The sequence below is a fragment of the Chelon labrosus genome (genome assembly GCF_963514085.1).
Source record: "Chelon labrosus genome assembly, chromosome: 8".
Lineage (NCBI taxonomy): Eukaryota > Metazoa > Chordata > Actinopteri > Mugiliformes > Mugilidae > Chelon > Chelon labrosus.
In genome coordinates this window covers 3,538,602-3,682,780 of record NC_140358.1, presented here as the reverse complement: position 1 = coordinate 3,682,780, position 144,179 = coordinate 3,538,602, and the positions used below count along the sequence as shown (strand labels likewise).

The following is a 144,179-nucleotide window of genomic DNA, read 5'->3' as shown; positions in this document are numbered from 1 at the left end:
AGGAAACTGAATAAGGCACAGATTCCTAACTTGGATGTGTGCACACCCTCATTCAAGTTCGCCAAAAAGTAGTAAGAGCAATACCGGACAGAATAAGATTAAAGTAATGTAGTTAAATGCTAAGCTTACATGTCGCTCTTGACACAGCCTTTATCTCTAATGGACATCTTTGCCAAGCATCCTGCGGGACTCCTGCAGAAGTACTTGACCAAATACAAGTGGGTTGTCTTCAGGACCAACTCTGCAAATCTGGGACTTGGAAGTAATGCAAACACAAAACACAAAAAGGAACTGTACGGCTGATAAGAATCCAGTTTACGTTAAGTGCCCTCCATGGACATTTTGAAACTTCTGGTTTCTGATTCTTGACTTTGATTGTTCAGAATACTGCCTTGAAGGAAAAAACACTCCAGTTCACTATATTTCAGTTACAAATTAGCTGAAATAATTAATTAGCTTCATAGTTTGGTCAAATCAGACAAGGAAACAAATATAAAGCTATCAAAGTCATATTGTCTACTATAAAGTACATTCTATTAACACCTTAAATAAAATGTTTTTGTGTGTGTGTGTGTGTTTTGTGATATTATTTACATCCAACAGTCTTATTACTAAAATCACACATTTATATTAAAATGTGGTGGGTCCCAGGAGGCTATCATGGAAAAGCAGATGAAAAGATGTCAGTGCCTGTTTGTCAGCTTCATTTGGCATATCAGGTTTAGTTCAAGCCTCACACAAGGGTCAATAGAGACAGACATAGACTATAGTTACATGTGTGAACAAGGGTGTGCTCTTTGCAGTATCAGAGCTATGTATTCATTCTGTGTTTACTTTAAAGAAAACCCTGTTATCCTAAGAAATGTAGTAGAACAGTAGGAGAAATTGGTGGGTACAACAGACATGAAGATATATAGACATGAAGATATTTGACAAAACTGCCAAGTAATTTCCTGGTATATTATAAAACTGACAATTGTCCTTGCCTTTGTACAGCATTCAGTAATACACAGGATAAGATGTTATAATCCCTTGTGCCAAAATCCCAGGCAAAACACATTTAGAGGCCCTGTTCAGCTAAGAGACCCTACCAAACCTATGGTCATATAGTATGACAATTAACCTATAATCTACATAAACTAAGTAAAAGCTGCTGGCTTGTAAGCCCATTGAGCAGCATAGTTCAGACATTGTAAAACATACACTAACTAAACGCTGCTGGCTTGTATGGCCCGCTCAGCAGCTAACCATAGCTACCACGTAACATGAAGACAACAGCAGTATGCAGCATATCATTGGGGTTTTCAAGTGGGCACCTCCCTTCACCGATGTTTCGTTAAGTTAGGCCCACGACACCTCGAGAAGGCTTAACAGTGACTTCCAGCGTCCTGGAGTCACCCCCCTCCACACCGCCACTGCACAACCCTGTTTTCCTCACCATTCGATGTCTATCAACAACTAGGCTAATATAGTAACTAATAACCACGAGCCAAACAAATGTACCATGATTCGCCCCGTTGATGCAGGCCGAACCACGTAACAAACAAACAACTCTACCGTGATTCGCCCCGTTGCTGCAGGCCAAACCACGTAACAAACAAATCTACCATGATTCGCCCCGTTGATGCAGGCCAAAACACGTAACAAACAAACAAATCACGTAACAAACAAATCGATCGTGGCCTACATGCGGCCATCCTTACCTTAGCTAGTTCCCCAGCTAGCATTCTTCCTGCGTACCCATAACCAATCGCTGGCTCTCTCTGCTGCCCGGGACATATTGCTAACCGCAGTCCTCTGGCTTCTTCCTCGTATGCCCAGCTCACTCAGAAGAGCAATCACCGACTTTGCCACAAATCCACGGCAGCCCACTTCTACCGGACGGACATAAGCCTTCCATCCATTCTGCTCTGCATCTGCTGCTAACTCTGCATACTTAGCTCTTTTTCGCTCATTAGCCTCCTCAACTCTATCTTCCCACGGGACAGTCAGCTCTATAAAATAGACTACTTTCTCTGGCTCAGACCACAACAGCAGATCTGGCTGTAGTCGAGTGCTAACTATCTCAGCTGGAATAACCAGTTGTCCATTTAAATCCGCTCTCATCTGCCAGGCTCCTCCTACTCTTAGCTGTCCCGCATTATGCCTGATGCCTGCTGGTCTAGCCTTTTCTCCCTCCCGTACAAATTTAATACATCTATTCTCTCTGTTAACGGCCATGGAATTTACATTCACCCGTTTTTCCTCAATTGCAGCTGCTAAACATTTCAGTACCTGATTGTGACACCAGGTATAACGTCCTTGGGAAAGACTAACCTTACAACCTGTCAGAATATGGCTAAGCGTGCACACACAAGTGCACAGTGGACAGGCAGCATCCTCACCTACCCACTGGTTTAGGTTCTGGGGAGTTGGCAGCACATCATAAGTAGCCTCTAACATAAATCTAATCCTGCTAGCCTCCATGCTCCAAAGCTCTCTCCACTTCAACTTCCTTTTCTCCACACTCTCCCAGTTCACCCACTGACCCTGCTTAGCCTGCGACACTGCCTTCGAGCATCTAACTGCTTCCTCTTGCTTCTGTACTTCTTCCACTACCATCTTTCTCCTTTATACTGCTGATGCCTTGCTCCACAGAGATTTCCCTGCACACAGCCCTAGGCCTCCACGCCCTTGCTGTACATTGCCTATGATATCCCTATGTTTAAGAGCTGCCTGTGCTTGCTGCACTGCCTCTTTTGCCTTCCACTTCCTCCCTGTCTTAATAGTAGGCGCTACACTCCTAACCACTGGATCCTTCGACTGAGTAAGAGTCATTTCCAGTCTAACTTTAGTGCACTTAAACTCCTCTGTTAAGCTGGGCCCGTATTCCTAAAGATTCTAAGAATCCTCTAAGAGAGCTCCTATCTTAGCCTAAAAATTCCTAGCTAGGAGTCTTAGCTTAGGAGTGATTCCAGAAAATTCTTAGAGAACTCTGAGCAAGGAATGGACAGAAACTCTTATCTTAGTGAGGAGGTGTGGTTGACCCCGTTGCTAGGTATGAGTCATCATTTCAAGAGGTGTGATTGGTTGATCCTAAAAGCTAGATAAAAATACACTTTTGGTGATAATTGGCCTAGAATGGACGTCAAATTAATAGACTTAATAACAGAATCTAATCTCTATGAAGACTGTATAATTATAAATAATACTTCACATAAAATAAATAAATAGTAAGCTATACTTTAAAAATGATCCTATAAAATGTGTGATTAAACTCAGGCCCACTTGCACAGTATCCACATGCTGATAGTTCTATTTATTTGCTTTCATTCATTTACCACACTGGTAACATTTTTCACTTCACCTATTTGGTATTAACAAGAGTGAAATGGCTCAGCTTTCATCAATTTCTGTGATTGCTAACCGGCCTAGAAGAAGCAGTGTTGGTTGGCATTCAAATCTTCCACAAAATGAAGAAATGAAGTAGGAAACCCAACTGGACAGAGGAACAGTGTTTGCTTCTGGATCAACTGGTCAATGAGAGTAAAAGTGTTTAAGACGTAGATTTGGCCCCAAGTCATCCTGTCATCCTGTGTCATCCTGCTGGGGATGGCTGCTGCCATCAAGGAGTGTCATTGCTGTGGGGTGGAGGTGCCTGGTCTGGTCTAGGTGGGTGCTACATGTCTAAGTAGCATCCACATGAATGCTAGGTCCAAACGTTTCCTAGGAGAACATAGGATTGTCACAAGATGGTCGATGTTATTGAGGAGGAAGTCAGTTATTAACACTTGTCAAGGATAAAGGGAAATTCATCCCTTGTATAGTGGTATAGTGCTCAATTCGGAGTGCGAAAGGAGTACACCTCATTGGAACTGTTTTTTGCAGATATGCTTTTGTGTGCTTGATCAAATACCATTGGTTCTGTGTGGATGTAACCTTTTTTGCTGTAGCCTATTAAATCTAGGAGTATTTCTATTGTTAAAGGAAAGGTAGTAGATAAGAAGCTTGTTATAAATGATGAGGTAGTTCCCACAGTGCTGGAGAAGCCAGTGAAGTACTTGGGAAGATGGTATGATGCAAGTCTTAGTGATAAGGCGCAGTTTGAAGGGTTGAAGCAGGAAATGATTCAAGGCATTTCAAGCATAGACCGGTCAGGGCTACCAGGGAAGTTAAAATTGTGGTGCTGGCAATTTGGTTTACTGCCTCGGCTAATGTGGCCGCTGACGGTGTATGAGGTTGCCCTTTCAAAGGTAGAAAAGTTGGAAAGAATGATTAATTCATTTATCAGAAAGTGGCTTGGTGTCCCACGCTGCTTAAATGACACAGCCTTGTATGGGAAAGGCATTCTGGAGCTCCCAGACACAGGCACACACACAAAAACGCTTTCGGAACAACTCAAAAAACATGAAGAACAGCACAAGGTGTTGACCTGGCCTCCAAATTAACTAGATCCCAAACTGATTCAGCATCTGTGGGATGATCCACAGAGGCCCCTCCCCTCAACGCATAGGTCCTAAAGACCCCCACTAACAACATTCTGTTGCCAGACACCACAGGACACCCTCAGAAGGCCCATGTCCATTCTGTGATGAGTCACAACTCTTTTGGAGGCACAAGGGAGACCTACACAATTTTAGGAAGGTGGTCATAATGTTATGCCTGATTTGTGTAACTTTGGCACTCATCTCGACAAGCTGTCTGCCTTGAAACAACGCATAGCCTGAGGGAAAGACAAACAGCATCTGAACAGCCACCACAGGAGCTGAAGACACTCATGCGGAGTGCAGGAGATCTGCTATGAAAGAAAAATGCATTTCTCTTATAACAAATGTTATCATAGAGTTGTGTCCTCTCTGTGTTCTGTTGTTGTACCTCTCTTTCATTTGGAACAATCCTTCTCAGTTTAGCTTTAAAGCTTCTCTGATTTATGTCACACATGGATGGCTGCAAAAGTCAGTGAGTATGAAATGACTTGATGACTTTCTGGACTGCACGACAAATCTCCATCAGTGTGCATTCACTGGGTCCATAATTGTAGGAAGGGAGCTGGCAAAGAAGCAGTTTTTCTGAGGGAAGCGGTCATATGCAGCTTTGACTTTTCTATTTCACACTCAGGTTTCAGTTCATTACCTCTGGCGCAACAAGTGGTTTATCATCAACCACTGCATCCATTACCCAAGTAACACTCACACACAGACAGGGAAAAAAAAAAATGTATAGTTCAATGTGCATGGAACATAAAGCAGTTTAACCTCTCTAGAGATGGGAAGTGGTTCTGATCTGACATGTGCAAACATATACAGCATGTAAATGTAAACACATGCGCCTTCTTGGAAAAACAGAGAAAAATATTTATATCAGAAAAAGATTTTTTCTGCCCCCATTTGGGAATTGGCAGCCCAATAAATAGCATGGGGTGGCCGCATATTACTCTCTGGCGGTTTAACACCAAAACCCAATCCTCAACACTGACTGATGTGACATCAAAGTGGCTCATTGCCATTCTCAGTTATGCTTAAAGCTGAATATTTTTCAGTCATCTATTCTAATGGAAATGTCCAGCTACTTGGTCAGCATATATATGACTTAGACTGTACATTTGGATGTGATTTGAGGGAGCTTTTCCTCTTGCTCTGAAAATGGTCATTTTTACCTTTTTCACGTCTCTGCAAGTCATAATTTTGAAAAGCTGTTCAATCTCTTTTTAATGAGCATGATTTGACTTCTCTGGTGAGTGTTTTTATGCTCATGCATTATGTGCTGTTTCTGAAGGCTTGCTTTCTACGCCAACATTGAGCCTCCTTGACAGCTTTTATTATAGCCTCAGTGAAAAGCTTTGCAGGTAAATAAGCTTTTGACGGCCATATGCTGTTTTCTATCAGTACTCTGCTACGATGATACAGACAGCTTTTCATTTTGATACTGGACAAGCTGACACATGATTGATGACATGACAAAAGCAATGAGACAGAAAACATTGTTGGTCCTTGGACACATTTAATGAAGATCTGGGCCCGTATTCCTAAAGATTCTGAGAATCCTCTCAGAGAGCTCCTAACTTAGCCTAAAAATTCCTAGCTAGGAGTCTTAGCTTAGGAGTGATTGCAGAAATTTCTCAGAGAACTCTGAGGAAGGAATGAACAGAAACGCTTATCTTAGTGAGGAGGTGTGGTTGATCCCTTTGCTAGGTATGAGTCATCATTTCAGAAGGTGTGATTGGTTGATCCTAAAAGCTAGATAAAAATACACTTTTGGTGATAATGGGCCTAGAATGGACCGTCAAAGCAATAGACTTCATCATAGAATTTAATCTCTATGAAGACTGTGTAATTATAAATAATATTTTACATAAAAAGAAAATCTCTCAAATAAATCGTAAGCTATACTTCCAAATTATCCTACAAAATGTGTGAAAACTCAGGCCCACTTGCACAGTATTCACATGCTGATAGTTCTGTTTATTTGCTTCCATTCATTTACCCCGCTGGTCATTTTTTTCACTTCATCCATTTGGTAGTAACAAGGATAAAATGGCTCAGCTTTCATCAGTTTCTGTGATTGCAACTGGCCGATAAGAAGCAGTGTTGGTTGGCATTCAAATCTTCCACAAACCGAACAGCAATAGAGAAGAAAAGAAGTAGGAAACCCAAGTGGACAGAGGAACAGTGTTTGCTTCTGGCTCAATTGGTCACTGAGTATAAAGGTGTTTTGAGACGTAGATTTAGCTCCAGTGTCACACTACAAGCCAAGAGGCAGGCATGGGAGCCATGAGGCATAGCACAACAGATAAATGCCTCCTTTCCCCCATTTTCTCCTCTGCTTAAGAAACTCCTAAGTCTCTTAAAAGTCCTCCTACCTGCTCTTAACAGGTCTCACCTTAGGAGCTCTCCACAGAGCTAAGATTCTTTCGGAACACCTTTTATCTTTACGATGATCTACTCTTAACTTTGAGGGGAAATTCTTAGGCCTCGTCCACACGTACGAAAACAATCTTTTCCCTCTCCGTTTTCGATCATCGTTTCAAGAAATATCCGCGTCCACACGGATCCGTTTCAGCACGACCGAAAACGCTACTTCATATTCCAGGCCTATAGGTGGCGCTGTTTCAGTTTCAGAAATTCACCAAAAACGATGGCCAAAACGATGAAAAACTTCTGCGTTTCGGCGTTTTTGCGTTTCCGTGTGGATGGGCCCAGAAAACAGATTCTAAGAAATTCTAAGAATATATGTTTTAAAGACATATACATCTGTTTTTATTTCTTGCAGCTCCTGTGAAGGATAGGACTTATAATGGGATCAGCTGTATTTGCTTTAAATTACAGGAAGTAATTTCCTCGGAAGAACAGCTACGACTCCTGGAAGAGGTGCATGGGGAGCACAGAATGTTGTCGAAGTCGAAGTGTCGAAGGATTTATGACCACTAGACTCAAGATAACCACTACAACCTGACTCACAGAAAGGATAAAGAGGATTGGGTCACACATGACTATTACATCTTTATTCATTTTAAGACAAGATATGTGATTTTGTTACTGAGAAACACCAAAATACTTTGAGATTAATTTTATGCTGTTGCCATTACTTATAACAAACTTCCATTAAAAAAGGAAAAGCAGTTTATCAACAATATATATATATATGTTTGACTCAGAGCCAGGAAAGTACAAATACAAGTAAATAAAAAGTATCACATCAATAATAATCATCATATTAACACATTAGTCATGTTATCCTTGAGGGCTCATATTTAATTTAGAATTCTGGAAAACAATTGGCATTTCATCATTTATACACATACCCAGAGTTCATAAATAGTTGAAATAATATTTAAATACCTCTGTATACTCATGTCTTGTGTAAAATTTGGTAGTTGCAAGTCTGTAAGAAAGTGCTGGAACTGCATGCATATTTTTACATCTGATGAAATGTAAAAGTGTTAAAGTATGTCTTCAATGTAAGCTTTTTCTTTATTTGAAGACTGAGTCAGAGTTCGTGTGAGCAAAAAGAAAAATGTTTTATTGACCAGCAAAAAACACAGGAACACAATCATGGAGGAGTGTGGGACGAGATGGTTGTGCCAAATAAACTGAAAAACGTACAATAAAACTGGACGTAATCGATGCTGGACTCAAAACAAAACGCAAACAAAAACCTGACTCTCTCATCTACAAAAACGGATCTTAACCAAAAACAAATACAAAGGTGGTACCAACCCTTTGTGCTTTTAGACAGAGACATGCGATGTGAACGAAAAAATATGTTCAGGGTTCCCCAGGGTTCCCCAACCTTACCTATCCTCACAACCTCACTCCTCAAACCAGCAGCTCAGGCAGGCAGAGAACAGGGCACAGCAGGATCACTGCAGGCACGGCCCTTTTATACGGGAGCCCTGTATGATTGACCAGCTGTGCTCCACAGGTGCAGGTCAATTAGGCTGATGGTACCTGAGAGCAGAGAGAGAAGGGGGAGGGGGAGAAAAGACCAAGAGGGAAACACACATACACAAACAGTTCTGTCCTCTGACCCTGCCTGTCACGTAACAGATGTAAACAGGATAAAACTCAGCTGGATATGACTGGATATGTAAAATATAAATCAAATCTATCCATCTGGGTCCTCCAGAGAAGATCCATCAAAGGTTCCATAACCACATTTAAGGGAATATCCATGATGTTGATGCATAATATCAACACGAGTGAGACCTCGGCTGCATGTTAGACACATGTCTCTCTCTGTGGGACATCTATCCATCATGTTGTCAGACACAAACAACCTGAGGCTGTCAGGCATTTTTTGTGGACGGCAGACAAATGAAGGACTTGGTTGCACTGCAGCCGCTTCGTGGTGCCAATTACCGTGTTACTGTCAATACAGGATCTGTTTTGAGCATTTTCGGAACGCGATGTGTTAAGATTTATGCAATGCAAATGTTTATAATGAATGTACAACAAGCTCATTATGCACATCCATGTGATTATTGTAATTATACACGTTCGATGTCTTCAGGCCTCAGTCTGAGGCAGTACTGTATGATAACTTACTATCATAAATATAGACATCACATAATGACAGTATTTTCTTCCATAATATCTAACCCTACTTTCACACGAGCCACTTGCCCTCCTTCCTGCAATCTCGCCATCACTATAACTTCCCAAACTGCTGTTTATTTCACACATTTCTCTATGCTATTTGACTCCTTGAACTTGATCCTCAACAAAGAGACAGCAAGTTCCGCTTTAGTCCAAAGGCAGCTCATCTCCCAGGAGGGAAACACTCCGAAAGGTTTCCTCATCTTGAGCGGACACGGACGGAAGGGAGTCGATAACGAGGACCAGGAGAAAAAGATGGGCGGCCTGTCCAATATAACTAATCACAGAGACAGATGGAAAATCTTGAAAGGATGGGCTTTGATACAAGCTGGAGAGAGATCTGTCCTCTTCAGTTTTAATATATGTAACCCCCTCTGAACATAAAATAATCAACGGCTGTCAGCCCCTTGACGGCTCAAAAGAGTTTGCATAATCAGTTTCAGGGGAAGACACAAAATATACAGTATAAGCAATCAGGAAAAAAGCATATTACAACAGATTAAAATGGATGTTATTTACCCTGCAGCTAGGCTAGTGGTTATATGCTGAAGTTTAGCTGTATCAATATTTAGATTAGAAAACAAGAGTTATCCATTTTACTGTGCTGTTCCATACGTGAAGAATACAGAAGAAGACATTTTATTATCATTTATAATATATATATTTATATATCACAGGAACTGAGCTGTGTGAAGCCTTTGAGTCCAACTGAAACTACCACAACTGTCTCCCCATTTTTCTCCCTTTTGACAGAGACAAAGTTCAACTTGTTTCATCTTTTGCTGGATAATGGATCTGACTCCTGGTGGAAGGAGCAGTGCCTGCTTTATGTATTCCAAAGCTGCAAAGTAACAAAAATACAGCGTGCATGGGTATCACAGGAGCAAGAGCTGCTCCAATTGTAAAAGAAATTGATTTTGAATGACTTTGTAAGAGAAAGTGAAGGAAATGCATCAAAGCAGCTTACTTGCCGATTCAGATTTTAGCATTTTACAATGACTTCATACTAAACTCTGACTGACTCTAAACTCCAAACTGAACTCATAATTTCTCTATATTGATTTCATAGTTGTGTATGTATACACACAGAATATTATATTTTTATATTTTTGAAACATTTGAAAATGCATCCAGAATACCTGTAGAGAAAAGAAAAAGAATAACAAGACCTAAGAGCCTATTTTTATGTGGGAAGCCGCGAATCATTAAAAGTGGGAAAAGTCTATTCAAAGTGCTAAACACCGGAGCTTCTAAGCTTAAGAAAGGGACTATTTAATTATTATGAAATACATTCCTAACTTTCAAAGAGAAGAAAGCAGCAGTATGGTCTATAGATCAGCAGGTGTTTCTAGTCTGGAGCTGCATGTTCCTGATCTACAGAGCTCGATACTACTCATCTGTGGTCCTGGCTTCTTCAGCCTGCCCAGTGTTCACGGCTTACACTTATTCATTCTTACCTGAATGCATATTTCTCCAACTTGCTTGCCTGTTATATTAACCCTTGCATGGTTTTCATTTCGTATTGAAAGAAAAATGATATGATTCATTATGTTTTTAAACTCTTTCAAACCTTGGCTCATTTTCTGTGGAGAACAGATATCAGAAAACACTTTCAATGACCACACACTGCACACGCTTTCTACACATTTATATTCCTCACAGGATGTTTGGGTCACTGGACCTGGGGCTAATAAAAGTGTGGAAATTGTAAGTCCTTTGTAACTTTAACTTCTGTCTCCTGCCTAGGCCTGTTGTTCGGAAGGGGGCTGCTCTCACAGTCACACACATTGTACCATCTATCTTTATTTGCTCATACTATTGGAGGCGGGACACAATAAATATATTGTAGCTTTGCCAGTTTGGTTTCTTGTTTCTTTTCACTACTGAAGAAATATGGATGTCAGAAAATGGTGAAATTGAATGGTCTTCTTGCCCAAGAAATGAGCCACTCCGCATGGCTGTCAATGTGATAAGGATGCAACCAGGGCCAACACGGATGGCAGTGACTCATGTGCAGGACATCAAGTCTTCTTTTGCGCTTTTCCTCCCAGGTTCCTTCCAGAAAATGATTCTAGATTCCACTAATTTTGAAGGAAGGCATGTTTTTGTAAAAAGGTGGAAGGAGATAGACCAGACCCATGTAAATGCCTACTTTGGGGGTTTTATCCTTGCTGGAGTTTTTAGGTTCAAAGGAGAATCTACAGAATCCTTGTAGGATGCAAAAACTGGCGGAGAACCTTTCCGTGCAACAATGTCTCTGAAAAACTTCAATATAATTTCAAGGTGCCCCATCCACCAGACCTACAGAACCACCATCTGCAGAGCCTGAAATAAGTTTGTAATGCTGTTGCAGTATATGTCTGACACTCGTGCCTTGTGAGAGAGAGAGACGTGTTAAGTAAAGTTCCTGATCTTTTCATTCTAGAAGAACACAATATAATAATAATAATAATGCATTTTATTTAAAGGCGCCTTTCTTGGCACTCAAGGACACCGTACATACATTAATATATACATGCATCAAGTGCAAGAAGTACATTTGCAACAAACGCACAGTTAAACTATGTCCCTCCATGTTGTATAGGCTAATATGGAAATCCATTGTGTTCTATGTGGCTGATGTGATGTGTCGACTGACATGGTTACTGTATGTGTTGTTTGTGTGTTGTGTAAACTGACCTAAATGGATTCAATTTCTAATGAAGTTCAAATAAATAAAAACCTTGCTTCAGTTGCAATTGTTGACTTTACCCAACCATGTCTTCATTATAACTGATTTTCTTTTTTTATTACATTGTATTAAACACATTTTAATTCGTAAATGCGATCTAACAAAGGTAAATAGCAAATATTTACTATATAATATGTTTATATTGCTTGCAATTAGGATGCAGTAAACCTCTGTTGAGCATTTTAACATAAAATTGTTTCATTGTGGTGAATTAAAAGCCCCAAAATATAGCAGGTCCATCAGACCCATGAACAGTGGCTGATTAACAAAAATATGAACACCACACAAGCAAACTCACCTGTAATGGAAGTATTGTTACTGACAGTTTGACGCTCCTGTGCAATTGTTTATCCCTCTAACAGTAACTTCATGAGCACTCTGTGTACACACTAAACATTTCTACATGAGTAGCTGGAATGCTAGCTCTATCCATTCTTTTTTATTTATCATCAGTCTCTCTTTTAACACACATCAGCTTTATCTTTTACTCCTGTTTGGATGGTTTCTACCACGTTGATGCTACATCAGATGAATTTCCGTCTTGTTCTTCCTGCTGCTGCTTTCTTCCCCACCTCTCCTCTCTGTTCTCTCTTTTTCTGTCTCTACCAGCCTCAAGCAGATGTGTCTCCGCATATGAGCTGGGCTCAAGGCTTCTTCCTCTTCAAAGGGAGAAAAAAGTTTTTTCCTGCCACCGCTGCACTTTGTGCCTGCTTTGTAAAGCATCTGGAGACAATTTGTAATGTTACTGTCACTATATGAATAAAGTTGAACCGAAAAATGTAATGGTTTGTTTTTTTTGTTTGTTTTTTTTTAGTACCATGTAACATATAAATGGGTATCAGTATCAGATTGGACATAAAAGATCTCTGAAATATCCATTCACTGTGCCTCTCACTCTCCATCTACTGCATCTGCCACTTTGCCCACTCTGTCCCCATCCCAATCCCCCCCCCGTCAACACTCGACTGAAACATTCTAGAACGGTGAGTATAACTTCACTTTGACTATAAAATCACTTCTGTGAACTTTACGTGGGATATAATAAGAAACCGGCCCCATTTCCATTTAGACACTGATGTGGTTACATGTAGCTTCTCTCTGCCTTGATATCAAACGTTATGGCACAGGCCCTCTGAGGCCTAATTTGGCAAACTGCAGAGTAAGAATTTTTTTTTTTCCTCCACACAGTTAAAAAGAAACGTGAAAATTTGAATATTAAACTGTGCATTTCCTGGTTTGGTAAATCACAAAGATGGAGTCAAATAATCTAATTAGAATAAAGCCCCACGTTATTCTGACTGAAATATAAAAGCTCAAGAAAGTAGAAAGTTTTTAGCTCAGATTCTTTTGTAGTTCTCACTTGCTTGATTATTAGCTTGTTTCATAAGTCAGACCTGTCTGTGTTTATGTGAGCGACTGCATTTGCACCAATGCATCCTTGTTTTCGTACTGCAGGGAAGAGTGCTGCTTGTGCATGTATAAGATGTGTCTGACCTACTTAGCATGTACGACAAAGTGGAGAGACCGATCCAGCACCATTATGAGAGCCGTCACATAGAAATGCCTTTTGAATGATATCATTACAAATGCATTGCTTAGTTGTTTGTCAGCAGAAAAAAAAAACAAAAAAAAACAAGGAGGTGAAACACAATTCCCTCTAATGTATGCAAAAAGTTTGGACAAAGAACACAGCTCCCTTTAGGCATTTTGTACATGTTACAGCTTCCAACTAGGTGACAAGCTCATTCAAGATTAATTTAAAAAAACATTTGAGCACATCTTTTAATAGGGTAATGAAAAAAAAAAAAAACATTTTAAAAAACATAATATTTTTTAAGCATGTTTTTATGAATGAGGTGTACAAATTTAAATTTTCCTCTCTGCTGCAAAAAGGGCACGTACACTGAAGGCGCAGGGAAGCAACCCTTTCGTCCACCCGAGACAACCCCAACATTCAGGCAGAGAGTCTAGGGGCAAGCAAGAAGCCCACCCTGGGCCTCCACCTCTCACCCGGAGCAACTCCAAGGACTTGGGTTCCAGAGCTGATGCTATGCATCGAGGTGAGGCTGACTCTATCTAGTCGATAGCGCTCAACCTCTTCTACAAGCTCCGGCTCCGTCCCCGACAGGGAGGTGACATTCCATGTCCCAAGAGCCAGCTTCCATCAGCGAGGATCAGACCGCCAATGCCGCCTTGGTCTGCTGTCCAGTCCACACTGCACCGGAGCCTTCATGCTCCTCCTGCGGTTGGTAGGCCCACAGGGAGGCGTGCTTTCCCAGCCACCAGGCGCATGTCCACGGGCCCCAGCCCCAGGCCTGGCTCCAGGGTGAGACCCTGTAACCCTCTGGGCCAGGTACACAGACTCCTGTTGTTGGTCTGCATTCTTTGTCTGGCCCTTCACCTAGGACCAATCTGCCTTGGGAGACCCTACCAGGGGCAAAAAGCCCCAGACAGCATAGCCCCTTGGATCCTTAGGACACTCAAACTCCTCCACCGCGGTAAGGTGACGGTTCAAAGAGGAGGGTTTCAGGAAGTCATTTAATGTTATTTTGACCTTCTTTTTTTTTATTTTCCTACTTTACTCAATGCATTTTTCGCAAAAGCTTTTCATTTCATTTTACGTTCATCACTAATAGAACATTTTAGGTCCAACGAAAAATTTCACAGGGCATTTTCTATTTTGAGGGCAAAAATGCCCAAGTGACTCTCAAAGCCAAGTATTTTACATAATACAGAAATATAATTTTCACAAATCATCAGCCCTCCCTTTCTCCTGTGTGCCTGGTTTGCCTATTCTCCTGACAGCAGCTGCATTGATTCACAAAATAACAGTCTCCACACTAACCGCTGAGTTCCACTAATGCAAGGTTGTACCATCAGCAATCTTTTTGGATTTTTTTTTGTCATCTCAAGAGAAAGGATGAGAAGATTATCTCTGTCAAATTGCATTTTGAGATTTTTTTTCTCCTTTTTAATTCTTGTTCCTGTTTAAGCCTGACAGCTGTCAGATGCACTTTTTCAGATTAATTCAGCTGTCCTCTGTGTTTGCCGACAGTCCCTGCAGCCAACACAGGAACTATAAAACCTTGCTCGGGAATCTACACATCAAAATGAGTGCACGTGTTATAAGAAAGAGAACCCTTTTGGTTTCATGTTTGCTCAGACAGTGGAAAAAAAACAACAACTCAATATTAACTATTTTTGGAAGTGAAGTTTTCAGAGACAAAAAGAAAACAACAGAAAGACAAAATTCAATCAGCCGACAGTATTTTTAAACATTTAACATTTTTTTTATTATGCCACTGTAATAGTTGTGTTGTGCGTGTATGTGTATCTGTAATTGCATACATGCTGAGGATTTGTAGTTTTTTTCTTTATTTCATTATGGGGGGAAAAAAGAGAGCAGAGAACAGCAGATACATACATCTGACTAAAGCGTACATGTAGAATCTGATGATGATACAAATACAACATATACTTGATGATGTTACATGACAGTTTGAGAATATAAGAGGACTCATAGGCAGGTTGGAGAATTGTGCATTCAGGTAGGAGTGGATAACTGCAGGAGGCCATGAAGACTGGGGACGCTGATGAGACCATGACAACAGATGTAGTATGGAGCTCAACAGCAAACACACAACTCCAGGCTGGAGACACTCACAAGAAGATGGAGGAGAAGGGGAGAGAGGGACACACAGCAGTTAACATGCTATACAGTAATAGCACAGTGTTGCATGAGTAGTAGTAGATAGGAAGTTAGAGGAAAAGAGCTCGGTGAAAGAGAAAGGAAAGTGGAGGATGCGAGAGTGACGAGAGAAGAGGACGTGTGCTCAGTGCATCGTTCCCCAGCAGCATAGGCCTATAGCAGCATAACTAAGGGATGGTTCAGTCCAGCCCTAATCATAAGCTTGATCAAAAAGGAAAGTCTTCAGCCTGACCTTAAAAGTAGAGAGGGTGTCTGCCTCCCGAACCCAAACTGGGAGCTGGTTCCACAGGAGAGGAGCCTGATAGCTGAAAGCTCTACCTCCCATTCTATTTTTTGAAATTTTAGGAACCACAAGTAGGCCTGCACTTTGAGATCGAAGTGATCTGTTGGGATAATATGGTACAATGAGGTCTTTAAGATACGATGGAGCTAGGCCTTTAAGGGCCTTGTATGTAAGGAGGAGGATTTTAAATTCTATTCTAGACTTTAAAGGGAGCCAGTGAAGAGAAGCTAAAACTGGAGTAATATGATCTCTCTTGCTAATTCCTGTCAATGCTCTTGCTGTGGCATTTTGAATCAATTGATGGCCTATGGGTCCTATAGGTTGAGGGGAGGGGCCTCTGTGGATCATCCCACGGATACTTGATCAGATTGGGATCTAAGGAATTCGGAGGGCAGGTCAACATGTTGTGCTGTTTTTTCAGTTGTTCCTGAATGTTTTTTGTGTGTGTGCAATATTATGCAAGATTACACCGGTTATATGTATATATAACCGGTGTAATCTTGCTTTTTGAGAAGGAGGGAAGAGAAGGATCGCTGCTCTTTCAAGCATCTTTATTTTCTGATGACAAAGATGAAACAAAAACAATGAACAGTCTGCTTAACCTCCCTCAAGCGAGCCCAAGAATGTGGACATAACACGGATAGATATATTTGTATCAACCCATGAAATGAGGCCTAGTAAAACACAAAAGCGAATGGAAAGATGAAGACTGCGCACCTCTCCCACAGAGCACAAAGACAAGAGGGAGAGTTTTGGATGGACAAGGGCCTTTGTAGAAACATGGGGTTCCCCGAAAAAGGAACACAGGGAACACAGGCTAATTGAAGTTCCTGAGGAGAAGTAGCTCACAATCGCCAGGTATGTAAACAAAAAAAAATACATTTTGTTGTAATTATTTTAAAATATGCATAAAGGGCACTGTTCACTGCACATTTGAGAGGTGGTTCTGTTTATGAAGGGTGAAGCAGCAGTGAATTGGCGGACAGTCAGTGCACCCAGCTGCTAATGTACTTGACCTGTTTTACTTCTGGAGAAAGCTGTAAGTGTGACTGACGGGTGACAGTGAGTTGTTCTGAGAGCAATACCATTTCTCAGTTTTAAAAATGAGCATATTTGAATATAGGGTGAAGCTTCATATGCACTAGCAACAAAGCAAAGTTGTTCTGCTATGAACATGGGCTGTCTAGGCCTGTATGATTCTCACTAAACTGTTATTCTCATTTATGTTCTTAATATTTGCCTGCATGTGGAGCTTTTGCACTGAAAATGTACATATGCTACTTAGACAGACACATAAAAACCTTATGCCTGAGGCTAAAGTTTTTTTTGTTTTGTTTTCCAGATAATAATTTCTGCATTGCTCTAGGGATGAAAAAAGTCTCCAGATTGTATTCAGAAAATATAATCCTAGTCTACACTGCCAGACTTCGCACTGCTGTTTTTATGAACTACATGGGTTTCAGCACGCACAAACATGTGTCTGTGGTGTCAAACATCTGAGCTTTGTTCCCTATTGAATATCATTTTGTTGATAAATGAGCCTTTCTTGACTTCGGCCATTTATTCATTGTGTCTCATTTGAGAAACTAATTTTCTATGCTTACCATTTTGTAACTATTATGTGGAAATGCAACAACACAAGGTATTCATTTCCCTCTGTTGCATAATGGACGCCCTATTTCATGTTGCTTAGCTGCTTGGACAGAAGGATACACTACTGTTAGTCGATTGGAAATATAATAAAATAATAATACATAATGTTATAATAGGGCGGCACAGTGTCGAGGTGGTAAGCACTGATGCCTCACAGCGAGAAGGTCCCGGGTTCGAATCTATGGGCCGACTGGGCCTCCGGGTAGGTTAGGTTCATTGGTGATTCCAAATTGGCCGTAGGTGTGTGTGTGAGTGTGAATGGTTGTCTGTGTTAGCCCTGCGATAGACTGGCGACCTGTCCAGGGTGTACCTCTCCTCTCGCCCGATGACAGCTGGGATAGGCTCCAGCAGACCCCCGCGACCCTTAACAGGAATAAGCAGGTACAGAAGATGAATGAATGAATGTAATAATAATGTACAATAAAAATACATCAAGAATTAAATAATTTTGTCCACACTGTGTGTCTGAAGTGCCCTCAGGTTTCTTCAAGCTGATTTGAACCATGACAGCAGATGAAAGGAGACGTCTCCACAATTCATCATAATTATCTGCCTTCTTACACCTGTGAACGTGTCAAGTCAATGGTGAGGACGCATCGCATAGCTGGAACTGTTTTCTATCTATCATTCCCTTTGAGTCACCTTTAGTCTTAGAACACTCTTGTATACGTCCTGTACATTGACTTCAAGAACCACAAAGTATACATAGTAAGATGTGTGGGTTACATTGCAGTCAGTCAGTGTTCTATAGCAAGATGCCCTTTGATCGATTGTGAAAAGTGAACAGTTGGTATGTTAGCCCAGTCCAGCATACACATATTAAAAGAAACCCTTGCAGATGCTATGGACTGGAGAGATGCTGTGAAGTTGTACAATTAATTTTGAAAGGCCAAACTCCACAGAATCCAGTCCCTGGTTGTGCTGGGAGCTGCAGATGCCCTGCCTGTCACAGCTGAAGCTGAAGCTGGATGCTTTTATGGGGCTGCTGTTGTGGTTCAGTTCATGGACGTGTGGCTAGGGCCAGCTGCCCCTATTTGAACTTCTTCTATAACTTTCTTCTGTGACAGATGTGTTGCCAGCCCACCGCAGGTGTTCAGGAATACAACAACGCTCAGCCAGCACAATAATGACTGAGGGTGCATGATACCTCACAACCCTAGGCAAAGGAAAATAGGTCTTGCATGTTAATACAACATTTGTACATCAAAACAACATTTATTGGGAGGCAATGTAATATATAGAGAGAGGTAATGCAAATGTAGTTACGACAAATATTTTTTTATGGCATTTCTTTCCGTGAAGAACTGACCCCTCCCTTTATGCGCTCTACTTGACAGGGACCAGTGTAACAAGATAATGCTATTCACATCTCCTCCTGTCAGCAGTTTCACTGTTGTGGCTTATCGGTTTACAGGTTCACTTCAACAGCAGAAGATGTAATGATGTATTTACTTGAAAGGTGTCTCATCAAGATGCTGCATAGAGTAACTCACTGGTTCTTTTTGTTCCATTCTCTTCAAATTGTGAATGTTTCCCTTAAAACTCTTGATGGATTTTTATGTGCAGCCATGACTTTTGGATTAAATCTCACCATGCATGAACTTTCATTATCAGAGAGCTTCATTATGTCAGTGTGGTGTGTCAGTCAACCTTGTCATAATGCTACAGATCACTGCGTAAAGATAGAGGTACAACTGAAAAGGTTGAGGTTGTTACACTGACTCTGACTCAGGTGCCTCCCTGCCCACCGCCTAACCCACCGAAACTTCTCTCTGGGCACCTTGGTACACTGCTCCAGATGAGCTCCCTACTTTCTGTGTGAACAAATGGATGGTTTAATGTTGAGAGCAAATTCAGTGTATGTGTAAACAATAATTTTTTATATTTTCTCTATCTGTGCAGGCTTTGTAGAAATAATGGTTATATATGCATCCTCTACCTGAGCCTATCCTCCAGAGTGAGAGCTGACAATAGTCACACATTAAGGTGAAAATAATCTGTGCAATGAAACAGATGTGAAGAATTACCATCGATATAACATGTGGGCTGACTGCTTGCGCTGTTACCTTCGGGAATATGATTTCTTTTTAACTGGCCTTCATAGGCCTGCCATTTTTTAGTTAAGTAAATTACAGGAGACCTGCTTTCAGAAGAGCCTTGCTTTTTTTGTAGGGTTTGAAGACAAGAAAGGAGGCGAAAGCTGGGATAGGCTCCAGCCCCCACACGACCCTTCACAGGACAAGCGGTTACAGAAGATGAATGAATGAATGAATGAAGAAAGGAGGCTCTGACTTCAGCACCTTTATGTGATATTTAAGATAATTAAGTAACAGTGCTAAAAAAAAAAAGACCAAAGGGTCATAAATAAGAGAGAAACTAACTAAAACAAACTTGTTATATGATATTATACAGTACTGGAATTTTCATTACTGAGTAGCTTATTTAAGGTGAAACAAAATGTCACTCTAGGGTTTTTATAATATTTGTATAAGTGGTTTCAGCACCACAGTCCTAGAAAGAGACATGTTTTCTAACCTGATGTTCCTTTGTCACAAAAATAGTTTGTAGTTTTCCAGGACTCTTAGAAATTGTGCAGGGGTCTGTTTGAGGCTTAAAGATCATGGGTAAAATGGCCGTTTTTTTTTGTTGTTTTTTTTTTTTTTGAATAGCTCATTATATGAGGATGAGCATTCTCATGAATGTTCCTCTGCTTGACACACACTGACTGACTAGTATAGTGTTGCTATACATGAATACTTGTGTTACTTGCATTACTGTCTGTGTGGGCCAGATGAATGTATTAAATATCTGAGAATGGAATGACCTGTTATATCTGCAATGTTTTTTCCTAAACAATCCACAGATGTAAGAAATAAATTAATAAATAAATAGTTGAAAAAAACTCTATTAAGAAACAATACAAAAGTTAAAAGTGTTCACAGCTCTGTTAAGACTGATTGATTCATTTACAGTCAATACACGGATTCCCAGTACAGTGGTAGAAGACTGCGTGTTAGTAATACCTGTGTGACTTCTCATTAGGTTTTTCTGAGACGCATTAATGGAATTAGATTTCTCTCGGTGTTAACTGATTTCCAGGTCACTGTCCAGTGTGTATAGAATCGAGACTGCATCATTAGCTGAATGCAAGAAACAGTCTCTGAAATGGAAAACTGAATCTGATGTGGGAGGAAGACGGAGGCAGGTGTAGATCCTTTGCAGAGGTAAAAAAAGTAATGCCATGTTATCAATGTCATGTGGCCTGTGATGCATTCACAGGCACCACAGGAAACTGTCAGTTCAACTTGCATGGCTCACAGCAGAAAGGAGAGTCATTTCATCACACAAATTTTAAATCAGTGGTGCAGATTTAAAACACATATTACCTGGTCATTGCCCCTACTAAACGTGTCTGCCTGTGCATATTTGATCTCTAAACAATGTCAAAAGCGTCACAGAGGCAAGTTTCCTAAACATTATGTTTGCTTTCTAAGTTTTTCGTCTGCATGCTGCAGCCAAGGAGCCGACTGATGTCTGTCATTATTTAAGTTATAAAAGTTTCCTATTGGGATTCAGCTGGGCTTCATGGTTTGTTTGGAGTACATTTATGGACAGTGAACTGAAAAACTGAAACACATATTAGACATGTCTTTGATTTTGCAGATGTCTATATCAAAGAAAACAAAAACATCCAGATTTGGGTGAAAGAAATTTAGACTTAGACTTAGATCAACTTTATTGAATCCGCAAGGAAAATTGCTTGGTCAGAGTAGCTTAGTTACACATACAAAAAACACTCTTAAGAACCACAAGTAAAAGAAAGATTAAATTAAAAAAAATATATAAGTAGGGCGGCACAGTGGCGTGCTGGACTGAGAATGGTATGAAAGAAGTCCTGTAGCGTTCACTGTGGGAGCAGAGCTGGATCAGTCTGTTGGAGAATGAGCTCCGCTGCCCCTCTGTCTGGTGTAGTTAATGAGATGGATTGTCCATGATGGAGAGCAGTTTGTCCAGTGTCCCCCTGTCCCTCACTGAGACAATCGTCTCCAACTCACTGCCAATTAAAAGAGGTGAGCTTCCTCAGGAAGTAGAGTCTACTCAGGCCCTTCTTGTGCACAGCATCACTGATGTCCCTCCAGTCCAGTGTGTGGACATGTGGACTCCCAGCTACTTTTAATGGTCCACTACTTCCACATCCAGCTGTACTGGAAATCAGAGGTGTAAAGAGTGAAGAGTAATGGAATCAGGACAGTCCCGTGTCATTGTACATTATATACTGACAACAGTATAGGACAAGGAGCCCCCCAACCACACAAACTGGGACCTGTCAGACAAGTAATCAGTAATTCAGGAGACAGTGGAGGAGCTGACACCCATCCTGAGCAGCTTCTCACTCATCAGAAAGGACTGAATGGTGTTAAAAGCACTGGAAAAATCAAAGAACATGATCCTCACAGAGCCCTTCCCACCATCCACATTAGAGTGAGCACGGTGCAGCAGGTAGATGACAGCATCATCCACACCAACATGAGGCTGATACGCAAATTGAAGAGGGTCCAAGACAGGGGCCTCAGCTGAGCCAGGACGAGTCTCTCCAGGACCTTCATGACATGTGACGTCAGTGCAACCAGTCTGAAATCATTGAGGCTGGGTGGGATGGGCTTCTTGGGCACTGGCACCACGCAAGATGTTTTCCATAGAACCGGTGTAGTGACCAAGTCCCAATTTTCCGTCGCTACTGGTTGCTAATTTGTAGATTGTTCTGATGTGTAACCCGGAGAAACTGATGCTGAAACTTACTTGAAATCAAAAATGCATTTATTTGCTGACTATCCACACTCCTTTCCATACATACTAAACTAAAACGTTCCATACAGGTCCTTCGAGCACAGTCAAAAACTGTTTGCTTCGCCCTGATTAGCAACACCTGTGATTCATAACGTGAACATAACGTGTCTTCTGGCCAGCCTCAGCCATGACCATTACACCCCTTAGTGTGCAGGAGGAGTAAACCAAGTTAATACAAATGAATATATGGCTCCTACAACCGGTATCCAGTGCAGGATGCAAAATGACATGTCCAGCAGCAACCCAACATTCAATTAGAATATTGTTATAAACTTATATGGATCAATCAAAGAATTGTGTTGTTGTAGTTACGTTATGAATGACATAAATGATTTATTACTTACTAGCATACAACATATTTGTATGTGACTGTCAGCAAAGAGGGACTGTGGAACATGAAACTGGACAGAGGACAGAGAGATTCTACAAGAGCAGGGAGAACCAGATGAGCAAATGGGCAGAGAGAATGATATTAAGTTTAAAAACAATAATTGATTAGCAAATATAAATTAATAAATAATTCACAACCTAGTTTTACATGCATTTCATGGATCCTGTAAGTACTTTCCAGAAGCACAGTACTAAAGAGGGCATATTAAAACACTTTTCCTCAAAAATGGGAAAGTGGCAAAACACTTTCCCATATAGGCTATTTGTTTAAATTCACTGTACAAAGAGGAAGAGAACAGGTAGCTGCCGGGAAGTAAGAGATGGAGAGAGCAGACCAGTGACCAGAGAGAGACAGCATGCAGACCACCAAGCTCAAGCAGAAGGGTCAAGGCTCAAGATGTTTGATGTGATTTTGGGGACAAGGAGACTGGTCCTAAACTATTAAAGCTGTTTCAGTACCCACAAGATCTGTTTACAAGATACTGGATGTATGAATATCTGACTGGGGGCTGACCCCCCTTCGAAGTCTGATCCTAGAATCATTCCTGGAGGAAGATGATACAGATGCCAACGAGAGTCTTTGACTTTGCTCTCATATTAGATCTTGAGGCTGTTTATGTTGCGTACAGCCCCAAAACATAAATCAACACATCTCTGAAAAAGAAACATTAAAAGCTTAACACATGCAGTGGATGTGGCAGGGATGTTTGGTTGCTCTTTATTACATCAGACAGGTGGCTCTCTTTTTTTCTGCTCAAAACACCCAACTAGTGCACCAAGGACCACTGCAATTACATCAAAAACTCCACCTTGCAGAAATAAATGGCTCTAATTCAGATCAAACATTTGGTTTGTCTGCAACCCTTTTTTTCTCCCAATATCATAAAAGTGGTTGTGCTCTTTTATGGAGTGGTAAACTAAAAACATGTGCATTTCAAAATTGTAATAAATAAGTCAAAGAGGACAAAATCTCTGAGAAAGGCTCCATATCAGAACATGTAAGCTTATTTTTCTGATGTGTCCCACAATAAACAGTGAACTGTGAGTATGCATTATTTGGGCATTTGAGATGAACATTTTGCTTTTTTGAGATATCCTTTTCCCATCTTGGAGAACAAATGATGAAAAAGATAATAAACACAGAAAACTCACAAAAAGTTATAAGTTAAGATTTTCTTTATTGTCATCTTTGGGTAAACCATGTTCATCATTTTTACATGATGTTCGTACATTTAATGGGGCACCAGGCACCCCCACCCCATAGCAATGACACTCCTAGCAGGATGCAGCCTGACACAGACACACACACACAAATGGTTTAGGAACAACTAAAAAAACATGAAGAACAGCACAAGGTGTTGACCTGGCCTCCAAATTCACTAGATCCCAAACTGATCAAGTATCTGTGGGATGTTCCACAGAGGCCCCTCCCCTCAACCCATAGTCCCTGGTGTCCCATAGTGCCATAGGTTGATAGGAGGGGCCTCCCATAGGTTAGTGAGGGCCACTATAATAACCTATTGTATACAATAACCTATACAATATTAGGCAGGTGGTCATATATTATACCTGACTGGTGTATATATATGTTTGCAATGTAGCGTCAAGGTATGAGCATCAGGAAAGGAAGAGTGGAACCTAAGGCTAAAGGTGATGAAATTTTACAAAGGAAACACAAGCGTCTGCACTGCATGTGTAATCAATAGATGGATGCCTGGACCATACCACCAGGAGAATCAATCTGGTGCATCTAGTTATGTAACTGAGAGAAGAATAGCAACATGCATGACCTTTTCTTTTCTCATTTTGACCGTGTCCATCTCAGGTTAGGCAATAAATTTCATCAGCAAGTACTTCGCACATTAGCAGTGTCTGAACATATTTATACTTTCTGTACGTACAGTATACTCGCATTGTCGTAACTCCCCCATGTTCCAAGACAAAAACTGTAAGATGAGGACTCTTTGGTGCCACCTTCTGACATCAAGAGAGCAGTGACACAAACGCAGATTGTGAGGATTGCCTTCACTTTACAGTCTTCTTTTGGGACTCTCCAACAAGAATTAGTGTTAAACCCTGCTGTTCAATCACTTTGTTCTTTAGACAGTAATCCTTCCTTTGACCATAAGAATATTTTCTTGGACACTTCCTACAATAAACTGGCTAGATATGCTAGTCTGTCTCCATCACTGAGATTTCTCTTCTCTTCAGCTCTTGTAAATCAGTCATTGGTGGTTAACATAAAACACGTTGCTGCCAGTGCACCAGTGCAGGAATGTTGTCACTGACACTAGATTTAAAACTCTGGTACATTATGGCACATTCAGAGAGATTTAGTTCCCATTGATAGGTTTAATAAACGTTGCTTGAACTTGTTTGCTAAAGGCTTGGATGTACAATAATGCAAAAGTCCCATATTTTATCTTTAAAGTTAGGTTCAGATCAGGTTATAGTTATGGTAAATCTCCTATATTAATTCAGGTCAATGCAACTTTCCCTGAAGTGATGGAAACATGTCTTTTAACAGTTAACAAGCTGCTTGATTGGCATAATTTATGTACCAGTCATGAAATGGTTGATTTGGCATACATTTCTACAAATGTGGCACTGTACTTAACCCTTGTTTACACGGTTCTCCTGACCTTGAAGCGTTCATGCCGTATTTTCAACAACAGACAAAAGAGTGTGTTTTGTGTATTTAGGTCAGCTGGACAAAAGTCATGTCAAATACAATAGTATTTTGAGGATGATGGATGATGTTCCATTGCCCCCATCTGCCACGGAAGGCTGACTGGATTTACCTCACAAATAGAGATTTCTAATTTCCCTAAAGCACAAAAGGAAAATGCATTTGTGGCCTAAAAATAAGGAATCAGAATATCCGTATCTCATAATACCACGAACAGTCTGATACCTATTACTTAATCTTAAAGAGCACACAGCTTTTTCCAGTCCTATATAAAATGAAGTACATAAAATGTACAAATCCATTTTTGTGTTAACGCTTTCAGTTTTCATTGGACATTAAATACTCATATAGAAAATCCTTGCATAGAAAACTGTTTGGACAAATCTGGCCAGCCAGTCCACCTCCATTGAACAGCGGTGGACAGAAGGCAAGGCAAGGCAAGGCAAGTTTATTTATATAGCCCATTTCGTACACAGAAGGTAACCCAATGTGCTTAACAAATCATATAAAATCAACAAATATTAAAATATCAAATTAACTAAAACAATTAAAACAATCATGGCAATAATAAAAAGATAAAAAAAAAGAATAATTTAAAAAGAATAAAAACAAACAAGAAAGAAGCATAGAGGTGAAGATTCTGGAGCACGGGTGCAAAATAGGTTAGTGAAAGGCATCAGCGAATAGTTTGGTTTTTAATCTAGATTTAAAAATGGAGATGGTGGGAGAGGTCTTAATGTCTAGTGGAAGGCGGTTCCATAGACGGACCGCATAGCAGCTGAAAGCAGCTTCCCCATGCTTTGTGCGAGCAGTGGGTTGAACAAGTTGGTGCTGTTCAGCCGATCTAAGAGCTCTAGCGGGGCTGTGCCTTTTGAACATGTTAGCTAAATAGAGAGGTCCTTGACCATTTAGTGATTTAAAAACCAGTAAAAGAGCTTTGAAATCAATTCTGTGGGTCGCAGGAAGCCAGTGTAGTGATTTTAAAACTGGGGTAATATGATCTCTTTTCTTGGTTCTAGTCAACAACCTTGCAGCTGCATTTTGAATAATTTGAAGAGTTTTAACTGTTTTTTTAGGGAGACCCGTAAATAGACCATTACAATAGTCTACTCTGCTAGAAATGAATGCGTGAATGAGTTTTTCTTGGTCTCCTGGTGAAATAAAATTTTTGAGCTTTGCAATATTCTTTAAATGATAAAATGCAGATTTTGTAATTGACTTCATATGGCTATTAAAAGTTAGATCACTGTCAAAGATGACCCCAAGATTTTTCACTGTGTCTACTGCCTTAAAACCTTTTGTGTCCAATAGGGCAGCAATCTTTAGTCTTTGCTCCTTTTTTCCAAAAACTATTACTTCAGTCTTGTCTGTGTTTAATTTGAGGAGGTTCTGTGACATCCAGTTTGTAACATGACTAAGACATTGAGAGAGATTCTAGGGGGGCAACGTCATTTGGAGACAGAGCTAAGTATATCTGCGTGTCGTCAGCATAGTTATGATAGCAGATAGAGTGGTTCTTTATGATTTGGCCAAGGGGGACCATATACAGATTGAATAGGAGTGGTCCAAGGATTGATCCTTGGGGGACACCGCAGGTTAGTGACATTGGTGTTGAGTTAAAATGGCCAATTGACACATAAAAGCTTCTATGCTCCAAGTAGGACCTCAGCCAGTCGATGACAGTGCCAGAGAGACCCACCCAGTGTTCAAGTCTATGTAGTAATATGCTATGGTCGACAGTGTCAAAGGCTGCGCTGAGATCCAAAAGCATCAGGACTGTAGTTTTTCCAGAGTCAGTGTTTAGCCGAATATCATTTACTACCTTTATAAGAGCTGTTTCGGTGCTATGATATTCTCTAAAACCTGATTGATAGAAGTAAAGGCAGCAAGTTGAGGTTAAAAAAGCAGAAATTTGATTAAAAACAATTCTTTCAATAATTTTTCCAATAAAAGGTAAATTAGAAATGGGCCTGTAGTTGTTGAGGACCGATGCATCCAAGTTGTTCTTTTTGAGTAAGGGCTTTACAACAGCCACTTTTAGGGACTTGGGAAATATGCCGGTCTGCAGTGAGGTATTGATTATCTTAAGCACATCAGTTGTTAAAAGGTGGAAGACAGATTTGAAAAAGTTGGTGGGCAGAATGTCTAGTTCAGACGTAGAAGAGCTGAGGTGTCGTACAGTTTTTACAAGAGTTTCAGAGTTGATGGAACCGAATTTGGACATAGTGCGGAACTCATTGCTCCCAGTAATTGGTGGTTCAATGTGTATAGTCTGATGTGTTATTGAGGATATTTGTTGTCTAATATTCTCTACTTTGTTTATATAGAAAGATGCAAATTCATTGCATTTACTAACTGAGTGTGGCTCAGGTACCAGTTGAGGGGGGGGATTTGTTAGTTTCTCAATGGTGGAGAATAACACACGAGTATTGTTTGCTTTTCTATTGATGATATTGGAGAAATAAGATTGTCTTGCTTCACAGATTACTGAGTTATATTTGTGAAGTGTCTCTTTATGGATTAGATGGTCTGCGTTGAGTTTTGATTTGCGCCATTTTCTTTCTGTTCTTCTGCATTCTCTTTTATGCAATTTAACCAATGGGTTGTAAGTCCATGGTGCTTTCTGTTTGCCAGAGAATGTTTTTAGTTTTGATGGAGCAATATTGTCCATGATGTTTAGCATTCTTGAATTGAAGTTGTCTAGTAGGTCATCTGCAGTTTTTGGCAGGGGGCTTGTCGACTGTAAGAGTGCTTGCTCAAAAAGAACACAGGTGTTGTCATTAATAGCTCTCTTTCTAATAGACGTAGAGGTATTCTGGTTGGGGGGGGGGGGGGACATAGAGATATCAAAGAAAATACAACAGTGGTCAGATAAAGCTATGTCTACAATAGATGTAGAGGCAGTTACACCTTTTGTGATGACCAGATCTAGTGTGTGGCCCTGAGAGTGAGTGGGGCCCTGTACATGTTGTGTCAGATTGAAACTTTCTATTAGTGCAAGGAAATCTCTTGCATGTGTGTTATCAGTGTTGTCAACATGAAGGTTGAAATCACCTGATATGATAATACTGTCAAAATGAACACAAATTACTGACAGTAGCTCACAGAAATCATCAAGGAAAACTGCAGCTGGCAGGTTAGGGGGTCTATAGATGGTTAAAAGCAGGATCTTGGGATAACTGTTGATGACTGCACATAGATATTCAAAAGATACATAGTCGCCATAAAATGACTGTTGACATTGAAAAGAAGCTCTAAAAATTTGAGCTATTCCTCCTCCTCGTCTATTTTCACGGGTGACACTCATGAAGTTATAGTCAGGGGGAGAAGATTCAATAAGGGTGATGTTGTGGTTAGCTGAGTCAAGCCAGGTTTCAGTTAAGAGAAGGAAGTCAAGTTTATATGTACAGATGAGACCATTAATTAAAAATGACTTTTTTATGAGTGACCTGACGTTTAGCAGAGCTAGCCTTACTGTAAGTGTTTTTTACCACTGGGAGATGAGGTTGCCTTGGGACAGATAATAAATTAGAAAGATTAGACCCATGGGCCTGGGAGCATGTAGTTTTCCTCTTTGCCATTGCAGGTGAAATATGTACAGTGATAGGAAGCTGTAAAGACATAATTGGTGCAGTAGGAAAGAAGGAGGCCTGCTGAGACACAGGTGGCAAGTTTATGACATTTGCAAGAAAGTTGTTTGCAGAGTTAAAACTGGAGCTTGCAGTAGAGCTGGAGCAACCACTAGGACTAGCACTAGCACCAGCAGGTCCCGCATGGTGCAGGGTGGAGCAAAACAAGGCTGGGCTAGAGATCTGGGTGGGGACCTGCTGGTAAGAATGTCAATTAGAGCAGAAGGCAACAAAGTCAATATAATTTTTGATCAGCCTCCTTGAACCCTTCTTGTTAGGGTGCAGCCCATCAGGTTTAAAGAGATCATGTCTGGACCAAAAGGAGTCGAAATGGCTGATAAACCCAAGGCCAGTTGCAGAGGAGAAATTCTGCATCCACAGGTGCAGGTTGAAGAGACGGCTAAAACGTTCCGTGCTGCCATGCAGGGTGGGAGTGGGCCCAGATAGGACACACCGCCTTCCCAGGCTCTCAATTGTGAGGGACAGGGATTCCAGCTGAGCGTGTAGTTTTGATGATTGCCTAGACATGACATCATTTTTGCCTGTGTGAGTTATAACAGTATTGATAGAAGGATGGAGGTCGAGAAGTGCGGGAATAAGCTCAATAAAATCATCTGTCTTTCCACCTGAAAGACAGTAGGTGATAGCACCTGGGAGTTGGACAAATCTAATGATTGAGTCGCCAATTATTAAAAGTTCTGGTTTTTCAGTTCCCAGGTTGTCCTTGTAGACAGCTAGTTTCGGGTTGAGAAGCTTGGGAGACCTTGATGAGACAGGAGAGCACAGGGGGGCGTGGCAGGTGACAACCTTAACCACGGTTTGTGTGGGGGGAGGTGTCGGGACAACAGGTGATCTGGATGAGGTAGTGGGATGCTCGACCGCGGTTAGCGGTGGAGAGGAGGACGCTTCTGCAGGCACCGCAGGAGGACACCGTGTGGGCCGCGGCTGCAGGGGCGAAAGACGGGGACGTTTGAAGCACGGAGATGCCAGTGGAGGGGATGCTGAGACACTGACGGGCGAGGAGCGCTTTCGGATTCGGGTCGCACTGCGTGCTCGAGGTGGCGAGACTGGCTCAGAGGGTAGTTTCGCCAGCGGGGAGAAAAAGTTTGCCAGAGTAACATCATTGACGCTGGCGCCAAAAGGGTCATAGAGAGGCAGAGAGAGCTTTTTTTGGCCTTTAACGACACAGGCCCAGGATGGAGTGGAGGTTGAGCCGGGAACGTCGTCAGGAGCCGGAGCCGCCGCCGCCAGGTTCGAGGACCGCAGGGTATCCGGGGACTCGAGCGTTGCCAGCTGGGAACACACCATGAACCGCAGCATGGACTGGCGCTGGAGGAGCTCATCAATGAGGCGTTCTATGGACTGGAGTTCAGCCTTTAGATCCGTGAACTCTGCAGTAGGAGCCATCAGTGGAGCTGAGAAAAAAGAGGAAAACAGAGACAGAGAGCCAGCGACGAGTGGGGAAGAGTCCAGCGGCAGCACTGGAGTGGTAGTCTGGGTATGAGGAGCAGCGAGGATCGGAGAGTGCAGGTTTCCAGAACAGAGCAGAGGATATGCAGTAAACTTACCGCTGAGGGCCCGAGACGGGCCCGACGAGGATGAGATCACTCTGGTACCCACTGCGCAAAGACACGTTCAAATAACGTCTTTTCAACGTCGTTTTTGCACGTCGAAGTTTGGTCCTCTGAAGGTGCAGACTGTTACAACAGACGACGTATTTTCCCGACGTCGAATGAACGTCCGTTACTGACGTCCACAGGACCTCTTTATAGGAGCCAGTTGTAGTCCGAATGTGGTCTTCTAGACGTCGTTTCTACGTTAAACTTAAACTCATTTTAGACTACAGTCTGGTCTACAATAAATCACAATCCAATCCCGACAGTTGTTTTCCCCAATCTTTATTGCAAACGTCAGTCTTAGGCAGCATAAAATGCAGTACAATTTGTGAAAAAGTGGTAAAATACAATAAATAAAATTACCTTCGGTCTGTGAATAAAAATGTAACAATAGCCTACAAATATAATAAAAATAGAACAATATATATAATAATAAAAAAAAGTTAAAAAAAAAAGTGCCCTTATGAAGTCCTCAGTTGCCCGATTATCAAACAGGATGACTCCATCTGCACAAGTAGAAAAAGACAAATGATTAGCGATCGAAACGCCAGTTAACACCGCCAGCTTTTTTAAAATGCGTCTGTATTGCCGGAAAAAAACAACAACAAGAACAGTTATCCCAACAATGGCGGCCAGCCAAAGTCTCACACAGGAATAACTACTATCGCTCTCATAATGATAGCGACCGAACAACTGTTGTTTGCAGTGTTCCCTGCAAACATTTCGACGTCTAATAAACGCTTTAATGTGTACAATTGTTCACGTTAAAGCGTCTGTAAACGTTAGCACGGTGGTTGTGTTCAAAAGCTAACGAGCTGATGGGAAAAGATGCAATGCTAACTGTAGCAACAACTGTTTAGATTAATACGACAAAGCTAAAACTGCAAACACTATAAATGAACATAAAGTTAACTAGGCAGAGACCGAACTTACCTGCAATTTAGTGAACGATGATTTAAACCAGCTGTAGTAGAGGTAGCCTACGGTGCAGACTCGGCCATTGCTTCCACAGAAGAGGAACACCTGGGCCAATCAGAGCGGCTCTTACGGTGTATGTGATGACACAATGCCTCAGCCAGTTAGAGTCGCGAATTCGCACACATTTCACCCGATATGACTGTGGCGCAGAACTCAGTTAAATTTAGCCAGAGACCCTTAAATAAACCAGTAGGAAAAATACGAAAATGTAAAATAACAAAATATTATGTACAATAAATAAATAATAAATATTTTTTAATCTCAAATCAACAATCAACAATGAATATGAATATAAATTATTAATCATTCATACTGATTAATCATGTTGATAACAACAAGTTTGATATTTATCTTAAATAAATAAAAAAAATACATTCGTCAATTTCCTGCACCTATCTTAGACGTCCATGACCTCCAGAAAAGTTATCTAGTCTGACGATCAAATGTTGAACGGCATATTGACGTCTAAATGGGGTCATGGTTAGACGTCGAAATAGCGGACCTAGTTTGCACGTCGTGTAGACGTTCATAATTGGTCATGGACCGACGGACGCAATATAGACCTGATCTGCACGTCAATCAGACGTCTAATGTTTAGTGGGTAAGTTCCTTCAGTCCCAGATGTGGTGGAGAGTTAGAAGTTCAGACCGAACAGGCGATTATGGGCTAGCGACTAGCTAGCTAGCTAGCTAGCACTTGAAGGGTTTTTAGCCAGCCGCAACAAACGTCGTCTGTATTTAATCCATCCAAGTGAACACACTGATCAGAAATTTCACTCTTCCGTCGCCCAGGCTGTCTTGAATATATTTACCATACAAACCCCAATGGAGTTTATCGCTGGGGGGCTGACAAAACTATCTATGCTGTTGGAGTGGAGTGGAGTCGGTGGAGGGGCTTTGACTACTCCGTGAAGTCCAATTATGGACAGATTCCTATTTATCTGACATCTATTAATTATGTATTATCCTGTGCAGGTACATCAGTCTTTTTGAATAAACATGTACACTAAGTTTTGTACTAAATATTTCAGGCTGTTCTTGGTATTTTTCTTACTTTTGCAGTTTCAGGCTGAAATGTGAGAATTCTGTGGTTGATTGCTTGTTAAGTCCACATCATCTCCAAAAATGTGAACACCCGGTCAGACTTTAAAGGGGAGCTACTGTTTTTTACAACCTGGACCTTATTTCTGGCATATAATACGGTCATTTACTCACCCATATAACTTTTGTGTAATTCGTATTCCCTCGGGAGATATTTAGATCTGCGTATATCTGTGTAGTAGGAGTGACTGGGGCACCGAAACACAGCCTCTAAATAACGCATTATCTGCCACGAAACTGGTTCATTTCACCAATGAACCAGAGACGACATCATCCAGGTCAGAAGGTCAATCTACAGACCCCGGGTGATGATAACAGCTAACTCCGGACTCAGCGGGGAATATCACTAGCGTACGATGACAAAATATCGGCGAAATGAACAGTGAAAAACAGTAGTTCCCCTTTAAGTCAGATAGTAAGCTGTGATACATGACAATGTTTGCATTCTTGCATAGAACAAGTGAAGGAGGGATGTTTACAAGCGACCACCTGGGTAGCGCACAGACTGTGTTTACATATGGCTTGTTGATAATTAATGAGATTTATGTATTACCTGCAGTACGGTTCAGGGGTAGAACAGCTTGTTAGACTGAGCTGCCTTCATTTTATTTCAGTTTATGTTTAACTTTTATTTATTCGATGCGGCGGCACAGTAGTCTAATGGTTAGCACTGATGCCTCACAGCAAGAAAATTTCAGGTTCGAGTCCAGGCTGACTGGGGCATTTCTGTGTGGAGTATTGGTGATTCTACCTGGCTATGACAGCTCTGATAGGCTCCAGCCCCCCGCGTCCCTTCAAAGGACAAGCAGCCCTGAAGAAGAATTACAGAAGAAGAATTATTTGATGTTTGTGTAATTACCGAGTACTGTTGTAGAAACCAGGTTACACATGGCCAACAAGTTTAATTACTGCCCCAGACTTCTCTGATCCTTCCATGCATGGTCCAGGTTTCTCACGTTTACGGACCATTCACAATTGACAATATTTCATCAGCCTAAAATGAACTTTTTATTTGGTTGCTAAATAGAATGATCTTATAAGGTATTTATTTATATTACAATGATAGTTTTTATATTTTATACAGTATAACTTACATATCTTACAAACTAAAATTAAAAAAAATGAAATGAAATTAAATATCTCAGATATTTATACAGTATTTATACATCTTGTATAGTGTCATACATATATCCATGTACTGATTTATTACACACACTGTTATATATTTTGTATTATATTTACATATTTATTGCATTTTTACCCCTTTTACTGACTTTAATTCCTCCTGTCTTTGTGCAATGATGCTACTGGATCTATATGTTTACATGCCCCAAAACATCCATGAGAACATTACTTACCTGTGTAAATGTATATACCGTCATCGCTGAAATATCATAGAAGTAGTTTTTTTGTTTTTTTCTCTACTTTATTGACCACAATCAATTCATTCAATAGAAGATGTCCAAAACAGACTGAGATAGACCCAAGTGGTCAGTGTTGCAGCCCACATCACTTCCAGCTTTTCCAGCACTTGTTTGAACAAGTTTCCGTTTTGCTACCTCCATGTTTCAGCCCCTCCTGGAAACTCATCGCGTGACCTGAATTTTTACCCCAAGTGGGGCAAACATGTGGTGGTTACACAAGGCATTTTTGTTCAGATTGTGCTGTTGTTCTCATTATTGACTGAATGTTAATGTCAATGAAAATGTAACCATTGTAAAAACTTGACAGAATCACATTCTGTTCATCTGTTCATTTCTTTGCCAGATTTTAGCTCAATTTGCATGCTTTTGATTAGAATGCACATACAACATCCTGCCGATGTTATTTCTCAACATACTCCCATGAAATATAACTAAAATATGGCCAGCTTTATCCTCTAGCGGTATTCTCTAGCTATATTGTCTAAATCCTTATAATATTACCTATCGCCCCAAGGTTCCAGAAAATATGATATCCAGGGGACTCATTCAAAACACCTTATTGTGTTATACTCAATGAAGACTATTTTTCCAGACAGAAATGTGATGTGATTTGTAAATCCCTGAATGCACTTTAACTTAGCCTTATCTCTGAGGTCATGCATCCACATTAGATCTCTGCTTTGGCTTCTTCTCTTTCAAGGACACATAGCAGCTATACCAAATCCCTGTGTCAAATGAGTTTCAGCCCGCTTCCTTCTGTTAACAGATGGCCTTTGACTCTTCATGGCATGCCGCTGTTTATACCTGATCCTTTTTTTCTGGGTGTTTTTCACTCTAACATATTTGTGCACACTGACCAAAGTCTATCACGTAGAAGTGTTTTGTAACTGCATGAGAGCTGTGACAATATTTTTTAACTCTGCAGATGTCATTAAAATTCTTGCTGTGTGGTTCCGTCTAAACACTTTCTCTGCAATCATGAATTTCAGTTTCTGTTTAATGTGAATCTTGTGAAACTGAATCGGAAGTTCCTTGCTTGAGATTTAACATAATGAGATTATTTCTGGCAACAGAGCTGCCTCCACACCAAGAAGTGTTTATGTAACAAAAACTCAAATCTGGAGTGAAGGGTTACTGACGTGTAACCAAATTGCAGTCAGTTGCACTGTAATTATTACACTTGCAAAGTGTAATTATTTCTCTTGTTTTTTTTTTTTTTTTATGCTGGAGAAAACCTTCCATCAAACAAAAAAAAAGCAGATGACAGCCAACCTTGTCTCTCAACTGTCACCGGAACCCTTTTGTTCTGTTCTGGAACCAATATATATTGTCTGCTTGTGTATTTTTGTCAATGATAACAATAATGATATATTAAGTCAATTAAAAAATACCACACAGCTACTTCAATGTGCTGTGACAAGAAAAGTGAACAGTGCACAGCTGCAAAGGCTATTGCTTTGGTGACACAGTAAGCAGTGTAGCCTGAAGGCATTTTCCACTTTCATGTGACTGTCAAGGTTCTCATACATCCGGGTCACTGAATATCTGTTTTCAGCTTATTAGATATGTGAGTAAAGAATTTATCTCATCTTCTCTGAGACAGTCAAACCTGGAGCTGAGGTCGTCTAACATTTAAGACAGCGACTTAGACATTACCTGCATTTTGCAAAAAGTGCAGCACAGACCGATGGGACAGTCTGACATTGAAGTCAACTGCAGGAGACAGCTTCCAGCTTTTCCTAACAGTCGTCTTGTCCATCGCATGTGTCTGCCTTCTGAGTCTCCTTCTTTTTTGCTGTTTCCTGTAGTGCCTTATATAATCAGCAGCACTGCATTTATTCTACTTGACTCTCGCCAAGTCAGATGGAAAAGCAGGTGTGAGAGAAGAGAACAGGAGAACAGAGATACACAGAGAAAAGAAAGTCGACGGGAAAGTGATAGGGATCTTTGCACATCAAAGACACCTTCTTGAATATTAGGTATATCGTACCTGGCATGTTGACACTGACTCTCATGGTGTGGAATACCTAAAAGTCATCTTTCCAAATCTTTCAAAAACATTTCAACTGTTTCAAAAGTGGGCATGCCACTTGTTTGATATTTCACGTGTATGTTGTCTTGCCTGTAAGAACTGTCCAAACTTCTAAGGAACACTTTAAACATGAATAAGGCTGGTGAAACACCAGAGTAACAAAAATAATTAAAGTGTGACATGAACTAAGCCTTAATATGAACTGGTGAGTTGAATAAGTTGGAAAATTGGCTATCGAGTACAAAACAGTATTTTGAACAAGGCTGTAAAAATGGATTTTTTTTTTTCCTGTAAAGTCGTAGCTGTAGTTTGCCACTTGGTTAAAATGTATAACTTTTACTGGGATTTTAAACTTTTGAAAATGCTGCTGAGCATCTTTTCGTTTGAAAACTCTAGTTCAGATGTACAGAAAGTTTGGAAATGCAGATGGAAGCACAGATGATTTATAAAAGAAAAAAGCAAAAAAATAAAACAGTGCCCAAACATTAGAGCTAGGCCTACATACATTTTGTGATTTCATCCTTTTTGTGTTGCTATGAATTCATCAATAATAATCCTGATGCTGCTTAAACATCGTAGGTTGCAGTCTTTTACGATTTTGTTGCAGGAAGAGAGAAGGTGAGAGATGGTGAGAGACTCCGAGCCTGCTGTGTCTCTGTCTTTTACAGAGAATTAGCAATACTTATAGGTTCATCTAAACAGAGGAAGAGCAAGGTTCAATCTATTGAGCTATTCATCATCATGGCTTATGCTGCCTGATTACAATGAATCCTCACAATCAGTTAGGTCTTTGTGAGCTAATCAGAGAATATAAATACTTGAAAGGAAGCCATGTGCAACAAGACCTGATGCCAGTCACCTAAATGAAATGTGCACTCATGGATCACTGGTGCAGGGATGATCACTGGAATTTCCAATAAATAAATTATCCATCCATACTTCATTTTTAAAGTTGTGAATTTTTAGAAATTCGGTGTGTCAGTCTCTTGCTTGATGTAAAAACTGTCTCCCAAACTCCAGGTGCAGCTGGTAAATTTGGTAAATGAAGTGTAATTAGATGAATGAAGAAGGCCTTTTAGAAATGCTTTTCCATTCACGCTCATCCCATGTGGATGATTCTGCACAGCTATTGTCAGGCTGCTGCTGCATGAGAAATACGTGAATATTGTGTGCACACCGGAGCTGTTGCCTGGTTTCTATAATTACCTTCGAATAATCGGGAGTCCATTGAGCTCAGCAATGTGAAATAATTGATTGTGATGGGTTGTAGCTTCATGCAGTGAACAGGTAATCAGACTTTGATTTAAAATTATATATACGCTGCCTGACCCAAGAAAAAATGGCGCAACCTGGATTTAACTAAGTAAATAGGTACGAGCCTCCTATTGGATAATTACTGCATGGGAGATTATCTTTCAGCTGGTAACAAGTTATTTAACTTCTCATTTCTTAAACAACCATCCTGTGGTCATGGAAAAGATGTTAGTCTGTTTGAGAAGGGTCAAATCATTGGCATGCATCAAGCAGAGAAAACATCTAAGAAAATTGTAGAAACTACTAAAATTGGGTTAAGAACTGTCCAACGCATTATTAAAAACTGGAAGGATAGAGGGGAACCATTGTCTTTGAAGAAGAAATATGGTCAAAAAAAAATCCTGATTGATCGTGATCGGTGATCACTTAAACGTTTGGTGAAATCAAATCGAAGAAAAACAACAGTAGAACTCAGGGCTATGTTTAATAGTGAAAGTAAGAGCATTTCCACACGTACAATGTGAAGGGTAGTGTCTACTGTACTAGCCTGTGGGGGTAGTGCTATGATCTGGGGTTGCTGCAGTTGGTCAGGTCTAGGTTCAGCAACATTATGTGCCCAAAGAATGAGGTCAGCTGACTACCTGAATATACTGAATGAACAGGTTATTCCATCAATGGATTTATTCCAAGATGACAATGCCAGGTTTCATTTTCACCCATGGATTGGCCACCACAGAGTCCAGACCTTAACCCCATTGAGAAACTTTGGGATGTGCTGGAGAAGGCTTTGGTCAGTGGTCAGATACATCAATACAAGATCTTAATGAAAAATGAATGCAACACTGGATGGAAATAAATTTGGTGACATTACAGAAGTTTATCGAAACGATGCCACAGTGAAAGCATGCTGTAATCAAAGCTGAAGGCGGTTCAATGAAATATGAAGTGTGTGTATACACAGATTCCTTGTGGTGACTGGAAATTTGCAATATGGTGAGTTTTGCATTCAGCAAATTTGCATAAATAGTGCCATATTGCTTCCACAAATGAGAAATCATGTGCTGTAAAGCCATTTGCTCTAATGCATTGTGAGTTAATTATATTCTTTTGATATTAATAACCCAGAAGAACAATGCCTTCTCACATACTGCTGAATAAGAGGATTCACACAAGGTACTTTCTGCTGTTTGAACTGGACCCTGCTATTATAGAAGTGGTTAAAATGTGCCTCCTCTAGCTGTTAAACACTTAACACTGTCTCGGGACGAGAAAAATTTGGTTTTGTAGTATGAGACTAATCTAGCTCAGTAATGTGCTTTTCATTTTTTGCATGTGGCTGTGGCTCAGTAGTTAGAGCGGGTTGTCCACAAATGGTTTGATCCCTAGCACAAGTGTCCAAGAGCATGACACTGAACCCTGAGTTACTCCCAGTACCAGTGGTGTACGAATGTAATGGTAAATATTTATATAGTTCTTTTATACCTGTTGGCACTCAAAGTGCTTTACAGTCAGTGTGACACATCTACCCATTTGCTCACACAAGCACACACACATTCACACACTGGTGCCATGCAATGGGAGCAACTGGGGGTTAGGGTTAGGGTTAGAATTAGGTGTCTTGCTTAAATATTTGTGACTGTAAAGTGACTATAAATACAAGACTATTTACCTTTTATTCCAAGTGGCCTGCTCCATCAGTGTGAACTACCCTACTGCACCAGCCCAGCAAGAAATTCATGAAAGTAGTTTCATCACAAGTGTTCCGTAGTGTATCCGTACATGGGTGGTCAAAACTCCAAACTTTTGCAGTGTTAGTGTCAGCATTGATCCATGCAGGATCCATCTAACAAATAAAAATGTGACTGAGCTGCTGCAGGTCTTGATCAATACCAGTGATGGTTTTCAGCCAGTTATCACTGATCAAATTATTAAATGTGGCAGCCAGCTGGACCCCTGTCAGGGCTCATTTCATCAGATTTCGGAATGTTATTTTTAGACTTATTTTATATTTCCTCTTGTTCTTTTTTAATACATTTTACTGTGTTGCACTGAGTCACTGTATTGTGTAGCTGTCACTGTGGTATGAATATCTTTTGTGTTTAATGTTACAGTATTAGATGATTTAAAAAAAGGTAAACTTTTCACTCGTCAAGCCAAAAACCCAAAGCTGAGTGGTGTGAGATGTAGTTGGTTATAGTTCCTTAAAAGATATTCAACCTATGAAATGAGACATATTGTTGTGTTGGTATCGGTTCTGTTTCAAAATCTTATTAACTAGATTTTGCACAAAATATTCCTTTCTCCACATTAGTGTCTAATGACTACGCTTCCAGGAGTGCTCACAATGGAATAACTAACAATCACATAGCAGCATTAGCAGTCTAGTGAAGTCAATAATAACGCATGATGGTTGTAATAATTTATTGGTGGCTTAATTATGCATTGGTTAACAGGAAGTAATCCATGTTGTAACAAGGGAGATTTTTCCTTGTCCTTAAGAACAGCTATGCAGAGACCAGATCTGCAGTCCTAACACAGTTCCTTTTAGGGTTCTGTTAGTGTTATCCGTAACATGTTTTTGCTGTATAGCAAAGTTGTTTACTGATTCATCCTGCTGAATACTGTCAAATATAGGAACCCTTGAAATATGACTGTTTCCATATTTGAAGGGTTTCCGAGAGCAATATATTTTATTCATCTGTGTACTGCGGCTTAGACAAAAGCAACAGAGGACAAAGATCTCAATCCTTAGATGCGTACGTGGGTCAAAAATGACCCGGTGAGGTGGTTTTCTTGCAATACCTTCATAATGTAAAGTTGTTGATGTCATGCCATTTAAATTTTTAACTTACCTTTTATATATTTTACATAATTACAGTTTTTGTATTACTACGGCAAGCTTCCGTAAGTTGGTCAAAAATGACCCGCCTTCATTTCTTATGGAATTTCATGGGAACCTTTGACTGTCAGAGATATATATTTTGTGAACCACACAGACTATATCATAAGTGTGACCCCTTAAGAATACTATTTCACACAGTACGATCTGATGCATGTAAGTATGATCTACATTTTCTAACACAGAAATGTGTGTTATTATCATGTATTTACAGATTATCCTACTTCACCTGCAGACAGCAATTCATCCCCAGTGATTGTGTAACTGTAGACAAACAGCTTGTGTCATTCAGGAGAAGGTGCAAGTGTCTACAGTACATGTCAAACAAGCCAACCATATATGGCCTAAAGCTCTCCTGGGTTTGTAATGTGCGCATTCCCTAATCAGTAGATAGAATGGTTTACACGGGGAGACAACCAGGGGAAGAGGTTTAGAAGAATCGGGGGAAAACGTTGTCAAGCAGTTATGCAGTAGATTCAGAAACAAAGGGAGCAACATTACCACAGATAACTCTTTCAACCGGTGTGCCTCTTGCACAGCTTCTTTAGGAGAAGGTTCTCTCTACTGTGAGGATCCTACAATTCTCAGATTCTCAGAACAAGCCAGACCTCCTCTGATGAAGGATTTCAGACCAGGGAAGTTCAGAGTTTGGATTTAATGGCACCTGCAAGTGTCAAACACAGAGGTGGCCCACGGTGCTGTGGTACAACACACTTGAATGCAAGGCAGCTCTTCTTCATGAGCTCGCAAAGGAGCTTGTCACATATGAATAGTCAACTGGAATATGGCTTCCAACTGCAAACCCCTATCATTGAAGCAATGGGAAGGTGTGGGGTGACAAAGGCCACAACAACACAGCCAAAAGAAGCAGACAGGCCAACCAAAGAGATAGAGCTGTCAGATCTGCCTAAGTAACAAAGATCATAAAGTCCACAGCCGGTGTGGGAAATGCAATCTACCTGTGTGCAATGATCACAGCCAGAAACAGGTAGTTTGTCACAACTGCATACATTGATGAGACAACAAGGCAAGAAAAGAGAGAGGTACTCTCTGGATAGTTACACACATGTTTTTTTCCTATTTTTGAGATGCTTTAAAAATGTTTTAAAAATGTTAAACTAAAAATGTGAACATGAAACCATTCTTGTGTGAACCAAAATATAATACAACATATTATACAAATTATTATTTTTAAACAAAATGACAAAAATTAAATAAAAACACATTGATTCTAACGCGGGTCATTTTTGACCCACTTATGGAAGAGTGTAGGGTCCAGTCACTCATGCATCTAAGGGTTAATCATGTAACATATATTTTTTTTAAAAAGCAATCAGCATTATAAATTCCATGAATAAGATATACTCTGTAAGACTCAAGCGTGAGACTCATGACAGAAGCAGCATAAAGGAGTTAAGTCAGATAACCTCAGAAATGCGTGATGACAGTTTAAGAGGCGTAAAGTTCACAACCACAATTAAAAATGAAGACGTTTATGATACTCAGCTGCTCCCTCGACGTGACGTGCCACTCATAATAGGCCAGCCTTCCCACACACATCAACCCTTCTGTTCACACTCAACACTTGACAAAATTAAATTTGTCTTTGAATTATTGATCACTTCTTCAGATTCTTGGGTTTTCAGGAAGAGAAAACACAAAATGCATATTTTATTAGCGTTTCTGGCTTCAGATAACTTTATCAAATGATGCTGTTAGGTTTCCAGATGATTCATTCTCCAATCTGCAATTCAGTTTTAGGTCTGACAAACACCTCTTTTTCCTGTTGTAGACATATGCTGTGGCCTGAAAAAAACTACTTAAGTAACTGACTTCACAACAAGAACAACAACTTCAGGTCTTGCTACAAAACTGCCTTAATTCAAATTCCCTATCAGGTCATTTTGTGAGGGATACTTAACTAATAACTATTACATAATGTAACATTAAAAACAAGATTCAGATTAATTTTGTATATACTTTGAAAAGCTTTTTAAGATTCTCCATATGATTAATACCCTTGAAAGGTAAGAAAGCACACTGTAGAGAGGTCTATCTGTAGAGTCTTTTTTATTAAAAAAAGATTCTGGGTCAATTTAGTGCATTGATCATAAAGAAACTGTTTATTTCTACCTTGAAACAACTTGTTTGGCCTCAAATATTTTTTTTTCTGACTGAGGAGTATCACAATGACGCAGCTAAACAAGAATTTGTTCTTACCAGGGCTGTAGCTGCAGATTATTACCATTTGAAGGTGCATTTTCAATTTCAAAGCTTTAACTACATGGCCAGGAACATAATTCTATAAAGGCATAGGAGTCCTTTATAGATCTGAGGATCAGGCCTCACTGAAAACATTTCCAACCAGCATACTCAGGTTAAATTTTGAAGGACTTGCTGGGATATTTGCTGTTCGAAATATAGCAGACCTTGTTTTTGGAGATGAGAATTAAAAGTCTGGCTGCAGCTTTCCTTTTTTTAATTACCCAAATTGGGACTAGCTCTTGTCAATCTTATGTGTTGTCAAATTGAATTATATAAACCCACTAAATCATCTTGTAAATCCCAACTACTGTGTGTGTACAGTTTTGATTATACATGAAAGCGCCTAAATGTATTTAAGAACAGGATGTTCTCACTGGTAAAGCCCAGTCAGTGAGAAAATGCATCTTAATGCTTCTTAAGTCGAAGCTAATCAGGCAGACATAAAGTGTGAAATATTCAAATCATAGGTCTGAGAATATATACAATGCTCATCTCACCTTTCACACCCATCATGCTTGTATTAATCCCTCTCATTTTGAATCAGTAAAATCTGCACTCGCACGCAGCCACGAACAACAGAATGGAAATTTGCACACCAGCAAAGGCCCCAAAAATAACTACGCAATCTCCTTTTCCAAGAGCAGAAAAAAAGATTTGAAGATGTCGTCAAGGATGCCTTCAGTGGTGTAATTCATTCAGTAATTCACTGGCTGCCAAAACATTACAAGATACTATAGCTTGCCAAGCACCCACAGGGCTTGTTTGTATCTACTGATCTGACAATTTGAATCTTATAAACCCCAGATCAGCTGGAAACAATGCGTTTAATGTTGTAAAAGCTAAATTCTGCAGGGAGTTGCTAAAGCTGAACCTCATTATATTACTGGCATGTTGCATGTAAAATGTTATTTTATTATAAATGGACTACTGTGGCAGCTCTCGTTTGAATTGCTTGTGCAGATAAATGCAGATTCACTCTTGAACACAGCTATAATTGATGTACTTTACCCACTTGGGGGCAGCAGAATGAGCCGTGAACCCAACAATGACATTTTCATTTCCTTATAAAGCCATGGATCCAAATGCAATATCCACTCTCATTCTAGCTTTTCTTTGCCTATGTGTTTTCCATGTCAGACTCTGCAGCAGGTGATCCACTCTGTTCAGTTTGGTGAGTGAAAAACAGATGCCTACCGTGTTTGGAAGAAAGAGTAGTGAGAATAGAATAAAGATTCAAAAACGGTCCATTTGAGCCGAAGGCAACGGGAGAATTATGTGATTTTTTTTTTTTTTTGTGGGTTCTTATGAATTACCACATTCACAATACAAGCTATTCTAGATTTCATTGCTAATTTACTGATATGTAAATCTGATTTGCGTATTCAAAACATTTCTTTCCCTTGCTTTAGCAGGCTGTATCTCTAGGATTATCTCTAAAACTGGGTTTACCAACGGGGATACAGGCAAAGACAGTGGGTATATTGTTTGAGGGTGGAAGATAAGAGCACCAAATAAACACTGGGAATCAGATTTCAGGCTTGAATCACCCTGTCTGTCACAGACCTAAGTCTCTGCCTGCCAGCAAGTCTTTTTTTTTATTTATTTTTTTTTTTCATTAGAAGGGAAGGGAAGAGGATAAACACTGACAACATCCTCTGGACTTCATCCTGCTGCACATTACTTTGAAGATTCCATCATATGTCATAGGAGCTATATCTCTTGGGTCCCCGGATTGGTCTTTTAAAAAATTAAACATGAAAACTGCCCCACTCCCCGTTGGCCACTGATGTGACTCTTTGCAATGTTACATATATCTCTGACCCCGTCAAACATACAAATGGGAAAATTATGCTTTTATATTAAGCCGAAGGGTCGTTTCACCGGGAGAGCTTAGCGCATCTACAGTATGCTTACAAATCAGACGAGCAGCTTTGGTGAACAGCGCTGAAAAGGTCAGTGTCAACAATTTGCTTTTGGAGCTTGGATCTTCCTCTCACATGCGCCCTTTCTCTCTCTCTCTCTCTCTGTCTCTCTCTCTCTCTCTCTCTCTGTGTGTGTGTGTCTCTGCGCGCTGCACCTGTGCTGCTGCTGCTGCGTGCGTCAGAAGATGGGAACTGATTCTTTAGACCTTTCTCTCTGTGGAACTGACTGCAGATCGAGTCGACCTTGCGAAGCGGCCACAGTGTCTTTCGCGTGCCCTCTCTCCGCGGTCGCTCTACGCGCAACAACAGCACAAGAACAAACTTTTGTTTTTTTCACGCACAGATTCACAATTTGGACAGACGAGAATACCGCTGCTCTCCAGCTTCCTCCCGTTTTTTCACGAAATAGAAATAAAAACTTCAAGGGGCAGCATGCAAGTTTATGTGGCCGTGATATTCGCTTATGGAGTGTCCGGTAAGTTCAGCAACTCATTTTCTTGACCAAATCAGGGACTCTTTGTGGCTCAGTCTCATATTAAACCCACAACCATTTAAATCAGCCGCTTTTTTAATGGAGCAGCCGTCAGGCGAATCAAGCCAGTGTCTGGCGTCTGCACCGACTGTCAAAGAAGATTTACTTGTTCATTCATTGTGTGTGTGTGTTTGTTTAAAACACTCGCTTATATTCTGTTTACATAATCTGCATACGGAAGTAATCCGAGGAAGGCACCTCAGAGGATCCTCGTTTAATCTGTCGTGAGGTATCTTTATTTCTGTTGCACACTTACCTGCGAATGGAGCTCAAGATGCTGGTTTTGTGTGTTTTTTTTGTGTGCGTTTCTGGTTCACAATGTGCGAACTTGCTCTATGCATTTTTAATTAGGAGTGAATGGCTTCTCTGTTTTCTTTCTCTTTTTTTGCCACACTGTTAGAACACTGAAATATGAACAGTATGATCCTGTTATATCTAAATGCAGGATATTACTATAATCTTTAATGTAATGAGATGAAATACCAGTGTTTTACCATAATGATATCTCGAAGCAAAGAAAACTGTATTTTTTCCACGGCTGAGTCTACACATGTTCAAGTGGTGATTATTCATCCATCTCCATCTTGTGAACAAATTGGTGAGTACCATTTTTACTTTGCTTGCTGGCATAGGAAAATAGCTTTTCTTGACTGTATTGTTGTCAGACTGAGTCATTCTCATTAGACTTGGATTAATGTTAACACATTTTAAATTAGGCTGGATTAAAGTTAACAGGTTTACATTAGATATTACAATTACAATATATCATTGCTAGTTTAGTTAACCGAGCTGTAATCACCATAGAGTAAATTACCGACCTCCAAGGTTAACAAAACATTAATTTTAGTTTAAGTGTGTGTGTCTGCTAATATGAGTAACTAATATGTACTTGTCTGTTTGTATTGTTGAGTCAATATTAGTGAAAGTAAGTTGAGAAATTTGGAGAATTCTTTCCACACTAATTCTGAAAACACATGTTTTTCAGGCTCTTCACCAGAAAACATCCTGAGAGAGGGACCAAGGCTGGACGAGGCAAAGTCCCATTACAGTGGACGGGGAAGGTTGTCCATAAAAACCTGACACCTGTTTACCATCATGTCTCCAGTCTAAACACAAACAGACAAATTCCATCTCCCAGCAACATGTTTTCTGGTAGCCACCTTCTCAGTAATACACTCAGTTAACCTTTGTATTTGTATCTCAGTTCAGTTTTGGACAAAGTGCAAAGGTCACTGAGTACTGTAAGAATTATTTGTATGGCTGGGATTTAGGTTCTGTTATAGAACTGACCTTGAGCTATGTTTTGAACTGATTTCAGTTCTATTTAAATGTTGCCTTGAATTTTTCAGATGTTTTTTTCCTTCTTAAATGGCTGATATTTTAGTTTTGCCCTAAATCTTCAGGCTTTAATTTTTTCTCTGTGAAGTGTTCATTCTAAAAGCTTGTATTTTGTTAATAAAGAGACACATGGTAAATTTGAAGCTGTAAATGCTACATCTACACACGGTTCTAACATGTGGTATCTTTATAGCATGACTGCCAAGGAATAATTTACCAAGTTACAATGTTAAGAATAAAAATAATCGTCTAAATCTAACAATATGTACTGCATGTAAATTAAATGTTACTTGTATTTAGTGTACATGCAGTACAACTTGCAAATACCTCAGATATATAATTTGTTAAAAAAAAAAAAGTAAATTAACCTTAATTAACTGGTAATCCTTTGCCTGCATATTACTGTAAAGGTGGGAAATATCAGTTTTATGCTGTTATTGAAAAGACAGTAATAAACAGCAAATTTCAACAACAGCAAGATACCATCAATTTAACATTAACGGACTGGCAACTGTGCTGCCAGACTGTTACTGTTTTTTTTTGTTTGTTTTTTTACAGGAAAATCTTTAAGAAAGCACATTTATTGAATGACCAGTTGAATTCTGTATTGATGACTACTGTAACAGAAGATATATGAGCTGCTGTAAGTCATTGTCTGACTAGGGTCGGAGAGGGCAGCAAGTCATGTGTAAAACCTAAAGGATAGATATCCAGTCACGAAATTCAGTATAAAGCAAAATAAAGCAAAACTCCCGCATTTGCTTTCTTTTGCTTTAGACCTGTTTAATAAATAAGGGTTCTCCCAACATTTGTGCCTTTCTTTTAAAAGGGGCAACCATTTTTCAAAAAACGTTCACACACTTTGCGCACAGTCATACCTTCAGACCTAAGATATCTATGTTTGATTGATCTGAACTGGTCCTGCCTTGCGATGAATGGATCTTTTGCAATAGAAAAAAAAAGAGTCTTATGTTGTGGGTTACTTGTGCTTGCAGAACAGAGAACCCAAAAATCTTTTGCACGCAGACTCCCAAACAACTGGCCATTGGGCACAGTGGAACCTCAGTAGCACACCCGTGGCTAACCATCTTTGGTGTTTGTTTTTTTCAGTGTGCCTCCTGTCACTGCCCTTATCAGCCTTTGTTAGGCTCCAGCACATTTGGAGCAGAGAGACAGTCAGTGAGAGTTATCTCTGCTGCTGTCCAATCCAGTCTCCTTTCTTTCCACAAGCAAAAGACCACCGACTGAACGTTAACACTGTCAGTTTGAGCTTTTTATCAAACACATTGTTGTTTCATATTCCGAGCAAGGCAGATAACCAGTTGCATACGATGTCGAATATTTGCAGCAGATCTTCAGTGCAATGAAGGCAAAGAAAGTTGTTGTTTTTTTTCCTAAGGGTAATGAAGTTCATTGGAGCAGATTGCTTTGTTTGTCTTTCAGTGATGTTTTTTCCATTTATGAATACAGATATTGAGGAGTTTATTCCAACAAGTGTCTGCTTACAGAGCTTGGAAACAGTTCAAAACTATTCTTAGAGATTGGAAGAATATGTGAGAAATAAATGACATACAGTATTCACTCTCATTATAAAAAACATGTAACTGAACGGCAGTCCTTCAGATTGCATATAAAAGAAATTTAGACACAGTGTGACATAGGATGATATAAAAATGATGCACATGTATGTCATGTAATATTCATTTGTAGTTGTTCAATCTGTCATATGTGTGTTTGTTTTTTCATATCTTTGACAGTTTAGTTTGATTTAATGTCTCATGACTACTTTCCTGCTGAAAGGTTATCTTTGACTGATGTTCTTTATTAGGTACATGCAGCAGTAGTGGCTATGATTTACAGCCATGGAAATGACTCATAAAACACATGCTGTCTAAACTTGAGGCAAAAATGACCAGGAATGTCATCTGGTTACTTTTCTGTGTAATGCGCCTTAAATGAAATGTCTTCTTTATTGCTTATATTATACATATTTGCACAGATATTAATATGCACTGTTTACAGTTCAGTGTTTCTGTGTTATTTAATAGAATAATTATCATCTGCAGCAATAGACAATCTACTTGAAATAATTCAGACATTGCATATCCCACACATTAGAGATTGTCTGCTTCTAAAAGAATTTCAAATTTTCCGTGAATTTCTAAATTTACACTTCAGGGAATGGTAATTTATTTGGTTTTGGTTTTAGAAAATCTGCGTCTAAAAGCATCCTCCCATCGGACTTTGTGACAAATCTTGTTTGGCTCCTGTCAGGTGGGAATCTTACAGTTAAGTCCTAGCACTTAACAGTAACTTTATCCTATTGTAACTTTAACCTTGTTGGAAATATGATACAAAGCAAAGCCAGTAATGGATGAAGATCTCTGGTGGTTTTGTTGAGCAGCAATAATTCACAAACATGACACCTGAGCAATCAGTTTGAGTTTAATAATGTAGCAGTTGGCTTTTCCCTTTGAGATACACGCTATTAGGTGCAGCGTGTTTCAGATATTGTGGTTACTATTTATGTGTTTTTAAGTTTTAAACCCTAAAATTAAAAACTGAACACATTTCTTTTAAACTGAGTTGACTTTTTTGTCTCCTCGTACTGAAAATTCAGATTGTTCACTTCTTTGATAAAAGTTCATACATGTTTCTTCTATGCTGGGCTATTTTAACTGGCCATTATTGGGATGTTCCAATTATCTCCCTCAAAGCCTTGATCCAAAATGCTGCAACAAGAGTATTGACAAGAAAGCAAGACCATTTTTCTTCCATAGTTGCTTCTCTTTATTCCTTTTAATTCAAGAATATAATTTAAAATCTTTCTACTACTAAAAGCCAACCGCTAGTATATACTTACGACCTCAGGGATTAATTGTATCCCAAAAGAATGCTTCACTCCACGAAGGCTTCCTGGATTTTCTAAAAGTAGAATGGGAGCCAGAGCCTTCAGCTACTTGGCCCGTCTCTTGTGGAACTAGCTTGCAGTTTGGGTTCAGGAGGCAGACATCCCCTCTACTTTTAAGGTTAGGCTTAAAACTTTTATTTTTGATAAAACTTATAGTTAAGCTTATAGTCTCAGATAAACCCTGAACCATCCCAGGCTGTTGGGGATCTCCTGTGATTCACTGAGCACCTCCCCCTTGCTTCTCTCTCTCTTTCACTCTCCATGCTTTTATATACCACTACTGCATTAATATTGCGTCTTCTCTCAGTATTTTATTTCTCTTCTCTGTCCTCTTTCTCCCTGTGCCATTCTGCATGTTTATCTAACTCCGGGGGTGCGTATTTTTGATCCGTGTTTACTGGCCCTACTGACCTGCTCATACTGCTGTGTGTTAATTGTTTGTTGTTGCTCAGTGCTCCTATTTTCTCTCTTTGCTCTCCTTTCACCTCAGCCCGTTGCAGCAGGTGGCTGCCTACCTTAAGTCAAGTTCTTTGAGAGGATTCTTCCCGATAAAGGGGATTTTTGTCTCTCTTTTGCTCTCTATAATATTGTTAGGTCTTGACCTTACAAAGAAAAATGCCTAGAGACAAGGTGGTATTGAACTGAATTGAACAGATGTAAATGTTTTTTTCCCCTTGTTCCAAATACACTTAAATTTCCACTTGCTCTGCTTCACAACTTACAAGCTACGCAGAGAATAAATGTCCAGTTTAAATTACAATGTCAGTTCTGCTGCAGCTAAAAATGTAATATGCCAAACTCACACATAAATGAAGCTGTAGATACAGACTTTTAGATTTGTAAATATCGATTAGTAAATTATCTGCTGCTTTTTTTTTTTCTTTTTTTTTTTGCACACCGCACACTTGCACAAGTTGAAGTTCAGGATTTCTCCAAATAATAATGCAAAGTAACATAACTATAGTAGATCTGAACTCCAGTGCTTTTGCTGCAATCCTTGGAAACCTGGCTCAATAAAACACATGGTTAAACTGCATGGTCAAAAGTGGCACTGATTTCCTTAGTCCCCTTTTTTTCCCTTAGGTCTGTTATCTGTTGTGCTCCAGGACATGGTTGGTCTTGCTCGTTGTTAATTATGTAATCCTTGAATAACAGTTCGATTTCTCTGTGCTATGTCCAGATACAAAATCACTTGAAGTTAACCACAAGGAAACATGACAAATAATAATGTGGTCACAGTGTTTTTAAGGACTATTGAGGCCAAAGGTCTATCTTAATCTTTACTTGTGCAATTTGTTTCTTTCAAAATAATGGGTTGAGCAAATAATCATTGGTGCTTGAACTATGGAGATAGAGAAACTGAATATTTTTAAAACCACCAAAAGGAGAACAAAAGGTTCAGGTGTGTGTTAAGTCCAGTGTGAGATTAGTCAGGCTAATTTCAAGACGTCCTCCCTGCTCTCCCAGCTCATTCATCAATTATTATTAATTAAAGCCCCAAAAGGCCATAAATGTCACCAAACAATACATAAATGAATATGTCAACCTGGTTTTACATTACTGGTATTTTATCTGTAATTCTCAGGAAGAACTAAACCCAGGCAGGAACAGGAGGTATGACAAAAGGTATCTTCAGAATGAGATTGAAATTACTTTGCTGTGTTTGATGTGCTATGGCAGTAAACAGGATGAAAATAGAACGTAAAACAGACTACTCAAGATGTGCAAAATGAGGTACAGAGGTTTGGACAGGAAGTGAAAAAGTAAAGAATTTTGAGGTAAACATATATACATGATTTTGACATGGACAGCGTGTAATAAATTAATACACAGCAGGACAGGATGACCAGGGACATCGACAGTATGGGAACAAAAAGTGTGACGCTCAGCCTTTAAATATTCAGCAACATTAGCCTGTAATCTCTAGTGTAGCAACGAGCGGTGAAATCGGCCTATCAGAGGTTCCCAATCAGAAGCAGGTCACACAGTCTTTGCCTTTCACACCTTTAAATTAGTGGATGTGGTGTGACATTCACAGAACTGCTTTAAATCAGCTACAGCATCCGTGCATGAAAGCATCTCAAGCCTCTTTTCACATAAGCCAAATGCATGTGTGTATGTATGTATGTTATATGTGTTTCTCACATAACATTTTATTTTCATAGTGAACTGAGCAGCATATTTCCTAATTAGGGAGCAAAGGTGAGAGAACCTGAAAGGCCTCAGTGGGACTTAATGGCATGATAAATCAATAATTTAGCACAAGGCCAGTTAAGTGCCTCATAGATGACGTAAAAAAACATAAATTAGATTCTTTTCCCAACGGGGTCCCACTACAGGAATGCCAGTAATTCATATGTGTAATCTCCACTGCCCAAAGGTTCATCATTGACTTATCTGCGTTGTTTTGAATACATCGGGCATCATAAGGTAGACTCAATACGGCACATGAATATGGAGTTTCAATAATCAAGGTTGGATGAGATGAGGGAGTGAATGATTTTTCCTTACAGCTTCCATAGCTGGTTTGCATTTGTCAGTCTGCGAGGTTTGTTCTTTGTCTTTGCATAATTCAGATTCTAAGTTAACATGTAACAGCAAGAATTCAGGATTGTTTATTTAAAAAGAAAACCAAAAAAAATAAAACATGGATTGTGCAAAGAGCAGCTCCCTGGAGCACAGATGGAGCACCGATGCCGGATTTCAACAAGGACTCTTAGAGTGTCTCAGAAGAGTGGCCTGAATATTGCACTGAATCATATTTATGGTTCTTTTGCTTTGTTTACAGCACTCAATATCACGGAGGAGAAGGCAACATGCCCCCTTGGATATTTCCCTTGTGGCAATTTGACCGTTTGCCTCCCTCAGCTGTTGCACTGCAACGGCATCGATGACTGTGGAAATCAAGCGGATGAGGAGAACTGTGGTAAGTCGTTGTTTCTGCCTGAACGAAAGTTAATACGCTGATGATCTCCTGTCTGAATCTGCCACACACCTGCTCCGCGGGGCTGGTATATGTGATGAAATACTGGTATGTGGGCTATAAACAGCCAGTGTCATGTATATTGCTTCTATGTTTTATTTGCTGTTATAGTGTTGGCCAAGCTCGCTGATGCCTCAGATGTGTGAAACTTTACAGTTTCTTTGCTATTTTTGTCTTTTGATAGATGGGTGTAATGAGTGGGTAAAGACATTGGTATGGAAACATCCATTTATAGCACACTGTGGGAATGGAAATGAGACTTGTGCTCATGTATTCAGTTAACCAATGATTAAAGTATTGTTAAATAAATCTGCAGATCTGTCTTTAGGCATATGCACAGTTTGACTCTACTGTGTACAAAGATTTGTGCATCTGGACCCGGATAAGAAATACTGATACTAAAGCAATGATTGGGTGGGCCAATAGTCTTGTGGTAACAGTAGTCTTGAAGGTGTGGTGTGTTTCCAGTTTTTAATCAAGCGGCAACTCCAGGGCTGAAAATGAAGCCAATGCAGAAGTGCCAAAATGTGTAGTTCTTCCAATGGTCAATTGATGGTCACCAAAAGCGAGTCAATCTCCATTTTTAAAATGATGAACTTTTCAGTAGAAATAAACATGTTTATTAAGGATGCTCCAAGCAAGTTTTCTTGCTCCCTGATCTGATACCAATATTTTAATATACGGTATCGACCGATCCGAGTCCCAATCTGATCCTAAATAAGCAAAATGTCCTTCCCTGGACATTCATAAAGGCTTTCTTATCTTACTTGTATTCTCATTGATCATGTGTGCACCATGTATCTGTATTAAGTACAACGAATGGGGCTGTCAAAGCTAATGTAGTGAGAAGAGAACGTAGCTCGTGCTTTGGTTCCAAAAAACCTGTGTCCTGTTCTACAGAAATGGGCTGGTCTAACTGTAACCTTATCTGTAATACATTCCACCATGACATTGTCTTGAGGAAACTTTTGTCTTCTTTTAAACTATGCGTTGTGTTTGTTGTTGTTTCGGTGCAGCCTTTGCCTGTGTGTGTTATTTTTTTTTTTTTGTGGTGAATCAAGTTGGTAGTATTGAATGACCATATCCTGCTACCACAGTGCCAAACATTCATTTTGCATAATTTTCACACTGTTGTCTGTCTGACTGCGTAAAGTGCTTCCACACAGCAGTTTTTTTGGCTTTTGGTTCCTCTTCTTCAACTTGCAGCTTTGATGCCAGGCAACAAAGAGAAAGAAGAAGTTTTGACGCTACAAGGACATGGTTTTGATATATGGCAGACCTAAGATAAATAACTACAAAAGATTTGGCTTGACTGAAGGCGATCAATTTAAAAATGTCTAGATTGGCCCCGACAGTGACACCCCTAATGTTTTATATGCTGGTACAAAAAACAAAGAAAAAGGTCCACCTGAGCTCCATTCAACCACACTAACCTTCAAAACCCCTCTTCATGAATCCTGTGGGTGGAGGGTTTGTCAATGTGTGTATACAGTAAAAGTTCACCCTTAATACAAAACACACTTGCTGTATTTAATATATTTATAGACCTTGGGAAACCTTCAGCAACATCTTACTGCATGCTTATTTCCCTCTATTGAGTACTTCAGAGTACTTCAAATGCAAAGTTCAGCACTGAACTCGACCTCAAAGCTGGCTGCTGGCATGGGGTGTCGAATGCATTCTTGTTCACAGTGCCTCACAGATATTGCTATTTTATCAAGCCACGACAAAACGGCTTGAATTTTATTTTCACTTGTTTAGGGAACAAAACGAACTGTCAGAGAAGATCATAGTTTTTGGTAAAAAGACCACGTCAGCAAGAAAACGTCTCATTGCGTGAGGCTAAGAGAGAATTAGTGCAGAGAGCAGCACAGAACATCTGGCTACAGGTTAATGGTATCTAGAATTGCCGTGGCTGGGTTACCATAGGAGTCGGTTTCAAAAAGTGTGTCACCGCCAAAGAGTACTTGTTGTGTATCTTTATGAAGCCAGTGGCTTTTATGAAATGCCAGACCTCCTGGGAATAGGACCAGGCTCTAGCAGCGCAAGGAAACTAATGCTACAGGAAAACACCATGATCCATTTTTGTTTTTCAGTGGCACAGTGTCATTAATCATTCACATCCTGGGGTGCTGTTCTTTATATCCTAAAATCAGTTCAGATACCGTTACTGTCAGTAAAGAACCAAAATCTATACATTCATTTCAGTGTTTTTCTTTTACCTTTCCAATAAATTTCCCCTGCAGCAAACTGATCAGTATTTACCTAGGAATAAAACATGTTTACGGACACGTATTGCAGGATACCTAAGCACCCAACCCCAGTGCAGGACCCTAGTGGACCTCTGAAGACTTGTTGAATCACTGTAATCAATTATTTATAGATTGAATTTATGAAGTGTGTCGATAAATAAATCAATAAAGATATTGTATCATCTTGTAATTTGTAATTACTGGACTAATAAAATATTTATTAACAAACTAAAATAATCTAAAGAATCTATAAACGGTTGAATTTCAAAATGATAATCTTTTAACATCCCTTATCATTTTGGTAACGGGCTTATGCGAGGCTGAATTTATCTTCAGGTGACAATCATCAGTCATGACTTGACCCAGTTTGTACAGCAGCTGTCAGTTTTATTAAATCACCTTTTTCCCCCTTCTAACTTGCATCCATTCCCCAGACTTCATTTAGTCATCCCGAAGGAACAATTGTGATCTGATGTCAGCGTTGTGATCAGTAAGAAATGGTGGTTTCAAGTTAGAACGATTTCCTTTAACCTTTAGCCTTATGCCATCACACATATTATAACATCACAGTGAAGCGATGGATTGTGGAAACACTCGGTAGGCAGTGGGCCTCGTCTCCCTCCTGCTGCTTCCTTTCATTTTATCTTTTAATCAAACTCCCCATTGTTACGCATACCAGCAGCCACTCTTTCTTCAGTGAGCACAGTCTACTCACATACTCATCACTGAACACCACAGCAGCATAGCAAGTTGGATATTCTTATCAGTAGTGGGCAAAAAGAGCGTAAATACCACTAATCTCCTCAATTGGTTGGTGCGCAGACGCATTGTCCGTATTTTGTTGGCTTTCAGGGCCGCCCTTGTTGGGAAGGATTCTCAAAAACTGGCCTGGCTGGCCAGGCAGCAACACAGTCACACATAGTCAGCAGCAGCCTCTGCCTCTTTTATTGTATTTTCTCTCAGGTGGATTCATTAATCAAAAAATTCTGTCTAAAGTCTTTTAGTCTTTTCCACATTCAGTTTTCATTTTATCCTTTACACCTGCGCACCCAAAGGTGGAAAATGCGGACAGTGCAATAACTCACAGATTTAAAATGTCCGGATTATTTATCTCTGTAAAACACAGCAAAAGAGAGGACAGATTTAAGATGCTGAGTTTAAACAGAGTTCAGTTTATTGCATGGTTGTTGTTCTATATTTTGTACATTGTTAAGATGTGCCTAACAGTCTGGGGACTGGGGACCAGTCTGTGAGTGGATTCTCTGATTAAAATGCAGTTTTTGTCTTCAATGGCCGACTAACCCGTAGTCATGCTCCCATGCAGAGAGACTTATAGAAGCAAATTGCACCATTTCAGCTTGAGGTGGAAAAACAGAAAAGTGACAGACTAAACACCTCTGAGAGCAAAAACTAGCTTGCTGTGCCCTCTTATGTGGCAAAGTATTGCATAAGTGATGATATCTGACCTCCCGATGACATCGATGGATGACCTTGACAGTGGTAATAATCCACCTCCCTGACAGCTTTTCAGGTTTAAGGCTGCACCAATTCCTATTTTTATATTCAGTCAGGAAAGAGGGGGCAAACCTAGTTTCCCTCCACTGTACCAAGTGTTTAAATATAGATCCACTCCCTGCTCTTATCAGTGCCATTTCTGGCTGTTGGATTTCATCTTTAATATTTTCACTGTCTACAGCCTGCTCAGCAGCAGATAAAGATAGATAAAGGTAGCATAAAGGAGCAATTAGCTTCTGAAGAGACAAATATTTCCCTCTGGAGCCAATGGGGGACACAACTGAGCAGTATAGCTACAGGCGAAACAGCTGACAATGAATTGAAAGTCACTTAGAAGCTCCATAAAGCCGAGGGGAGCTGCAGATTAGGGTGTTCATTCTCTGTCAGGTCATCACAGTTAATGACCCCTTTTCACACTATTTTCAATTTCAATTTCAAAACACTCCAGGTGTAATTAGAGCAAAACGGCTGCAAACATACACAGGTAAGTACACACGACTAGGCACAAAATAAACTCACCCCTTACAAAGACAGAAACAGTCTAAATAAACGGTTAACAGGGGTCAAGAAGACTAAGAACACAGACCAATGATAGAGACCTGTCCACAGATTGCCAACAACATCTGCTAGGCATAAAACGTGTGAGTGGATTCACATTATTTGATACAGTGTTATCATTAAAATCCATCCATCCATCTGCTTATCTGTAGCCCGGTCACAGTGGCAATATGCCAAGTATGGTAAGCAGCGTTTTGTAGTTGTTCATGAGGGATTTCAAGACATTCCCAGGCCAGAGATATGTAATCCCTGTAGGTCCACCCTGGGGTCTCCTCCCAGCTGGCTGTGTCCTGTAAACCTCCTATGTGAGTCGCCGAGGGGGCGTCCTCACCAGATGGCAAAATCACCTCAGCTGTGCACTTTCAACACGAGGGAGCAGTGGCTCTACTCTGAGCTCCATCTGCACATCTGAACTCCTCACCCATGGCTGAGCCCAGCCACCCTATGGAGGAAAGTCATTTCAATCGCTTGAGCCCACAACGACATACTTGTGGTCACTACCCAAAGTTCACGGCCACAGCTAAGGGTTTGATCTATTAAATCGAAAGTTTTCCCTCACTGCTCATCTCCCAGCTTTACCGCCATGGTTCAGCCCCTTTCCTTTCTACTTGAATAATCATAGTCATAACACTGTTTTTGTAGTTCGTTTTGGTTTGAGAAAAAGGCTTTTCAGCTGTACTAGCTGGCCCACACGCACAACATTACCTTTATCCCAAAGCACTAATGAAAAATTTGAGTCATGTTTTAGTTTTATTCATTCCACTACAGACTTTTCATTTACTCAGTAGCAGCAAAATGTGTTTACTTATCAAGACCAAAATAAGTGTTTGAGGGTTCTTTAATCAATACATCTTCAAATGAAAAGTCAATTTTTATATGAGGATGAGGTAGCTCAAAAGTTGACCAAACTTGGGAACCTTGTGGTGTGGTGACTACAATGCTGAACTTCAAACTTGAGAGTCAAAGATAAAATCCTCTTGTAGCAGTTTGGCTGTCACTCTCTTTTCAAGCTTGCCCGAGCACAACACCATCAGAGACAAGTGCCACGCTTAAATGCATACATCTATTTTGCAGAGATAATGCAGAATACCAAATTTCCAAAAGTGCACAACTGAACCAGACATAAAGAAACCTTTCTTGGAATGGTTCTATTTTTGCTCCATCTGACAAGACAAATTTGTCAAGCTCCATTTCTGAGCAACAGCTTTCAAAGACAGAAACATTATTCTGTCATTATAAGCACAAAAGAGTTTAATGGTTCCATGATTCCATCGTTTTGAAAATGTTCCAGACATTTACATGGTACAGAAATCACCTGCTTAAAATAGCAGCCTTCCTCACAGGTGTCAGAGGTACAAAATGCCCGTCCCATTTGATCACTCATGAGTCCAGTGCTGTGCATGTGGTGTGGAACGAACACAAGTACTTATGGGTGCAATGTGTGAGCCTTATATTCAGACTGAATTGTGGGTTTGTTATCCTCAGTGTTTAGCCTGACATATCCCTCTTTTAGCTCTTTTTTTCTTTTCAAGGAGAAAACTTGATATCCAGCTTGTTTGATGCCGCTTGCAGTCAGTATTACGTGTGTGTGTTAAGTGATACGTGCTCTGGCTTGCTCTGCCAACTGTGCACAGTGTACTTCAGAGCAGATCAAGCTTACAGAGAGCAGCACACCAAAATCCAAATGCAACTTTCAGGTCAAGAGATGTTCTAGTAGTAATGTAACATACTGCAAATCTCAGTGAGGGCTTCTTTTTGGGGATTAAGATAATAAATGCCCTATATCTGAAATATTGAAACAGACTAGATGTAATAATCTAAAGGATCTTACATGTTCAGATTGCTCTTAAAAACCCAGTGCTATTCATTTTACTATATATAAGACCAAGAAAAGCAACATGGAGTAGCTGCACCTAGCATTTAACTTAAACAAATGACTTACCAGTTAAAATTTTACATTCATTTATTCATTTAAGGTCTACTTGGTAAGGCCTACCAAGCAGGACAGCTAGCGATTTGATAGCATACACCAATCTACAGCTTTATTATAATTATAATCTTTTGTCTTTTATATAATATACACCCATACTCTTTTCCTCAATACAGGTAGTTGAGTATTTCCATTTTATGCAACCTTGTACTTCACTTCACTTAACTATATTTAACCACTTTGACTGATACTTACTTTTAAGATTAACCCAAAGATCTCACCAACTTCTAAGGTGTGATAAATTTCTTGCCTTGCAGACATAGCTACATATGAGATGATTTCCTCCTCAACCAGCAAAATCATCACACCACATCTCAAAGTGGCCAAGGAATTACCAGATGAGCGCCCTGCGTGGGAGCCATCTGTGTCTGTGCATATTGCTTAATATCGTAATGATAATCCAATGATATTTTTGCCGGAGGTATTCTGCTGTCTAACACGTTGTGTGACTTTATACTTTTCTTACTCCTCAAGTTATGGGAGCAACTTGTTTTTTCATAGTGCTGCTTTAACTAAAGTAACTTTAGTAATTTCTTAGGTTTCTCCAATTTTTTTCGCTGTGCCTTCCACTATCTAAGCATCTTGGCGCAGTAATCTGCTGTATGGCCTCATTTTGTCTGAATAGTACCATTAAGTTTAGCACACTTACTGGAACACACAGCATGAACAAACATGCTGTGGCGTACACGTGTCAAACTAACACAAGCTTAGCCTCAATGTTTCCAGTCTCAGGAGTTGGAAAAGATTGGGAGGATGTTTTCAAACGAGGAAAAAGCAACACACAACCAGTCACATTATCAAGGCCAGTCTGAACTGAGGTCCCCCTGATGATGCCGCCCTTTCAGCCTCTTAAGGTCTCTGTGGACATTATTAATATTAAAATATATTTAAAATAAATGCCCCATTTTATAGTAGCTATGGTGAAACAGAACAAACAAACACAGGGATCCAGTTGGGATATTTAACATTACACACGCACTTTTTTCTTTCTCAGTGGCTGCATAAGAAGACAAATTCTTTTCAGAAGAGTGGCTGATCCAGAGTCATTTTTTAACACACCACATACAAATGAATGCCGAGGTGTAATTCATTCTACCAAGGATGTATGTACAGTATGTACAGAGCAAAGCAAGTGCTGAACGACATTTAGCAAGGGATGATACAATGTGTGTCTGTGCCTCAGTTGTCTGTATTTGAAGGATTTGTATTGTAGGTGGCTGATAATGTAAGAGGATGAATAAATAAGTAATGAAAGGCAAAGACCCCTGAGAAGTGTAAGGATTTTAGAGGAATCTCAAAATGAAACTCTGATAATAGAAAAAAATAAAAATAAATGTCTAAGAGTTCTTTGAGCTGCATTTTGTTTAAAACTAAGTCGATCATTTTGTCTGCCGTCCTTATACAACTCAAAGGTAACACAAGAAGAACATAAAAATCAGTTTATCACCAGGGAGCCTCCAATCAGACAAGAAGCTGTCCCACTGGAGGTTGATAACAGAACAGAACAGTTTTACTTTTTGTGAAATAGCATCCCTCCTCTGAGATTCTGTATGCATTTCCAGTTACTGATAACTGGTACTCCCAAAACGTCTTGTTTTCAGCAGTTCAGCAGAAATAGATCATATACAAAGATAGAAAGGAAATGTGGGATGTCACTAATTGATTTACAGTGATGCTTGTCACAGGATATTCTGGTGTGAGGTGTGCTGTCCTCTACACTTTGAAAACACGCACTGCTACCTCAAATGAAGTAAGAAGTTTATTGGAAAGACTGTCCATTTTGCACGAGCTAATATTGACTGCTTCCACTACCTTGTGCTAATGGTGTTTGTATTACAACTGTTAAATTTAATGAATGTTAAATGTAATGAAATGTAGATTGTGGGCTTGTTGGATGAGACCAGCAGGCAAGCCAACAATTACAGCACACTAAATAGATGGGGGGGCAGTTTCAACAACTGAGGCCACACGCAGTCGTTGGAAATATCAGAATGATTTAATATTTCTAGAGAAGATTTTTTGTCAATATTTTTTAATGGAAGTCAGCTGGAGGCAGGGTGGTTTTGGAGCCAGCATCTAGTAGCCATTGAGAACATTTGCTTTTCTTCCCTGAACTTATATACCACATATACAGGGTTAGGGTGAGTAATGGTGTGGACAGTGCTGATGGCGTATTTGTCCACGTAATGTTGTTCACTGACACAGTGATCCAGTAAACCAGGCAGTACACAGGCACATATGTAAACTGTTACTCTAAGTTGTGATTAAAAATCTTAAAGCCTAACTCTAATGTTTCAATGCAACAGCTGGATGCAATAATTACATGCCTTGTATAATGACATTCAAAAAAACAAAATGTGCGCAGTATTTACTCTAATAATCCATCCAGCTGGTTTTTTGTTAATGAGTCTGTCTAAACCCATCTTTAACGAAACCGCTAATCATCTGCCTATTTGCATCGTCATTGCTGAAGTTTGCATTAGATTAAAGCTATATGAAAGGAAAATCCCACAAATGGTCTTTTTTTTTTTCATGTGAACCACTCTGACTGTGTGGGTTTCCATGGTTACTTAGACGTAAGTTTATATGGGCTTACTTTGTGGAACATCATTTTCCATAAAATAACATTAACTTGATTTGTTTCAATAAGGTTGTGCTACTGTACACCAAATGAGTGCCTTTTCTTTGAGTTCAGCCATTGGTTAGGAAAAATAAAAAACAATAAAAGGGATCGTAATGTCCTATATAAAACATGCATAGATGGCTGCCAGGAACAGGGACCTGCAGAATGACCTCAACCGTCAATCAATGTCTACTAGTCCTCAGAACATTTCCTGTCCTGCACATTCTGTCACTGTGTCTTTGGCTAACTCCTCTTCTCTGTCCCTTTGACGTACACGGTCTGACAATGTTTGTTTTATTCTGTCAGTTTTGCTCTAAGTGAGAGCCACGTTGACAGAAAGTGTCTTGGTACCCGAACAGCTCCAGACTCTCGAGGACACTCTCCCCTACCAAATTGCCTTTCTCTCAAGATTCTCCCCAGCGAGGTGGTGAGAGAGGAAAAAGTTGTTACCGTTTTGCTCCTCACTGTCCAAGCCTTCACCAAACCACCTGGCACTCTCTTGTGTTTTGCTGGCACTAGATTTATGTCACAAGATTGCTTTCTTCCTGCGCTGCCAGCCAAAACTCCATGCCAGATTTGGCTGGCAGATGCCAAGTTTGTGATATTGGTGAAGGGGTACCATCATTTGGAGGGTAACATCTGCTCAGTGGCTGTGAACTTCTGTTGACTTCAGGCTTGTTGCTGGAAACTGGTTGCTTGAGTTTGCAACATTGACAATGAATCATTTGAATATCTTTTCATTCAGTCAGTGTACACACACACAATAAAAATATTTCTCATCAGTAATATCAGTAATAATCCCTGATATCTTCCTGCTTGAAAATGTATCAGAATAGTTCTGGAAGATTAAAGCCTCCATCCCTGATTCTGTTATTATTCGTTTATGGTTGGCTTCTGCAGATGGGCCGTTTCAGTTGAGCTGTTTTATGATCCTACTTATGGGCTGTTTTGCAGCATGCTATACAGCAATTTCACTTTTGTTATCTTCCTGAGCGTTCCCCTTGACTGTTTAGCTCCCCAGCCGTTCTGGGCTCTCTCCGGGCATCATTGGTTCAGAAAGAACTCTGTCATGGGCATTCCCAGTTTCTCCAACCTAGAGGGTCAGGCTGGATGACTGCTGTGCAAAACTTGTATCTGTGCAGAACAGACAAGCACATCAGACATCTAACATACTGTAAAGGGTTAGCCTTGCTGTGAGCAGGATGCAGGTTTTGAGGTGTTGACTTTATTTTGCGGTATTTGAGAGAGTGGTTTTCTCTGCCATACATGACATTATCTGGGCAATATGTTATGGATCCACTTCTGAGCATTTGTTTGTTTTCAGCAATACCAAAGCATTTAAACCAAATGTTATATAAAAAGATATCTGTGGTGAGATTTCTGCGCCACTGTGTTGAGTTGCTTTAAGTACTTGTAAACAATGGTGAACGGAGCTGAGCACCTTATGTTGGAGTTGGAGCTAATACATGTTGGACAAGAGTTGCTTTTACTGAAATCACTGCAACTCACAAAAGAGCAAGGACACCAATGTAGATAGATGCTACAAACTGAGGCAGAGGGATGACTGTGGCGTAGATCCGATGCAGAAACATGAATCAAACCTAATACCCATTCTTGAAATTTGTCAGTGTTCAATATCATCGAACCTAACCACCTAACCATGTTCCCATGAATCCCAGTTGTTAACAATGGCAATTGTTACTGGTTTAATTCTCATTTCGGCAAGCCATGCATACATCAAAGCAGTGCATTCTGATTTGTGTAAAAGCAATACATCAAGACAATTATTGAGAAAAAGTGCTTTGAAAAATGCAAAGCTTCTAAGATGACTGGCCTATTCTGAGCCTGTCAGCAGCAATTTAACTGGGTGATTCATGCACAAGAAGCTGCAACACTGTGTCTAATGACGTGAGAATTAGCATCGCTATTGTAATAAAAACAAAAGTAAAATGCTGGTCTAGATTTACTGGATCAGCTCAGAAGCAGAAATCCAAATCAGAAATCTAAAAACAGAACTTCTCAGCACACAAAAATTACACTGCAGACTGTTTTCATGCATGTTCACAGCACATTGCTACTGCAAGGTTGCCATTAAAATACTGGATTATTAATCTTCTGCAATTATACTGTAATGCAATATGCAAATTCTTGCAAAATTATAATTCTTAGTAGTACTTTCAACTAACTTTATGAACCACATCAGGCATGCTCTGCTAGGGGTACAAAACCAACTGGACCAGTGTTGAGTTACTTTTTGAGTATAGCTCCACTATGTATTTTATTCAGTACAAAAAAATAAAAAATACTACAAATGCACGGCGAGTGAGTAGAGCATACTTTCACATCTTCACACATTAATCTGCTTTTTTTGCACTGCCTTTTTTGCACGAACCACTACCTCACCAACTCGTAGTTTTTTCTTCAAAGTTTAAGCAACTATTTATTTGTAAAGTTTATTCCACCACCACACTGTATATACAGAATGTCTTTATATTTCTAGTTCTTTCTCTCTATATTTTTTCAGAGTATTATTATTTTTTGTATATTTTTTGCATATATTTTTCAAAATTTTGTATTTGTGTTTTTTTGGTAACTTTTTCCCTGTCAAAGTTGTCACTGTTTTCTGTATATATATATTTTTGCCAAATTCCATGCTACTGTGACAAAGAAATTTCTCATACGTGGGATTAATAAACATGTCTTATCTTATCTTATCTTATCTTATAAAAAAAAAAAAAGGAAATTGCACACTGAAATCACAAGGTTAGCTTGGAATCACTGGGTTATCTAGCTAGAAGTCACTAAAAAACATCTTGTTAATTGTTTACATGACAAATATAACCCAAACCACAGAAATCCACAGCGTATCATCAGGTTATCTTCAGTAATGTTATCTAATTACAGCCAATTGGATGATCTGTGATATCACTATTATCACTATTTACAACTAAGTGACAGCAAGGAGACTGAAAATGTTTCGCTCAGTGAAAATTACCCTGAATGCAATACATGTTTTAAAGTAATGACGATATGCAGGACTGTACTATCTAGGTAAGTCACAGCACTCTTAAACACTAAAAGTTAATGACAGTCATTTTCACCTAAAACCACAAGATAATGTCAATTAGTAGACATCTGCCCTCTTTCTGAGAAACTCTCAATCCTAAAAACTTATCCAAAAACCTGAATAAAAGAAAGAATATTTGCTGCTCACTCCCACCCCCCAATTAAAAGTAGTATTAGTGGCATAACTGCACTACGAATGGAGGTCTGTCCTATGGGGGACCAGAGCTGTCAAATTCAAAAATAACGAAGTGATGAATGTACAAATAAATATACCACTGCAGGCACCACAGTGATACCGTAGATAAAGATAGGCATATTTATATCTTGATTGATGTGGTAATAGCTCTATTGACTTACTTTACTTAATGGTCAATTTTATTCAGTCAATTATTCATGTTTAAATTTGTTTATTTGCAGTCTATTAATCAATGTATTTCCTCCTGTTAAAGACCGCAACAGAGGGTGATTATGCATTTGTTTCATGAGGTCTGCTTTTTGTGTATTAGGTTATATTACTTATTATTGATTGTGCAGTTTCAGCCCTCAATTGTGCTCAAGCCGAGAGTGTAAAAAGATACCTGCTGGCACTGAGAAGCAATTTAACAGCCTCTTCCTTGTTTTTCTCACTCGTACATGGACACGTGCATGTGAGCGCATTAATCAGTGAAGTAACATAGGGCAAAAGGCAAGGCAACACTTTAATATTGCAAACACGAATGTGAGAATGCAGGAATTTGAATATTAAAATATATAACTCTGCTTGAAGGAAACGCTGTATTTTGAACACATTTAGAGGCCACAGGGATCTATGAAAGTGTTTTGGTGTAAAACATTGAATGTAAAAGTTTGTCACCTGTTTTGTCTGTCATTTTGACTGACAGGGTCATAAAAATCTCGTCATAATCTATTTTTACCCGTCACTTTAATTTTTTTTTTAAAAAGAAAATGATATATTCAGTAGCATTTCATTTTCATTCATTTTTAATTAATATTCAGTAGCGGTGGGAAAAAAAAGATGCAGCTCATATAACTGGCCATCAAAGACGACTTAAGAATCATGAATATAGATGTCTATTTAACCGGCTCAGTTGAGTCCTACCACGTTTGATTGATATATAATCAATAAACGGCACCATCTAAACATCTTACATCTCACTCGGCAGAGAAACAAAATATACTACACGGCTTGACCACTAGTCTTAACCGACTCTTACACTAATAATCAAGAGAGACAAGAGCCAATTACAGTTTTTTTCAATCGCTAACAAGCGCTTACCCATACTTCAGATATTTTTTCTAAACTCTTAACACAGATTCACGCCTACAAAACACAATTGGCCAAATGGGTAATTTTCTTTTCAAAAACACATTTTGTTAAATATATACTAACTCTTCATTTCAAAATAGAACACATCTTTCTCTGCACACACCAACTTTATACCAAAACACTGGAAATATGACTCAAAATGAAATTATTCTGTCAAAGAATAACACTTGTTTTCACTTCACAAGGTACATGCAGTAAATCAAAGTACACCAGGTTTCAAAATACTGGCTATTGTTGACATTACAAAAACTGCATAGACTTTTATGTTTCAGTTTTACAGGCATTAGCATGCAAAACATGCAATCCACTGTTTTTTACACAAAATTTCTTGGTTGGGAACTGTATGTCCACATGTATTGTTCACATTCAAAAGCATTCCAGTAAAAAGCAAATCATTTTTTTTCGCTTTACTGTTTACTACAGGAGGTACTGTAGAAATACTGTTTACAGTATGATAGAACAGAAAAAGTTTTACAGTATTGCTTACAGTACAGCAACAAAATATCCATAAAACACATAAGAGCATTCTGAACAAAAAATACAACAGGAAAAAGCCCAGATAAAAAAAAGGGGGGGGGGGGGGGTGGGGACTAAAAAAAGCACAAAATTACTGTATCTAATCTTTGCGATCTTCGCGGTTAGGCCACATGTTTTCATCAACATCGCATCTGATATTATCCAAGGTGATGCACCTGGGATAAAACCACTTGGTATGTCGGATCCACCCTTGGCAATCATCAACTGTGATGTCCCTGCAGCCAGCATCCATGGCTTCAAGGAGGGACATCTGGTCATGTGGCTGACGGTCATAAACCTTCCACCTCCATGCAGAAAACAACTCCTCTATGGGGTTGAGGAACAGTGAATAGGGTGGAAGGAAGAGACGTACCAGTCTTGGGTGGTGAAGAAGTAAACTTTGAAGGGACATTGAAATTGACACGTCTGGGGCAATTCCAGCCATATGTTGATCTCTCCTGCCTCTGCTCCCCTGCTGATCAGAGTTTCCTGATCATACTACCTGAGTATCACTCCTTTGTCCTTTTGTCCTTTTGTTCTGACCACGTCTGGGAGCCACCTCTGCCCCTCCGCTGAGTTTACCCTCCTGTGTAAAGTTGCCCTCGACTGACCAATATGCAACCACACCTAGGGACAGGGTATATCTGTGCTCTGTCCCTACATTCAGGGTCAGTCTCCAGTCTCAGACCCACTCTGTGTCGGTAGGCTCACCATGACCTGGAACTCCAATAAACTTGCACCACTTCAGCAAACTTGGAACTAGACTTGGATGTTTTTTTTTCTTCAACAGTGGACTTCAAACCATGTTGTTAGCGATTGAAAAAAAACTGTATTATCAGCTGAGATACACTATATTACCAAAAGTATTCGCTCACCTGCCTTTACTCATTCTATGAACTGAAGTGCCATCCCATTCCTAACTCATAGAATTCAATATGATGTCGGTCCACCTTTTGCAGCTATTACAGCTTCAACTCTTCTGGGAAGACTGTCCACAAGGTTGAGGAGAGTGTTTATAGGAATTTTTGACCATTCTTCCAAAAGCGCATTGGTGAGGTCACACACTGATGTTGGTCGAGAAGGCCTGGCTCTCAGTCTCCCGCACTAATTCATCCCAAAGGTGTTCTATCGGGTTCAGGTCAGGACTCTGTGCAGGCCAGTCAAGTTCATCCACACCAGACTCTGTCATCCACGTCTTTATGGACCTTGCTTTGTGCACTGGTGCACAGTCATGTTGGAAGAGGAAGGGGCCCGCTCCAAACTGTTCCCACAAGGTTGGGAGCATGGAATTGTCCAAAATGTTTTGGTATCCTGAAGCATTCAATGTTCCTTTCACTGGAACTAAGGGGCCAAGCCCAGCTCCTGAAAAACAACCCCATACCATAATTCCTCCTCCACCAAATTTCACAGTTGGCACAATGCAATCTGAAATGTACCGTTCTCCTGGCAACCTCCAAACCCAGACTCGTCCATCAGATTGCCAGATGGAAAAGCGTGATTCATCACTCCAGAGAACGCGTCTCCACTGCTCTAGAGGCCAGTGGCGGCGTGCTTTACACCATTGCATCCGACGCCTTGCATTGCACTTGGTGATGTGTGGCTTGGCTGCAGCTGCTCGGCCATGGAAACCCATTCCATGAAGCTCTCTGCGTACTGTACTTGGGCTAATCTGAAGGTCACATGAAGTTTGTAGCTCTGTAGCAATTGACTGTGCAGAAAGTCGGCGACCTCTTTGCACTATGCGCTTCAGCATCCGCTGACCCCTCTCCGTCACTTTACGTGGCCTACCACTTCGTGGCTGAGTTGCTGTTTTTCCCAAACGCTTCCATTTTGTTATAATAGAGCTGACAGTTGACTGTGGAATATTTAGGAGCGAGGAAATTTCACGACTGGATTTGTTGCACAAGTGGCATCCTATGACAGTTCCACGCTGGAATTCACTGAGCTCCTGAGAGCGGCCCATTCTTTCACAAATGTCTTGTTTCACAGTCTGCATGCCTGAGTGCTTGAATTTATACACCTGGGGCCAGGCCAAGTGATTAGAACACCTGATTCTGATCATTTGAATGGGTGAGCGAATACTTTTGGTAATATAGTGTATGTTGTCTTTGAACTGATATCATTGCAGAAGAAGAGGTTTTTATACTGTATCTAAGGTTTGGAATATTGTTTTTGCTATTGTTGAATGTTGTGTGTTAACATTCGTAAATAATACAAAAACAATCCATAATTTTGTTGGGAGGTACAGCTGGTCTGTTAAGAAAATGTAAGCATTGTGAAAATGTGTTCATTGACTGCATATTGTGTGAAAACAACATGAAATGTGTGAATGGTATGGCCACAAAAGTCCGATGCTGTGCTAATTGTGTTTAGAGTTTTGAAAATGTGACCACTGATTGGACAAACGCTTGTTAGCGACTGAAAAAAACTGTAATATGCTCACTCACCACCAAGTGGTCTGGGGTGTGAATTGCAATCTGCCAATGTGACATGTCATAGATCTTGTTAATGGTCTCCAGTTTGGTGATGCTGACTGGCCTTCAGGAACTGAGGGTCGTCTTCCAGCCCAGGCTGTCTCTGCCACATTTGAATTTATTTCAGCATGCTGGAATGAGGGGAGAGGAGACTCTGGAAAGGAAATGAAATTCAGTGAGTTGTAGCAGACATGTGACAATATTTTTGGTGACAAGAAGTGGGCAGGTTCCATGTTGAACTAATCTCTGTTTGAGGAGACAACCAATGGGAGCAACTGATGCAGTTTAGTTACATATTGCAAAGTTCCCCAAACACTGCCACCAAATTTACCATGCTGATAGCAGGATTGGAGCATTGGGTGAACCCAGATGGAGCAGAAGCGGCGGTGATATTAACTTTTCAAGTAGAGAGCAGTGATGGCAAGAGGAGCCAGCTCTGTCCATACACAAGCAATACTTTTATATTGTGCTTGTTTCCACTGTGAAGCATTTGAAGAGGGACATATTGTATACAAGAGGTTTACCTAGGCAATCAGAGCCTGTAAAATCTATTAAGATTGTATAAGATTTTTTTGATTTCCAAGAGAAGATTTAGCAGCAACCGACTATCAGCTGAAAAGCGATGGGTGAGTCTTTGTGCTGTTAAAACCTCGAAATAAGCTTCATGTGTTCCTACGACGAACCAATGAAAGTGGCATAGTCTGAGTAATGTTGTGGCATTTACAAGATTGTCTGCTGAGTCATGTGTGAGGAGGTTTTGCTGTGAAGACTGACCATTGCAAAGTTGTTACTGAGTCATCCTTTCAGTGTGGCCTTCAGAGAAAAATATCTTTAAGCTAGATGTACTCTCACTTCCCAGTTTATTAGGTACACAAGCTTACTGACATCTAACTTTTAGACGTAAAATTCTTCTTATTTTTATTATTTATGCAAAATGTAAAGAAAAAATGTATACACTGCCGGTCAAAAGTTTTAGAACACCCTAATTTTTCCAGTTATTTATTGCAATTCAAGTCGTGCAAGTCCAATGAATAGCTTGAAATGGTACAAAGGTAAGTACTGAACAGCCAGAAGTTAAAAAAAAGGTTTGGTTACCCAAAACTGAAAAATAATGTACATTTCAGAATTATACAAAAAGGCCTCTTTCAGGGAACACGAAGTGGGTTAACAATTTACAGTTTTTTTCAGTCGCTAACAAGCGTTTGTCCAATCAGTTGTCACATTTTCAAAACTCTAAACACAATTAGCACAGCATCGGTCTTTTGTGGCCATACCATTCACACATTTCATGTCGTTTCCACACAATATGCAGTCAGTGAACACATTTCCACAATGCTCACATTTTCTTAACAGACAAGCTATCCCAACAAAATTATGGATTGTTTTTGTATTATTTATGAATGTCAACACACAACATCCCACAATAGCAAAAACAATATTCCACACCTTAGATACAGTATAAAAACCTCTGCTTCTGCAATGATATCAGTTCAAAAACAATATATCTCATCTGATAATACAGTTGTTTTTTTTCAATTGGAGGCCAACCAGGCCCCTCATGAATTCATATACATAGATGAGGCAGGATTCAATCTGGCCAAAAGGCGTCGACGTGGACGAAATGTAATTGGAAAAAGGGCCACAGTTGATGTGCCAGGACAGAGAGGGGCAAACATTACCATGTGTGCAGCAATTGCAAATGCAGGATTACTCCTTCACAGATGTCAGGTTGGCCCTACAATACCGAGTGCTTCCTTGCCTTTCTCAATGACCTCCACCAGCGCCTGGTTCCAGAGCAGGATCAGGAGGGTGAAAACATGAGGACCTTTGTAATCACCTGGGACAATGTGGCTTTCCATCATTCGCAAGCAATAACAACATGGTTTGAAGTCCACCAAAGACTGGTACGTCTCTTCGTTCCACCCTATTCACCTTTCCTCAACCCCATAGAGGAGTTCTTTTCTGCATGGAGGTGGAAGGTTTATGACCGTCAGCCACATGACCAGATGTCCCTCCTTGAAGCCATGGATGCTGGCTGCAGGGACATCACAGTTGATGATTGCCAAGGGTGGATCCGACATACCAAGCGGTTTTATCCCAGGTGCATCGCCTTGGATAATATCAGATGCGATGTTGATGAAAACATGTGGCCTAACCCTGAAGATCGCAGAGATTAGATACAGTAATTTTGTGCTTGTTTTAGTTCCCCCCCTTTTTATCTGGGCTTTTTGCTGTTGTTTTTTTGTTCAGAATGCTCTTGTGTGTTTCATGGATATTTTGTTCACTGTAAGCAATACTGTAAAACTTTTTCTGTTCTATCATACAGTAAACGGTATTTCTACTGTACCTTCTGTAGTAAACAGTAAAGGAAAAAAAAAGATTTGCTTTTTACTGGAATGCTTTTGAATGTGAACATTACATATGGACACACAGTTCCCAACCAAGAAAATTAGTGTAAAAACGGTGGATTGCATGTTTTGCATGAAAAATACCTGTAAAACTGAAACATAAAAGTCTATGCAGTTTTTGTAATGTCAACAATAGCCAGTATTTTGAAACCTGGTGTACTTTGATTGACTGCATGTACCTTGTGAAGTGAAAAGCGTTTTCATTTTGAGTCAGATTTCCAGTGTTTTGGTAAAGTTAGTGTGTGCAGAGAAAGATGTGTTCTGTTTTGAAGAGTTAGTATATATTTAACAAAATGTGTTTTTGAGAAGAAAATTATCCATTTGGCCAATTGTGTTTTGTAGGTGTGAGTCTGTGTTAAGAGTTTAGAAAAAGTATCTGAAGTATGGGTAAGCGATTGAAAAAAACTGTAAAGCTGTTCTGCAGCATGAAGGTTGAATCAGCCTTGAAAGCTGGTGCTACTAATTCCTACAGGTGTTCCAACTTTTCTTGGTTACTTACAACCCCCTCTGTCTGCATAAAAGCAGTATTGGAACATACTGTGGTACCAGACCCTCATGAGCATCAGGTGAACAGTATTGTACTGCAGAAAGTAGTGTGTTGCTACAACAATGGCGAGAAAAAGGCAATTAACAATGGAAGAGAGACAGACCATCATAACACTTAAAAATGTAGGTCTTTCCAACAGGGAAATTGCAAAGAAAGTCAAGGTGTCAGTGAGTACAGTTTTCTTCACCATCAAAAGGCACTCAGAAACTGGGGGAAACTCTGACAGGAAGAGGTCTGGCAGACTGAAAGCCACAACTGAATCAGAAGACAAGTTTCTGAGAGTTAACAGCTTGTGTGATAGGCGGCTCACAGGACAACAGCTTCAAGCACAGCTTACAGTTTTTTCCAGTTGCTAACACACTAAAATGACATGGATAGCACAAATATTTAAACTGACACATAGGGAGCAAAACCTCATTTCAAATCTCCAAAACTTTAAACACATTTTCTGCTTTACACACATTTTGCAATTCGAAATGGCACTTTTTAAGTGTACTGAACGCGGTTCTCTGCATAAGACACAACAATCTGACATAAAGTCACATGTTTGCGATTTCAAAACACTGCCATTTAAAATGACGCACTACATGAGCTCATTGGCCACTATATGTGCTACCTGGCCAAACAGGTGTTATGTAATTGTTAACACTTCAGTCAGGAAGTAAGCAATAAAAGACCACAGGTGAGCATCTTTTTTTCTTTTACAACAACAATGGAAGACATTGCTGAGAGAGGAAGAGGAAGAGGGAGGGTGAGAGTGCGATGTTGACGGGGTGTTGTGGCCAGACCTAATTGTCTAATTATTTTGCTTTCCTCTTTATTTATTTTTTTTAATTTTTTTCTGCACATTTTTTCTGCAATTGTATTTTTTAGCTTACTGTTTTGTGAGCATATTTTAGTTCACTCCAATGTAAATATATCTGCTGTGCATATGTTGCACTGACTTGTTTGGTGAAAAATAAAAAAATAAATATTTCAATAGCACGTGTGTGTATCTACAAATATTTTCTGTGCATGTGAACAATCTGAAGAATTCTCTACAGTTTGAACTATGTTAGTATTATGGCAAAGCATACTAAAGATGAGAGTGCTTTTCATTATGCCCAACAGTGTGTAGTTGGTTAGACAAAAATGTGTCAAGACAAAAAAAGTGTGTGCCATCTGGTGCAAAAGTTTGATTTTGGTTGAAGTGCTTCATTTTGCGGGATATATGAGGTATTTTGCAGTTTGGGTGTGTGGTTTGGTGAATTGTGTTAGTATTTTGATAAAACCAACCTAGTTTGCAAAATTGTGTTTAAGCAATTGGAAAAAACTGTAATAGTGGTCGTAGTAAGCAAGTCTCAGTTTCAACTGTGAAGAGAAGACTTCGAGCTGCAGGTTTGACAGGACGAGTTGTGGCAAGAAAGCCATTGCTAAGATGTCAGAATAAGACAAAGAGGCTCGCCTGGGCCATGAAACACCGCCATTGGACTACTGAAGACTGGAAGAAGGTATTATGGACTGATGAGTCAAAATTTCAAATCTTCAGTTCATCACGAAGGATCTTTGTACGCCGTCGAGTAGGCGAGAGGATGGTTCCACAGTGTGTGACATCAACTGTCAAACATGGAGGAGGGAGTGTGATGGTCTGGGGCTGTTTTGCTGCATCCAGGGTCGGTGACTTGTACAGAGTGAGAGGCACCCTGAACCAAAACGGCTACCACAGCATTCTGCAGCGCCATGCAATACCCTCTGGTATGCACTGGACTGAACTGAACAGAAGAGTGAAAGCCAAGCAACCTACAAGTGCCACACATTTCTGGGAACTTCTGCAACAGACTTGGGAAGAACTTTCTGAAGAATATTTGATTTCTATTGTAGAAAGAATGCCACGAGTGTGTTCAGCTGTTATATCTGCCAAAGGTGGCTACTTTGATGAGTCAAAGATTTAGAATACATTTTGGTCTATAAATTGATTCCATGATTTCTTTTTCAACTCAAATTGCTTATTTGTTCTATGCTTTCATTTCAGAGTGCAATGAGACACTAAACTGAATAATTTTCAGTAAAAAACTGGAAAAAGTGTGGTGTTCTAAAACTTTTGACCGGTAGTGTATGTATGTATGTACGTATACAGTATGTATATCTTATATATGAATGGTAAGTGGTTTCTTTTCCATCATTGTGTTTTTCTTTGTACAACTCCAACTAATAGATGTACATGTAAACTGGATCCTTTTCCATGTTAGGTCAGTTATATTACTTGTTTTATTTTGATTACTGTGTTTTGCAGCATAACTAAAGGCCAAAAAATACGTATAATATTTCAGTTTAACTGGGCGCGTGACTTTGTGTTGGAGTGTTTACATTAGGTATCTGTATAGGAGTAGAATCAGTCATTATTCATTCAATATGTAGCTCAGACTTAATATGTAGCTCAGACTTTAGGAACATTGAAAAAACGCATTTCATTGAAAAACACTCCATCAATTACCCCAAAACAGTTAGTATAATACGATGTACTAACTCTGCACTTATTAGCAGAAGCAGAATATTACATCATGGGCAGCAGCAGAATGATCAGTTGCACAAAGTAATACCTCCATGTCATCAATCAGTAACATACGTTCATTCCCACAGGTAATGCTAAATGCCCCACAGTACAAACAAAAAGATTTCAGTGTTCCTCAAAATCCCCCCCCCCCCCCCCCCCCCAGTTCTTGCAAAATCAAATAAAGTCCGAACATTCAATGGTATGTGTAATGATATGGATCCAAGTATGTAAGTGTGTTTCAGACGGAAAAAACAATAAGAAGAGAGAGAATGGGTAATGGGAGAACTTGCGGTTTGGAGAGCTGTTTCGGGATCAGGAGGTTAACAGTCCACACACTGGAGAGTACTCCTGGTACCAGAAGACTTCAGTGCCCCCGCATGCATCAGATTTCACTGTTGCTGCTCTAGGATTTCAGTGTTCCCATATAAGGCTCCAGATTACAAAGGCTGACTGAATTCACCCAATCTGGCTTCCTATGTGCACACTCCCTCCTCATTGCCATCGTCTCCTTTTTTCAACATCTCAGCTCACAGGTGTCTACAATTAACACATCTCCTCTGCTACACCACACCCCTCTCTCTCACCACACTGCTGTGCAACAGGAATCATTTGTCTGCTACACTTCATTGTTGTTTTTTTATTTGTTTACTCCTCCTCAGAGGATGAGTCTTGAAAGATGGCTAGAATCTTTTTTCTCTCATGATGTTCCAGTTTGTCAGCAGTTGGCCACCACTCTGTATGGTCCTTTCCATTCATGGCCAACTTTGCCATGAATTTGTCCTTGGCACTGGACTGTGGAAAGTGTCTGATCCATACTCTGTCTTTAGGTTCAAAAGTGGCAGCTCTCGTTACTTTGCTATAGTTTCTTAACTGTCATTTGCATTTGCACGACACCTTTTTGTAGAAGTTTATCCATTGGACTTTTTAGCTTCCTCCTAAGTTGTAGCTTTGCAGGTGAAAACACCTGTTGTCTCTTGAATTGCAGAGTTCACAGCAAACCGGAACTCTGGGATATATTTGTCCCAGTTCTTATGATTGCGGTTCACTCGTTCTGACATAATAGTCTGCAGATGATAAGCGGTGGTCAATTTTGGGATGACTGTCCACTGTTCACAGATCTCCTTGAAGACAAAGAAAACAAACTCGGATCCCCTATCAGACAGGATATAACCTGGAACACCCCATCTTGTAAAAATTTCCTTCCGAAAGGATTTGTGCAATGTTCTGAGTAATTGGCAGTTTAGAGAGGGAAGAGCTCGAACCATCGAGTGAAATAATCCAAAAAGATCAAGAGATACTTGTCCTTTCAGGGCTGCAAGGTAGTGGACCCATTATGTCAACACCTAGCATGGAGTTTGGTCTTTGATTTCTGATTATTTGCTTTTAGACATTGGTAGTTTATTCAACATCTTACAAAGTGTTTAACATCTTTCCACATACCAGGCCAAAAAGCAGTCTCTTGCAGTCTTTTGTAGGTTTTGAAGTTTGTGGCCACTAAGATGGCCATCATGGCAAGCATTGAGCATGGTGGGAATTAAGGTCTTTGGAATATAAATGGGGTAGTGATATTGATTGTCATTCAGTTTTTTTCTTGAGATACACTGTGTCCTCCAGTACAGACTTCTGGGTTGGATTTAAGTACATTTTGTAATTGTTTTTTGTCTGATTTGGTTAAATCTGCTCTGGTAACAGCAAGTCGGATGTAGTCTGTCACATCCAAGCAAGCAGGTTCCAGCGAGAGCTCAGGAGACGGAAGTGAGCTGATCAGAGTAACTGTTTTCATACATTTTTGTTTTCTGTCCTTTATTCCTTGATTTTGTTTTTGTCTAAGGTGGGTTATTTCTGGTATGCGGTCCCCACCAGGCTGGAAAGGATAGACAATGGATGGAGCAGACTTGAAACCGTATACCATATCTATTACATTAATCTGCATTCCACTGAGGAACAGATAGTCAAGGCACAGAACAACCCCATAAGTAAGTGCTTTGGGGGTCAACACTGCTGTTGTTAGGCTGACAGTATGACCTTGAACATTGATTTGCATTTGGCTCCATCCAAGTCGTGTGACTTCCTCCCCATTAGCCGTGTATAATGGGCCTTTTAACCTGGGTTTCAGAGCAGCTGTGGAACCTGCCAGAGTTGTCCAGAGGTATTCATGAATAAGTGTATAGCTCGCTCCAGTATCCACAATAGCTTTCCCCTGCCATTTTCCTATTGTAATGGGTACCACCAGTTGTTCAGGTTGAACCAGTTGGCCAAAACACTGGTTTTGACTATGCTTTGCTTGAGCACGATTCTGTTTAGGTTCCTTTCGTGTTATAGTGGACACAGAACTGTTGCTAGGGGTGTTAGGTGGACGATTGTAGTTTTTGCTTTGCTGGCCACTGAATACATTTTTTGACGGGTTAGGGGCCATCAACCTAAAATGTGGACATTGACCAGGTGGGTGTTGACCATTACATCTCCAATACAGCACAGGGTTGTTCTGCTGGCTTACTGGGGACAGTTTTTTTTATTTCTGGGGGCAGCATTTACATTTTGGACATGGGTTCTTTGTTCATATTCTTGTTGTTGTTCAAAATCTTTTTCAAGTTGATGCCCAAGTCGCACAAGACTGTCAACATCATGTACTCTACCTCTGAGCTGACTGGCTAGGTGGGGTTTGACCTAGAGAGGTCAAGACCTAGGGAGAGAGGGGTTCCTCCTACTACATAGCGCTTGATAGGAGAAAGCAAAGTCTCTAATGTTTTCTTCCTCCCTCTGTTTTCTCTTTCTCACTCATTCTGCTAACTCATTATCATGAGCATCAGCAAGGAATGCAGACAGAAAAGCCGATTCAAACCCTTTCCATGTGTTAACCCTAGAGTTAGCTATCTTCCACCAGTCACGGGCTGTACCGTAAAGTATGGTGGTCAATAGGTCAGGGTCAAATAAAGATTGCAGGGCTAGACACTCTCTACATTTAGACAGATAATTAAGTGGACCTGAATCATCATGAGGCTTTCCATAGGTAGGAAACATCAACTTGATATGATCACCCCTTACAATAGCAGAGGAAATGGAGGAAGTAGCAACAACAGTTGATAACTCATCTTGCTGTGATGTAGAACTAGACAGTTCACAAGGTTCAGACTCTATTTTTTTTTTCCTGAATCAGTTAGTCTTTTCCCATGATTACTTTCTTGTTCTTTTAAATTACTTTCCAACCTTTCCACCTTTGTAACAAGGTTGTTTATCTGTGTAATATCAACCCCTTTTGCTAAGTTACCATTACGGTCTTGGACATTGTTATGCAAAGGACTCACTTCTTTTTGCAGCTCAACTTGAAGTTGTTCTGTCCCGAACTGAATCTCAGATAACATAGATGTTTCTTCGGAAGTCACAGTTTTAATTCCTTTAATCATTTGATCAAGTTGTGCATTCATTGTTCAGATGTGGATGATATGGCTGATTTGAGGAAAAGTAACATAATTCATTTTGGTCCAGTAGAGCTTGAATTTGGTCTTTAGAATTACTTTGATTTTCATGAACATGTTTGATCAGCTCTTTCATTTCTTTATCATGATTCTCCATTTTTTCCATAATTTTCTCCCCAGGTGTCGTAGGTTTTGTGTCACCATTTGACTCAACCCTTTTGCTGAAATAGCCAATCTCCTGGTAATTCGCACCGAGATACTGAACTGGAGGCTGAAGATGAAATGGTTTCTCTGCTAGCCTCTGGTGGAGAAGTCCATTCATTCATTCATTCATTCATTTTCTATACCCGGTTATTCCTGTTAAGGGTCGCGGGGGTCTGCTGGAGCTTATCCCAGCTGTCATCGGGCGAGAGGCGGGGTACACCCTGGACAGGTCGCCAGTCCATCGCAGGGCTAACACAGAGACGGACAACCATTCACACTCACACGCACACCTACGGGCAATTTAGAATCACCACTTAACCTAATGAGCATGTCTTTGGATGGTGGGAGGAAGCCGGAGTACCCGGAGAGAACCCACGCAGACACAGGGAGAACATGCAAACTGTGGAGAAGTCCAATATGGTGCATTTTAAGGAATCATGGTTTCATGCTCCCAAATCAGTGACTGAGTTGAAGCATTGAGTTGTTCAGTTTGAGGAAAGCTGCACATGCTGAACAGTTTTCCTAGAAGTTAACTGGGCTGTGTGGAAGTCAGTTTGGGCTGGGACTGGTAAGGTTATGGGAGTGTGACTTTGTGTTGCAGTGTTTACATTAGGTATTTCTATACGAGTAGAATCAGTCATTATTCATTCAATATGTAGTTCAGACTTTAGCAACATTGAAAAAACACATTTCATTGAAAAACACATCAATTACTCTAAAACAGTTTAAGTATAACACAATGTGCTAACTCTGCACTTATTAACAGAAGCAGAATATTACATCATGGGAAGCAGCAGAAAGATCACTTGCACAAAGTAATACCTTCATTCATCAACATAGTAACCAGTAACAACAGTTCGGGCACCATTTCTGTAGCGTAACTAAAGGCCAAAAATATGTAGAATATTTCAATTTAACTGTGCACCAGACAGACGATTAAGTCTATAATTTAACCCCCTTCCCCCCCAAGTTCATGCAAAATCACATTAAGCGTTCCTCAAGCTGCAACCAGTCCCCCTCCCCAAGTTCTTGCAAAGTCCAAACAAAATCCAAAATTCAATGGTATGTGTAATGATATGTATCCAAGTATGCAATGATATGTATCCAAGAATGTAAGTGTGTTTGAGAAAGAAAAAAGGAGAAGGATTGAGGGAGAATTTGCGGTTTGGAGAGCTGTTTCAGGATCAGGAGGTTAACAGTCCACAGACTGGAGAGTACTCCTGGTACCAGAAGACTTCAGTGCCCCCGTTTACAGAAGATTTCACTGTTGCTGCTCTAGGATTTCAATGTTCTCCCTGTGTCTGCGTGGGTTCTCTCCGGGTACTCCGGCTTCCTCCCACCGTCCAAAGACATGCTCATTAGGTTAAGTGGTGATTCTAAATTGGCCGTAGGTGTGAATGTGAGTGTGAATGGTTGTCTGTCTCTCTGTGTTAGCCCCGTGATAGACTGGAGACCTGTCCAGGGTGTACCCCGCCTCTCGCCCGATGACAGCTGGGATGGGCTCCAGCAGACCCCCGCGACCCTTAACAGGAATAAGCGGTTACAGAAGATGAATGAATGAATGAATGAATGAATGCTCTAGGATTTCAGTGTTCCCATATAAGGCTCCAGATTACAAAGGCTGACTGAATTCACCCACTCTGGCTTCCTGTGTGCTTTCCTTTTCAGTCCTCGGTAGATATATGATTTCTTTAAACTATTTTTTGGGTATTTGCACTCATTCTGCTCTTCTCCACACTCCCTCCTGATTTCCATTGTCTCCCTTTTTCCCCCCACACAGCTCACAGCTGTCTACAATTAACACATCTCCTCTGCTACACCACACCCCCTCTCTCTCACCACACTGCTGTGCAACAGGAACCACTTGTCTGCTACAGTTTAATCTGTGCAGACCTTTGGATATGTGTCTCCTCTTTCAGTGGTGCATTTCCTTAAAATGGACTATTCACCTCTACCTTGTGTGTTTTCCGATCCAATAACTGTGGGCAAGATTAATGAAAACAGATGAATTAATGCAGAAAAAGTGAATTAAGTTCTGACAAGCAGAGTGACAGCAACATGTATGAGGTGGCCATGTTCAGCCCTATAGGCTTACATGACATAGTAGGCGCGTTCGACTTGTCTGCGCCTGTCTGAGTCTGACTTGCTTACGTCAGCGTGATCTTACGCCGACTGTAGGGGTGGAGCATAAAACGGCTGCAGACAAGTCGGACACGGTCAACTTCGTGTAAACAATGGCGGATCTCGCGGCGTTTGCATTCGTTGTTGCCGACGAAATAGAAGCTTTGGAGTTACCGGAATTTATACCCGTGTTACAACAAGCATGCTGTATGCAAAGGATTGTGAATAGCAGCAAATCTACTGAATAAGGATTAAGTAGCATAGTGCTTTGGTCTCCAATCTTGGCGAAAATGAACTGGTGATTAGGCTACTTATTTGAATATTTACTTTTACACCCAAAGTCGTTTAGCACCTGTAACTCAACCATGAAACGAATTCACAGAAAGATATTGAGATAGAGATTAAATGCCATTTGTTTTCATGTTTGGACAGACAGGTGTGAAGAAGAACCCCAAAAATCTACTAACCGTTAACAAGATTTGAACTACGGACGGCCGATCGCCAGACTGACGTGTTACCCACTAAACCAATTTAGGATGATACTGAAGAAGCAGTACTACGATATAAGTAAAGGATAAAGGACGACACTTCTACAAATTGAATGCACGCGTTCTAGATGGTAAAGCGGCCCAACGCGAAGCCTTAGAACGTAACCTGCGCGATTCAGCTCTGCACACGCCCGGACTCGAACCAGCAGCACCTCGGATCGGGAGGCGAGCGTGCTGACAGTTGAGCCAATAGCCCAGGATATTTTTATTTTTTATTTTATAGTCTAATGGAGTGAAGTCCATTATCCCGCTTATTCTACTGTTACCAACATGTTAAAAATTCCTTTTTACTGTTTAATCGAAGAAATGAACTCTGCATTGAACTGCAGTCAGATGTACAACGTTTTCAGTAGGCCAGCCTACCATTGTTGCAGAAATCACATATAAGAAGGTATCCCTTCCATTTCTGTTCATTTTCGCATATTCCAACATAACGAAGGGAGAAACGTCAAAATCATCATGAGGAGATTCCTCCCAAACTGCCCAATCACGTCTTTGACCTGACGTTATGAGGGCGGGTTTCCGGTCGTGCAGTTCGTTGGAGAGCAACTGCAAGATCTGTCTGCAGGCGAAGACTCCCGCGATATTTTAAGGTCATGTGACATGGTGACGTAGTGGTAAGTCCCTCCCCGGCTGACTCAAGTCGGACAGGATTTCTAACCAGCATGCATTGCGTCCATCCCAGCATGCATTGCGTTCATCCCAGCATGCATCACGTTAAGTCAGACTCAGACAGATCTGCATCAAGTCGAACGCGCCTAGTTACTTTATGTTTGAATGCGTTCAGAATTTTGGCTTCAGGACTTATGTCTCAGTAAAATAGCCTTGCTAAACCAAGATCTATGTAACTAATCTAACTAAGGATTTTGCTTTCAATGAACAATGCTTTTTAAGCTGACGCTAAGGTTAGCAACGTATTCTCTAAATTTCCATTGTGGGCACTGGATTATATCAACACCGGAGATTGTCAGTGGTTGCTGAATATCAAAAAATCTAGTGTGTCATGAACTATTGTGTTTATCCAGGGGATTGCTGAGTGAAGATCACTGGACACTGGAGGTTCAAAGCAGGGAAAATAAGACAAGGCAGCCTTTTTGTTTTTGTATGTGTAGCAACAAGGGAAGCGCTGGCGAAAAAAGAGCGCACTGGATGATGTAATTATCACAGAAAACATGGTGTGGCCAAAAAGCTCCTGGTATGACTGCAAAAAACAAAATGTTCCCAGTTCCTAGGAAAAAAATATTATTATATCTGCTCCCCACCACCATCAGCAAAATGTGCTGTAAATACAACACAACACATAACAATGTGTCACCAGATAGCAACCTGTAAAATCACAATATTTCTCAAACAAGTTAAATGCTCCTTGATATTTATTTAACTTATTTAACTGAAAACTGGCCCTGACGGGCCCTGCTTTGTCTCAGCATTAGTTTTCATGTTAAAACCACAGTGTGAAATTCCCCCTGGAGTCACTGTTGTCACTTAATTAAGAGTGCTTTTCTTGCAACAAGGCAAACCAATAAAAAGTAAATGGCGCAAGCGAGAATAGCTGCTGAATTTGGTCCTTGATTTTCATAAAACACTCATTACTCCAAGTTAATAAGTACATGCAGCCTGTAAATGGCACATGATATGACCTTCTAAATAATGAATATGGCTCTTTGTGATTTAATGGTGTGTTGCTGTGAGATGGTATTGTATTGCCAAATGAAAATATATACTGACAGCAGTGGAGCAACTGATTAAAAAAAAAAAAAAAAACCTCCCACTCAACAATTACTGTCATGAAACGCAATGCACATTTTCTTCCTGCTGCTGTTGTGACTCATCTGAGGCTCCTTGTTAACAGTCTCACTATTCCTTTAAACTGTTAAACCAACTTTAGGCATTAATTCCATGGTTAATGTTGTCTTTTCTCAAATTCCAGGACCTTCATTTATCTCAGATGCAGAAGATAGCATGCCTTTATTTGAAGCAGGTTATTAATTTCCTCTGCTTGATGAATATGATTCAGATTGCCCTACTGAAGGCCACAAGCCAACCAGGTTCCGACAAGTGCTGCTGGAGTTTTAACTTCCGATCAGTGTAATTTTTCATATTTTAGCTGAAATCTCATGTTGATATACTCGTCTGCACCCAGCTGCAGTTATTTTACTACAAACTCCTTTAACTTTATCTGTTTCAAATTAAAAGCCCTCTGGTGCATCAGAAATATGCTACGCATTACTTAATATTTAGGAAATCAAAACTAATGGCAGGTCAATTTGGGCCTTCGTTTTTGTTAGTTCTTTACCTACCATGCTCTTTCCTGTTTATAAACGCTCTCTTAGCCTCCATATATGGTGCTGCACATGAATTTCTGCCGTAGTCTCAATGAGTCAGGTTGGTTTTCTTCATACAGCACAGATTTTGTCCTTATTCTACTACCTACGAGAAGCACAATAATGGAGATGGAATAGTACTCATTTCTTTAGGTCTTTACATGTACAACTTGACCAACTTGACACTGCTTAATACAATGACAGTCTGAGCTGACACAGAAATCCACAAAACAAATAAATGAAATGAAAGTCAGATTTTCCATCAAACAATGTGTCCATGATTGACCAGCAGATTAGCTGAGATATTTTTAAAGAAAAAACAAAAACCTTCAAACCTTTGGTTACGTTGTTCAAAATTTGCCACTCCACATTAAGAGTTCTCTCAGGACTTAAATTGCACAGCTTTTTCTCCGTAATACAAAGAAGCATCCAGGGAATCTTGCTTGTGAATTTTGTGGCATATCAGCTTCAGTGTAAACATCACCGTGACGTTGACAATTTCAGTAACATTTCTGGATGATGAGGCTGCATGTGTGAAAAGGGTTTAAGTGTTTAACCTGAGCGCTTTAAGTCAATCTTTGTAGCCACCTGCTGCTCATTTGTTCCTCACCCAAAGAATTGTATTCTTTTGTGTGCTAAACCCTAACGCCAGTGGCTTAATTTGCTGTTGTGACACTCTTTAGAGGTTAATCCTCTCAGAGAAGATCAGGTCCAATGAAGAATAAGGAAACCCGTGCAGACTAGTATGCACATCATGTATATCCTTTCCATGGATAAAAATGGTTGCATCATTTCAAGCAGTGGTGATCATTTTAAAACTAGAATTAAAGGGGGTCCCATTATGCTCACCTCCAGGTCTCTATATGTATGACTCACAGTTTATGAAATCCTAGTCTGTTTTAGTATACTGGTGGCTGAGTTGATGCTGACACCATAATTCGAGCACAATTAGCAAGAAAATTAGCACTGAGACTTCGCCTAACATCTCCTGTGTCCAGAATAAAAACATGCCCTTGAACACTCCACAGAGACTACAGTCAGCAACCAGCTGGTATAAATATTTTGCACCTTAGAGGAAATGACTCTTTGTGACCGCAGGTGGCAGTAGTCTGTATTTTAATCATCTGAAATGGGAAATGGGAAGAACTATGATTAGCTGGGAGGCTAGGAAGCCAGGAAGAGCTAAACCAAAAATGATTTGGTATCTGTATTTAATTTCCCTACTCAGTAGTAGTTCACTCAGTAGTTTAAAAAAAATCAAGGGTTAAAATTATGCATAAAAAAACAAGTGACTCCTTTGAGTGACAGATGGGTGCTAAGTGTCACCTCCTCGCCCAGTTGGCCTTTCTGCTTATTGTTTGTTATTTCTGCTTACTACCTGCTTATTGTATGAAATTCTAATGGTTATGTATGCGCTGAAGTACATTACATGCCCCCCCCCAAAAAAAACAACAACTATTTATGTAGACTGTAGTGCTAAGTTGTGCATAATGTATAATTACTTTTTACATTTATTACACTTATTTTAAACTCACCCTGCGCTAAATGTGAACATCCAGTATTTTAAAATTATACTGTATTTATGTGAGAACTTAAGCAAAAATACAATATGTCCCCAGTGAAGCATTCACAAATATTCCCCTTTCCAGTTATGACAGCTTGCAAGTAATATAATAAAAACAAAACAAAAGTTGTTCCCAGATGAGGCTGTAAGTGTCGTATCAAAGCTGTAAGTGCTCCCACTGGAAGCTAAGACTTGTTCACATCCCCTGCGCTGAGTTACACTGGCCGTTCCTCATGCCTACTGCTGAGGATTGTGCATTTAGAATAGCCCTCTGCCCAATTAAACTTGACGTGTTTCTGCTCTTTAAAGTTGAAAGTATAGCCTGGTGGCTCTGTGGCTGTGTCCCTTGAGACAGCCACAGCACTTGTCTGGATCCTATAAAACAGTATATGATTATAATAAGGAATAGTCACACGCGTTGCATTTGGCAATCCCGGCCTACTCACGCCCTGTTGCTGCTGCTGCTTTGTCCTACAAATGAGTTAATTACATATACTCGGCGTCCCAGGTAGCAAATGATTAGATAAGGAAAAAGGAAAGGCCCCATGTCGCAAGGACTTGGACTGAAGGTCAAGAGATCGTACTTTACCGTGAGATTGTACTTCAGAGCTGATGCGAGCAGTCATGTTATTCAGACCTGCTTCATTATTCCCTTGATAGATCCGGAGTGCATCCACTTTAACACATTCGCATCTCCTAATCCTACCTTGTTCAAGACACTAGCAAATGGTTTAGTGAGGGGGGAGGGGTCAGTAAGACATTCATATTTTTTCTTTTAGTTCTGCAGGCATGTTGTGTGTGTCCCTTTTAGTTTAACTTCACAGTGTGCTTCAGTTTTTCTTTTGTGTCACTGCGGCTATTGATCTCTGAAATGCAATGCAGCTAGTAGTTTTCAAATTATTGGTTCGACTGAGCATTGGCCTGTTTGTGCTATTTAACTTATGTCTCTCATCATGATCATATAATGAGTCCCAAATTAATCTGCCTTTGAAGCTAAAGTTCAAAATGACTCAGTGAAAATTTCATAATTTCCCTTCCATGGTTCGTCAGACCGTGGAATCAAATATATGGTTTTCTTCTACTCTAATTGGGCTGTTGACTGACAATAACATAAACGAATAATAATATTCCAGTGGATGGGTTATCAGTTGCAAAATGCAAATAGCAAAAAGTTCTTCTTGGATGTGGCGGCTTTAAAAAAGTTTGAGATCTTAACCGTGCATGGCTTTCACAATTATTGCAATTTCACCCAACGAGTTTAAAAATATGAATAATGAAAACTACATTTTTTTCTCTTTTTCATTTTTCATGTGGATGCAATTAACCCAAATTGACTGTCAGGCTGTGGATTCTCAAAAGTAAAATACAAGACCAAGTGTAAAAAATGGATTAAGGAATATCTTTATCTTCTTCAAGCATGTCTGATTAAATAAAATACTACCAATAATGGTATTGCTACATCGAAAAGACAAGGAGCCACAAAAAAGCCATTAGCTGACTGCATTTGTTTCTTTTGAAAAGAATGTATGTGATGGAAAAATACTCTAACTCTTAGCTCTAGAAGTTACATTTTACTGTTTGGAAATAGGAATAAGTATGCAAACTAAGTTCAAGTTGGAACAATAGTTCTGATCTGCATTTTTTCCTGTGATCTATTAAAGCTTTGTTTAATGCTACCAGGGCACCAACATGGAAATATCACCATTGACACCAGACTTAAAACTTAGTATAAGGCAAATTACAGGTGGTGACAGGCTTAAGTAGCCATGTGTGAACTTGTTTGACAAGGTCTTGCCTGTAACGAATGTTTTTTTTTTTATGCAGTATATGCAGATCATGTTTTTTTTTTTTTTAGATCCTTCACGCTCTTTTGTCTTAAAGAAACTGTCATTTTGTTAGTAAGTGTGGACTTTTTCATCTCAGCTACATCCTGCATAGCTGTAGGGCTACAGTATTCAAGAAAAATTTGAAAGAGCATGTGTTTTGGGGGGTTTGTGTGAATAGTTTATAGGGTGGATGAGTTTCTGTCTTGGCGTATTGCAAGGCTTCATGAGGAATTAATAGTTATTTCTCAAGTATCTCTTGCTGCCTGACACGCCAGGAAAAGGAGGAGGACTCAGACGCAGAGGTAGCAAAAGGCAAAGGAAAATTTATTCTTTTTGAACACAAGGCTATCAAAAAACAAAACAAAGTATCAAACAAAAAAATCACTCCAAGGAGGCAAAAACGAAACAATGAATATTCAAGAACAAAAACTTAGCTATGACTTGATGTACGAAGGCTGGTATGCTCAAGGAATCGAAGACACGATACGTGACACACTGGCACAAGACAGGGGAAAACGCAGACCATATATACACACACACGAGGGTAATGGGGAACAGGTGGAAACAATCAGGAAGGCAATCAGACCGGTGACACAAGATGAAGGGCAAGTGACCTGAAACGAGAGGAGAGTTAGACTTTCAAAATAAAACAGGAAACCACGAGACAATACGAAAACAATTCACCGCTGTGTGACAGAACCCCCCCGTCTAGGGCCGACTCCTGACGGCCCAGGCTGATCTGGATGATCCCTATGAAAATCCCTTATCAACTGAGGACTCATAATAAAGCGTGATGGCACCCATTGTCTCTCTTCGGGACCATACCCTTCCCAGTCCACTAAATATTGTTTCCCTCTGCCCCGGTTGCGTACCGCCAACAGCTGTTTCACCTTGTATACCAGACCCCCGTCTACCAGTTCAGGCGGTGGCGGAGGCGCGACAGTCGGGACCAGGGGACTTTCTTTGGCTGGTTTCACCTGGCTCACGTGAAAGGTAGGATGGACTCGAAGGGATCGGGGCAAGCGAAGGCGAACCGATGATCTTAGTGATCGGAAACGGACCCACGAACCGCGGAGCCAGCTTCTTGGATGGAACTTTGAGGCGGAGATCCTTAGCTGAAAGCCATACCTTCTGGCCAGGCTGGTAGACGGGCGCGGGTCGTCTCCTGCGGTCCGCAGCCTTCTTAACACGGTCTCCTTGGCGAATTAACACCTGTCTGGCGGCTGTCCAGATGCGGCGGCAGCGGCGGATCATGGCGTAGGCTGAGGGGACGGAAACTTCTGGCTCATTATCTGCGAAGACAGGTGGTTGGTATCCAAAAACACATTTAAACGGTGAAAACCCTGTGGCAGAAGTGGGGAGGGAGTTGTGTGCGTATTCCACCCAGACCAGGTGTTTGCTCCATGTCGAGGGATTCTGGGACACTAGACACCGGAGGCCGGTTTCCAGTTGTTGGTTAAGGCGTTCGGTCTGGCCGTTAGCCTCTGGGTGGTATCCTGACGTCAGGCTGGCCTTGGCTCCAATTAGGCGACAGAACTCCTTCCAGAACCGGGACACGAACTGGGGCCCCCGATCGGAAACGATGTCCTTGGGAAATCCATGAACTCTGAAGATATGGTGAATCATGATATCTGCTGTTTCTTTGGCTGACGGCAGTTTGGGCAGAGCAATGAATCTTGCCATCTTAGAGAACCTGTCCACTACTGTGAGTACTGTGGTGTTACCTTGAGAGATCGGGAGCCCTGTGACGAAGTCCATGGAGATGTCGGCCCACGGTCTGGAAGGTATAGGAAGCGGTTGCAGCAGTCCCATGCGTGCACCGGTGGACGTCTTGTTCCTGGCACAGACCGAACAAGCCTCTACGTACTCCCGGACCTCCGGTTCCATGGACGGCCACCAGAATCTCCGGGAAATGGCGAACATGGTTCTCCGAACTCCCGGATGGCAGGAAAGCAGCGAGGTATGAGCCCAATGAATCACCTGTGGGCGTAACTCCACGGGAACGAACAATCGATTCTCGGGACACCCACTAGGTGGCGGAGTCTCACCATTAGCCTGCTTTACCTTCTTTTCTATCGGCCAAGTCACCACTCCAACCACACAGGTCAGTGGAAGGATAGGTTCTGGTTCCTTGGCCATCGGCTCGGGGTCGTAAAGACGTGACAGGGCGTCTGGCTTGGCATTCCGAGACCCCGGCCTGTAAGAAAGAACAAAGGAGAATCTGTTAAAAAACAGCGCCCACCTGGCCTGGCGTGAGTTCAGTCTTTTTGCCTTTCTGATGTACTCCAAGTTCTTGTGATCCGTCCAAACTATAAACGGGTGTTGAGCTCCCTCCAGCCAGTGCCGCCATTCCTCCAGCGCCACCTTGACCGCCAACAGCTCACGGTTGCCGACGTCATAATTTCGTTCTGCCTTGGACAGCTGCCGAGACAAGAAGGCACAGGGGTGCATCTTACCATCCCGCTCAGAACGCTGAGACAGGACCGCCCCGATCCCCTCGTTGGATGCATCGACTTCCACCACAAACTGCCGCTGGGGGTCTGGTAAGGTGAGGATGGGAGCCGAGGTGAAACGGCGCTTGAGGGTCTGGAAAGCTGTCTCTGGTGACCAGTGGAACCGCACCTGGGGAGAGGTAAGAGCATGGAGGGGAGCTGCTATAGCGCTAAAACCTCTGATAAACCGTCTGTAAAAGTTAGCAAACCCGAGGAACTGCTGAACCTTTCTACGGTTATCAGGAGTGGGCCACTCAGTTACAGCGCATATTTTAGCTGGATCCATCTGCACCCTTCCAGGGGCTACGATGAAGCCCAGGAAGGAGACGGTGTCAGCATGAAAAACGCTTTTCTCGACTTTGACATACAGTTCATTTTCCAACAGTCTTTTCAAAACCTGGGTAACGTGATTGACATGTGAGTCTAGGTCATGAGAGTAAATGAGTATATCATCTAGGTACACATACACAAACTGGTCTAAGAAGTCTCTCAATACATCGTTGATCATGGCCTGAAAGACTGCTGGGGCATTGGTGAGTCCGAATGGCATTACCAAATACTCATAATGTCCACTTGGTGTATTGAAGCCTGTCTTCCATTCGTCACCTTCCCGAATCCTGATCAGGTGGTATGCGTTGCGGAGGTCTAATTTGGTGAAGACTTTGGCTTGCTGCAGCTGGTCGAATACCGAGGTCATGAGAGGGAGGGGATAGTGATTCTTTATGGTGATGTCATTAAGGGGGCTGTAGTCTATGCATGGTCTAAGAGATCCGTCCTTTTCTACAAAAAAAAAAAACCCTGCACCCGCTGGTGACGATGAGGGACGGATAAGCCCTGCTTTGAGAGAGGACTCAATATATTCTTTCATCGCCGCCTTTTCTGGACCAGAAACAGAATACAGGCGTGATTTAGGTATTGTGGAGCCGGGAATCAGGTCTATGGCACAGTCATAAGGTCGATGAGGAGGGAGTGAAGTAGCCTTGGTTTTGTTGAAGACTTCTCGGAGGTGGTGGTAACAGGACGGAACAGCGCTTAGGTCCGGGTATTCAGATTCTGTGGCAGGTATGGCAGAAACATAGTGAATCTTGGTTAATTGCTCCCCCTGAGGTGGGGTAGCGAGCAAGTGTATCATACAGTCTTTTCCCCACCCCAAGATTTTTCCCCGTTAACCAGTCGATATGGGGGTTGTGTTGAAGCAGCCATGGGTGTCCCAGAATGAGTGTGTGCGCTGGTGACTTGAACAAGAAGAAACTTATTTCTTCCTGATGATCTTGAATGTGTAGGTTGAGGGGTTCAGTGGTGTGTGTAATGAAAAACAATTCGCTGCCATCCAGGGCGCTAGCCTTGATAGGTTTGGCCAGTTGTTTTATTGTGAGCCCCAACTTTTCTGCTAAACCCCAATCCATCAGGCTTTCATCTGCCCCCGAGTCTATGAGTGCTTTTAGTTCAGTGGAAACCATGTTGTGTGTTACCTTAACCGGGGTGAGATTTCGGGGTGCCGAGTCCGATGCTGTGAACTGGCTCAACACTGTTGATTTCTTGGCAGGACAGGAAGCGATGAGATGACCAGACCCTCCACAGTAAAAGCACCGACCCTCCTGCAGCCGTCGCCGCCGCTCCTCCTGTGTCAATCGGGTATGACCCACCTGCATGGGCTCCTCCTCGCCCTCCTTAGGGCGACCATGGCTGGGGACTGACCAGTTTAGTGAAGATTCTGCTATGTCTTCACTGCTGTGTAATGTGAGTTTGCGGATTCTGTTGTCTGTACGGATGGCAAGAGCGATGAGGGAGTCTAGATCGGAAGGCAGATTAAGAGGTATTAGCGACCGTTGGATGGGTGTAGCTAGCCCTTGGAGGAAAACATCATAAAGAGATGTAGAATTCCACCCACTCTCCGCAGCCAGGGTGCAGAAGCGGATGGCATAGTCGCAGACGGAGTCGTGGCCCTGTTTTATTCCGTTGAGCTCTCTTGCCTTTTCTCGGTCAGTGGAGACTGGGTCGAAGATCTGCTGTAGTGTGCCTGTGAACACTGGGAGAGAGCTGCATAGAGGTGAGTTACGTGACCATTCGGCTGTGGCCCAGGCTCTAGTTCTTCCAGACAGGTGAGATATTATGAAAGCGATCTTAGATCGATCGGTGGGGAAGGCGTGGCGTGAGTGTTCAAAATGGATAGAGCAATCTATCAAAAATGGTTTACATTGTCCTACCTCTCCCGAGTAACGCTCCGGAGGGGCTAATTTAATACCCCCACCGACAACAGGCACAGTCTGGGCAGGAACAGCAGCGGGGACCAGAGATTCCGGTGCTGTAGGTGGTTCTGATGCTGAGGGGGTTACGGTCTCTCCGGAAAAATGGTCAAGCAGCGATTGGACTCTTGACGAGAGACGGCCTAGTTGAGACGCCATGGCAGTTTGAAATTCCTCTTGTCGAGAAATGTGGTCTTCTTGTGCCCGAAGGACCGCCGTCATGGTGTCTGCCTCTGCTGGGTCCATGCTGGCCAGTGTGTACTGACACGCCAGGAAAAGGAGGAGGACTCAGACGCAGAGGTAGCAAAAGGCAAAGGAAAATTTATTCTTTTCGAACACAAGGCTATCAAAAAACAAAACAAAGTATCAAACAAAAAATCACTCCAAGGAGGCAAAAACGAAACAATGAATACTCAAGAACAAAAACTTAGCTATGACTTGATGTACAAAGGCTGGTATGCTCAAGGAATCGAAGACACGATACGTGACACACTGGCACAAGACAGGGGAAAACGCAGACCATATATACACACGAGGGTAATGGGGAACAGGTGGAAACAATCAGGAATCGGGAAGACAATCAGACCGGTGACACAAGAGGAAGGGCAAGTGACCTGAAACGAGAGGAGAGTTAGACTTTCAAAATAAAACAGGAAACCACGAGACAATACGAAAACAATTCACCGCTGTGTGACACTGCCTAGCTTTTACAGAGACGTCTCCGTCAAGTGTTTCTTGGCACATTCTCAGCCTGAAAAGTGTTCTGGTAACCCCCTGTCTGCTTTCCAGTGGGTGGTGAGAGTCAAAAAAGGAAATGCTGGTTAGTAGCCTATGTCATATTCTAGAAAACATTTCCTTTGGTGTGCACTCCATCTTTTTGTGTAAACCTTATTGTAGCATCTAACAGGTTAATTTGTTCCATGAGGGCTCATCTTACCTGGTTTAATTATGCTGACAGTCACCTAAGAGAGATTCACAGACCAGGAGCCATGTCTGGGGGGCACCGTGACTTAAATGGACACTTGAACATCTCGGAAACTAATGCATCTTTAGTAAGTAAAGTGCTTTATTTTGTCATTATACAACGTACAAGGAGAATTGGATGGAGGGTTAGTCCTGAGCCGCTGCGACTGAGCGCGCCGCCACTGTGGGCCAACCTGACCCGGCGCCTTGCACTCATGTTTTGATGGTAGTGGACAATAACATTTGTGAGCAATCCAATTTTTATTCGTTTGAGGTCAGTAGCATTCTAGTGAACATGAATCCGTTTAATAATCAAATCATTTCTCCTTAATCTTAAAATTGTTTGTTAGTACAAAAGTAAAACATTTTAAACAATATAGATGCTACTGCGCTGTAAGGGTGTGAGGTTTTCACAGTGCTGCAGCAGCAGAAGTTATTAGGGCGAAACAATAAGCACCTGATTATACACTTTTTTTTTTTTTATTAAACCACGGCTACAGAATATGACAGGTTAGAATATAAGGTGGCCCTAAAATTGCCACTGTTAGCACTAGTCGGACAAAATTAAGTTTCATGTCACAACACAGATCGTAAACTGGGGGAGACTAGCATGTTAAGATTATCCAGTCCACCATGTTCCATCAGTCAACATTCCTCATGACTGTGTCACCAACTAAGCATTTGTGTGTGTGTCTTTGCTGTTGTCTCAACTGGAACTCATTATTCATTTGCTGTATTAGAAGTACGTGTTAATCCAATAACAGCCCCCCCTCTCTGCCTACTGCATCAGATGAAAAAGGAACCTTTCTCCAAGTATGAATATCAAGTTTTACACTTGCACACTTACACAGACTGATGTCGCTCTTCTGTGCTGCAGTGGGAAAATCCATCAGATTAAGGCTGTAATAATACATTTTTTTGGAAGCTTTAACCACTCACAGTCCTACTCAGTGACTCCTATGTGACATAAGCACCCTTACTGAGGATTAAAGAGAACCTTAAGGCGGTCTTTTCTTTACTGATATAGTACTTCTGAGTAAACTTCATGGATAGTGAATCATTATTATACCCTTCAGAATCTGACTGAACCAGGGTAAAAGAGACAAAGTGCAATTCTGTGACTGATATAATCGGAGCAGAGGGCAACTCAGAAGAGACAAGGGAAATGTATCTTTCAACTGCTCACAGATAAGCATCCCATGGCTCCTGCGCAATGCTCCTTTCAGTAAGTTGAGTGTTTTCTATTATAAGCCCTAAGAAAAGTTTAAATTTACAAGCTTGTAGTTTGCAACATATATAAAACGCTTTACTATGAATTCCATCTCACTCACTTGACCTAAAAACTTATAGAGTCGTTCACAGCAGTAACAGGTTTTGTGCATACAACAAAATGAACTGTATCACAAGACTCTCATCAAACTGGGCAACACATTATCATGCATAAAAAACAGTTGATTGTAAATGTAAAAGCTGGCAAGCGAGGGTCAAGCTTGAGACCAACCGTGTGAATGTTGAGGGGGAAGGTTTGCAGTGTTGGCATTAATCAAGTACTGGATTTTCACTCAGGAGGCTTGGGTTTGTATCAGGTGTTGGACAGACCCTTTCACAATGTTAACCAACTGTTGTGAAGAAAATTTCTCGCATCCTCAAGAAGTTCCTCTTCCATGGAGTGGAAATTCCTGTCAGTTAAACAGTCAAATTAAATGATCAGTGTTTTGAATGCCTTATTCTATATTTCTATATTTGGAAACACTGAGTCATTTCTTTAAGAAAATGAAAATGACAACATAAAAATAATTGTTGAGCTCAGTTCAGTAATGAAATATATTAAGTGCATTAATGTACAGATAGTAGGTGTTCAACTTTTATTGAATTTCATTGATCCACAAGGGAAATTACTTGGTCACAGTAGTAGTTACACATTCATCTTCTGTACCCGCTTATTCCTGTTAAGGGTCGTGGGGTCTGCTGGAGCCTATCCCAGCTGTCATCGGGCGAAAGGCGGGGTACACCCTGGACAGGTCGCCAGTCTATCGCAGGGCTAACACAGAGAGACAGACAACCACTCACACTCACATTCACACCTACGGCCAATTTGTCGATCCCACTGATGTACTTTTTGCTGGTGCTGCTCCCCCAACAAACCACAGCAAACTTAGACTTAGACTTAGACTTAAATAAACTTTATTCATCCACAGCAAAGTACAGGGCACTCGCAACAACAGCCTGGTAGAAAGTCTCCAGCAACTTGCTGCATACATTGACAGTGCTGAGCTTCCTCAGGAATTAGAGTCTACTCAGGCCCTTCTTATACACAGCATCACTGTTGTCCCTCTAGTCCAGTCCGTGGACATGTGGACTCTCAATTATAGTGGTCCACTACTTCCACCTCCAGGCCCTGGATGGTGATGGGCTCCTGGGACTGGTGTCCTCTTCCTCCTGAAGTCGATGACCAGCTCTTTGGTCTTGTCCACATTCAGGAGTAGGTGGTTTGCCTGGGACCACTCTATAAAGTCTCCGATCAGTGTCCTGTACTCCACCTCCTGTCCATCTCTAATACACCCAACCACTGCAGAGTCATCAGAGAACTTCTGCAGCAGTGTTAATTTTGACAGCAAATTTTGATTTAGTCATAGTCTTTTGACGAAAGTTGACTAAAAATCATAGGATTTTAGTCAACTAAATATATAGTACAGGGCTGCCAAGTTTTGGAAAATTACAAGAGTGAGACTTTTGGTGTTGTGACGCATTCGGCCGCTGCCGGCGGCGAAAAACATTTGGCCTTTGACATTGATTTGGCCCATTTTACGTCGATTCATACCTTAAGACTGTTGTCCTCACCTCCATGCCAGCGGCTCTCCCTACTCTGTGGCCTCCTAATGCTATTCTTAATTAACCAGAAATTAGAAATGAGAAATGTAACAAAAATTTTGGCAAAAGACATTTATTTGTCAATATTTAATTTCAACCAACTCTCCATCATTTAACCAGAGACATATTTGATGTTGTAGGTGTTGGTTGCAGATTTTGATGCCTTGATGACCGAGGCAGGGGGCTCCCACTTAAAACAGTGTGGCTCAAGGCTCTCCATCTTTACAGTCATGATGGATGATAAAGTTCCCTCAAGAGCCAAACTGTTTCTGGTTTTAGTTTTGTTCAATCCAACCACAGAGAAAACTCGTTCTGCGTCAGCATTTGAGTGAGGAAGGACCAAGACCAACTTGGCAATATGAGACAGCCTGCCAAATCTGCTCATACCAGTCACCTTTGAAAAATGTACATAGGAAGCCTAATTACTATTATTTTGTGTAGTATTAAGTTGATTATATCAAAGGGTATTCCCATGAGTACAGAATAATTCTTACCTTATTCTTCATTGATGCCATGTTCCCCCAAAAGCTCTCAAAGTCGAACACTGCTGGGTTTTCGGGCATGGCAATGTCCATGGACTGGTAGTCCAGAAACTCCTCATTTAGTTTGTCATGCTCTTCAGGTCCATTGTATGGGAGAAGTTCAGGAAACCTAAAAAGAACACAGGTTGTTTTTCAGATGTGGTCATCAAACAGGAATATGTGACAACAGCCTGGTCTTAACTCCCTGGAGTCTAAATCCCCCCTGGGGATTTGAAAAACTGTTCCAAACACACATCTGAATCTCTGAGTTTTTGTACTAGAAACATAAGACATAATCAGAAACTTTGAATCTTCTAGTTTCCAAATATATATGTTTAAAAATGTATCGATGGCACTTTGTAAAAACAATAAAAGAAAATCTTTGGATATATTTATAGTGTTTTTTTACCTTTGAAAAATCGTTTTTTAAATAGGTGTGTTTACACTGAATTATAATAAAAAGTAATTTCATTACATCCACTTTACTCTCATATCATATTGAGATATCTTGCGTCAGGATTCGGCACTATAGATAAAATGTACTTTACTTGATACCCCAACTAACCTGTCAACAAAGTAGAAGGCATCTTCCACTCCACACTCTGCTCTCTGCTGGACATCCAGAAACATGGCATGTTTTATCAGAGGTTCTTTCATGGGGAGTTTCTTGATGGCATATTCCACAGCCTTTTCCAGAAACGCCACTGCTGCCTGCTGGAACCTCTGCACTTGCTGCGGTGATATGTCTCCTGCTTCAAGGAGCCTGTTGAGCGTAGCTCGAGTTGTGAAGCCAATCACCAACTTTTCACCTACAAGAGACATAAATCAACAATTTCAGATGTCATTAACAATGCTGTATGCACCAACATGGCAGTATGAGACGGGAATAAGACTGTGTTGAGTCACTTTAATCATCATCAAACACCACAAATAGCTAACTTGAAAGAACCCCTTTAAGTATCTTCATCGTATCAGTGATTGAATAGTTTAGACAGAAATGCATACAGCATAGTCAGTCACACATTTGGGCTAAACAAAAAGTCCTGGATTACATTGTGGTCCCATGCGTGTGACGAGATGACTGCCGCCATCTAACAAACTGTGCTTACTGCTGAGTGAGATCAGTGAGTGGATAGTGCATGTGCATATTCTGATGTAAAACTTGGACAATTACTAATTACCTGGCAGTTGGTTGGATGGGTCTTTAAAGCAGATTTCATGCAGTTCCCTGTGTTGCAATACTGCAGGCTTCAGAAACTTGGAGAGCAGCTTGCGGATGAAACCCCTCATCTAAAAATTTCAGAAAAGATGTACAAATTTACATTTATTTTGTGCTAATAAAAAAGGAACAAAGATAGTACATCATACTGGCAAACTGTATCCCAACCTTTCCAATTTACCTCATCATGTAGAAGGAAGATGGACGACTTCTCTCTCTGGAGGAGGAGGTTGAAGGTGGAGAAAACTGGAAATGTTGCTTGATAAAAGAGCAGATACACCTCTGTGATTGGGTCAGAGAATGCCTCCACAAGTCTCCTGAACCTTGGCTGTTTGTCATCTGTGGGGAAAAAGAGAGAGAGAAAAAAAATTGTGCATACTACATACATTTACTTTTCAGTCTGTTCTAATAACCATGTATTTGGATCATTAAAATGTGATGCCTACTTAATGACTTAAAGTAACTGGCCAGTGGCTCATACTGCTGCAGGATACGAGTCAAACACTTCTCCAGGCTCAACCATCGAATGGAAACGTGCATGAGCATTTCCATATACTCACTTCCATGGAGCTCACAGAATTCTATGACAAGAATGGAACATCTTAAAGCCAATTTGATCAAACTCTTCTGGATTCAATTTGTACTACATTGGGACTGCACATACATACCAGTCAGGTAACCTTTACGATTGGTACTTCCTTTAAACCAATATCCGACATCAACAGCGAGATCCTCTGGATCAAATCCACACACCTGCAATACATGATTATTTATAGTCACAAGACATTGTCGTCATTGGTTCATGACACCGCATATCATACAACATGTTTGACTTGACATTAGGCATAACGGATACGGTAGGTCTTAAGCACACAATTCAACTCACCTCCAAAAAGGCCTGGCCAGCCTGTTTGGCAGTATTGTGGATGATGTGGCAAGGGCACCCATGGATGTAGATGCTGTTATGTTCTTGAAGAATTCTGGATGCGATGGAGTTCCTTGCTCCTGTATTGACAGGAGCATTATCAACAGACAGACTGACACAGTTTGTCCATGGTATGTCGTATTTCTGCAAGGCCTCATCCATCTTCTTCTATATCACTTCAGCTGTGCCGCAGTTTGGCCCGCTGGTGGGGCACATATCCACCTCCACCCCATCTTCTCACGTCCTGTAACGATAGGTACATATGTCAGATTAAAGTCACGTTGATTTGTTTTTATCATCCTGTTTACATTGTAGTGTATGTTGTGTCTTAAGCTGCTGGGAACTTGAATTTCCCCTTGGGGATCAATAAAGTATCTATCTATCTATCTATCTATCTATCTATCTATCTATCTATCTATCGGTACACATCAGACTGAAATTGTGTGTATCTGTTCTCTTATCAATATATCTAAAATGGGTACTGGAAAGTGTGGGAAATTTAATTACCTGTGTCATTTGATCCGTCTGTGATCAACGTGAAAGGACTGGTCCTCATCTTCATTACCAGTTTGTTTCTAAAGTGAGGAGCCACTGCCTCATTTATTATGCAGGACATTTTTGTGCGGGCAGCCTTGAAGTTCTGTGCAGTAGGGGAATCTTTGAAACACTCTTTTAGTAATGGGCTGAAGTGATCGGCTACTGCAAATGGCACATTGTGTTCCACCATTGACACCGCTACCTTTACCTCAGCTCTCCTTGTCTGCAACAGAAAGGAGGTAATTAAAAAGTAAATCATGTAAAAACATTAATAAAACATTAAGTGTTTTTTTTTATTGAATGAATATCTTAGCAGCAGACTCAAGGTCCATAGAAAAACACAATTACATACAGAAATTAACAAATAAGAACATTATGAACATTAGATTAGACAAGGCATTTGTTTCATTTACTATGTATTTATGCTAATATAACCTATAAGTGCAATTCAGCTACTAGCAGTGTTCATAACGCTGCTAGTAGCTGTATAGCATGTACCTTGAGTTCCTGAGCGGTCATGCCACCAACAGTGGCTGGGCCATAATATGGTGCGATGCTGGCTGTTGACTTACTGCCTGTTCTTTTGTACGATGCGCTTTGCTTTTTATGTGCCTTGTGACATCTGCCTTTCCTTGATGGGCACAGCTGTTCTCGTGTCTACATATAGAGCACCAAAAGTAGGCAGTGGTTGTGCCTACAGTGATGAAGGGCCATTCTGCTGTCCACTCCCTTTTAAATGTGCACCTGTAGATGGCTGCTCCACTCTTGGCCTTCTGCTTCTTCCCTGTGTCTACCCTCATCTCCACTGTTTTCTCTGCTGACTCCTCTGTCTCATCCTCTGTCTCTGTGTTCTCAATTTGGATGTCTTCTACATCTTCAGCTTCACTGTCCTCAATCTCCTCTGATCTCTCTTGATCTTCTGTCTCTTCTGTGCCCTCTGCACTCTCACTTTCAGGGGGGGCTGTCACTGGCACTGCCCAGAATGACAGCAGATCTCTCTGTGGTCTCTTCCTCTTACCGAACATCTTTTCAAAAACTTAAGATAGCCAACATGTTAGTGCTTGATTGAATACCGTTTAAACTTTTACATTGGTTCTAAAAATGGATTCAAGGGACTCTGGTTTCTTTTAGGGAAACGTGGCGCGTTTTTAAGCGGGTAAAAGGGAGTAATTCTCCCTTTTACCTGCTTAGAAAAGCGCCACGTTTTACTTTGTCACCTTGGTCGTGTAACTACTCGTGTTACTGTTTTTAAATAGGGAAAACATGGAGGTGTTTGTTTGGTCGCTTCTAACTTCACCTCTTTTGGAAACTTTTGGCTAAGCGAGTGCCACTGGAAGAGTGCACGCATTGAGACGCTAGCTAGGCATCATGTCAACTCGTCCTAGTTAAGCGAATAACGCAGTTTAAAACTGTACATATTAACTAGAAAACTCAATGAGAAACAGCGAATAAACAGTGAACAAAATTGGTTTTACCTACCGTCCCGTCTTCCAGCAAGCAGTAGAAGAATGTCGGTCCGGTATTCTAATGTCGGCGCTGTTGTGTGTGAAAGGACGCTCTGGTGAAAGCTGGAGACGCCAAGGTCCGCCTTACGTTGTTTCTGACATTGCGTGGTGCCTTCCCGTAGTTGGTTAGATTTAGGCAGAAAGGACTGATTGATTGGTCTGGGATTGGTTATCTCGGTCAGTCAATCAGAGTCACTCGGACTACAGCAAGGCGAGGACCAAAGTTTATTAAAATGAAAAACAAATAGAGAGAGTATTGATAAGCGTGAGAAATGTCAAGTATGGCGTGTGGTGTGAGAATTGTCAAATTGCGTGACTGTCACGCTCAAAGCGTGAGACTTGGCAGCCCTGTAGTAATTTTAGTCGGCTAAAATATAAAGTGATAACGGTAATCCATTTAGTTTTTTTTTTTTAGTTTAACTTGTATTTCTGAAGATAAAATAAAAAACATCTGTTATGGAATGGTATTAATGTTTAAATGTGCAATGCTTATTGGCATAGATTTCACTCATTCTATTTGAACAAACTGCTATGGCTAACATGCTAACATGCTGAGCTTCAGCTCGTTAACGTAACCAGAGTTGCTAGTTATTGCACCTGACCAAATTCGATTTGGGCCTCAGTTGTATTTGCACTTGATAAACCAAAACTAGCGAGGGTAGCAACTCTTAACAAACTTAAAACACTGAACAGCACACAGTAGTAGATACCGTAGACAGCCATGACATGCATTTTGGAGCTAACGAGCTAACTAGCTTACCTTCGTATGGATTTCAGGATAACTCGCTTGCAAGTGTCGCTTCAAGTTCGTTGTGTTTTTACCGGCGATAGTAGGTCCACACGGTTTGCAATGCGTCTTGTTTTCAGTAATGGTAAACTGGAAATGAGTCCATACATCTTGCCTCCGTTTTCTCCCCGGCTGTGACATATCGCGGTGTTAATAAAAAACTGCGAGTGCATGCATATGATGACCCTTGTAGCAGTCTACCGACCATCAATGAGCATCTTACCGCTCTCCAGAGTTTGTTCTGATTGGTTGTCTTTCCAAGTCGTCCAGCTTCACCATCTAAAGTCGTTCTGATTGGATTTCGTCCTTGTCAAATATTTTAGTCTCGTTTTTATTCGTTGACGAAAATGTCAATAACTTTCGTCATAGTTTTAGTCTTGGAGCATATTTTTTATTTAGTTATTGTCTCGTTTTCATCAGAGAAACAAAGGTCCTTGACTAAAACTATGACGAAAATTTTTCATCAACGAAATTAACACTGTTCTGCAGGTGGCAGGACCCAGAGCTGTACTGGAAATCAGAGGTGTAAAGACTGAACCGAAATGGAGACAGGACAGTCGCAGTGTTAATAACTGAGTTTGAACAGGTGTACCCTGCCTTGCGCCTGATGACAGCTGGGATAGGCTCCAGCCCCCCCACAACCCTCCAGAGGACAAGCAGTTACAGAAGATGAATGAATGGATAAGTTTCTTCGGTTGGAACAAGACTACCGGATGCCATGAAGGAAATTGATTTTTAAAATAAACCAACATGTACATACATACAATGTCATACAACAGCTTGAGAGCTGGACCATTCATCACTGCAGTGTCTTATTACATTTGCATATTCACACAAACTATATATTCAAGACAGAGATAAATGAAGAGTTGTTAACCACAACCCCAATCAATATGATCATCAATATTAGGTGAAGTGAACTGGCATATTATGATCAAAGAAAAACTAATAATTAAAGGGATGGTGCTTCAAAGATGTAATCAATCATCAAGAAGAAGCTGAGCCCAATTACCCATGCCAACTTCATAACATCTTATATGATAAAAACTGGAGGAGGAAAGAGTTGCATGCCCTCAAAACAATATACTCTCTCTCATCCCACGGCGTTTCTCTTGTTATACAGTATGTAGATTCACAGAGCCAGACTGGTTGCAGCTAATCTGATTAAACATTTGCTCTATTTAAGAATATGCCCAACACCGTGCTCTTAAATTTACAATGCCTTCTGCATTTACTTTTCCTAATTAGAGTGTCTTTTAGTCACCACGGGAGCCACTGATACAACAAGAATCTGCTTTACAATGTTGAGTGGCAAGCTGCAGAACAAGTGGCAAATGAGCCCGATCTCCAGCCAGATACTCATAACCACAGGACTACAGTGATTGATGATACAGAGAACTACTAAAAGGTGTGTGGTAAAGCTGTGTAAGGCTTTAAACGGAGGAACAATTGATGTGTTTCAGTAGAAAGAAAGTCAGTTTCACCTTGAGTGTTGCATCTTTTGAGCGAATACTTTTGCATTTCTGGAGTTCGAGACGAGACGTTCGTGGGGAGGTGCTGTGCTGCTCAAGTTTAGGTGCATGAAACACTCTTCATGATTATTAAAAAAAAAGATGAAAAGATGCTGCAGTAGTCACAAAATAATCAAGCTGAACTTTGTGCCCTGTGATTTTTGTGCACCCGAGACTGATGTGCTACTCCCTGTTAGATATGATGTGTTGCACAATAAAAAATGTTAAAATTTGTCAGATAAATTAATTGATTATCTTATCCATAAAATATCAATATTTAATGAAAAATGTACAAATATTTGGTGTAAAAATACAAAAAAAAAAAAAGGTTTGTTCTGTATTGCACAACCAACTGTCCAAAATGTAAGTATATTCCTCTAGGGGGAAATGTAAAAAGACGTCAGCTAATTAAAGATGGACCAGAAAACACACATTTGATCCTGGAATCAGTCATTGTGTACTGATTGTGTTGAAGTGGGTGGTTACTCTTTTATGTCACGGCACTTTTAAGTAATTGGATGCTATACTGTGGAAAGAGAAAAACATTTCTCTACAAGCACAGGCGTTCCCACTGAAAGTGGCACTTAGTCTAAATTTTAATTCAGCATTTATAGTTATTGTTTTTGACTCATTTCCTGCTTCAGCAATGAGGTTTATGTTGGTATTCATGTTGGTGGGAGAATCCATGTCATGTTAATTTGCCTAATGTTTTTTAATGTGCGACAGAGTACACAGACGTAAAAAGGCTTAAGCACCTGCCACAGTCTGTTCATCAGGTTTCCTTAATCACGCATGTGGAATTACAGGTTTCATGTGGTAAACAAAAAGCTGTCTCAGTGTGCACATTGGAAAAATTAACTACATACCGCACAACTAATCACCATCCCTGCATTCTGAAGAGTGGGGACACATTGTCTCTAATAGCTAGCGCACCATTCTTAAACAGCAGCTCCAGAAGGTTATGCAGATCATATCATGCATCACTCTTTGTAACATTATCTGAACATGGTGCATTTGTGATGGGTCTCTGAAAATGAGGTTTTGGTGTTTTCTCATTTTCACTCTCTCATTAGCCCAAGCATGCTCTCAATATCTCTTACTCTACTTATTCTTGAAACTTGTGTGCCTCCTATTCAAATACACTCACATTAGTAGCAAGCTTATCAATTATTGCCAAGAGCTGTGTCCTTTTATCATATGTTGCTTTTATCATAGCTGATGGAGTCACAGCAACTGCACTTTGTGGGATTTTGCATTTCACACCAAAACTGTAGTGAATATGTGTGAGACCTCCCACCTCCTTTGAAGTACACCCACCCACTGAATTGTAAGATGCTCAACATAAATCTAAATGGCAGAGGGAGGGTAAGGTTTCACTGCCCCGGCTCTCTCACTGCCGTGGCTTTGATCACGGACTGTGTAGCGCTGCTACACATAACTGTGGCTTTGAACGCTAAACATATACAGGTCTTCATCTGTGTTTTCATTGGCTGTATATTCTAAAAATACCCCTTGGAAAAGAGGCTTTATCTTTGAACTAGGTACATTAAGTGTTTAGCGAGCAACAAAATTCAGCAGACTAAATAATGTTGAACCAGTTTTTGATCAAAAGTCTGCAACCGCACTAGCAGCTCTCTGAAGTTTTATTTAAGCACAGTGGGACATTTAAGCACAGTGGGATGTTGCTAACATCAGCATGATAACATGCTATTGATTATTATGAAAATGCTAAGTATAATGTTTCTCATAACGATTTGAAACACAAGGTACAACTGAACTTCATTAGTTTAGGGCTGAAAATGAAGCTAACGCTAAAGTAGGAAAAACTGCAGTTCCTCAAATGACCACTTGAGGCTATCTTAAAATGCAAGTCAACCTCCACAGACTATGATGGTAAAATGTCCAAAGACAGCCTGGTACAATAACGGTTTTGGTCTCTATAGCTAACTTCCTCATTCATGACAACACTACAGTTTTTTTGTTTTGTTTTGTTTTTTTATTATGAACCCATTTTTCTATCGTTGTATTTATGCAAAAATGTATGCATAGTTAAGGGGGTTATTGCACCCCGTTCCTCTCAGCTCCACTTATGCTTCACCTCTTTGACCATTTTTAAATCACCAAAGAGTTAAGAAGCAGGCTCTGGCTTGGTGGCAATGGTTGGAGCCACCACACTGTGCTACAAAGCTGCTCTTCATGAAGGAGTGTTCGTCTATCTTTATATACAGTTCATTCATAAGCAAAAATGTATAAAAAAATATATTTACAACATTTCTTTATATGGGTTCATTAGAATGCACAATTAGTAGCAGGGATGCAGAAACATGCAGCCACATTTTTGCCCATTTTTGAATTAGCCAGGAGTTATTAAAGTGCAGTATCTTCATATACAGTCCATGGTTTTGCAGGTGTCTCAATAACCAGATGGTCGTTCTATATCAAAGGTAAGGGAATCAAAGTTAATTAAAATGAACCATCAACATATTCTGGTAATCAATTTAATAGTTAGATTTCTATGTGGACTAAGTAATGGTGTGAACCAGAGACAGCAACTGCCATCCGTACAGCCAGGCTGCTAGCATGGCTGAAAGGAAGGTTTGCTGCTCAGCAAGTGGTCTTTTATTTTTCCCATTAAGATGCAAATTTCGAAACCTACAATATATGTGTGGGCATGATTCAGTCTTACCCTGTGGAGCAAGGCTATTTAGAAACATATAGGCCCTTTAATAACAGCTGTCACCCTTTTGACTCAAGCTTGTCATGTATACAGGTGTGTTTGTCAAGTGTGTTTGTAACATCTAACAATGAGGACAGACACATCAAAGTATTTCTCAAACTAATTTAAGCAAAAGACCCTTGTGTTGTTATTCATGTGTAGATTTCTGTGTTAAATATAAATTCGCCTGGAAATAATCTTAACAGTCCACAGTGCAAATAATTAAAAGCTTCAATAGTAATTTGGCTGTAGAGGCTCTCCAAGCTATTCTGCATGAAGACCCATTTGGAGAAGAACCAAGTTCAAATTACATCAGTAGATTTCAAAGAAACAGACTTTATTTATTTCTTAAGAATGCACGGCATGACACAGCCTCAGGAGTGAGTCCTTATTCTAATGCAGAGCAAATTTGACTAGCTAGCGCTAGAAGTATAAAAACTAATAAGATAATAATTTTTAAAAAAGCTGCACAAAATGTGCCCTTTTGTGCTATGGTGGCTGAGAGAGCTCATCACACTACAAATTAAGAAAAAACACGCAAATAGAGTCGCAGCACCATTTCATTCATTTTCTGTAACCGCTTGTCTTCTGGAGGGTCGCTGGGGTGCTGGAGCCTATCCCAGCTGTCATCAGGCGAGAGGTGGGGTACACCCTGGACTGGTCTCCAGTCTAGCACAGGGCTAACACAGAGAGACAGACAGCCATTCACACTCACATGCACACCTATGGCCAATTTAGAATCACCAATTAACCTAATGAGCATGTCTTTGGACAGTGGGAGGAAGCCGGAGTACCTGGAGAGAACCCGCGCTGACACAGGAAGAACATGCAAACTCCACACAGAGTCATGTCATATGCAGAAGTCCTCAGATGATGATTCTTCAGTTGTGTCATGTATCAGGGAATGACAAGAACAGGAGTACAAGAATCTAGTGAACAACTTCATCTCATCTTCGAAACGAACCACCTTCGGTTCAATACAGCAAAAACCAAGGAGATGATAGGAAGTCCAGGCCCCATATGCTGCCTGTAACCCTCAATGGGGAACGTGTAGAGGTGGGTCAAACCCATAAGTACCTGGGTCTACAACTGGATCATAACCGGGATTGGTCGGCTAACATAGACTCAGTATACAAAAAATTTCAGAGCCATCTCTATTTTCTTAGGAGACTAAGGTTGTTTAATATCTGCTGGAATCTGCTGGACATGTTCTACCAGACTATCATTGTCAATGCCCTCGTACGCTGTGGTTTGGTGGGTAGGCAGCACTAAGAATAAAGTAACCTTGCGGTTAGACAAACTGATACACACAGCGAGCTCTGTGGTAAGGGCAGAGCTGGAGTCCCTGACATCAATGGCAGATGCAAGAACCTTGAACAAATTTCAGTCCATCGTGAACAATGGCAGAGAAGGCAGAGAAGCTCATTCAGTGACAGCCTTCTGTCTTGCTCCATGGACAGGTTGAGAAGGTCGTTTGTCTGTCAAGGCCATACGAACCAACTGGACTGTGATTGTAGCTTTATTATCATTATTCCATATCTGGTTTGTTTTTTATGCGATAAAGCTACTGGACACTGAATTTCCCTCAGGACAAATGAAGTATCTATCAGTGCTAACCACCACACTACTGTGCCGCCCATCATAACACCAGCAAACACCAGCAAATACAAAACCCGCTGCAAATTCTCACAACGGAAATGTTTCCAGAGGACCCTAGAAAGCGATGGACCTTGTTTGTTCAAAACCACAGACTGCTCAAAACAAACCCATCGTGCTAGCAGTCGGCTAATACGGTTCCCTCACTACTTGCTCCTGCTAGTTCCACCTCATGTTACTTGAGGTAAGTAAACCTAAACCATACCACATCCTGTTTGTTTTATTAAGATTATACTACACAAATTCATTTAACATTTTAATAAAAGAGCATTGTCGTTACTTGGTTAAACTGTAGATTTTGTCAAATGTTGCAGAGCTTTGGCTAGAGTCCTCTACAGCAGCATAACATTTATTACAAACTACCTTAGTTAATCAAAATAGTGAAACTAAATTTAGATTTTTAGTTGAGTAGTTTATTTGGATGACGTGATTATACTTTGTTACATTTGATGGTTGCTATTTATAGTTCCTTCTATAAACTAGTTATTGGTACTGGTCAGCTACGTTAAGACTTTATTATTTTGGATATGAATGGAGGTTGCATTTATGTTTATTACAAGATGATTCTCTCTTTCAGTAACTGCTTCAGCTCATACCCACCTGTGATGCCTCCTGCTTGTCTGCCACACTGTATGTACCATCACCTGCTTCAACAATAGACGGCTGGTATTGAGTTATCTTAATTCAACTAATTATTATTATTATTCAAATGTTTTTAAAATGTCACCTATATTTCAAAGTCGTGTTTTCTTTTATCCCACTGACGTGACACAATAGTATTGCCACCTTTCTATTTTACATTACTGTAAGTATTTATAGACATGTTTGTCCAGTGTGGTGCCTACAGAGCTACAGAGACCTTCAGAAGAAACCTCTGCAGGCTGAGCGTGTGCATCTGTTGTTTGGCTGGTGTGGATTTTGATGGAAAAGCTTTCTCCTTGTCTTTTCCTACTCCCTGTGAGGAAGGGCTGTGCTGAACATCCTCATCATCCTCTGAGGTGGCAGTGACATTCAGGAGGACAGCCAAATCAAGCTCATCATCATGATGAAGGAGGACATGCACCCACTTACACCTCTGCTCTTCCTCATTCCCATGATCCCACACAGTCTGAAATACAGTCACCATTTTGTGTTTAATGTCTTGTATTTAGGTACTGTTCCAGTCAGAAGTCATGGGTCACATTTCAATAAATTCGATTTGTATTCACATTCCTTAGGTCATCTGTGCTGACTGTAAATGTTACATTTTATATTAAAATGTCACTGTCAACTGAAAGTAGCAAATCATAATAATTGATTATTAACAGAATAATTTTAATAACAAAAAAATGATTACTGCTATTCAAGCAATAGTTTAACCATTTATGGCATAATCTTACGTTTAGAAAAACATCAGTATTAAGTTAACACATCCGGCAGTGATGCACTGATGACTTTTAAATGTTAGTCCAGTTCTTCATCTCATGTAGAACATGCAGCCTGTCTGAATCACCTAGAGGAAAACTTTACACAGTCAAAAAAACATGTGAAAGAATGTATTATAACTTACCCAATACAACTCTTATCACTGTTCAACAGATCATCATTTATTAAAGGAATTCTTACATTATTGTATAACTTCAACGACTAACTCCAGCTCAGTAACCTTGTAGACTAACGTTATGTCTGGATCCATGCTGTAATATGACGTTTAATATTTTATTGTAACTGAACACAGCTCAACACCTTATAACTAACCAGACCAAATCTGTCATTCACGTTGTTACTGTAACACTGAACATCAACAAGACATAAAAGTTTCCTACTTTAAGTGGTGGAATAAGATTTTCCAACTTCACACAGATCACGCGCTTTATTTAAAAATGTCATCTCTCTAAATTCTATATTCAATATTACGTTTTATCTTTGGTGCCGGTTTGATAATCTTGACAAGCTTCAATTAGCCTTCCGTTAGCCTCGCTAACACACTGGAGCTATGCTGGAAGACTAGCCTAAGGCTAATTCAGTTAAATTCAGCTACCAGGCTAGCTATGTTGGGCACAGACACTTAACATATAAATAATCCTCAAAATTCACTTACCGAATAAAGTGAAGGACACATTTCTGGGATGTTCTGATACAAGTTCCAGCAAAGCAGTCAGGTATTACTTGCATCTGAAATGATCAAAATGGACCAAAACCTTACACAGCCGAGAGGTATTCATTTACTCAGGTTAGGATCAGGATTTTGAGCATTGACAGTAGGTTTTGAGCAAACAAGGTCCATCGCTTTTTAGGGTCCTCTGGAAACATTTCCGTTGTGTGAGTTTGCAACGCGTTTTTGTATTTGCTGGTGTTGTGAGTCTTTTTGGATGTGTTTTCTCAAGTTCCGTATTTTTGAAATTAAATATTTTTTTAATTAAAACAGTTCAAAGAGAAAAAGGCACAAGTGATCTGTGCTGGATAACAGAACAGTGTGAAAGTGAAAAGGAATGACACAAATAAACACACATTGGTTGGATTACCAAAATCTGCTTACTCCTGATAACAAGTATTCAATTTAAAAAACTCTGCATTCAAAGGTGAAAGAATGATACACGCCTACTCCTGGTAGATAATTAATTTTCATATATCCTGATGTCACATATGTCCAAATTGCTTTATGCTTCATTATATGAATGGCCATGAAAAACTCACATGAAATTCAGATAAGATAATCAGGAACTAACTCAATATCATATGCTATTTGGGTTTCACTTTACTAATAGCTTGGACTAAACTGTTGTTAAATGCCACAAAGTGCATTGCCATACAGACAAAAGTGATATTAATTGAATGGTTTAAATGCATAGTCCTTGAGTGGCATTGAAAATGCTTTCTACTCCTTGGCTGCATAATTGGTATTCCAACTACACGTCGTTGGTGTATGGTCAACCAATGTCACTCAATATGACCCATGTAAATGTCGTTTTTGTGGACATAATTGGCATGCAGAACATGTACACCGTCTATAGAGCGATAGAGCTGCGTTCAAGGCCTGTGCTTTTTAATCAGTACTGCCACAATGGGACTAATGTCAGATGATTGTTGGACTCATTTCTTTGTTTTTCACTATTGGCATTCAACTCGGAGGCTTCATAGAGTGTACAGCAGCCACTGTAAATTATCACAACGCATGTCTTCACTACAAGAGAGCCTGATTAGTGGTCTGATCAACGTGATATCATGCAACTGCGTATGAAAAGCTCTTCCATCTCACGTCATATGTCATACTACTTTTCACATGTCCTTTTACAGCAGTAAATCACATGCGAGAAGGTGAAATTGATGGAAGCCAGCTGTATGAAAATGACACTTACAGATGCGTGACTGGCTTGACACGACAGGCTGGCTTGAACTGTCCTCAACTTTTTTCAGCACTTATTATTTAGCAGTTGAAAAACACTGGCGCAGCAACAATGTAGCAGGTAACGCTTTTATAGTTTAGTCACTAATACTGTGAACATAGTATTGGGGTTAGAGCTAAGGTCAGAAGTGGGCAGCACTTCCTCAAGACTACATTACATGTAGGGGAGTTGGTAGATCCAGTTACACACAGGACTTTCACCCAAGAGACCAGGGGCCTCATGTACGAAGGGTGCGAGCGCACAAAAACGTTCCGTATGTACTCATTCACGGAAAAGTTCAGATGTATCAAGAGTGAAATGCACGATCTCTGAGAGGGGAATCTCAGGTGCAGTGTCAATTTAAATATAATTTGCATATTTAAAAGGGGGTGTGCACAGGGAGGGGTTGGGTACAAGTTGATTGGGATGTACAAAGGAAATGCGCTTTTGGGTCTGAGTGTGTGCCGTTGCTATACTAAAGTGAGAATTTTTTTTTCTGTTGTGTAGTAATTGATTTTTACACAAGAATGCACAACAAAAACAGGTAACAAGAGTTACCAGAGACATCTTTGTGTGTGATTTGTCTTGTATTTGTAGGTTTCAGACAGACATTAGGTCTGTACCAACATTACGGCAGACAATAAAGATAAAGAGATAAAGAGCCTTTATTTGTCATTATATTATATTTATATTATATATATTTGTCATTATATTATACAAGTATCATATAACGAGATTGCATGGTCAGACATGGAGGGTTGGTCCTAAATGACATGCATTTAAAAAATATTTTGTTTTCCCATTATGTAATTCTTTATTCATTATTTTCCACAATGTGGAGACAGAACATGGGCTGACTTTGCCATTAAGAAAATCAATACGCATAAAAGCATAACAATTAGCAAGAAGTAATATGTAAGTAAAATAATAATAATAATAATAATAATAATACACAGGGGTCTGGATTAAATATATGTCTTCCTCTTCCTCCAGACCTCATCAAATTTAGTTTCCTGCTGCTTCATGGAGAAAGTGATTACTTCCATTATGAAAATGTCATGGATGGTTTTGTACCAATCATCCAAAGAGGGCGGGTCTGCTTTAGACCACTTCTTAGCGATGGTTTTTCTAGCAGTTATGCTCAGTATGCTAAACATTCATTCATTCATCTTCTGCAACCACTTATCCCTGTTAAGGGTTGCAGGGTCTGCTGGAGCCTATCCCAGCTGTCAGTATGCTAAACAGATATTTTGAAATCCAGCTGAGTTTACAGTTCCATTCAGTTATTTTTTGTGCATAATAACAATTTTACATTCTGTTTTCCCTTTTAGATTTTTTTATTTTTTTTTTACATAAACCAAATTACTGATATCTTAAAAATAAAGACAGATTTATTTGTAATGACTATACTATACGTTCATATTTGGATGGGTGGAACAGTGGTGTTGCGATTTGCACTCATGCCTCACACCGAGAAGGGTCTGGGTTCGGCCTTTCTGTGTGGAGTTTGCATGTTCTCCCTGTGTCTGCATGGGTTCTCTCCGGGTACTCCAGCTCCCTCCCACCGTTCAAAGACATGCTGGTGAGGTTAGGTAGGGTGCTAGACTGGCGAAATGTCCAGAGTGTACTCTGCTTTTCACCCAGTGACAGCTGGGATAGGCTCCAGCCCCCTGAGAGAACAAGTGGTTACAGAAAATTAATTAATGAATTAATGAATGTTCAAATCTGGAGAAACAATAGTGATGGTAAGCTTCCTGTTTTGTTTGGAGTTTTTTAAACAATGCAATAGAAATAAAGACAAAAACAGACGTTAACAGACATTTACACCATGTACAACAAACAACCCTGACTGCCATATTATAATAAAAACCCTGTTTAATGTATGTATGTTTTTCAGTAGAGAAATTATGTATACAATCCATATGCAAACGTATGTTCTATTGGTGTTGTGTAGTGTGGATGTTGGATACACAGTTGTCATGGAATTTCAGTTGAAGCCTTTGATAGTGACTTTGTCAGTGCAGTTCTGTTGGTTTTGCGTCGGTGTCTGCTTCTTCTTGTCTACTTGTCAGAAGATTGTGGTTTAATCCTCTGTGAAGATCTGACACTGACTTGGCAGCTGTCCACATCACTTACATATCACTGTGATGAACACTATTATTATTAATGTTTGTGTGTGTGTATATGTGTGCACCCACTGACCTCGGGTCCTTATTTATTCCGAGCAGGCTGTTACAACAAAGGACGAGCCGATGTTTTAACTGAGATGTTCTAGGTTATGCATCAAATGATACACCGTCAGTGATGAGAGCACAAATGCTCCTCTGTTGTGTGACCAGGCCATGACTCCGATGGAAGTAGATGGGACGGGGTGGTGGGAGGGTTAACAAATAATTGAAGAAGGTTCACAGCCGGATTGTTGTCAACCTCCAATTTCATGCTACTCCAGAACAAATAAACACAGTTGCCACTTTCATCAAGTTAATTTTTTGGCATTTACTCTTGGTCGATAATTTTGCCGAAAGGAAGCAGCCAAAGGGGTTTGGACCGGTACGGCTGAGTTTATGTAAGCAGCATTTTGGCAAAGTATAAGGATCACTTGAGGGCAATTACAGCGCTCTTGTGCAGTATGTTACTTTAATATTTTTATCACAGGACATTTTGAATGGAATTAATTTGTTTTAGTTTTATTCCAACAAAAAAAAAGTTTATAATAAGAACAATGGGCTTTTTGTCACTGTTACGATCACCCAGGACAGTTGGGTTTCTTTTTAAGGCCTTTTATATTTATTAAATATCTGTAGCCATTCTAAAGCAACAAGAATTATATTGCCTGCAGCCATATGTAAGTAAAGGTGAATGTATCACAAAACAGCAGGAAGGGCACATCCGTCCCATTACAGAATGCAGTTTTGCAGTTCCTCAAATGGCCACTTGAGGCTGTCTCCAAAAGTGAGTCAATCCCAAAGAACCATAGGAAGTGTTTACAAAGCAACAATGTTCCACAGTTAAAATAATTTTTAAACAAGTCTGCAATCAGACTGCAGCAGAAAACAGCGATGCAGCTGAACCTGATGGAAATGTCTTTAGTGTTGGACTGCAGTTTTCTGAATGACCAGCTGAGGCTGGCATCAAAAGTGAGTCTGTCCCCATAGACCTCCATGATAAAATGTCCAAAACAAACTTTACAGCCTGGTAGAAGAAACTGTTTTGGTTTTATAGAAAATTTCCCCCTCCTGACAACTATACAAAATTATTACTTAGTTTACTTTTTTGAGCGCTATGAATGAAAGGTGGGTATGGTCTTTGTCCATTTTCAAATCAGCCAGGAGTTAGACAGAGTTGGCAGCCAGTGACATCCATGATGAATCCTATGTATCACGTTGTCTTTATGTGCAGGGCATGTTTGTAATCTTTGCCTTTGTCTGTCTTTTCTATTCCAGGAGATAATAATGGATGGCCCCATCTTTTCGACAAATATTTTGGAATGCCGAGTTCTAAAGCAGGAACCAAGTCCAATGTATGCTGTAAGTACTTGTATCCAGTGTCGGAATACTTTTTTTGTCTTAAAAGTTTCCCTGGGTTATTCCTTCATTCAGCGAAGAAAATAGGATGTAATGATGAGCAGTGTCAAAAATGATCAAATGGTCAATTTAAAGGCAGTGTCAATTTCAATGTTATTAGGAAATTAGCATTTTGTCTCTTCTTTAGTGATAATTGACTACTTAAGCAAACGAGTCAGGCTCATTCTCATTCTATTGCCAACAGATTGACACTGCACAGCCTGGGGTTAATTGTGGTCCCGCCTTGGATTTCTACAGTGTCGCCTTAGTTTTATCATCAGATGTCACTCATTGACATCATCACTGTGACCCTGAGCAGATATCAAGCTGTATTCATTACATCCCCAACAGTAACCGTTTATCTTTTGTTTTCCACATTGTAATTCACACAGTGTGGGGGAGAATTTCCACTCCGTATTGTCACAGAATTTGTGTCTATTGTGTGCAGTTGCCATGTTTATGTTCTGTCACTGTAATAAAGGGCAGGAATTCTTGGAGAGCAGAGGTGTTTGCAGCGGGGATGATTGTTACCGAAGACAAAAAGAAAATCGAATATGATTAATTGTCATTTTTCTGTCAAACTGCTTCATTTTATATTCACTCTGAACAATTCCTGCCAACATTAAAAATATATTAGATGTATCATAACTCTTGAGCCTATGCATGTAATCCATTCACACATAAATCCAGTTTAAAGTGAATTTGTCACTGTGCAGGAGGAGCTGAGGCTAAAACTTTAGCTCCATGTGTTTTCTAACTTCTTTCTGCTGCAAATGAAACTTCCATGAGTCTTTGATGGTCACAATCAAGCCATCAGAATCCAGCAGCAGCTGGGTAAGTAAGATAAAATAGAAAAAAAACAAAAAAACAAATGCCTTGTGAGGTATTAAAAACTTTTTATCAGGGCATCATGAGAGTGCTTTGGGTTTTTTCCTCCTGTGTTCCTTGTAAAGCATCAACCGTGCTGTTAAAATGCAAGAGAACATAAGCCAAGAAAATGAGACAAACTTTGACTCATGCATCTGCTGTGTTGTGCCACTGTATCCTTCACTAGAAAGAGCACAAACAAGACACTGAAGCTGTACTTATTTCTGAAGATAAAAGGATGACAGCTTATAAAGGACATGAAGTAAGTAGTGCTACGGATATAAATATAAAAAAAGAAGAAAACAAACAAAAAAGGAGCTAACTTTTATGCGGGATTTTCTATTAACTTGATCAGATCTTCCCTGTTTAGAATGTTTAGAAGATTAAATGCATCCTTTGATTTAATTTAAGCGTAAGTGATCAATTTCGTGATACTTAAACTTTAATGAGGTGCTTTCAATTACCTTCACTTTATTTTGACAGCAGTAAATTAGTCAGCCATTGCTTTGACAGGCTTGTTCTATGTAAAGATCCTTAATGCCTGCATGACTTAATTACACATTTATTCGTGTAATTTGCCATCTGCACTAAGTTAAACTGGAAAACTGAATGTCAGGTTTTGTTTTTAGACATTCCATCAAATTTGTGAATATGTCTCCTCTGTACTTTTTTTCAGCTCACATACTGATTCAACAGTAGTTTGAAAGCTAACGTTCATGCTGTGTTCATAGAGAATCCAACTTTAGAGTGTGTGCAATAAAAACACACACACACACACACAAACACACACACACGCTTCAGTCTAGATTTCCAACAAAAATAAAAAATTAAAAAATAAAGCCCAGCAGGTTTTCCTACTTTGGGAGAAGAAATTCAAATGTCCTTGTGCACTCGGATGAGAATTACTTTACACTTAGTCATAAATTTAGTTCAGGAAATAAAAAAAAGTTTATTATACGTGCCTCCACATACCCAAGATGTCAAAAAAACTTTTCCAACTTTTCTCTGTCACAGGCTTCTCATCTTAAAGGCAAACAGGTCTACGGGCATAATTGCCAACACATAATATTAGGTCAACAGAGGCAGCTGTCCTCTCTGAGCAGTGGGACTAAATTGATCCAGATTATAGTTAAATATTGATTAGATGGGCAGTATGTGAAGAGCTGTTTGCTTTATGCAAATACATCCCTCCCTGGTGATTTGTGCTAGCGAATTAGATTCTGGCACGACAAACACGTCAGTGATCTCAATTGCCCTTTGTTAGGATTCTCAGTGAGCCAGATCTCCATCCACTGGCATTACCACTTCTCTTTGTGCTGCTGCATCATTAGTAGCTAAAGTAATTTAGTGTGGTGTGGAGATATTGTTTCTCTCCCTCATTCCAGAATTCACTGAGCTTGATTATTAAAAATATAATGTGCAGCATTATCTAGCTTACCAGTTGTTCCTCTGGCTTACTGTGTGTGCAGCAGCAGTCTGGTGTTTCTGTGGCAAAAGGTGTCAAGAGCATTGACGGTTAACTTCTGATATACATAGTTTGCATCACAAATGGTCATTAAAGGAGCTGATACTTATTTTGTTGAAGGAGAATATTTTTTCATCAAGAATCAAAATCAAATGAAATAGTAAGTATTTAATTTGAACTTATTTGTTTAACCGTCTTACTAACCAATTCTGACTCATACTTCCTATTATTTATAAGGGATGCTACTCCGTTTCCTTTTCCATCTGATCCCTCTGAGCACTGTGAGCGGGGTTTGTGAATATCCTCATGCAAACCAGCTTACACTAATCCAAATCGTTGCTTGAATGTGCAAAGAGGTGAGCTAATCCTCATGCACCTGGTCAGGGATCTTCCAGAGCAGAGATGACATTTCACATGCCAGTAGTTAGCGATGCCGAGCAAAAAGTAGCTGTTGAACCAGCACATTGCAAATTTAAGTCTGTGCATTCTGATAAGGTTTTATTGCCATTGTCAATATTTCTTGACGATGGATGTCGTGGACACGTAGGCGTCCAGGAGCCCCACTCTTGTGTTTTGCCCTCAGGCACTGCCACCTCTACAGCATAGACAGGGTGGAAGTGAATGAGTTCCGCCAGGGGCGCCTCCATCCACCTTTGTTTATGTGCATATATTTGTGTAAAAGCCACAAGTGCAAGTGTTTGCATTTGGATAAGGTGGAGAAGCTGGTGTTTGGGGAAAAAACAAAACCTAACTGAGTGCAATGATAGACTTATGGTTAGCATCAGATGAAGGCTCAGCTCCACTGAGGTGACAAAAAATAGATGCAACGCATTATTTGTATGTGGAGCAATGAGGAGACTGTAACACTCCTCACATACAGTGTAACGCATGAAACAAACACCTTATTTTCATCATATTCTTCACATTGTTTTTCACCAGTGGAAGTTTCAGTCTTTTATTTACATTGTTTTGTTTTTTTCTATCTTTTTTCTGCAATGGGTCAACGGTGTCTGACTGGCAGATTGCTCCTACCAGTTAGTTGCTCATCTCAATGAAACGCCTCATTAGGATGGAAACCCAGTGACTGACAGTGAAAGAATCCCCAGTCAGCTGCTGCATCCTGCATTACAACCATTATTTTAATGACGTTCAATGGCTGTACTTTTAACAAGCCAATGGTATTATGGGATCTCAGAGACAGATTTTGTGACAGTCTCATAGAAAGTCAAATCTTTTATATATGGATGGTGTTATTAAGCAGGTTTCACCTCAAATTACTGTAGCAGCAACTTGTTTGCTTCTACATGGACCCATTTGAGGTTAGGGCCATCATCAAAGCAGATTTATAAGCCCATAAATGGCAGTCTGGCCTGTCAGCTGTGACCAGTTTTGGAAACCCTATCATGTTGTTGCTCTCCAAAGATTACGATCCAAATTATTCATGGAGTGGATTTCTTCCCTCCTCCTGACCCTGAAAATGGCATAAGCATGACTGCAGCTATAGTCCCATGGAGAGAGAAAGTAAAAAAAAAAACAAAAAAAACTTTAAGGTCAAACAAACCTTTTTGTTAATCATCAGCCTCTATCAACCTTAGGAGTTAATATGTCATATACATACTTCAGAGCAATATTAAACATCTCTATGAGCATATATTTCAGTTATTCCAAACCTGGCATGCTTCTTCCCCAGCAACCATGGTGCAAAACAATACTAGATGGCTACTAGATTCCAAAACCAACAAGTTTTACAACTGTAAGTCAAAAATCAGAAATAAATGAACTATAAAAGTTGAACGTTTCCTTCCTGCAGTGGTAAACATGACTTCACTGAGTCCCATGAAGATTCATTTGCCATTTGCTTTTTACTTGACTCAAAAGAACATAATTTGTGCATGGAATTATTTAAAGCTCCTCTCTGTACTTGTGTCATGGTCAAAACGCTGACATAGACACCTAATCCTTGATGAATACTACTTGAAACACACCTCAGAGGTGTGGTGCACATGGCCATTGCATTTCTTTTTTAAAATGACTTCATAAATATCTGAAAATACTGGATAGCCTTATTTTTCTCTGTTAATCCACACATGTCTCTGTGTGTACAAATTCGGTGCATTTGACAATATGTGTGCATGGAGTACATGAACAGGAATGGATACCAGGATCCAAATGGTCATAATGTTATGCCTGATAGGTCTATAGTGAGTACCTGTCCATCGAAAACCATCTATAGATTTGCGATCCTATGCTTGTAGACTTGCTCATACCATCTGCCCTAACTAGTTGTCTGTGAGTTCCACATATTAACTCAATCAGCCTTCACACTTATTTCAATAACACACCTGTGAAGTATCTCTTGTGGTTGTGATACAATCACGTTCAACAATCATATGCCCCCCTACTGACATACATATTAATACCCCACAGGGTGAATACCAGGCAAATTGTCCCAGCTGATAAACGTTCACTTAGCTGAAATGTGAGCTAGGCATGATTTGCTTTAAATACTATAATCAACCATGTAAGTGAAAATGTGGTCGCCTCTCAAAGGGACGCCTTTCATCAACTTCCCTTTGTTGCTAATTTTGAAATGTCCACAAAAATAATTTGCTTTCACGGGAGCCAGGAAGGCCTGGTGAAACAATTTTATCTGCTTCATTTAATCACATTTTCCAAATCCAAACTGGAAATTAATCAAAGATAATTAAAGCTGGCTTAACCCAGGAATATTCAGTAAGTCTGTTATTAACTATTAACTAAGAACCTGTGGTTCTCCCACAAATCACTCTTAATAATAATTCTGCTGTCATTCTTTTCTCTGCTGCTTTAATCTTGGGGCTTACATTCTCCTCCAACAGGTCTCCAGCCAGCTCTTTGACACTGTAAGCATTTGATTGACATTTTCTCTTATGTCTCCACCGTCTCTCCAGTGCTGGGTGTCGTTCCTGAGCTCTGCCAGTGCAGAGACCTGGAGTTGGACTGTGATGGTGTTCAGCTTGAAGATGTCCCAGTGGTGGCGGTGAATGTCACCATGATGTAAGTAAAAAATAACTCCTGATTGTTTTTTTTTCTTTTCAATATCTTGGAGCTCACACAATCCCCAGGAAGCCGGTCATCAATGCTGTGACTGCCTCATCTTCTGAGAAGAGTTGTAGCAGATATTCTCCAGTATATATATATATATATCTTGCTGAATATAATATATAACATGCCGAATATTTTTACTATTTTTGTCTTTTTTTACAAAACAGCTATAATTTTAAACTTCCCCATTATGCAGAGTTTATGGCTCCATTACAAGAGTTACTGAATTTGTAAATTTTTGCAGATTTACATAAAAATATTAAATCCATTTACTGAATATTTTCACTTAAAAAAAAATGCAGAAATTTTTAATTAGCCTTTATGACAGTGAACAAACTCTCAAAAAAATTATGCGAAATAAATGATAATTAGACACTTATGCCTAACTGGAAAATGGAAAAATACTGTAGAATGCAGTCCTCCATCAACTTTAACAAGTTTTGACACTATTATGCAGTGTCCTGATTTGACCCATTTTCTGTTGTGACATAAGGCTGGCAGCTGTCATGCTCTTTTGTGTTTGAGCAACGTTAATCAAGCCTAATTTTCATGAGTGGACCGGCTCCTTGTGTCAGTTGGCCAGGGAACACGTCGTAGTAGCCAAAATGAGATAGCGTCAACAGTTAAAAGACCTCCCAAAAGGCCAAAAACTGACCACTTCCAAAAGTTTGACCTAACAGTTTGTGAGCGGATGAGCCTTTAATCATCCTTTAATCCGTTAAAAGCTTTGGAATCAACAACCGAATCAATTGGTGAATTCAGGGTCTCTTGATAAAACAGAATTTAAGACTACTAAGCTGTAGCTTACCTTTTTTACGGATTTAATTTTCTGGTTCAGTGTGAGAAGACGATTGTTTTTGTTGGAAATTAAGTTTTAAAATTATTAAATACGGTATGCAGATGAGCCACAACATTAAAACCACTGACAGGAGAGGTAAATAACATTGACCATCTTGTGACAATTCAGTGTTCTGCTGGGAAACTCTTGGACCTGGCATTTATGTGGATGTTACTTAGACATGTAGCACCCACCTAGACCAGACCAGGCACCCCCACCCCATAGCAATGACACTCCTTGATGGCAGCAGCCATCGCCAGCAGGATGCAGCCTGACACAGACACACACACAAAAACACTTTAGGAACAACTCAAAAAACAGCACGAAGTGTTGACCTGGCCTCCAAATTCACTAGATCCCAAACTGATCAAGTAGCTGTGGGATGATCCAGAGGCCCCTCCCCTCAACCCATAGGACCCAAAGGCCCCCATTAACAACATTCTGTTGCCAGACACCACAGGACACCCTCAGAAGGCCCATGTCCATTCTCTGATGAGTCTGAGTTGGAGTCACTCCATCTGTTTTGGAGGCACAAGGGAGATCTACACAGTAGTGGGAAGGTGGCCATAATGTTATGCCTGATCAGTATATAGAGTATGTCTACTTTCATGATTTGGTAATTTATCATTTATAAAAACACAAATTTGAGAATCATTGAAGTGGTCGGTTGTCCAAATGTAGCAGCACTGATCACGATGAGCACTGTTCATGATGTCAACCTCTATATATGCTAATGTAAATGTTAATTCTATATTCTCATATTGAGCATCTTTCTGTCCCTCAGGTCACTACAAAGGAACAGACTTCAGAAACTGAAAGCGGACACATTCTTTAAATATCAGAGCCTACAGAAACTGTGAGTTTTACCATTTGCATATATATGGTTTCATTCCATTTTTGCCAAATATTTTATTATTTATATTTTTTTATTGCTGACTTTCCTTATTGTTCTATTTTTGATTTTGATGTCCGTTGCTCAGTTCCCTTTTCTAAAAAGCCCGATACATTATACATGAGTATTAACATTCAGTAAAGCATAATGTTGTCACTCAACCTTTGAGTGGCAAATACAGTTTCACAGCTACAAAGCTGATATGTGTAATGCTAAGACGATGGCTGGGAACGCTGACAGCTATAACTGTTCTGTGCAGCGGATGCATTCAACGCCGACTTATGCTATTCATCAAGCTCACGCAGAGCCACTGACTGTGGCAGCATGAGGATAGGTCTGATCCTTTGCCAGGAACAATTTGGCGTCGTCACACTGTCAGCCTTCAGTCGGCTTGACTGGATTGAAAACTTTTTCCAGAGATGAGCATAAACAAACATCAGAATAAACTGCCACGCGTGAGAAATCAGAGGTTTGGTGAGCTCACAGTATGTATGAAATATAGAAATGGTGCAAGGTACTAACCGGTTATGAATATTTGACATCAAACTCTGATTTCTGCCAACTGGGCTAATATGCCTCATGAAAGCAATTAAACAGCCACATTTATGCAAATTTATGTCTGTTTTTTCAAGCTCAAGACTGTTTTTGCCCTCTTTTTTTATATAGATATCTTCAGCACAACACAATTCGCGATGTGAGTCCTGATGCATTCAGGGGCCTGTACAACCTTACAAGGCTGTAAGTGTGATCTCTTTTCTAACACATAACATTCAGTAATAGATCAAACTGTGTTGCATAGATAATGCATACATAAAATGAAAGAAAATATGTTTGTCCAGGCGATGAATTTGCATTTGTATTAGCTGATTGGGATCAGTCAGTGTTTTTTTTATTTTTTCCCCCAGTTGTGTGGCTCAGTTGAGGAGTGATACGTAATCATATACATGTATGATATCCTACTGTTGTTAATTATGATTAGCATTTTTTTTTTTTAAAGATATTCTTTAAGGATTTATACACTCAGTTGGAAGTTTATTGCACTGCATCAAGCTGAGATTATTTATTTATTTTAACCGTATTAATATAAATGGTGTTTACAAAGTAATAAAGAATTACGCATTGATATAATTCAATACAATTCAGCAGCACAACAAACTACATTCTCCAAAATTATCACAAAATTGACTCAATATTTCTCTAAAACCATTTCAGGCTTGTTAGACTGCACACTTTTTAGCTATGTGTAGCTTTGTACTGACAGCTGAGTGTTGCTCTCCAACATAAAACAAGATATTGTATAAACATATCACTATAAATGTAGCTATGACTATGCTGCAGCTAACGCATTAAAATAAAATGGATAAAGAACAAAGGAGTTTCATTACAGTATGTGGATATACTTTTCTGCACATTTGGTCTGACTCTGCCTTTCATGTTTTGATCTGGACCTCTGAGTTCCAAATACAGGAAACCTTGAAACAGAAAGATACAGTTATCTTTGTTTGCTTTCAAGTTTGTAAAAAGGTTGTATCCTGTGCTCACATCACAAAGAAGATCTTTAACACAGAGTGTATATGTTTTGTTTTGGGTTATTTATTTTTTTTTGGGGGGGGTTGTCCAATAATGCAACTGCAGTTTAAAATTTCCACTAGGAGAGACCTCTCTTCATGGTCAGCCTGATTTTATTGCTTATTCAATTTAACACAATGAATAGAATGAAAGGAGAATAGAACGTCATTGGACATTTGTTTTTAAACCATTCAGTTCAAGAAAAGGGTTAGGGTTAGGGTTAAAAGCTTTTCCAGTTTTCTGTAGGAAAATTGTGCAATTTTGCCCACATTCATTGAATATGATGGCTGTGGTCCATTTGCTGCCAACAACTGTCATTACGTCTTAACTTTCACTTTCCTGCTGCAGCCTTCTAAGATTCAAATTGCGACTTTTCAGCCAATTCAGCATGTTGAAGCGTCAGAGGCGACCTTTCTGAATGGAAGTTCAGTGCACAAGAAGAGCTTCCCAGCTGACAACAGATCTTCTAGTTTCCTCTTTTCATTTACAAATACTGACTGCTGCCGCCTGTTGGTATGAAGAGGGTTTTCCTCTCATTTGCAGAGCTTATGTGCCAGATGACCTTTGGCTGTATTCTTGGTGGTGTGTTGAGGTCCAAATCTTTGGTCCAGAAACATGCGACATGGGGCAATGTCACAGCCAGTTTTCGTTTCCGATACTTTGTTGAAGTCGGTTTGATGTGTAACAACAACATAAGTCAAGTCAAAGTCAGTTCAACTTTAGTGTTGATTCTGCCATATGTGCAGCACACACACAGGATTGAAATTTCTTTCCTTAAAGATCCACAGTGCAACAACTTAAACATAGAATATACACATCTGAGATAAAAAAAGAAAAAAGATAGATAGATAGATAGATAGATAGATAGATAGATAGATAGATAGATAGATAGATTAAAAAATAAAACAAAAAATAAAGTACATAAGATTGGCTGAGGCACATGACAGATAGACATAAAGTGGTTGGTTCTGCCCCTGAGTTAGGTAGATATTAAATAAACCAGATTCCATAATGTAATGTAAGGCCTTGCCATAATAAGTAGAGGAAACTAAAGTTCAAAATAAATGTAATATTTCCAGTGTGTAGTTCTGCCACTGTACTGAACAATGCTTACTGACATTATTAGTTATGAAAGGATGGAATGTAAAAAGAGACAAATGAAAACTGTCCATTGAAAAATGTGCATCAAATACAAAATCCTACCGAAATGGTTGGTTAACTGATAATATTGCTAATTTTCCTTTATTGATACCTCATGGGAAATTCTTTATCCGTATTTAACCCATCTGTTTGTTCACACAGCAGTGTGTACGCACAATGTCCAATACGTACAGGCATTAAATTATGTTAAATATGAAACTGGTGAAAGCTTTCCCATTACTCGCTATTGTTCAAAAATGTTCACCTGCAAGCATCCTCTTTGTTTGACTTTACAAATGTGTCTTTCTTCATTTAGATACCTGAGCTACAACAAGATATCCGTCCTGATGCCCGGAGTTTTCAGGGACCTGCACAAGCTGGAGTGGTTGTATGTCAGTTTTCTACTAAAACACAGTTCAGCATCATATTGTTTTTTACTTTGTTTTTCTTGCATTGCATTGCATTGTGTTTCAGTAATACGTCACGGACGTATCTGTTAATGGTGTTTCTTCTGAAGCTGTTTCCTGGTAGCAGGACTTAAACAATATCCTGTTTGTGTTGTTACTGTTGTAGGATCCTAGAAAATAACAATATCCATCAGATATCCTCCATGACCTTTTCAGGACTGAACTCCCTTGTTTTACTGTGAGTTTATGCTTCTGCTTTATACTTTTATAATAGACTTTTTGCTTTTTTTCTGTGTTGTCATGTCCCCTCAAATCATCAGAAGTGCTGCTGCTAAGAGCCTTTGTTGATCTACTTAAACTGAATCAGTGTTGCTCCTTTGAACCTTGTTTCTTTGTGTGTCACTGATTGACAGGGTTTTGTTGAATAACTCTCTGACGAAGCTGGATGACATCTGCCGGGAAATGCCTAGACTGAATTGGCTGTAAGTAAGATGTCATAAAAATTGGAAGTTGTCCTGACACATAAGTGACAAGTCTTTTGATGAGTTTATTCTGTCTGTGTGTGTGTCTGGATGCGCTTGTGCATTTTCTAACATGTTCTTGCAGGGATTTGGAGGGAAATCTGATTGAAACGATTGGAAATGTCTCATTCTGCTCATGCAGCATGCTGACAGTTCTGTAAGTATAAATTTACATATGTTGATCTGTGGCAAAGGAAAGTTTTTTTGCTTTTAAATTCACTTTTGCCTGAATTTCTGGAAGAGTCCAATACAAACCTACGCGTGGAATCACTGCTGGCGGTTTCTTGAATGGGATTAAGAAGGTCAAAAAGTAGTAATAAAAAGTGTTTTATTGCCTATCTCCAGGGTTTTGCAGCGAAACCGGATCAGCTATATACATGAACAGGCTTTCTCAGTGCTCCAAAAGCTTGGAGAATTGTAAGTACATTTTTCTTTGACTGTGCAGTATGCAAGAAAATTTGACAACTTTCAGTGTTGTCCTATAAGAAGCTAAAGCATGGCTGTAGGCAAAGTTTTAGAAATACATAGATACAAACACTGAACTTGCTAGGTGGATTGCGAGGGATGCAAAAATTTAATAACAATAGCTTTAAAACCATGTCAGTGAGCTATAACACAAATTACCTCTCAAGCAGTGACTAAGTCTTCCAATGAAGGAACCACAGTATCTGGAAAAACGAAGAGGCTTAAGGGATCATGGAACATTTGAAAAATTACAATGTTTAATGAAATTCCTTTTTTTTATCTCACTTTTCTCAACTTGTCATGTCTGCACCAATGCCGAGTTATTATGAACTTTCCTTATATAGGTTACACCTCAGATAAAAGGCCTAAGGACCTTTGGGACCTTAACAGTGGCTACAGGCATGAGCTGAAGTGAAGCAACTTTGCATTTTGAAGATTTGTTTGGCATGATGAGTTTAGAAATCCCATTAGGCCAGAAGGAAAACGTTTCTGTGAGATTATCCTGAAAGCTTCATTAGAAAAGTCACAGTCTCTGTTTGAAGACGTATTTGACCCTTAAGATGCAGTGAATTCCTGTCTAAGTAGTACAAACTTCAAACACTGCTGCAAGCAACAACTGATATGATTTAAGAGCATGAGTCTAATGAAATCACATTTAGGACCAAGGCTTCACTGAACAAATTCATGTCAGATTATTAATGGGGACCATTTGTGGTGCTGTGGAGCCTGGGGATGGTCATTTAGACCAGCTGGTTTGTTGATGTGAGAGCTGGTTAGTCTGTTCTTTCAAGGAATGGACATCTGAATTCCTGGCTAGACTTTAGGGATAGTTATCTTTTGCAGGACACAACTGCTGATGATTTTGTCGACCTTGTTACCATTTCTTCATGCCTACTCTCTGGTAGAAACTTTCCCTTTCACCAACTAGTTACTCGGAAGCTACAGGTTTTATGAATATCTGGCCTCCAGATTATTTCAGTTAGGGCTTACATTTACACATGTATTTCCTGTAAAAATAGAGCAAGAAAACCTCATGTGCTCTGATTGGTCAGCTCCAATGGCTCCAACAAAGTGTTTCATTGGCTGAAAAGTTGGTTAAATCCCAATTTTCAGTATGAGTAATCAGGATTTTATGTTTTTGAGGAAATGACAAAACGGCTTCTTGGTGAATGTGGAGTCATATGCACCAGTCAGCCACAACATTAAAACCACTGACAGGGGGAGTAAATAATATTGACCATCTTGTGACAATTCAATGTTCTGCTGGGAAACTTTTGGACCTGGCATTCATGTGGATGTTACTCAGACATGTACCACCCACCTAGACCAGACCAGACACCCCCACTCCATAGCAATGACACTCCTTGATGGCAGCAGCCATCCCCAGCAGGATGCAGCCTGACACAGACACACATACAAAAACGCTTTGGGAACAACTCAAGAAAACATGAAGAACAGCACAAGCTGTTGACCTGGCCTGTTGCACCGCAGGACACCCTCAGAACGCCCATGTCCATTCTCTGATGAGACACAACTTTTTTGGAGGCACAAGGAAGACCCACACAATACGCCTGATTGGTGTGCAGCTGAATGGTGACGTACAGTACATGTAATATCTTACAAAAAAAGCTTCAAACATCAAGTTCATGAGGACTTAATTAATTGCACATGTTTATACTCATCTAGATTCCCATCAGCATTCCTCTGCTGATAGACAAGTATTTGTCATACAGTATAATAATAAACAGATTTTATTCCTACGTTCAAGACTTTAACAACAGTCTGCACATGTGCACCAAATCTTATGCTTAATGGCACACTGAACTGTGGCAGGTTTTCACTGATGCATGAGTTATTCGTGAAGATCTTGACACTATCTGCCTCATCTGCCAAAGGTCGGTGCCATAACTCTAATTATTACTGACTTTCTGAAAGACAGTCAGAAATTCCTTCAGGAAAAATAGGAAGACAAAGAATCAAAAAATCACTGACAGCTGCTGCCTTGAACTTAGCAATAATTAATCACTATTTCAAGCCTTGCTGCAATTTTAAATTTCTACATTCAGATTTTTTAGCATGTCTTAGCTTTAGCTCAGCATTGTTAATGTAGCATGGTGCAACATTCAGTTTCAAATTTGTAGATCATTGCCCTTCAGCAGACACCACTCTTCTCCACTATTCTTACTACTGACAGAGATGCTTTCAGTTCTTTACTTTTTACATTTGATGTTGTTGTCACCCTCTTGAGTATTGCACAGCAGGCTCCTGTGGTGATCTTTGCAGGGCGCCCACTCTGTGCTTCTTTTATTGTATGTACTGATACCTGACACAGTTTGTCCAAGGCCGTTAAAAAGCATTTTAAAGGCTCTTCTAAGGTCTTTGAAAATCTTTATTGATTTAACCTTTTTTGCCTCTGTGGATCTTTGAAGGATCACATTAAACGTCAATTTTAGCACTGTATTATTAACGGTCTTAATCTTCGTGCTCATTTCCTAGGCTGTTAACACTACAAAAAAAAAAAAGAAAAAAAAGAAGAAGATGCTGTTGTCTGTTGTTTTTTGTTTTGTTTTGTTTTGTTTTACTGCACCACAACACTTAGGGAGCATTTAAAATCCATCCATTGTCATACATAATTTCCTTTTCATTGAAGGGATGTAGTGAGCAGAGACCATGGCGTGTTCATGAAATTTTGTGGGAAAGTTTTTGCCATGATGGCCAGTGGGAGAGAATGATACGGTTGATTGACATACGATGGTAATGCTGAGTTGCCCAAATGTTTACCAAAGGAAACGACTTTCCCCTTCATACATTTCCAAATGGAAGAGCCGCTTATCAGTGGGGTCTGAATCAGACCTGAAATGTTGCATTCACAACTCAAACAAGCTCAAAAATGTAACATGTGGGAATGTCTGGGTTTGCTTTTCTGAGATTTCAATTAAGGTTTGTTTTTATAACTTCAATAACAGTTCAAATTTTCTAAAGACACTTTACATGACCAGAGGCCTGTACTCCAATTCTCAGCTACACAGCAACGGGCAATGATTGAAACGTTTTACACTTGTTTTCCTATTGTAAAAAATAAAATCCAAAAACAACAAAATGATTTCTACAATTCCTGTTGAGTGTTGACTAATCCTGATTTATGACATACTCCTCTCCCTGTGAACCATATTGTTGCACAATCTGCTTTCTCAAATCAAGTCTTATATTTTTAGGAGCCGTGTTTGGGATATTATGTGACATATCATGGCAAACTCACATGTTAAATTCAATCAGCTGTATATTATTAGAAGATATAAGAACTTAAACACGAATGATTACATTTTTTATCTACAGACTGTGTCAGTAAACAATGCAATATTTTAGTTTGTAACATGGAAGGAAGCAAAGAAACGTATTAAAGAGATATCGTAGAGGAAGGGGAGAAAAGTGAGCTTGTCAGGTCTGCAGTCGATACAGATGGAGTGATCCAGTACCTGACAAACACAAGAGATATCTCCTAGGAAAAACTGTAGTTGTTAATTAGTGAGTGTAAGAAAGCAGTTTGGCAAATGATATGTCCAAAAGAAAATAACAAAGTCATGTTTCAGTCACTCAGTCACTTCCTCCCACTGTCTAAAGACATGCTGGTTAGGTTCATTGGTCATTCTAAATCGGCTGTGTGAGTGTGAATGGTTGTCTGTCTCTCTGTGTTAGCCCTGTGATAGACTGGAGACCTGTCCAGGGTGTACCCTGCCTCTATGTATGTATATACACAGATCAGGCATAACATTATGACATGGAGCACATGAACAGGAATGTTGCCTTATACCTTATACTTTTTTTTATATACATCACCACTTAGCTGTACACCAATCAGGCGTAACATTACGACCACCTTCCTAATACTGTGTAGGTCTCCCTTGTGCCTCCAAAACAGTTGTGACTCATCAGAGAATGGACATGGACCGTCTAAGGGTGTCCTGTGGTGTGATATAGTTAGTGGGTGGGTGGGGGCTCTCAGATACTTGATCAGTTTGGGATCTAGTGAATTTGGAGGCCAGGTCAACACCTTGTGCTGTTCTTCATGTTTGAGTTGTTCCTAAAACATTTTTGTGTGTGTGTCTGTGTCAGGCTGCATCCTGCTGAGGATGGCTGCTGCCATCAAGGAGTGTCATTGCTATGGGGTGGGGGTGTCTGGTCTGGTCTAGGTACATGACTAAGTAACATCCACACGAATGGAAGGTCCAAAAGTTTCAGAGGTCCACTGTCAGTGGTCTTAATGTTGTGGCTGATCGGTGTGTATACCTTAAGAAGTATTTCTTTACACTGTCGAGATGCTTTATTCTGACCATTGCTCAGTTAATGCTGCGTACAGGAAAAATCGACAGAGTCTTGTAATCCAATCTCCCCTTTCCACCTTTGTTGACATGACTTAGAGCTCTGGGAAAGTGTTCATCAGAAGCTGGATATATCCATGAAGCTGTTGTCATTTGAACTTGATATTGAACCTCTACACTGGAAAATCCCTATATGACTGGTTGTTTTTCATGAATGTAATTAGCTAAAATAAGAAGTCTGTGGCATAGCTTAGATATTCTTCCATCTACAGTTCTGTTTTTAGGTGGCAGCACTAATATAAACTGACCTAGATATTTACAAATCCAGTGTTTAATATATAATAATAGTATTTATTGCAAGGATGTGCTTTTCTTTTTTCAGTGTACCTGTTATGCAATCCGCCCCTACACAGTGAACGAGTTACAGAGATTTACCTTTAAAGATCTGCATGCCTCTGTCAGATACCCAGTATTGTACGTCAATGCCTCTTTGTTTTTTCGTGTTTTTTCTGGGATGCGGATTTGTCTCTGTGAGCAGGGATCTATCCAGCAACAGACTGGTGGCGATCCCCCCGAATCTCTTTGTCTTACTGGAGGATTTGCTCCAACTGTGAGTCCTGTTTACACAAAAACCCTCACATAAACAGCTCTGTATGCAAGCCTACCTGCTCTGTGTCTATTTTTAGCTTTTTTCCATGCTGACAGGGAATTATAATGGAATTGCTGTTGTTGTTCATTGTGTAGAAGTCATAATGAAAATATGCAATACAAATCCTCTCACATATTTCAGGTACTCAAGTACATTGTAGAAATACTCGTTAAGTCTCGCATTCAGAGTTTTACTTCAGTAAAAGTGTTGCGGGGAAGTCGTAGCCAAATGCAGACATACACCAGGAAGCAAGGGTGGATGTAATAATAGGATGCAGTTTAATGAAGACCTACTTTGAAGGTAAAAAAAAGTGCTGTAGAGAGAGTCAGTGAGTGTAAAAGAAATTAAAACAAGGGAACACGGTTAAGGAACCTCAAGGAAAAACACAGGGAAAACTTCCAGAGAAGAGCATAGGCTCATCGCGTAAGGAGAACAGGTGAGAACAGGTAAATCCAGGGAAACAGAAACACCAGGGAGCAAAAGTGGGGACGGGGAACAGGCAGGACTTTAAAAACACTAGGAACTAACGAGGGAACAAGACACAGGTTAGGATTAGGGAGGAGCGAACAGCGGAGAGAACACGGACAAGGACAGGAAGAAGGAAAACCAAACTTGAAAGTCCAAAACTCAATACCATGACAAGATTATTAGCATCAAAATATATGATACAAAAGGAAAAAGAACCTTGTTAAACATTTGTATTAAATATAGACTAATTATTGAATGTTGCATCGGGTTAATTAGATGGTAATTTCATTGACTTTATGTATTTCTACATATTAATTAGTAGTTTATTACATAATGATACATTATAGGAATATTTGTTATGTTTATCTTAACCTGCAGAGTAACTAGTAGCTCAATCTTTCAATGACTGAAAAGTACAAACAATAAACTACCATGCTTAATTTGTAGTTATATCCTTTGAATCCACTCTCGAAATGGCAAACTCAAAATTTATAAGTTTTAATAAAAATGCTACAGAGAGATAATACAGAATTACAGAAATGGCAGTTGCACCTACAGCGTTGTCCATAAATTGCATCAAAACTTTTGTGTGACTTTATAAAAATCTTATTTTATTATAACTGAGGCGGTCACTCCACTAATATGCTCAACAAACATCCCTGTGGGCAGAAAACAGAACGTGTTATAAACAATGCAAGGACATGTAGCAGGAGCTAGAATGATGGCATTTCAGGACGGCACACGTGGGATTTGAAAGAAACAGTACACATGCATAAAAACACGAGCTTAGATGTACATAAAAATTCCCGGTACGTCCCATCTGTTTCCAAGGAATTACAGTGTTAAAAGTTGCTTTACTGTGTCTGTGTTTAATGACCATGTTATTTTATTGATTTCCTTGTCTTTCTCTCATTTCCTAGGAATATATCATACAATCCCATCGTGGAGCTCCAAGTTGACCACTTCGACAAGCTGCACAAATTAAAATCATTGTAAGTACATGCTGCTACATCCCTAACAATCAATTAAAACATGTCCTATTAGACAGGATAAGAAACCAGGCCTGTTTTCTCATAAGAGCTAATTTAAGAGCTGTCTTGTCGGAGAAGAGCAGTAAACAAAACAAAACCACAAATGAAAAGGAAGAAAACATCTGACAAGCAAGAAGAAGTTCATTATCCTTTCAGTGTTATCCCAACATTTGATGCGCGCCAGTTTCTTTGTAATATTTGTATATTATGTGATTAACGTGCTTTTCCTTTCGAGGCACAAGCAGTAGCATAAAAAGAGAATGTATTTTGCCTACTGAAACCTTTTCCCTATTAGGCATTAAAAGGCCGTTTGGCAAGGAGTTATGGATTTGCTGAAATGGGTTTTGTGCTTTTTAAGACTGTCGTAATACAGCAACAAATCAATATACTGTGTTGTATCTTGTGTGTTTGTGGCATCTGACTAAAATCAATGTGTCTTTCTAATTGTCAGGAGCATAGAAGGGATAGAAATTGGAAACATACAGCGAAGGATGTTTGAACCTCTCAAATACTTGACTCACATGTAAGTACTCCATTGTTCCGCTATGTCATAGAGATCATAGATTTTTATATATTTTTTTTCCCATATTCTGTATTTCAAGTGTTGAGCCCCAGGTCAGCCTTATTGACATTGTCAGGCTTCTATTCCAACTGGGAGATGATTAAGTCGGGCTTAGTGTAATCCAGCTCCTCTGTGGGTAAAGCAGTTTGAGATACTGTACATCTAATGCAGGTCCTGGAAGGGATGAAACACTAGACAAAAAGAGAAGATGAACACATTTTTAGCCTTGAACACAACCACAGAGGAACTTCAAGACTTTTTTCCCCCCTGTTGAGTTCCATACAAGTTCCACTGAAATACAGATTCTTTTATTTTTGCTGAAGTAAAACTTAAAGCGGCAGTTCTCCAGATAGATTTGGTTCGTCCACTACCCCAACACACTTGTGACGCTCGAAACATAAACATCGATGAACATTTCAAAGGCAGCATCGCTTTACAGGAAGATTCTGATGAAGATCGGACCGTTTCTTTGTTTAGACATTAGTTTTAGTCATCTTGGCTCTATGGCCGTGTGAGCTGGTCACTCCACCATCTTCCACTGAAGCATTTACTGATCTGACAGTGGTGATCACATGACTCACATGACAATGAATTTTAAAACTTGTGAGATATAAAATAGCTCAATAAATACCTGGTGAATATCCACTGAGACTTTGTACAGAAATTCACATTCTTAGGATGAATTGTAATAACGGCAGTTTTGTCTCCTTTTCCCTCATCGGGGAAAATATTGTATGATTAAGTTCACCACCGGCAGAGACCCAAACACGATGTTGCCATTATTACAAATCCCAGTGACATTGCTGGGTCCACTTCACAAAATCTTTTCTTCTTTTTTTTTTTTTTTTATTTCTGTCACTTTTTTTTTATATCAAAATAAATAAATAAAAATCCAACACAGATATATAATATTAGAACAATTTATATGATTTTTTTTAATTTTTTTTTTTAAAACACCATCATAAATGTGCACAGGCCTGGAATAGCACTTAGTTGAAGCACCCTTTGGTTTTATTATAGCACTCTGTTTGTTGTTCAGGATAACAGGTTTTGAATATTTTTCCACTCTATTTACAATAAATATTCTACATGTGTTAAATTGTGAGAGCTTCTGCACACGGCACTCCTCAGGTCCCCCCACAGATCTTTCTATAGGAACATTCAGGTCTGGGCTCTGGTTGGGTTCCTCTAAGACCTTAAGCTTTCTTTCATGATGCCATTCTTTTGTTGGATTGGATGTGTGCTTTGGATCAGTGTCATGCTGAAAGATGAAAGTTCTCTTATTAATGATTCCACACAGTATAGTGTGTGGACATTCCACTCTGCTGCATAATCGCAAAAACCTCTTAACTGCAAATGAGCAAAGTCTCTTCTCTATCTTTCAATCTATTATCACAGCTACTTTAAGAAATTCCAGTACTGCGGCTACGCTCCTCATGTGCGCAGCTGCAAGCCCAACACTGACGGCATCTCGTCCTTCGAGGACCTGCTGGCCAACATTGTTCTGAGGGTCTTCGTCTGGGTCGTCTCTGCCACCACCTGCTTCGGCAACATCTTCGTCATCTGCATGCGCTCCTACATCCGCTCCGAGAACAAACTCCACGCCATGTGCATCATCTCCCTCTGCTGTAAGTCCCACTGACTGTAAAGCAGTTTACAATAAATTCTTCAAATGTAGAGCTGCAATATCAATAGCTGCCTGTGTGCTTCACACATACTGTTGGACTACTTCATGAAAAACTAAATAAAAATTTCATCTAACACACTAATAAAAAGCCATATCAATAAGATAAAATGTACTTTCCAGTAAGTGTATTTCAAATGTATCTTCCACTTTGAAGCTACTTTTATACAACTGCTGCACAGTGCGAAAATGTCTCCATACTAATGTATAAATTCATAGTAGGAACATTTGAACATGATGTATGAATAGGCGCTGCTTAGATATGAGTTTGCGTTTAGATATGGGCTGTGAATGATGCTGTTTTTTGCATGTTTCATGAGGATATTCATGAGTTTTGGAGCTTGTATCCGCCTGGTAAGTACTGCGGCGCTGGTGATAAGTACGATGCGTCTATTCACATGGAAAGACAGGAAATGATTTAAAGATGAGAGATAGCGTTGATATTGACTGGTAAAGTTTTGATATAACATGGGCTAACTCGTGCAAAAAGTCATGTAATGCATTCCCTTCTCTCTCTGACATGTGTCATGATAAGCTTCAGATGAATATACAGTTTCATATCATATGTTAGAGGAGGAAGATTAATGCATGATGGTATTTGAAGAGAATATAAGATAAACACGCTGAGCTTTAGAGGAACTAAGTGGTGTAAAAAGTGGGACTCTACTTCAGTGGGACTTCTACTTTATGAAGGTACACAATCAGGCATAACATTATGACCAGCGTCCTAATATTGTGTAGGTCTCCCTTGTGCCTCCAAAACAGTTGTGAGTCATCAGAGAATGGACATGGGCCTTCTGAGGGTGTCCTGTGGTGTCTGGCAACAGAATGTTGTTAGTGAGGGCCTTTGGGTCCTATAGGTTGAGGGGAGGGGCCTCTGTGGATCATCCCACAGATACTTGATCAGTTTGGGATCTAGTGAATTTGGAGGCCAGGTCAACACCTTGTGATGTTCTTCATGTTTTAAGAGGATACAGGAGTTTTGTGCTTTAAGATGAACAGTTTTACAGTAACTCCTTTCTGTCTGCTACGTACCGAGATGTTGGTGATAGGTATGATGTGTGCATTCACATGGAACGGGTAAAAATTTGATATGACATGAGCACATTCGTGCAAAAAGTCTTGTAATGCATTCCCTTCTCTCTCTTCTCTCTCTCTCTCTCTCTGGCATGATAGCTTCAGACGGATATACTTGAGTATGAAGATATAACAGAGGGTAGTGTGAATGGTATAGATGTTGTTATTCCCAAGAGAGCATTGCATTTGTTGGCAACTTCGCAGAGATAAAGACATTAAAGGCATTAAAACATAAAAGAAATAGAAATTATTTGCATTTGTATTATTGTACAATACAGAACAGGACAATAATGTTTTGTTATATGCTGATGCAGGCATTTCACTTCTCATTTGTCATGACTATTTGGGCTTTTTGTAAGTCTTAATGCTACAAAGAGCTCAGAATTTACAAAGTAGAAATGCTATGCACGTCAGCCCTCTTTCCAGCTACATCCACAAAAACAGCTGCTCAGAGGATGGCAGTTAGATTCATCTCATTTTAAAGCATTTTTGGGCCCTCTCAATACGTCAACCTTTAAAAGTGTATCAGAATGTCATTGTAGATTGTTTTCTGCAGCCTGTCGGACAAAAATGGAGGATAAGGTGCTTAACAGAAGTAAAGTATTGTAGATATCATTCATTCCTTGCTTCTTTTTTAACAACAGTGGATTATGTATGTGTCTTTATGCAAGCAGGAAGTGTCTGCATGCTTTTAATCCGGTTAGTAAGACGGTGGAACAGACTTGAGTCTGGAAAGAAAGAAGAGCTATGAACAAAGTGTAAACATGCATGATCTGTATTTAGCAGAGACATAGGTTCACTTATCTTCTTCTGTAGCCACCATTTTGTCCCTTAAAACGCTAAAAATCAACACAGTATCTCTGCAGTTCAGCTCAAGGTCTTCTACTACGGTGGACTGTTGAGTCGACCAGAGGGTAACTTTAATCATCACAAGACATATACTGTAAGATAAGATAAAAATATGTACAGGGAATATTTGATGATCATATCCACCACGTGTGCAATTAAATATGCCTTTTGATGAACATCGCCACATTTCTGTATCAAAAGAATTTCTAACAGGAAGATTTGAGTAATGAATTCACTGTATGAGACCGACGAAGCAGTGGTGTATTCTACAGAGGATTTAAGTTGTGAATTAAACTGCTGCTAACACAGTGACAGCGAAGTACTGTGATGGTTGTGCTGCAGGCAAAGGAAGTAGGTGTAACAGAAAACAACATGCGGGGTGGGAATTTATTCATCGTGTTGTTGTAGTGTCAGTTTTCTCTCTGAAAGAGTTTTGAGTTTGAAAATGCGCTTGGGGTTAAATGTAAAAACATCTTTGTAGATTCAAAGCCCATAGCCTATACATGAAAACTGAGTATAACTCTGTATAAATTCATTTTGTTGTTGTTTTCGTCATAATGTATTCATGTGCATGATGAAAATGCAGTGTAGGGTTATATGATGACAACCTGTTTTTTAACCTTTGGACAACATCCCAACTCAGTTCCACTCACTGCTTTTCCACTAAAAGACTGCAGGTTTGGGGAGATAGTTATTGTCCTCTTCAGGGTGTGATGGGCTCATTGCTGCACCGTAATGCCAGAGACACACTGTTAAATGAAGATGGAAGTTGAAATGGGGATTTTTCCCCTAATGGTCACTCTGTACCTGAAAACAAACTGAGTTGTGCTTTGAGTGCAGTGAAGCAATATTTATTAGCTTAGAACTATAAACTGAAGTACTAGTATTATATATGTTTTTCTTTACAAATGTTAAATTTAGAGTGAAAACTGTACATGGATTTGCTCTACTTTTCAGAGAGATGAATTTGTGCCACATCCCCTGTTTGCTCCACAAGTTTGTCCTAAGTTTATAACCCATGATATCCCCGCAGGATCTGTCAGAGTTCAAGTAATTGTGGAGAAATGTCCATGATGGTCAGCATTACTTGGTCCTCAAGTAGTTCTTAAAAAACCTTGTGGTCTGTTTGGAATCAATATGCAGCTGCAGTCTCAGTCAATCCTTCTCCACAAAGATGCAAACCAAAGAGAATGCAGTGCTATTCCTCTTGATGGTGGAGTCATTTTGGTGCAGGTGTCCAAAATACCTCTGCTTAAGGTGCCGCTATATTGTTTCACTGTTGGTGTAATACATTGTAGAATTGGTTTCATCAGTAAATAGGACCTTTTTTTTTTCATCATCCGCTGTGAACAGCTGGTATGCTTGGCCTTGTTTCCTCTCCTGACAAGTGTTCAAAAGATGCTACTCGTCCTCTGACACACCTCTAGTCTGCTTTCTTTTGACAGTGCTTTTGCTGATTGGACGCTTGCCCTCCTTATTGCTGCAAATTCTGTAACTGTGAAGTTCTTTTGTGTCTCTCAGTGAACACAGTATGATGTATAGAACTTCTGAGGGTGTGGTAACTTTCTGATTGTGCTGAATCAATTCAATTGATTCAGTTTACACAAAGTGCTTGAGAGTGGCCTACATGCCCCCCTTTGAAACCTTCTGTCTGGCCTGATGATTTGAGGCTGGAAAAGCCTCTCTTAACTTCTAATAACATCACTTATTTCAGATGCCATGTGTCAGATGTTTGAACTCCACTGCATGTTCAACCTTGAAGTTAAAGTTTTTTTAAGTTAAAAACTATAATGCTCTTTTCAAGTTCTTCTGCTGAAAAAAGGAAAGTTTGCGCTCTATACATAAGGATGTCCACTACTGCACAGAAAGTCTACACCTTTGTTAAAGCTGTCGGTTTGACGATGACTGGCTCCCAAACTAGATGTGATGTCTCAAACCATGTCCCAGGCAAACTCCCTAGGGACGTGCCACACCAAGTCAACAATGAGCCATGTGCAGGTATCGGATTATTGGTTTCAGAACCCTGTTTTTCATCAGCTTTTTGGCTAATTCAGCATGTTGGTCAGAAAGATCATCATGATTGGACAATCACCTTAGCAAACTGGATGACTGGATTTAATAAAAGTCAAAGTATAATACTTTCCCTTTTTTAATGAGGAATACAGATTTCTGCCACCTCATTCATTCATTCATCTTCTATACCCATTTAGTCCTGTTAAGGGTCACGGGGGTCTGCTGGGGCCTATCCCAGCTGTCATCGGGCGAGAGGCAGGGGTACACCCTGAACAGGTCGCCAGTCCATCGCAGGGCTAACACAGAGAGACAGACAACCATTCACACTCACATGCACACCTACGGCCAATTTTAGAATCACCAATTAACCTAATGAGCATGTCTTTGGATGGTGGGAAGAAGCCGGAGTACCCGGAGAGAACCCACGCAGACACAGGGAGAACATGCAAACTCCACACAGAAAGGCCAGCCGGCCCATGGATTCGAACCGGTGACCTTCTCGCTGTGAGGTATCAGTGCTAACCACCTCGCCACTGTGCCGCCCATTTCTGCCACCTATGAAGAGTTATTTGAATATATATATATTGTCGCTAGTTCTTTGATGTCAGTTTGGTGTGTGTGGACCTTTAAACCTATTGCACATTTTAGTCGAGTACAGTTTAAAACCCTGAACATTCAGTACATCCTGCAGTATATACTCAACATTCAAGAGAAGGACATCTGGTGAACATGTGAGTGTTTTGTTCTTTCCCAGTTCCCAGTATTTATGCTAATCTATGCTAATTACAAGAGTGTCGTTGATCCTGTCGTCTAACTCTTAGCGAAATTACCACGAACGCATATGATAATCTCATAATTTTTCGAAACGCGGTAGCTGATGTAAGTATCTGGTGAATTGTAATTTCATCTGCATGGATTTCCAGGTTTGAGTGGCTGCAGTCTGCTTGTCATCGTCCATCTCTGAAAGCTTTTCATCATTCCGTAATTGGTTCAACTACGACACTGAACAAATATAGCTTGATTCATCACACAAACTTGGTGTGTTTGTTTGGCTTTCAAATAATGCTGATAATGTGCTCACATTCACATATTCAAATATTTGTTTTAGCCACTTGTAGCAAAGAGATTCAAGTACGTGTTTTAACCTACTGTAGACGTCATAAATCTTCATTAACACAGCTGTCCTTCCTTTCAGGTGCAGATGGACTGATGGGCATCTACCTCTTCATGATCGGCGCGTATGACCTGAAGTTTCGAGGAGAGTACAACCGACACGCCCAGGCATGGATGGACAGCAGCCAGTGTCAGGTCATTGGCTCGTTGGCCATGCTGTCGACCGAAGTATCTGTCCTGCTCCTCACTTATCTCACTCTGGAGAAATACATCTGCATTGTCTACCCTTTCCAGTATTTGACTCCTGGCTGGCGACGAACTGTCACCATCCTTCTCGGGATATGGGTGTTCGGATTTATTGTTGCTTTCCTGCCACTGGTCTGCAAGGGGTTATTTCGCAACTTTTATGGGACCAATGGAGTCTGCTTCCCTCTTCACTCAGAGCAGCCAGAGACGCTTTGGGCTCACGTTTACTCCATCGTCATTTTCCTGGGTAGGAGATTGTTCTTCTAATATTCCTTTGAGGTTTTTAGTTGTTTTTAGTAGTTTACTCTAAAATGTATCTGTAAATATACAGTCTCATTATGTAGTGAGTGCATTTCATCTGCAGTGCCGTTTAAAAGTGTTTGCACCCCTCTGAATTCTCCACATTTCTGCATAGAAATGAGTGTTATTTGCTATTTGGTTGTTCAACAAAATAAATCAATATTCCATATCTATGAGGTGCACCTCCAAAATTGCAACTTCATTTCAACACCAAATTAGAGTCCATCTGTTCAGAAGGGTTTCCAATCAATATAATGAGACTCAAGTGTCATTCCGTGTCCTGTTCTGCTTAAAAGAAATCAGGGATTTGTCACACTCTGATTTTCATATCATATATTTGTGAAGATTTATGATGGCACGGACAAATTAGCTTTTCTAACGAGTTTCGACTCCACAAATCCAGTTTTACTGATTGTGAAAGAATGGAGGAGATTTAAGATGAATGTTACCCTCCACAGGAGTGGTCCACCAACAAAGATCACTCCAAAAGAAAGACACATCGTTAACCTCATAGCATAATTGCCTAAGTCATATTTTAACGTTTTCGGAAAACAAGAAAAAACACAATTTTTAGCAAGCACATTGGTATTTTTATTGATATTGTAACAGTGGCCAAAAAATTATTCAGGCAATCATGCTATGAGGCTAACAACATAATAGTCTGAGAGGTCACAGAGGAACCCCAGGGTAACTTCTAAGCAGCTAAAGGTCTCTCTCATATTGGCTAATGTTAATGTTCATGAGTCCACCATCAGGACAACACTTAACTACTATGGTGTGCATGGCAGACTGACAAGAACATTGCTGCCTGTCTGCAGTATGATCAACATCATGTGGACGAGCCAGAAGACTACTGGGAAAATGTGTAGGGGACAGATGAGACCAAAGTAGAATAGTTTGGTTTAAATGAGAGACGTCATTTTTGGAGATGAACTGCATTCAAGCATCAGAATCTCATCCCGTCTATGAAACATGAGATTGGCAGTGTCCGAACTGAATCTTAAGAGAAACGGGATCACGAAGCAAGACAATGATTCATTTTCTTGAATAAACAAACACAAAAGCGTAATATTTCTGTTTCATTTGTCTGACTGGTTTCTTTTTGTCCAGTTTCAAGACTTGTGTTAAACTCCTCTGATGTTTTCAATCATTTTTATGCAGAAATGTCGAAAATACTTTATGCAGCACTGTGTATGCATGCGGATGATGGTGAGCAAATATAGTTGTATGAAAACTCAGAAACTAATCAAATATCTCTCTGTAGGTCTTAACCTGGTGGCATTCCTCATCATTGTCCTCTCCTATGCAAGCATGTTCTACAACATCCAGAGAACAGGCACTCAGACCACCAAATACAGCAACCACATCAAAAAAGAAGTGACAATTGCCAAAAGGTTCTTCTCTATCGTCATCACCGACTCCCTCTGCTGGATCCCTATTTTCATCCTCAAGATTCTGTCACTGCTGCAGGTGGAGATTCCCGGTATAGTAGAAAAGCTATAACCATTTAAAGGAACTCTTGATTTTGAGTATTGAATACAATCCCCACCCTGGTAGGTTTATAATGTGGTTGTAAAAGGCTTCTAGCAGCATTAATCAGCTTGGATTTACAGCAGTTTATAGAAAGATGCAGATCTTGTTTTCATACCGAGTTCGTTCTTCAAAAGCCGCTGAGTTTTTCCCCCCAGGTTGCTCCATTTGGGCTCGATGTGATTATTTTGCTGATTTCCTGAAATCCATTTTTTCCCTACACCACACCAGTTACGTTGACTTCATATTTATTTCCCTCTCCGAAACACCTTGGTGGTAGGTGATAATGAGCCAGAAATACAATTTCTTCGACTGAAATATTGTTTTCCCAGAAAGTTGTTTGCAAGCAGATAGTGTTGAGGGCAAACCAAGGTAAAATGCAACAGTTTAACAGACTGTATCAATGAATTTAATGAAATTGGAATTGGAATGAAATATAGACATAAAAAGCACCCTTAGTTTCTTGACATCTGGACTGCTGTGGCTCTTTGACAAGAATACATGCGACAGCCTTTACCGAGTGCAGGATGTGGATAATAGATTTTCGACCAAAACTATGAAAAGGATCATTGGTTACCCAGTGCTCCAGGTTGCCCTCACCTTCCCACACAGACTGCAACCTAAAGAATCTGCTGGTTGTTCCCATGTATAGATTTAAGATGACTTTGCTATCAGGGCATTCAAGCTTTAAGCTCTAATTGATTTTTCATTTCTAAGTTTATTTGTGTGCATTTTATACAAACCCATACTAGTCGAGAATCAAGAGAGAGCCATGGACATAATCATATGGATTAATGTATAAACTAATTATGATGATGAATGTTTTCTTAACGAAGACACAGCTACAACACTTTGATCCGTGGCATTTATGACCATGTTGACTTTGGAGGCTACAGCAAAGCTGAAAAATAACAATAAACACAATGAAAACAGACCAAAAGGGAATAAAATTAAGCCAAGAGAGAAGCACAAAGATAAGCGGCCAGAACACTCTGTTTCTGAAAAACTCCTGGCGGACAATGAAGCAAAGTCACTTATGGAATAAAACAGCGTTGCAGCATTGCAGCTTGAAATCCCAAGGTTATTAGTAGCCTATGTAGGACTTTGTAATCCAAGTTCTATGAGATGTCCCAACCTCGAGTGGGCCCTGGTATTTTTTTTTCCAAATTGTTGATGACCTTGCAGCCCTCTAGGTGGGCTAGCCCAGCTGCCATTTGGAAGATTTGCCAGAATGCAAGTGTCTGATTTCAGTGCCCACTTAGAGTCACAGTGATAAAATGATGAAAATGTCTTCCTCCCTGATCAACCACTTCTTCATCATTATCATCATAATTGTCTTCAATATGTTCTGTCATTGCTTCGCAATCAATTGTTAAATTACCTGCTTGTGGTAGTGCTTTGGAGCTTAAAGGATGTGACAGCACGACACAGATGAAATGGATTAAGTTACAGTATGCTCCGGAGAAATATTTCACTGATATGTTTTGCCATATTTTTAGTTGTGGCTGCCACTGGTGTTAATTGCTGTGATTCCACACTGACTTCAAAAGAGCAAGGTTTTTAAGCTCAAAAAGGGAAAAGTACTTGAAAGATAGATTTTCTGTGGAATAGTGCTTAAAGTATTTAATTCACATTGTGTTCTTTAAGTGTTTTTCAAAAAACTGTATATATAGCATTTAATTGTAGCCATTTAAGTGCCCTTGGATACTCAGATGGCCATTTAGTGCTGTGCAAAATCAATTACATACTCAACCTTGTAAGCTGTGGTTCCCTAATTAGGCCCCTGTTGGTCTTATGAGAAAAGAATTCAATGATTCAAATTTTCATTAAATGCCGTTGATAGAAGATTTTTACATTGAAGTATATTTCCACACTTGCTGTTAAACTTAACCAGCAGAGAGTATGTACCAGCTGTTATTGGTTTTTCTTTCTCTCCTTACCTCTGGCAGGTACCATCAGCTCCTGGGTGGTCATATTTATTCTCCCCATCAACAGCGCCCTTAACCCCATCCTTTACACGCTGACCACGAGGCCTTTCAAAGAGACCATTCTGCAGGTGTGGGCTAACTACAGGCAGAAAAGGCCCCTGCTCAGCGGTCGGCCAGCTCATCATCCTTCTCTTACTTGGCAAGAAATGTGGCCGCTGCAGGAGAACAGCCACGGAGTCACCCTGGGGCATCCGTTGGAAACGAAAGGCACAGTAGCTAAGCTCCCCCCTGTGGAAAGTCCTAACGACGGATACAATGACGTCACAATGTGCACAAAACAACAGCAGAAGCAGCATATGGTGCTGTCAGTATGCTCACAGAACCAAACTGCTCCACACACACTCACACACACATGCACACAAACAAACGAACTCTTCTGAATGTCCAACGCAGAGCTACGTGGATCTGTTTGTAATGTCACACAGACTCCTTGACCAATTAAATGTGATTCAGGTTCATCTCAGCCATCAGTATTCACCTCAAAATCTTAAAAGTGCAGTTTAGTCCTTGATTTGTGCTTTGTGGTTGAATATCAGTATTCATTAGTGTTTTGTTTTTGTTTCGTTTTTTTAAGATCCCACTGTGTACATGTCTTGCCCTATTAGTCATCACAGCAGAAGTGCAAAGGAAAATTACTTTAATGACGGCTCCAAAACGAAGCACTCTCACAAAACTCTGGACTACTTTTGTTTTTTAAGTGATGAAAAAAAATAATCAGTTGAAATCCAGTTACTTTGCTTCCGATTTCACTGTGCTTTGGTGGCTCCAACTCATTAAATATATTGTTACTGGATTCAAGATTGAAGAAATTGTTGTCCATCTCTCTGGCTCAGTCAAAGGATAAAGATAGTTGAGGGTAACAATAACAAAGAAAAGAACCACAGTAAAAACATGTTCTATTATGAAAAAATTGTACTGGTAAAATATTAGTTAAAATATTGGTTTTGTGAATATCTGCATGTGCATGGGGTAATTTGTTCAGGGCATTAATAACTGAGTGTTTGAAGGACATTTAAAGCCTGTTCCTCTTGGCAGGTGTTGCCTTAAAGCAATGACCTGATGACAGTAGCAGGAAAAAGTGGGGTGAGAGTGGTCCTGTGTAATACGGTGGTTTTCTTCATTGTCAATGGGCCGTATAATTGCATTGGGTTTGATGCATTTATATTACTGGCTTAACTGGTAATGCAGTTTGATTTAATCTTTAGTGATAAGGATGAGTATCAATTGAATATGTGACCTGCAAAGCATGCTTAAAGCTAACAGAAGAGAGAATAAAATTAGAGCTATATAAATAATTGCTGAGTGTGGAAGGTCATTGACCTTGGCAGTAGATTGACAGATAAACCTCAACTAATGTTGCTGTATGTAGCATTCAAAATTGGCCCATTCTCCCTGGCTCGATGAACAAGAGAGCAGAAGAGAGAGAAAGCAGCTGCAGTTGAGTGAGCTAGAGAGAGAATGAACACATTCACACCTCCACACAACCCTGCAGGTTAGGGAGTTGCAGCATTAGTAGATTTTGCATGATTATAGCCAAAGGGCAAGCTTCATCTTGTGTGGTCTCTCTGCCCTGCATGTGTGTAGCTCAGCCATGCCCTCGGTCAAACAGACACACACTAACCTGCAGCTCTTTATACAGCCAGAGCAGTTATCGATGTAACCTGTTCTTATAGAGTCCCATTCTTGCACTCTGCATGTTGTTTTGTATGAGGGCTACGCAGCTGCTGCCCAGAGGCTGCAACTCAGAAACATCCCAACCACAGCAAAATAATAAGAATTACAGCCTTGTGGCTGTATGTCCCTGCATGTATAGTTTTTTCATGTCTGCCAAGACTCATATGAAATAATGAATGAAATAAACCAAATTGCAAAATATTATGAAATTCAAAAAGAAATCGAACCTTGCCGTTTCAGATATAAAATCTCAGTCCATAATACATCTCATGTGTATTATTCAAATGTAATATATTTTAATTACTTTTATTATTATTAATTTGTGTGAATCCTTGTCATCATTAATGAATAATATGTTAAGAGTTAAGGCCAAAAATATGTTTTGGGAGGTCCCGCTGCCATTTGACCCCCAGATTCTGATTTTAAGTGGACATTTATGCCAAATGTGGAAAAATAAATCCCACAAAAAGTTTCTGAAA

At 40.1% G+C, this 144,179-nt stretch overlaps 2 protein-coding genes across 2 annotated transcripts in view; one reads left to right on the top strand and one right to left on the bottom strand.

Annotated features, from left to right (window-relative positions):
- Positions 1-126, bottom strand: part of LOC311491642 (putative nuclease HARBI1) — a 2,359-nt gene extending 2,233 nt beyond the window's left edge. The window contains exon 1 of the mRNA XM_084549621.1: positions 1-126. This exon is cut by the window's left edge and continues 2,233 nt beyond it. The gene's annotated coding sequence lies outside the window, so the exon portion shown is untranslated.
- A 44,802-nt stretch (positions 127-44,928) lies between these two features.
- On the top strand, positions 44,929-142,406 carry rxfp1 (relaxin family peptide receptor 1; the record flags this gene model as incomplete). Its single annotated transcript, XM_084549224.1, has 18 exons — positions 44,929-44,971; positions 52,066-52,203; positions 112,830-112,913; positions 118,212-118,317; positions 119,988-120,059; positions 120,762-120,833; positions 123,121-123,192; positions 123,378-123,449; positions 123,625-123,693; positions 123,818-123,889; positions 124,078-124,149; positions 129,055-129,126; positions 130,554-130,625; positions 131,116-131,187; positions 132,625-132,854; positions 138,045-138,455; positions 139,773-139,991; positions 141,988-142,406. 18 exons carry the CDS (start codon positions 44,929-44,931, stop codon positions 142,404-142,406), a joined length of 2,367 nt encoding a protein of 788 aa, XP_084405350.1.
- Between the last annotated feature and the right edge of the window lie 1,773 nt (positions 142,407-144,179).